The following is a 125,743-nucleotide window of genomic DNA, read 5'->3' on the forward strand; positions in this document are numbered from 1 at the left end:
AGCCTTTTCCTGATAACCTTTTCTTAACACTTGTGCGTCCCTTAACTTTTGCAACTTCTTCTTATTTCCCTTCCACATATTCTCATCTACCATGACTATCAGTATGTTATGGTCATGACACTTTAAGCATGTCCGACTTCCCTGCTTCCATAAATACTGTAAGATTAAAAATTATTATACACGATAAGTATACGCCATACTTAAATTAATGCTAAATGATAATCAAAAGATAAAGTATAAATCGTTTGAATACACATTCACAATCAACATTTCACTCAGACTGATTTACACTCAAGACAAGCTTGAAACAGAATTAGAGACATAACACCGGTTATTTAAAAAACATCTGTTTGTCTGCCGTTTCACACCTTGGGTCATGGATCAAAGAATGAAGCGGGACACATCCAGGAGGGGGGGCTGGAAGACGGAGGCCCCCACCCGAGAACATTTGAATCATAGATTGCAAGAGGGCAAGTTAGGAAGTTCGCTCTGAGGGTGATCGAGACACAGGCAACTTGAAAGAACCATTTTCCCCGGAAAAGACGACCCCCTGGGCGGGAAATTTGCCTTAAATATCGCAATGTTTCTACAGCTTGGGACCATTCCTCCGTGGCTATTGAACTGTAAAGCTTGTATTTTGTTTGACTTGAAGCGGCTAATAAACGACCCGTGACACTCTGCATTGACCATTTCTCTCTACAAAGCGAAGCATAAGAACCGGAAGTAAAGGCGTGTTGGAGCGACCGGAACGGAGTCCTGTTTTGACCGATTTAATAAGAAAGATAGGAATAGGAAAGAAATACCAGATAAAGGTCTAGATGTAACGTGTCTTTTCCCAAAATCTATTGTTGCTAATCAGGGCATTCAACAGTTTTTGAAACCCCTAATCTGGACCTAACACAAAAGATTTTCTCCACGATTAACCTTATTTTGTGTCACCTACAGAACCCGAAACCAGAACTGCAGGATCACAAACAACAATACTCATTTTCATAGGGTGTTACTGATGGGAAAGTCCTGAGCTAAAGTATGTTCTTCAAATTTTCTTAACCACACAGATTATTATTTGAATTGTATCCAGTTGTGGCTGTGTGAGGAAGGAATATAAGGATTAGAGATGCCTTTGTGCCAGGAACTGGTCTCTGAAGGAGTAGACGCCAACCTTGACTTAAAAATAATTTAGGTTTGTCTTTGGTGGATACCTTTGGGGAAGATAATTAACGGACTGTGAGACTGGAATGAAGGTACAGTATAACAGCGAACTAACAGCTCTGGGCATTTAAACTGATGTCCTTCTTGCAAGTAAATATTTGTGGCTTTAAACTAAACCTGGTGTTGGTTCTTTGGGTTTCAGCTCTAAGTCAGTTTCCTGAACTGACAGTAAAATCAATAAACTTTTCAAAGGATAAAAAATTTGAGCCTGGTAGCACAAACACGACCACATTGATTCATCCGCCTTCAAATCTGGATGACAGCAGCGATCATATTGACATCAAACCAAGTAAAATAATTATTTGCGTACATCTGTTCAAAACAGACAAATAAATTAGGAGGAGACTTTTTCTTGCTTTTTGAGTAAATGAATGAAACCTATTCAGGCTTCATAGTTGATACTTTCAAGAACCAGACCAGTACAGTCCCGGGTCGTAAAACCCAATCGTGAAAAACGAGAATTGTCTTTTTTTTGCAGACGAACAGCAGGAATTGTGTTTTTAAAAGTATGTTGGGATTAGCCGCTGATTTCAAGTAGAGTTAATGCAGGTTCAGCGTGAAGGGAACTAGGGGAAGTTGTAAGTCCTGGTTTTGATCTGGTTCAAACCTTCAATGATTTCAAGAACCACTGGGATTGAAAGCCCATCACAGCTACACTAACAAGAGGTGAGTTATCATGGAATGGCTACTGGTCAAATGTAGGTCACTTATAGACGAGTTAGACAAGTAAGAAGCAACAACACTTATTACCGCTTACCCAAGAAAACCTCAAATTAGCCGTGACAGGAACCACTGCTCCACTGTAGGTGGGAGAAGATCCAAATCTTTTTTAGTGAAAAGTGGAAAACTTTATTAGTTTTCTTCTGCTTACCCAGTTTTGGGTTGGCAGCTTCAGAAAGGAGGCCCAGACTTTCCTCGCCAACACCGTCTAGCTCTTCCCGACGGACACCAAAGCGTTCCCAGACGAACTAAGGAGACATAGTCTCTCCAGCGTGTCCTGGGTCTACTCCCTGAGTCTTCTACCAGTTGGACATTCCCTGAACACCCCACCAGGGAGGCGTCCTGGAGGATCCTGATCAGGTGCCTAAAGGTGATACACTAGAAAATCTACTTACACCGAAAAAAAGGTTTAAGAAAGTGTCTAGAAAAAAATTAACTAGCATTCTTTTTCAGGTTGTGCAAAAAAGGTCGTCTTCAAATATTCTCAGCCATTTGACTAAAAAACACATACCGACATACCCAGAATCCCACATGTATTTATCTTGGAATGGAGGTATGTTCTGTTGGGAATTTCAGGGATCCACTATCATGTCTTAAGATTCAGAAACAAGCGATTCAAATGAAAAGTTCTTCTGGATTCATAGACCTGTAGTTAAGATGCCCTTCCAGGAACCGATAATTGCTTAAGCTAGCGATTAGCCAACTCAATGTTTGGGTCTAATAAGTTCTGCGGTACCAAGAAGACCACAGACCCCTTTTGATTCAGGATTGTTATGATCCAGGTTTTATCTGATCCCAAATTTGTACTTTTGAACAGTCAGACACCATTTCTGACATAGGTTGTGTGTACAATCGTGAATTTGCAAATCTGGGAGGGTTTCACTAGGCAACTGAGTTTTGGAAACTGCCACAGATTGACTCAGTTTCCTCATTAGGGTAACATACGATACACTTCCTAGCCCCCAAATCTGCTGCCCTGCACCCACCTGATGCTGAGTCAAAGCAGGTCCATTAGGGAAACCGACGTCTACGGGAAGTCTGCTAACAAGTTCCTGTCGCTCATTCCTGAATGTTGTCGTGTGAGTGTGGCGCCATCTGCTGACCGAGAAGAGGAAGCTCCGTTGTGGGGAAGAGGTGAGTAGGATTGTGTTGTTGAAAGTCGTGAAGTCGTTTAAATCTGTGGTGTTTTGTCTGCCTGAAACACGGAATCCCCGGTTCCACCTAGACCAAGCACACCGTCCCGCCTGTCCTTCTTCATACGCCAACAGAGCAGCGGTGGATTGGGGGAACCCTCGACCCCCACCGGCGTGGAGTCGCTGCAGCCGGGGTCTTCCAGCTCCATGTCCCCTGACGGCGTGACTCACCAGCATGGCCAGTTGGACTGCCTGGAATGGGACTCTGGCTATCTCGAGTATCTCAAAGACGCCAGGAGAGGCGTGGAAATCTGCTCGTGGGCCTGCCGGGACTGGTCAGCTCCATACGACGGAGAGAATCCCTCTGCGAACACTGCACCCCCGCCGCCTCTTCCCCCGACATCCAACCCCTCTCTGGCCATGTTCCCGGAGCACTTCTCGTTGCAGCACTCGGGCGGCAGCGAAACCCCACCCGGCCAGCAGAGGGCGGCGGTGGTGGCGGTGGCACGCTCGGAGTGGTCGAGCAGCGAGCGAGAGAGCGGGGAATGGGACGTGACCATCGGGGAAAACAACTGCATCAGCCTGACGACGCGCTCCAAGAAGTGCAGCTTACAGAGAGAGGAATTCCTGCCAAAACCAGTTCCTCCTCTGATCCCTTCCTGTTCGTCCGACGACACGTCATCAGGGTCTCGCCAAACGTCGTCCGCTGCGCCTCACATTCCAGCCACTGCCATCACCGTCAGCTACCAGGCCGTGTACAACGGGCCAATAAGGCCGGACAACGGCTGCTCTCGGTTCTTGGACGAGAACGCCAACGGATCCATCGTCACCTGCACATCCCAGACCTGCCCTACCCTCTCACAGTCCATGTTTACCAAGAGCGACTCGAGTAATGCGACGTCTCACTGCACCACCTCCCTCAGTCAGCCCAACAGCGATACCTCATACTTGCAGGGTGCACTCTCAGATCTTCCAGAAGCCAATAACACACAACAGTCTGTAGAAAGTCTCATCAAGGAGCTGCTGGAACAAGCTCCGGGAGACCCTCAGCTCCCTGGGGACTCCAATGGTCAGGGCATCAGCATTGAAGCTTTCACCCAGGAGCTGAGAGAGCTGGAGAAAAGGGTGAAGGAGCGCGGCGGCTCAACCGACCAACAGGAAGAGGTCGCCGTAGAGACGCAGGAGGAGGACCCAGCACTGCCCGGCGGCTCCGAAGCGAAGGTGATCGGCAGCTACAAAGCAGAGCCGTCTGCGGCGAGCGTGTGTAGTCCTGAAGACCCTTGAACCAGCCGGCATCTCAGCCCTACACAGGTACCCCCTTTTTCACAACATGCGTCAGATTTACTTTAACTGAGACAAGTCTTCCAAACCCTCTTAGATCCAGATGGAACTACTGTGTATTGGCAAGAATTTAGTTTACAATACGTCTCACGATACAGGGGCAACGATACGATGTGTTGCAATAATGTACTTACAGTATATATTTTAGTTTTATTTAACTTTAAGTGTGAAATCTTAACAAACTTATCTCAAGACACTTTACAGTTTAAATAAGACTATATGGGAGGAAAGAAAAACTGGTACTTATCAACAATGAGTGAATCACATTGTGACAGTGGCGAGAAAAAACTATATTTTGTTCGAAATTCAAAATATGTTCAAAGATCAGCTTTAAAAGATGCTGGAGTCGACTGTATCCTCCTGTCCTCAGTCGTCGCCAGGATATTGCTGAATTTGACTTGGGGTCTGCTGCCAGAATAGCAACATAAATTAACAAATGCTGTGAATATTCACATTCAAATAACACATCTATACAGTGCTGGTTTGAGAAGTAATATCCGATATTTAAGTTTATTTATTTTTGTCCGTCACTATTGGTAACTGAGACGCCCCCTACAGGCCAAAAGAGAAAAACACTCCTCCGCTCCTTCCTGCTCAACACCAACATGGTCTTCCAAACGAGCGTGAAGCCTCGACGCGAGGAATTGTTCGGAAAACGATTGAAGAAGTTTATATTTTAAGAGTGTTTTTAGCAGAAGCTAAATGGCTAACAACTGGTGATATTTAGCATGTTAGCATTTTACCGTCGGTTACAAACACATTTAAATTAAAAACTAGATAATAATATATTTAGGATTATTCCTTATGTCGATGCTTCAGTACAAGAGGGACGTTACAAATGAGCAGTATGGAGGTTTTTGGAGGTTTTCAAGTGTCTTTTGGACGAATTAAAGTGAGTCACGACTGTCGATGGAAATACGTTTTTGTCTATAACTCTAAAAAAAAGAACAGATCACTCTGAAAATAATCCCAACCCTTAGTCGACATGAGGGCGAGAAGAAAACGAGTTTGAATTTTGGGTTGAACGACCACTTTAACTGTGCCAAGCGTGTCCAGAAACCTTCATGTTTTACCACTTCTTCAGTTTGAATTTCTCGCGCTGAAGTCATTTCTTCCTAATTTGCACCTGATAACAAGCGACTTTAGAGATTAATTTTTCATTATCAGCTTCAATAACTTCTGGCAAAACTGGATCCTTACGTGAGCAGATTTATTGAACAGAATAGTGATTCAAGGTGGAAGATGATGGTGATATTTATGGAAATGGCAAAAAAAAAAGAAGCGCGAAGGCGGCGAGACGTCATTTCATCGACGCCGTGGCGTCTTCTTTACTTGGTCATGCCGCACACGTAGGAACGTTTTTGGTCGCACTTCCATTCGTGCCAGTGGGAATCTGAGGAAAAGATCACACCGTTTGGAAAGTTTTTAAAATTCAAATGTTGGCTTTTTTTTGTCTCACCGTCCGGGTACAACAGCACACACTCCTTGTCGGTTTTCATCTTCTTCAGGTTTCTAGACGCGGTCATTGTATAGAATCTATTCCCGTCGAGCCAGAGCCAGGCTCCGTCCTTGGAGAGAAGAAGAACAATTTCACTACACGACATGATACGTGACATTTTCTTGTCTATTTTACATATATTATACTTTTTCTAATTATCAAAAAAAAAAGGATACCTCTAGTACTTGACAATGTTTCTCAACTTAAAAGTGACAAAACAAGCATGAAAATGAACTAAAATCAATGAAGGAGCCAAGGCCTTAAGCAGGCAAGTTTATTTATTTGATGGAAAAAGATTCCAACACACGAGAAGTTTCTTCAAATCTCAATTTGAAAGTGATTCTATGCGATTTGAAGTCGAGTGACGCCAGTGAACTAAAGTGGTAGTTTTTAGTCCGACGGGAGACTACATTTCCCATGAGCACTAAACGTCGCAAAAGTTGCCATGTCCCGGTTTATAGCAGTTGAACAAATTTTTTGGTTCCAGACTTCCATTGATGAATGAAGGATGATACTGATGAGGTAATGAATCAGATTGTGGATAACTAAATATGATACGACGGCTTCAATTTATCCTTTGGACCATAATCCCTATTTTCTGTGAACAGCAAGTGTTCCCCCTTAAAGGGCACCTAATATTCAGATTTAAGTGTCTCTTAAATTGTTCCAGGACCTCTATTATACTCATCAGTATGTTTCTTTTTGCACAAATCTCTCATTTAATAAAGATATTTACATTAGAAAATACGCTTAAGCCCCGCCCACTTAAAATGCGCTTTTTTTGGCTGAGAATAAGTCACGTCCAAGCAACCACGCCCACTCTGCTCTGATTGGTCCACAAAACACGAGTTGCATTCAATGACTTTCGTAAATTTCAAACTCACGTTTTGTACATTAATGACAAATAACAAAAATAAGGTTTGATGCTTAATGTACACGTTACAAAAACACCTAAAGGCAGAAGTAACTCACCATGCCTGAATGACTTTTTTTGCTTGAATGCACATACAAATGATTTCACTACGGAGATGTTTCTGTTTCCATAAGGTATAACATGTCAAAATGAAGTTGCTGCTTCAAAAGCTCAGCTTTAAGTATTTCCTTTCAGGTCACACGTGTTTAACACAACGTCTTAAAGGTTCTGTGAAGATGTACCTGGATGCTGTTGAAGGCACCGATCCAGACTGGGTTGTTGGCAGCCGCGAGTCTTTTCACCATGCCTTTGACAAACCTGTCCTCCCAGGCTCCTCTGATGGAGGTCAGGTGTCCTCCGAGCGAGACACAGTGTTTCTGAAATCAACAGCCACGAGTTGATACGGTTGTTGTGACAGGAAGACGGACGGCGGAGAGATCCCGCCTCACCTCGGCATCGAACCAGGTCTTGGCCTTTGAATGGTACATGTAGCATCGGTTCCACGTGGTGGTCCATCCGGCGGGGCAGCAGCGAGCTGCAAACAAGCACACAAGTCTTTACTTCAGGTGACCAACATCAAGCGCACAAGTCTTTACTTCAGGTGACCAACAACCAGCGCACAAGTCTTTACTTCAGGTGACCCACAACAAGCACACGTGTCTTTACTTCAGGTGACCAACATCAAGCACACAAGTCTTTACTTCAGGTGACCAACAACCAGCGCACAAGTCTTTACTTCAGGTGACCAACAACCAGCGCACAAGTCTTTACTTCAGGTGACGAACAACCAGCGCAAAATTCTTTACTTCAGGTGACAAACAACCAGCACACAAGTCTTTACTTCAGGTGACCAACAACAAGCGCACAAGTCTTAATTTCAGGTGACCAACAACAAGCACAAACGTCTTTACTTCAGGTGACCAACAACCAGCGCACAAGTCTTTACTTCATGTGACCAACAACCAGCACACAAGTCTTTACTTCAGGTGACCAACAACCAGCGCACAAGTCTTTTCTTCAGGTGACCAACAACCAGCGCACAAGTCTTTTCTTCAGGTGACCAACAACCAGCGCACAAGTCTTTTCTTCAGGTGACCAACAACCAGCGCACAAGTCTTTTCTTCAGGTGACCAACAACCAGCACACAAGTCTTTTCTTCAGGTGACCAAAAACCAGCACACAAGTCTTTTCTTCAGGTGACCAACAACCAGCACACAAGTCTTTTCTTCAGGTGACCAAAAAACAGCACACAAGTCTTTTCTTCAGGTGACCAACAACCAGCACACAAGTCTTTTCTTCAGGTGACCAAAAACCAGCACACAAGTCTTTTCTTCAGGTGACCAACAACCAGCACACAAGTCTTTTCTTCAGGTGACCAAAAACCAGCAAGTGACCACTTTACAACCAGCGCACAAGTCTTTTCTTCAGGTGAACAAAAACCATTGAACACCTATGCGATTCAGAAATGATTCAGACAGACATGTAAACTCTGTGTTCTTCTCTCTCATACAAGTAAAATGTGTGAAAAAAAAGATTTGATTTCTATTCTTTGTTTAAGTAAATTGTAAGTCAGATTCCTAACCTGCCAGTTATAATAGAAAATGTAAAATATACTGACGTTGGTAGTAGTAGGAAGGATACGCAATCCGGGAGGCAGACGATGCAGAGCGAGCATTCGCTGGTTGATCATCTCGCAGAGATCCCATTCCCTGTAACAAATGTTTATGTTTTATAATGTGAAAAAGGATCATTAAAGTATCGCCTTCATAAAGTTTATGTTAATTCACAATAATGTTGTTTTTTTTAAGTTGATTATTTGAGATTTACACAAATAAAAATGTTGTCTGAGAGAACAAACCGTCAGAACTGCACAAGACAGGCAGACGAGCAGAAGCAGGTGAGACGAAGCCATCTGGAAAAAAAAAAATACACAAGAAAAAAAGTTTTTAAATTTCATTTTTTTCAAGCTAATACACCCTGTTTCTTTTCTGTATCTAATCATCTTTTTTTTTTTTTTTTTTACCTTTTTTGTGTTTCTCTCTTGCCTTTGCCAACACCTTTGCAAGATCTCCGTCGCAGTGCGAGTGCAGCTGAAGAGAGATTCTGCCTCTTTATATCGTTGGCCCTGGATGAGGAATGTATCGCCGTGACAACCAGGTCCAGAAATGATGGCACCTCCACCCGAACACACCTTCACTGTACAATTAATGCTAATTGTAATTGCAATCTCATTTATCTCAATTTATTTTTTAAATTGCATCTTCTGAATCTGTCACTACTTGAAATTGCTTGTTCAGCTATGAGCATGAGAAAACTTGATTAAGTTGTCACTAATACAGAACAGGTTTTAAATAAAAAGTGACTACAAAGTAACGCACAAAAGTCAACTGCAAGTCTCGCATTGGTTTTAAATTTTTGGTAAATTGGTTTTAAAGTTCGTGGATTTCTCTGAATAGTTAGTAAAGTTATTGAAAATAGTGGAAAAGATGTTTTCATAATACAAAATGTTGAACTAAAAGCCGAATGCAAGTCGTGCTGGAAAGTAAAGAAGATATCTTTCATAAAATAAATCAAGACTTCTTCACAGTACTCTTGGCTGAATCCTTTGAAAAAAATTTGCTTTAAAAATACTTCAGCAACTCAAGAGGGTTGAATTGTTGAAACTTTACTTTTTATTCTGGCTACTTTTAAGGTACTAATACTTTTTTAGCAGTAGTTTATTTATTTACAGTCAAGCCAGACTTAACAGTAAGTGAATGTGACACACATTTACAAACTAAATAAAATAACAAAGTTCCAGTTTTTGTTTCATGAATCTGTACATTTTAATAAAAGTTTGAAAATGTATTTCAATAATTTGACATTTATTTTCAATATTTTGTCAATTTTGTTTTTAAAACTCTTGATATTATCCAAATAGCTTTGTGAATTTGTTTCAGTATTTGTAAATTATCATTAAATATGCTGTTATTTTCTTTAGGGTTTTTAAAATGTGTTGTGTAAATATAAATAATAGAGAGTTTGTTTTTCACTCATTTTTCTTGTTGTACAGGTTTATCTTTTAAGTAAACTGGGCGAAAACGATTGTCTTGACGTGTCAAGAGTAAAATGTTACTTGAGAGAAAAAATACTTTTTTCCTTAAAAAAAAACAAAAACACATCAGACAGTAAAAAAAAAATAGTGATTATATAAATTCCTTTTTCTTTCTGTATCTCGGGTTACAAAATCCGTGTTTTTACTTCCTCATGGGAAAGTTCAGAGAAACATATAACTTCAAAATCAAGGTGATATAACAATGTTTTCTCAATGTTCTAATTTCATATGTTAATGAGAGAAGGCGTGTCTGTGAATAAGTTAATTGAGTGAAAACTTGTGGTTGATCGAGCTCTTAGAAATGTTCTCAATTATTTTTTAATGTAGCCATTAGTCAGACCTGTTATTCCACGTTCCACGTCAATAATATGAAGTAAACACATTTATTTCTACTGGATGACCTTAAACCTTTCAATCTTTTCTTCTACTCTAATTATATGATTGTTACACCTTCACCATCGTTATAGCAAAAACTCTTGGTGCAGGTGAGACACATCATCAGTGTTGTGTTGTGTTGATCAGGCCCCGGATTGTGTCTGAGTAGCTTGTGTAGCCCAGGGATCCCCCCCTTATCCACAGCCACCTTGATGCCTTTTCTGCTGCGTTGCCTTGTAGCTTTCCTAATCTGCAGTCCCTTCACTCCCAACATTTTGAGTGCCCTGATGAGAGACTGGCCGACAAACCCTCTGCAACCGACCTTGATTGGGTTGCATCGGGTCCTTGTTCGCCTACCAGCTCCTGATCCAGAACCTCATCAAACTGGAGCCGCTCTCTTTCCTTTTGGTTAGCAGGCCACATGACCCAGCGGTGTCCTGAAAGCCTGGCATGGGGTGGGGCTTGTGGAGCGTCGAGGGTCCGGGCACTGTGGGTTGCGTCCCAGCCGGGCTCCTCCCACATCTAACCAGGTACTGGACCGGTGCGTTGCTCCACATGCTTTCCTGTCAGACGTTTCATTTTGGCCTGATGGATCTTCAGGCCATGCTGGTTCCTGCACACTTTGCCACATGAACAGACTGCGCTCGTTGCCGCTATAAATGTTCGTAGCCTGTTTATCCGTCCTGCTAGGGTGCTCATCCTCCCCCCCTCTCGGGGAGTTTTCCGTAGCTTCTTGTAGGTGCTCCCTCTGTGGAGCTGCAGCTTGGGTTGCTCACCCTCTCTGCCTATTCATAGTCCTCATCCGGCCTATTCCTGGCTTGGCCAGATGAACTTGTTATAGCAAACACTCTTGGTGCAACTTAGACACATCATTAGTGTTGCATCCTGGGTTCATAGGGTGTTGACCCTGCCAGGGTTGATCAGGAATGCTCCTCTTACACAAACCGGTTGGTTTCATGGTACCGGTGGCTGGATTCCTGAAAACAAAAAAGCATTCCCGCGCCTCAATATCGGCCAACACCATGGGTCACCATGGACAGTCCTTAGTTTGTTTTGTTTTTTGCCGCAACCTTGTATTTGGCTGAGCATCTCCAAGAGGGATGATTATGTTTCCTTGGAAATTCGGAACACTTAACCAGAACCACAAACCTAGAGACATTTGCGACAATACAACTCCACGTAACAGTGTCCTATTTTGGGGGTTTTAGGATATGGTCGCCCTACAATACATATTTTTTTCTGATAAGAGCCTTCAATGTTCTCTTATGTTCCAAACATTAATATTGTTTCTGGACACACAAGGCGAAGTAGGCTCAGGCGTAGAACCAGATCACGTTGAAAAGACTGTGTCTCTTAGTTGGCCAAGGAAAAACCTTGGTAGTTCCATGAGATTTCTAGGCTAGGGGGAAGTCGGGGACCTCTGGTCTTCAGCTCCTGCTGTTGCCGAAAACCTGACCTCAGAAGAATGAATGGATGGATACTATTCCCTCAAAGTAGACCTCCAAGTAGTGATGGGCTGATGAAGCTTCATGAAACAGTGTCATGTTGTTTAGAGGTCAGTAGGTGGCGGCTTCTGTTTAAAAATGAAGTTTCATTAGAACAGTTGTTCAAAACAAGGTAAAATAATTCAGAGACGCCATCTAGTGGACTCTGTGGATAATGACACTGATGCTCATGAAGCTTCATCCGACTATCAAGAGTATCAAGACCGAGAGGAGACGAATTAAAGGAGTAAAATAAGAATCACAGTTTATTTTTCAGCATCTCCACAAGGCCTGGTTAAATGTTTAGAAACACAAGACCTAACCAAGCGACAACTCCATCTATCTGTGGCGATTCACGGTATGGTCGCCCTTAAATACCTCTTTTCCTCATAAGAACCTTGAATGTCTTGATTTGTACCAACCATTACCCTTTTCCCTGGACACACAAGGTGACGTTCTGTAGACAATTCCAACTGGGTGGAGGCCCTGGTGTAGACCCACTGGACACATTGAAAATACTATATCATTTGGCCCAGGAATACCTTGGTAGTTCCAAGAGGTTTGTAGGGAAGGGGGAAGATGGGATCTCTTTTCTTCAGCTCCAACATGTTCACTAAAAGTATACCTACCACACAGAAGAGTATCAAGACCAAGATGAGACGAAGGTGAGGCAACACAACCGAAACATAACACAGGGTATAGCACAAACATATTTGCTTTTCGGGTCACCTTGACCCTGAGATAACACAAGGGTTAACTGCTTAAAGTATCAAGAATGCCAACAAACTGTATTCTAATAAATGTTAGATAAACTTTGTGGGGTATATAAGCACTTGATCAGGAGAAAATGGAATGTGTGGCAGGGATACAACTGTTGACTTTGTATACGAAGCTCGGGTGAACCAGATACGTCAAGTAATGATAGACAATTATCAGAGATGTATTCAAACAAGAAGATAATGGGCTTAACCTCCCAGCATTAAGTAACTATTGAAAATTGGATAATTAAATACATTATTGTAATTCCAAGTGAAGGTGTATCCCGGTGTCCCACAAACTTTAGAGATCTGCGAGAGTATATAAAGAGCAGTCACGCCTGAGACAGTCATCAGTCAACGCTTGTTCATCACCACCGCGAAGATACAACCAGTGAAGGTAGGACCTCGCCGTCGATGCATTTTCTTTCCTTCAACGGGAGCTTAGCATTATATTTGCGTCTCTTCCAGATGTCGTCGTCATCGCTCGTGCTCCTGCTGGCCTGCCTGAGCTGTGCAGTTTTGTCCGCCACCTCTGTGAGTCTCGAGTGTTGGAGACAAAGATCTCACGGTTTGTTTTCAACAACTTTCTTGTGTTGACAGTGTTGCTGTGATAAAGAAGAACCTGTCAAACCAGGTCAGTGTTTGGTGATTTGTATCTGATCTGTGGTTATTACAATCAGTTTTTTTTTACAATCAAATTGTCTTTGGTTACTAGTTCGCTGCTGCCCGAATGGATGGACCCAGTTTGAGGAGCGCTGCTACATGTACCACCACACCAATAAGGACTGGGTCAGCGCAGAGGTACTACAACCTGAAAACCTGTGCTCGTCAGAATCTGCCGAGTCATCGACTTCCTCTTGTTTCAGAAACACTGCCAGAAATTTGGAGGAAACTTGGCTTCCATCACCAAAGGCAGAGAGCATATCTACGTCCGTAATCTGATCCAAAGAGTGACCGGCCACTTCCCCCGGGTCTGGATCGGAGCTCACGACTCGGTGGTGGTGAGACTGACTTCCTTGTTCATGAGTTGTCGAACACGGATGAGAATCAAACGAGGGTTTCTCTTTCCAGGAGGGTCTCTGGATGTGGACCGATGGCACCAAATTCATTTACAAGCGTTGGGCCGCGAATGAACCCAACAACCTTAATAAAGAGCACTGCGCAGAGATGAACTGGCGCAGTGAGTAGAAAATCTTCTTTCCTCCTAAAGAGAGGTTCTTACTGTGATATTCCCCCTACAGAAAACTACTGGAACGACCTGAAATGCACCAGAAAAATGGCATACGTTTGCTCCATGATCCTCCACTGATGTCCTCGCAACGACTCAGACATCACTTGTTTCATCTTGTGTTTGTTGGACATTTATTTGAATTTCTGAATCAAATAAAAACTATTAAGCATTCACTCGATCTGTTTTTCTTCATCATTGAGTGTTCTTTTTGCAATTCAGCTGAAACGGAGCATTTTTAGTGGGCGGGGCTTAAGTGTATACCCGATTGTTTAAGATCAATTTTGATAGCGCTTCTGTGTCCCCAACATGTTTCGCTAATGCTAAGTGGGACTGCGTTTCTGACACGTTTCGCTATTGCTAGCCTTTTCCTGATAACCTTTTCTTAACACTTGTGCGTCCCTGAACTTTTGTAACTTCTTCTTCTTATTTCCCTTCCACATATTCTCATCTACCATGACTGACAGTATGTTATGGTCATGACACTTTAAGCATGTCCGACTTCCCTGGCTTCCATAAATACTGTAAGATTAAAAATGATTATACACTATAAGTATACGCCATACTTAAATTAATGCTAAATGATAATCAAAAGATAAAGTATAAATTACTCGCTTCATCTAAGAGCTTAAACGTTTGAATAAACATTCACAATCAACATTTCACTCAGAAGACAAGCTTGAAACAGAATTAAAGACATAACACCGTTTATTTAAAAAAACGTCTGTTTGTCTGCCTTTTCACACCTTGGGTCGTGGATCAAAGAACGAAGCGGGACACATCCAGGAGGGGGGGCTGGAAGACGGAGGCCCCCACCCGAGAACGTTTGAATCATAGATTGCAAGAGGGCAATTTAGGAAGTTCGCTCTGCGGGTGATCGAGACACAGGCAACTTGAAAGAACCATTTGCCCCGGAAAAGACGACCCCCTGGGCGGGAAATTTGCCTTAAATATCGCGATGTTTCTACAGCTCGGGACCAGTTCTCCGGGGCTATTGAACTGTACAGTTGCCGGAAGACAGTGCGCTCGATCGATCGTAAAGCTTGTATTTTGTTTGACTTGAAGCAGCGAATAAACTACCCGTGACACTCTGCATTGACCATTCCTCTCCACAAAGCGAAGCATAAGAACTGGAAGTGACGGCGTGTTTGAGCGACCTGTTTTGACCGATTTAATAAGAAAGATAGGAATAGGAAAGAAATACCAGATAAAGGTCTAGATGTAACGTGTGAGAGCCGCTGATTTCAAGAAGAGTTAATGCAGGTTCAGCGTGAAGGGAACTTGGAGAATTTTTAAGTCCTGGTTTTGTTCTGGTTCAAACCTTCAATGATTTCAAGAACCACTGGGATTGAAAGCCCATCACAGCTATACTAACAAGAGGTAAGTTATCATGGAATGGCTACTAGTCAAATGTAGGTCACTTGTAGACGAGTTAGACCCACGAGTTGTAAGAAGCAACAACACTTATTACCGCTTACCCAAGAAAACCTCAAATTAGCTGTGACAGGAACCACTGCTCCACTGTAGCTGGGAGAAGATCCAAATCTTTTTTAGTGAAAAGTGGAAAACTTTATTAGTTTTCTTGTGCTTACCCAGTTTTGGGTTGGCAGCTTCAGAAAGGAGGCCCAGACTTTCCTCGCCAACACCGTCTAGCTCTTCCCGGCGGACACCAAAGCGTTCCCAGACGAACTAAGGAGACATAGTCTCTCCAGCGTGTCCTGGGTCTACTCCCTGAGTCTTCTACCAGTTGGACATTCTCTGAACACCCCACCAGGGAGGCGTCCTGGAGGATCCTGATCAGGTGCCTAAAGGTGATACACTGGAAAATCTACTTACACCGAAAAAAAGGTTTAAGATAGTGTCCAGAAAAAAAATAAACTAGCATTCTTTTTCAGGTTGTGCAAAAAAGGTCGTCCTCAAATATTCTCAGCCATTTGACTAAAAAACACATACCAACATACCCACAATCCCACATGTATTTATCTTGGAATGGAGGGATGTTCTGTTGGGAATTTCAGGGATCCACTATCATGTCTTAAGCTTCAGAAACAAGCGATTCAAATGAAAAGTTCTTCTGGATTCATAGACCTGTAGTTAAGATGCCCTTCCAGGAACCGATAATTGCTTAAGCTAGCGATTAGCCAACTCAATGTTTGGGTCTAATAAGTTCTGCGGTACCAAGAAGACCACAGACCCCTTTTGAATCAGGATTGTTATGATGCAGGTTTTATCTGATCCCAAATTTGTACTTTTGAACAGCCAGACACAGTTTCTGACATAGGTTGTGTGTACAATCGTGAATTTGCAAATATGGGAGGGTTTCAGTAGGCAACTGGGCTGAGTTTTGGAAACTGCCACAGATTTGACTCAGTTCCCTCATTAGGGTAACATACTGAAGACATATTCTAAATGACTTTCTATATGTGCATTCATTGATGGGTTGAATGTATGTCCTCTTTCTTATGTACTCAATTGTTAAACATTGATAATGTCATCTCTTGTTCAGATCTTAAACATCTTGTATTCTGTCTGACGACAGCTGCCTTTTCCAGACAGCAGGGGGTCAAAGGTTCAGGGGCTCTGGCCATTTGTGTCTTAACTTATATGGACCTTGGCGCAACTCTGTGTCAAAAGTGCTGACTGTGAAAGACATATGTATTGGTAAAAGAAGGATGGAGCCATGTTGAAATGCTGTCCTTGTTTGTTTACGACTCTTAAAATGTCAAGACACAGAATTTATGGTCTACAAACCTGGTTTGAGATAAGAGGTCTGAAGGAAGTCTGGAGATTCTTTGTTTAGGTCAGTGATTAGGTCAAACAACATCTGTTGTTTATACTGTCGGATTTATCTGAATATCCCAACTCAACTTAATTAACTTATTTTGGGAGTGTCTTGAGGTCTTTAAAAGAAAGGATGACCTAAAGATTAGTGGCCACTCTCTGGAAGGATCTGGTGGGTGAGCCAGGATGTCTGACAGAGACTGGACCGAGCTCGGAACTTCTGGTATTTCTGAACAATTTTAATAATTTGCATTTCTTTGTTAAACTGTTATATTTGAGGTCTTGTACGACCTACTTTTGTAATCATTCTTTTATTATTAATAAATTGACTGTTTTAATTCTAAAATGTTACTCTTCCTTGGATCAAACGAATGCGCAGAACTCATTAGACAGGAAAGAGTTTGACGTTTGAGTTTTCTTCATTTGGTGACCCCGACGTGATCCAAGGAGGAAAAGACGATTCTGGTTGAGGGGACGGGACCTGGATTCCTGGACTCAAAAAATACAAGCTGCGCAGCATAAAACGGTAAGAAGACACCTCTTTATTGATTAGAAGTCTTCTTTTGAGTCCAAAAATATAAGGGTCTTTTTTGATTTAATGAAGCAAGTTGTACAAACCTGAGGGTGTCGACACAAACAACTTGTTCATTGAATTAGAAATGATCATAAGCTGTTAAAATTAAAAAGTAAAAAATAAGGGTCATTGTTGATGCAATGAAGCAGGTTGTACAAACCTGAGGGTGTCAATATAAACAACTTGTTCATTGGATTAATCGTGATCATAAGCTGGTAAAATTAAAAAGTTAAAAAAAATAAGGGTCATTGTTGATGCAATGAAACAAGTTGTATGAACCTGAGGGTGTCAACATAAACAACCTGTTCAATGAATTAAACATGATCATAAGTTGTTAAGATTAATTTAATAAGGGTTGTGATTACTTTCACGATCATAGAAAAGCAGACACATCTGAAAGAAAAAAATAAAATAAATAAATAATTATATTTTTATTAATAGATAAAAATAGAAATAAAACAAATATTTTAATAAGGACCTAGGGTTAAGTCCCTGAATATTGATTTGGAATCAATGTCCTTAAGGGTTGGACCCTGAGTTCTTAAGGGTTGGACCCTGAGTATTGAGTTTAATCAATATCTTAAATAGAACCAAAAAAAGATTGGAGGCCTTGGAAATTGATTAAATCTTAAAGAACCCCAGGGTTGGACCCTGAGTTCAAACTAGGTTGAGTCCTTAAGGGTTGGACCCTTAGTATTGATTTTAATCAATATCTTAAAAAGGACCATAAAAAGGTTGGAGACCTTGGAAATTGATCAATTGATCAATTGATCAAATCCTAAAGAGCCCCAGGGTTGGACCCTGAGTTTGAACTAGGTTGAGTTAAAGACGTCATTTTTTTTTTGGTTAATTTTGTTTTGCTTTGTTTGTGATTATAGCCTGATTATATTGTTGCTAAGAAATTAATTTTCTATGAAGTTGAAATTAATCTGTTGTTCGAAGTAGAATTTTGGGTGCAGCCTGCTGAGCTGAGGAAAAAACCTACGATCTTGTCCTTCTTTAGGTGAATCCCTGGACTAAAACGCAGACAGAGCGTTGATAAAACAAATTCTTTGGAAATAAAACGTATAACATCTTTGAATGTTACGTTTTTCTTTTCTTTTCATAATTTCTTTAAAAAACGTATAGCTTCTGTGAATGTTACGTTCTCCTTTTTATATTTCCTTGATATCAAACTTACAGCATCTCTGAACGTTTCATTTTTCTTCTTTTACTTTCCTAACTTACAGCCACTGTGCTGAGAAACGTCTGTGGACGTTTTCATTTCTTGGGTTGAAAAGCTGCTGTGATAAAAAACTGTAACAAAATGAGTGTGGAAATTGACCGGGAGAAAGAATGGTTTGACTAGGGAATGGTTCCACGGTGTGGTGAATCTGTTGGGATGCAACTTGAAAAAATATTCGATCAAATGAAAAGTTCTGCCCCAACAGACAAGGATGCAGGAAGTTGAAAAAAGCTAAAAGAATAAAAATTTATGAGAAAAGGCAAAGCTGGACATGCTCTGGGTGTTGACGGAAATGTTTGTGAGACTCTGCAGGAGAGTGTCTCTGAGAGGAGAAATTCCTCACAACCCCCGCAATACAGAAAAACAGAGGACAATCCTGGAACCACATGCAGGGTCACGGCGAACCTCCACGTCACTCGACCATCTCTGATCGACGGGAGGAAAGCAGACAACTTGCTAAAGCCAGTGACTTGACATGGAATTGTTGACGACCCAAGAGACTTCTGACTTGGTAATATAAACACAAAAATACACTCATTATGAATGGTTTGGAAAACTAGGCCTTAAAATATTGTTATTGAAAATAAATATTCCTATTAAAAATACCAAACTGATAAGAACTGAATACAATAAATGACTCTAAAGAAAATAATTACACCTAATAAGATTATAGCGCTAAAAATCCTATACCAATAAAAAGTAGAAGTAGGTAAAAAGATAAAAGCTTTTAAATAAATAAAAGTAATTTAGAGAAGAATGTTGAATTGATCGAATTCCATAAACTAGGAATATTTAAATGTTAAAAAATGGAATAAAAATAAAGATTTATTGAGAATTAGACAAAAACAATGTGTCTTCTGCTGAATCAGAGGCTGTCTAGGATTTATGGACAACTCCTCGCGTAAGAAATTCCCAAATAGGGGGAAGGGAAGAACACATAAGAGAAGAAGAACAATACATATTGAAACTGTTTTATTTGCCACAAACCAGGTCGCATGGCAAGTAAATATAATTTACTGTAAATAAAACTTCACTGAATGAAAAGATTCAGCTTGTAAAACAGATATAATAAAACATATAAAAGGAAATACTTAATATTTCCTTTTTTCCTCAACATCAGTGACAAGACAAGAAACTAACTTAAAAATCGAAAAAGTCTAATGAAAGTGTGTTTAGTATCATTAAATTGTGCTACGAAAAGTTAAATAAAGATTGAAAGTGAAATTACTTATTCAACAACAAAACCATCATGAACATAGTTGCTTTTAGAATTGTGCAGTGGTCAGTACCTGACATGAATTAAGTGAGCATAAGTGACTGATACAGGAAAGTGTTTTAAGCTACAATAACTAATAACATCTGATAAGTAATAATGACGCAGCTAAGGTTAAACTAACTGTTAAAGATGAAAATGAATTTGAACATATTTAATTAAAACCAGTTCCATTATTGAACAGGCTCATTGTTGGACAGAGTTCTGTCAAGGTATAACACATGTCTTAACAGGGGGGATGGTAAGGTCAAAAGGACACTGTGCAGCAACAGGCTCCATACTGGGAATTTTAGTTTACTTTTTGTAAATCTTAGTTTAAAAGCTTAAAAATACAACCCACATTGGATCATGAGGTAAAATCTTAGGAAACCAATTTTTCATTTTTAAATAAGTGTGATAGACGTTATTGAGGTTAATTCCATAAGGAAGAAGAATGTGTTTTTGAGTTGATGAGTTTTAATTTGAAATTAATTTGTCTATGTTGGAAAATGATACTGTATTGATCGAAGAACTTCGAACTACTCGTTTTTAAATATCAAAAATAAATTCAAAGCAATTTCTGCTCCACTCGTGAGTGTTTTCTTGCCCATGACATGAAATTAGACTGAACCTCTAGGGGGAGGAGTTCTATCCATGGGATTGTTCACTACTTGGGGTTGGACTCTGAGATCTGTTCCTGCCCTACTAACACACTCCTTCCACTCTGTGACTTTTAACACAATTTTGAGACATAGTGTCTATCTAATTACACTTTTTTCGAAGAGCTTTTCTTTTATGGAGATGAAATTTTCTATCAAACAATCAAAGTACTATGGGTCACAGTGAAACATCAGAAAATGACCATTACTTTGACAAACAATTTTCTGGGGTCCGACAGTCATCACAACAAATGTTTGGTTTAAGAAAAAGGCAAAGTCGCTTCTCTCCCCTCTACTGTTATCACTCTCGCCCTCTGAGCAGCCTGATTCAGGAGAGTATGGAAGGCTGGTTGGCTTATGACGGGTAAGATCCTGACTAAAACCATGGGACAACCTAAGACAGGCACAGTCACGATTACTTGACCTAAGTCCCGTGAGAAGATTTCTCACTGATGGGACCATGCAGGTGATGCTGGTGGGCCGAGGTGGAAGAGAAAGTTTGTCAGAACCCTGTCTGATGATACGACAAAGCCACTTATGGGTGATCCCATGAGGATGTTTGCAAACTGAAGAAAATCCTCCTTTTCTTGCATGATATTGTTTTCTTGTCATTTTCTTGTCCGTTAATTGAAAGCATTGAAAGCTCTGATTTAAAAAAAAAGAAAAAAAAAAAAGGGGAATTCTCTGTATTTTTTATTTTTGATGTGAAATGGAATAATATAAAAAACGGGAAGTAAACTATCCTTTTATCTGCTACTATTGGAAAGGAAAAAAAAAGGGGATAAAAGAAGAGGAAGAAGATATATGGTTGAACATGTAGTACCATTGAATTGGGATAATTTTTAGCAAAGTATTGCTACATCATATTCTGATTGTAAATTACTTGATACGCTGACTGGTTTGGAGTGACAGGCTTGACGACAGAACAATCTCAGATCTACTTTGAAGATGAAAGAGGAAACTTGTTAATTTGTGTTTTCTAGGAATGTTGAGTCTTTACCAACCAGAAGTGAATGAATAATCGAAGTGGTAAAGAAGTTAATAAAGGAGTTGATTCTTAATTCAGTCTGTTGAGGTCTGTAAGTAAAAATAATTTTCTAACTTGGATTTGAAAAGCAATGGCAAGGCTTGATACATTGTCATTAGCGCTGATGGCAGTGAGATCATGTCCTATGAAGGATTTTATAGAAGTGATAATTGATAATAAAATTAAAATGATTGATTTTAAGATCCTTTTAGGGAACGGTTTGGTTCCTTTGAAGACTCTAATTAGTTAATTTGTTAGTATGATTCAAACCTATAGTTCAAGCATGTGTGTCATAAACGGACAAAAAATACTTTTAAATAACTATAAGAGGTTAGAATATTTTTGGGAACTTTTGATAATTGTTGATTTGATGATTACTTTAAAATAGTTCATTTCTAAACTTAAACTGGAAATCACTTATTATGAATTTGATTTGAGTAAAGTTTAATAAAAAAAAACAAAAAAAAAACAGAAAGAACATTTGAAAGAAACAACTGCTTCATATTTGAGTCCTCAGTTTGATCAGATGATACCTGAACTCATGCATTTGACTGACTTACAGACATGACATGACGTAGACCAAACACTGTGCAGCTGCAGTGCAACAGACTTTGTGTCTATGTGTCTGTGTGTTTGTGTGTCTGTGTATCTGTGTGTTTGTGTGTTTGTGTGTCTATGTGTCCATGTGTCTATTTGTCTGTGTGTCTATTTGCTGCCAGGATGAATCAAGTGCAAGAACATGAGATCATGTGTGTGTGTGCACTAAGAGAAAGAAGCAATGAACACTAACACATACCGGCATGTGATACGTGCATGTGCATGAGTCAATTGATCATTGTTTTAATGTTTGTCTAACGAAGTGAACAAGATTTATCCTAAAAGGTTCCAGGAATGCTGCACCTCAAGTAAGGTGGAGAAGAGTCCTCGTAAATCGAAAGTTACGTATGTAACTACGGTTCTATGAGTCCAGAGGCGGTGCTTCAAGCACTGAATGTATCCATCTCGCACATGCGCAGTTCGAGTTTAATACCAACAAAGTCACCTGTGACCCCTGATGACCCCGGAAGGGGTATATCTTCCGGTGACATCAGAGGATCTGATCCTGCAGAAGAAGGATTCTGAGTGACAGAACACTCTGGCGGTCATCCGGGACTCATAGAACCGTAGTTACATACGTAACTTTCGTTCTATTTCGTCCCTACTGACCGCCAGAGGCGGTGCTTCAAGCACTGGATGACCCATAACAACAAGGTCACAAAGAATCCCAGTACATACCTCATTGAGGGGAAGCAACCGAGTCGGGCAACAGGACCACACCTAATGGATGAGGAGTGGCGACGTTCACCCGATAGAACCTGAAAAAAGTGCTTGGTGAGGCCCATGATGCTGCCTCACAGATGTCCTCCAGGGGTACCCCGCCTAGGGCTGCCCATGACGTAGACATCGCTCTGGTAGAGTGGCACCTCACCCCGGATGGCAGGGGTTGACCACTTCCTTTATATGCGTGGGTGAAAACATCCACGATCCAGTGAGACAGTCACTGTTTGGAAAAAGCACAGCCTTTCCTAGGGCCACCATAGCAAATGAAGAGCTGGTCCGACCGTCTTATACTTGCGGTTGCAGCTACATAGGTTCTTAGAGACCGCACAGGGCACAGCAGTCCCAAACTGTCTTCCCCTTCCGGGGGAATAAATTGTGCCACTTGAATGGGACGGTTGAGGTTCGATAATGACAGAACCTTTGGGAGAAAAGCCATATTTGGCCAGAGGGTAACCCCTGAGCCGTCTGAGCTCCACCGCAGACATGAGTCACTCACAGACAGGGCATGTAGTTCCCCAACACGCTTCGCTGAAGCAATGGCAAGGAGAAAGGCAGTCTTAGCAGAAACCCACTTCAGCTCTGCCTGAGCCAGGGGTTCAAAGGGAGGCAGACACAAAGCGTCGAGCACCAGGTGCAAATCCCATGCTGGGGCACGCTGTGTGCGTGGGGGGCGTAATCGCCATGCACCCTTTAGAAAGAGGGACACCAGTCTGTTGGACTCCACTGTGTTATCATCTACCCGAACATGTCGAGAGGAAATGGCTGCCGCGTATACTCTCAGTGTAGCAGGAGACCGGCCACTGTCCAATAGTGACTGGAGGAACTCCAGAATCTTTGGGACTGAACAGTGCACAGGGTCCTCACCCCTGTCTGAACACCATGCAGTAAACAGTTGCCACCTATTTGCATACTGCAGTCGTGTAGAAGGCGCCCTGGCGTTTAGTATAGTGTCGCAGACAGCATCTGAACACTGCGCCAAAAGCGGGTTGGGCCCTGCAGCGGCCAGACCCATAGTTGCAGGCGAAGAGGGTCGGGATGCCACATCTGGCCCTCTAGCTGAGACAGGAGATCCTTCCTGTCGGGGAGGCGCCATGGTGAGCTGCGGCAGAGCCTGCGCAGCAGTGGAAACCATGTTCTCCCTGGCCAGAAGGGGGCTACCAACAGCAGCCTGTGACCCTGCTGGAGGACCCTCTGTAGTGTTAAGAATATCAGAGGGATTGGGGGAAAAGCATAGAGGAGACCTTCTGGCCAGTCGTGCGCAAGCGCATCCTGGCCCAGAGGACTGCTTTCCTCTTTCAGGGAGAACCAGAGGGGGCAATGGGTCGACTCCTTTGTGGCAAACAGATCTACCTCTGCTCTGCCGAAGGTGTCCCAGATATTGAGCACCACCTCTGGATGAAGCCACTCCCCCGATGAGGGCTTGCCCGAGAGAGCAGGTCTGCGACCTGATTCCGGTCCCCGGGCAAATACATTGCTCTTAGGCTGGCCAGGCCTGGTCCCGGGATGCTTGCAACAGCTGTGCAGACCTGGTGCCCCATTGGTGGTTTATATGTGATACGGTCGACACATTGTCTGACCGCACAAGCACATGTCACCCTCTCAGGAAGGGAAGAAAGTACTGCAGGGCCATATACACAGCTCGTAGCTCTAGAACATTGATGTGCTCCGAGCAGTCTCGAGCAGACCACAGCCCCTGGGCTGTACGGTTTTGCCACACTGCACCCCACCCTGAGAGGGAGGCGTCTGTTGTGATGGCCTCTCGGCGGAATGCAACCAAACCCATCTGCACGCCTTGGAGGAGAAAACCTCTCTCTCTCCACGGAGCCAAAGCAAGGAGGCAACGGTATGAGACCTTGAGTCTCCTGTGCCGGTGCCACCTGACATCCAAATGAAAGTTGTTCAGCCACCTCTGAAGGGGGCATAGCGACAACAGCCCCAAAGGGACCACGGTGGCGGCAGCCGTCAGTTTGCCTAGGAGTCGTAGGAACTCCACGTAATGCAACCACGTGCCCCTGCAAAAGAGGGGAAGGAGGCGGAGGATGTCGTCCACCCGCTGTGGTGAAGGCCAGGCCTTCATTGAGACTGTATCGAGAGTCATCCCGAGAAAAATTGTGCTCTGTGAGGGAACTAGGCAACTCTTTGTAGAGTTCACCCTGAGACCAAGTCGAGACACATGGGAAAGGAGGCTTGTGGTGTCCAGGGTCGCCCGAGACCGGGACGACGCACAGATGAGCCAATCGTCTAGGTAGGGAAGCATCTTCATGCCCTGCGACTGCAGGGGCGAAAGGGCTGCCATCACAACCCTGGTAAATACCCGCGGCGAAAGGGAGAGGCCGAATGGGAGCACCCTGAACTGAATCAGAATCAGAAAACCTTTATTAGTCCCGCGAGGGGAAATTCTGAAAATGACGTCTCTGAAAGGTGAACCTCAGGAACTGTCTGTGGTGTTGTGCTATGGGCGCATGAAAGTAAGCATCCTTCACCTCATCAGGTGAGACAATTAACGCAGCTATTGCCGGCTCAACCGCTGGTATGCGGCCCAACCCAAACTTGGGTGCATCCTGCATGGCTGCCAGGGTCCGGGCGTCTGAGTTTGCACGAGGGCTCTAGTGTCCCTCCAGCATGCATGCAACTCCCTCAAATATTCGTTAGATGGAGGCACAGTAAAGTTGACGGGAGCTGATCCGCGTCTGAAAAAGGCACTGGCCGAAGCTGGCTGAGCCTGCGGTATATCCAACTGCAGGCGAGCCAGGGCCGTACGAATGATGGCCCCCATAGAGCCGTCTTCAGAACCAACATTAGAGCTGTGGGCTGAAGAACGGGAGCCCGCCGCAGAGGCGTGGGAGGCTACACGCTGTGGTACCACCTCCTCTCCATATTCGGCGAACTCAGTGGCTGAAGCTGCCATGGAGATTACATCTTCCTCCGGTTCCAAGATGGCTGGAGGAAGAGCAGGATCACCCGACTCTCTTTCACCAGTCCCAGACTTGAAGGCCAGGAAGAAGGATCTCATTTGATCAACTTCCTCCGTTAATTGGTCCATCCTGGAAGCAAGTCCGGACTCTCTAACCTTCTTCCTAGAAGTGGGGCCTCTAGTCTCAGCAGCCGGCCGTTTAGATCGGCGGGATTGAGCTGGAGTCTGCCGCTGGGCTGAGGTTAACTGCTCAGGCAACGAAACGAGGCCCAACAGTTGCTCTACCTCAGCAAGTCTGGCAGCCCTTATTCCCCGGGGCATGAAGCTGCAGTTCATACAGGGATCTTCTGAAAGACCTTCCCTCAGATACTCGAGACCAAGGCATGAGGGACACATATCATGGCCATCTTCAGGCTGCAGAGAAGCCATACAGACTGAGCAGGAGTGGCCGCCAAGCATGTTAGCAACGGGCGAGAGGCCACACAGAGAAAAAACAACAAACGCTGGGAGCGGGAGCGAAAACACAGCCTTCACCAACGAGCGTTACACATATGCGATAGAAGGAGCACAAATGCTGGGATAGGAAGCGAATACGCAGTCGTCACCAACAAATATAAAAGAATCCACTTCAGTAGCTGAAAAGGCAGCAGTACAAATGTTGGAAGAGGGAGCGAAAACACCGCCGTCACCAAAATAAATCAAAATACAACCAATGGCGAGTACGACAGGGCGTACTGATATTCAATGATATGTAAATAAAAATTACAATGTCAGGAGAGGGAGCGAACCCACTTTGTCACCGAAAGAAATCAAAATACAACCAATGGCGAGTACAACAGATTGTACTGATATTCAATGATATGTAAATAAAAATTACAATGTCGGGAGAGGGAGCGAACCCACTTCGTCACCGAAAGAAATCAAAATAAAACCAATGGCGAGTATGACAGGTTGTACTGATATTCAATGAAAAGAAAATTGGTACTTAGCCAAACGAAGACGATCTCCGGAAGTGTCCACGGCGAGCCGCTACAACTTCTCCGCGTCAAAAGTTTGTTGCAGTCACTGGAGGGCGAAAGTTTTGCAGCTCCGACAGAAGTCGCGTGACTACTAGCAACGAAAGAGCTAGTCCTTGAGCTAGATCGGTGACATGCTACTTGCGCAGCGAGAAGATGAAAAGGAACAGATCCTCTGATGTCACCGGAAGATATACCCCTTCCGGGGTCATCAGGGGTCACAGGTGACTTTGTTGGTATTAAACTCGAACTGCGCATGCACGAGATGGATACATTCAGTGCTTGAAGCACCGCCTCTGGCGGTCAGTAGGGACGAAATAGAACTCTTCTTTCCCCAATCCTGTGTGTGTGAGAGTGAGAGAGACCCTTCATCCCCAAACGTTTTCTTTGCAGGATCAGGTCGGAACCTGAAGGCTCCATTTCACATATCAATGATAAAATGTGTTTTAATAACGGTGTTTGTTTCTAATGATGACTTAAATTCTCCAGGAACAGAAGCAACACATCTGTCAGTTGTTTAGTGGTCTAGAGACACCAGGACCTTGTTGAGTGTGTTGTGTCTCATGATATTGTGATAATGTGTAACTGTCTTGTCCTTTGTGATGAACATTGTGCGCTTGCGAAATAACCTTCAATTTTATACAAAAATGATTTGCAGCACTGATAGGTTTAAGAGTGGGACCTCCAGGACTAAGGTAAGATCAGAAATTCATAACGAGAAAATATTTTTCAAAATTTAGGAAGATGGTGATAGCTGCCCTGTCGCGAGACGATGCCTGGTTGAGTTTGGAGACTGTGATGGGTGGGACCATGACTGCAGAGCTCACCGCCGACATGGCTTTGAGGGTCTGAGAAAGGAGACCTAGTCCAGACGAACGGCGAGTCTAGCGGAGAGGTCGAAGGTGCCACCCGAGAGACAGGACCAGCCGAAGGAAGGGTGTAATGTGAGACCAGACCAGACACGTGAGGGTTCTACACGGGAAGCCGAACCGGCTACATCGAAGTCCGGACCGGATTGGAGTTCCAGGTGGACAGAAGAGAAGATGCGTTCTGTCCCCAACAAGTGGTAGAACGTTACCACCAACTGCGGCCCCTACAATCTGCGGCCCCTACTTCTTGTGGTCCATGCATCCTCACTCCCTGAAGTGTCACTGCTTTCACTGCCAGCAGTGATCCACCCCTGCACCTGTTAAATCCCGCTGCCAGCGGTGACCTTTTTAATCACATCACTACCGCTTGGTGGCAATTTTCCTGCTTTTGCCTATTTCCTTTAACCATTTTGAAATATGGTTTCCACAACAACCAGCAATCACCCTACAATGCCTACATGAGTGCATTGTCCTGAGTCTTGAGCCAACATGGACTGGGGCGCTCAGGGAAGTTCTAATTTCTTTCGATCAAAGAGGTGCTGCATGGAATCCTGCGCCTCAACCAAGCGATCCTGTCCTTCATTGAGAGTTTGGTTATCTCATTAAATCAGCTCAATTCACTTGATGAACTAACAAAGTTTGGGAGCCCACAAACGACAGTGGTAGCTCGCTTGAATACTCTTTCAATGATATCACTTGTTATGCTGCCTTTCTGACACAAACTTGGGAATTCACTATTGAGGTTTCTTGTTTTAAGATTCACATCGGAAGTGATAAAATCTTGGTTGGTTTTGAACCAATAGATTTAAAGATGTTATTAAGATTTCACTGTAACGGTTGGTATTGTTCAGTGAAAGGAGGGTGTATTATCCATATCAAATTCACCGGTTAAATAGTTTTTGAATGCTTCCAAAAGTGAGAAACAGACACACAGGGTGTCCGTAAAAATTGTGTATGAGACGATGTTCTTGGGAGTAATCTGTGAGCATGAATTTAGTTGGAAGCCACAGTATTTAAAAAAAAAATAGGAAAAAGAAATGAGCAAAATCTAATTGTATTATCTAAAAAGTAGGGGATTTGTAAAACAATAATTGTCTTTGCATATTATACTTCTCACTTATAAGTATATATATAGTTGGTTTCATTTCTGTAAGTAAAATAATGAAAGAGGCTTTGTGACAAAGTTTTGTAGAACACTAGTCGGTTTAAAAATAAAATACATTTAAAAGATAAAAATGAAAGGGTAAAAACATTGAAATGTAAAATACCTGTAACCGATTCTTTACACTAGCCCGGGGAGTAACGGTGGACTGGTGTTAATCAGTACCCAACAACGCCACTTTAGGCCTTGCACCTAAAGATATAGACCCATGACCCTGCGCGTAGAAACCTCCGACAAATGAATACAGGCACAAACACAAGTACCAGAAAATATAGTTTATTGTTTAGCCAGACAGGGCAGCGAATGCCTTACAACTGACGTAGTCCCCAAATAATCATAATTGCAATCAACAAAACACAGTTAGTAATTATAACCGAAATAAAGGGAAAACCAAAAACACATTAGTATTCAACAAAAACCACACATTGACTGGACAGAAATGACAATTATGAACACTACTTCAGTTGAACACATCGCTACTCCGAAAAACTGAAACAAAGTGCTAAACCCAAACAAAAGAACCACAGGAAATAAACACATTAACACAATATACAAGTCTCAAAGTTGAACCAAACCAAACCTAAATAACTGTATAGTGAACAGAATAACTAACCCAAACTAAACACAAAGAGGCAAGGCACGGCATAGTATCTGCACATCCCTAAAACAAAAGAAAGAACCCAATTGTGAAGAGAAAACAATAACTAATTTAGGTCACTGTGTTGGACTTCGAGTCAATGGAATAACATACCCAATAGCGGAGAACAGGACCACGCACGTCCCAGAACGCTGACCGTCACGACACAGGAGAGGGAAAGACTGAGTGACTCACTGACTTTATAGTTAAAGCCCGTCCTCATTAACTAATTGGCTTCACCTGCGTAGGGAGTGGAGACCAAGAGAATGTAAACAATCATTTTCATAACAAACCAAAAATAACCATCCGGTTACAATCCTCCCCCCCCTCGTTTCATCGGTGCCCCACCGATGAGCTAAGTACTATGACCAGGATCTAAAAATTGGCTGCAGCAATACTACTTGAGCCCAACACCTGAGGAGTAGTCGTCCCTGATGCCTCTACCCTGATGGTCCTTGGGAGGTGATGGATGTTAGAGTGCTGCCCTGCATGGACCCGTGAAGACTTCCTGAGAGGGGCTGGACTCCTGCTGGCAGGTTGGTTTTCTAGCCTGGGAGGAAGGCAAGGAGGAACTCTTTCCCTGGGGGATGTCATGGATTGTCTTCTGGGCATGGAACGAAACCTCAAAGAATTGGAGGGACCTTGATCAGGCCCACTTACAACCACCCATGGACCTTCATCATCCTCTGACAGGTTCTCCTCGGATGGTGACTGATTATCCTCAGGAAACTGTGATGGCAGATTCAATGCAGGTTTTAATGATGTTCGGTGAACAGCTCTGGTCTGGGTGATATCCTGCACTGGAGCTATGGAGTATACCACTCCACCCTGCTCTGGAGCTTTAACAACTTTATAAATAGTAGATTTCCACGTATACTGGATCTTACGACGTCCAGGGCCTCCATGGTCCCTTAGATAAACCCGCTGACCGACTTCCAAGGATCTGCACAACTTCCTCTGGTCATGTCTTTCCTTCCTCCTCTTTGTTGACCTTTCCTGCCATTCCCTGGCAGATTCATGGGCTACACCAAGGCGACGTCGGTGCTCTGCTACCCATTCATCCACACGGCCTGCCGTTGGTGTCGGGAGATGACCAAGGAGAGAATCTACAGGCAAATGGGGTTCTTGTCCAAACATGAGCAGGTGTGGCGATTCACCCGTCGACTGGTGTGGGGTTGTATTGTAGCTGAAAGTCAACTGGGGAAGGTGGCTAGGCCAAGACCACTTCTGGTCAGGGGGAAGCGTGCGCAGCAGGTTGTGCATTGTTCGATTGAACCTCTCACATTGTCCATTGCCCTGAGGATGGTAAGGGGTGGTGCAGGTCTTCTGTACACCATACAAGTTGCACAGCTGCCTTACCAGGGTACTTTCAAAGTTCCTCCCCTGGTCTGAATGGATACGTGCCGGAACACCATAGCGGAAAAACCATTCCTTAACAAGCACTTCTGCTACTGTGGAGGCCTTCTGGTCCCGGGTGGGTATAGCCTGGGTGAACTTTGAAAACACATCAGTCATTACCATCACCAGCTCTCTACCATCCTCTGCGCGCTCTAAAAGAGTGAAGTCACTCCTTTTCAAGTCACGCCTGTTCCTTTTTCAATTACAAAGTTTGTTTAAAGGTTTGTGGTGAGAAAACGTTGTGTATAAGTTATGGTAATAACTGCAAACTGATTGAACATAGTTGAAGTATCTTATATTGTAACCGAAAGAGAACTATTCATTCAGAAGCACTGCCAGTTTCCACTGTGAAATGCTTAATCAGATTTATTCTGTTACAGCCCAAAATGCCACTCCACCTCAATCCTACTTCGACAATAAATTAGACTTGTATAGCTCGATATTATCCAGCAAGGTTACATATGGGAAAAGTTGACAAAAATTACTGCAACCAGGTATTAAGAGACTAGCAGATTACACTAGAGACCTGGTTATCTTAGTGCATGAACAACTATCTATCACTTCACATATGTCGTTTCAAAATCGGATTTCTATAGCAGAGAAAAGAGGGGTGTGCGCAATGTTTGGTGCATTCTGAATAACACCGCCCCGGATGGTAGCTTGACCAAAGCCATTGATGGTCTTAAAGCACTCTCAAATTAACAGAAAGAACACTCAGGCATTAACAATTGGTTGAGTGATATGATGGATAGACGGTTTGGTAAATGGAAGTCAATAATAATGTCTCTTTTAATGTCTATCGCTGTATTTTCTGCACTTGTTGTGATCTGTGGGTACTGTTGTATTCCTTGTATCCGCTCTTTACGTAACCGTATTATCATATCTGCAATTTAAAAGAAGTCTGTGCCTCCCCCTTATCAGATGGCGTTGTTAGCAGATCATGAAGAGTTCTGATAGGTGGGGAAGAATTATTAATCTCATATTTTATTTGATTATTTACCATATACCAGATTTTGAGACAATAGGTTTGTTTTAAACTTCAAAATTTTAAGGTTGACCTCTGGTTTCAGAGATCAAAGGAGGGATTGAAGACATATTCTAAATGACTTCCCTATATGTGCATTCATTGATGGGTTGAATGTATGTCCTCTTTCTTATGTACTCAATTGTTAAACATTGATAATGTCATCTCTTGTTCAGATCTTAAACATCTTGTATTCTGTCTGACGACAGCTGCCTTTTCCAGGCAGCAGGGGGTCAAAGGTTCAGGGGCTCTGGCCATTTGTGTCTTAACTTATATGGACCTTGGCGCAACTCTGTGTCAAAAGTGCTGACTGTGAAAGAGATATGTATTGGTAAAAGAAGGATGGAGCCATGTGGAAATGCTGTCCTTGTTTGTTTACGACTCTTAAAATGTCAAGACACAGAATTTATGGTCTACAAACCTGGTTTGAGATAACAGGTCTGAAGGAAGTCTGGAGATTCTTTGTTTAGGTCAGTGATTAGGTCAAACAACATCTGTTGTTTATAATGGAGTCGGATTTATCTGAACATTCCAACTCAACTTACTTAACTTATTTTGTGAGTGTCTTGAGGTCTTTAAAAGAAAGGACGACCTAAAGATTAGTGGCCACTCTCTGGAAGGATCTGGTGGGTGAGCCAGGATGTCTGACAGAGACTGGACTGAGCTCGGAACTTCTGGTATTTCTGAACAATTTGAATAATTTGCATTTCTTTGTTAAACTGTTATATTTGAGGTCTTGTACGACCTACTTTTGTAATCATTCTTTTATTATTAATAAATTGACTGTTTTAATTCTAAAACGTTACTCTTCCTTGGATCAAACGAATGCGCAGAGCTCATTAGACAGGAAAGAGATTTGAGTTTGCTTCAATACGATACCCTTCCTAGCCCCCAAATCTTCCACCAATGGCTTGGAACAGAGAAATGTTGTTACCTCTGCGGGACCATCAATGCCTCTGTCCAGCATGTTCTGTCGGGCAGCACTGACACAAAGGCGGTTCAGATGGCGGCACGACCAAGTGTTCAGGAACCTGGCAGAGGTGCTGGAGAAAAATCGGCAGGAGGCAAACAACCGAACTCCAAACAAGAGCCAAGGCAGGATCTATGTCCTCAGGCAGGAGAAACTTGCAATGCGTACCAGCAAGAGATCACCCGCCAACCTATTAACACCAGGAGCAGCGTGTAAGATGGACGGTGACCTGGGTAGGCAGCTCAAATTCCATCAAGAGATCTGCAGCACCGCCTTAAGACCAGATGTAGGGCTGTGGTCTGCAGCCTTGAGATCAGTAATACTGATTGAGCTGACAGTCCTGGTTGCGGAGGAGAAAACGGCTGAAGTGCGAGGCTGTAACCGGTGGAGGTGGGTGTCAGAGGCTTCCTGGGCAGATCAACATCAAGCTTGCTCAAGGACCTGGGAGCTTTCGGAGGAATCTGAAAAAGCAAGCCACTGGCTCTGGCTGAAAAGGAGACAAAGTTTGGGGAGCACATAGCATCTAACTAGGTTTTTCCTGCAGGTGGTGAGAGGGAGATGTCCCTGTGCACTGCCAAGCCACCAGGAGATGTTCTGGAATAAGGGACAAAACATTAATGACCGGTGTCCCCAGCCGAAGACCCTGCAGCAAAAAAAAACCTGGACGTATGGGGTCAGGCTTAGGCCTGGCTCAGGAAAGAGGACACCCTTGACATGCACAGTCCACCACAGGTGCTGTTGAAGGTGCAACAGGCTTAAGGCCCAGCAGGAAGACCACTGTCCTGTAATATATAAAGGGGTAGAAAAAAAAAGTTGGTTTAAAGAAAAAAGTTGGATCATTTTTTGTCTTTATGGCAAAAAAAAGGGGTTAAAAGAAAACGGTGGCGGAAAAAATATGTAGAAAAGTCACGTATCTTTGGACGAGTATCCCTGCTGTCGCCCAGAATTGCCAAGTACATTTTCCTGACTTCTCGTTTTTCAAAAATACTTTTAATATTCAGTGGTGCGTTTTTTCTACTATGTCAAAAGTTTTGTATCTTTTAAGGAATATTCCTACCATGTACAAAAAGAGTTGGTTAAAAGTTGTTGGTTAACATTTGAATCAAACAGGCGGAACAAATTCTAAACTTGCGTCAAAATGTTTTTGGTGGATGCCTTTAAAAAATAAGAGGTTAATTGATAAAGAATGATAATTAGTCATTATGATAATTAAGTCATTTACATTTTAAAAAACCTCCCTGACATCGTGAGACAATTTCACTGAAACACTAAAGATCATCTGAAATCATTGGTTAAAAAAAACAACAACTTTTCAGTAGATTGTAATTTTGTTTCCAAACTTAGTTTTTTTTGTAAATGATACAATAGGGATAAATAAAAAAAATTAAAATGTAAAACTAATAAATAAACACATTTTAATCTTGAAAAAAAACACCTCAATAATCAATAGTTTATAAAATAAAAACATATTGTCGAAAGCAACAAAAGGAAAAAAAAAGCTTGAAACAAAATTTAAAAAAAGTTAGATTGCTTAAAATAAAGTTTGTAATTTTGTTTCTAGACTCAAATTTGTTTTGTACTTCACACACACTGTATCAAATACAATAATGATAATAAAAATGTAGAAAGAAAAGGTCAGTAGTCTGTGGTAAAGCTGATAATTAAGAATAAACCAACAAAAAAATGTGTGTATATATATATACAGTATATAGATATATATATAAATATCTGTATATCTATATATATATATCTTGTTTTATCTGTATCTATAGATATATATATATATCTATATATATACAGTATATAGATATAGTCGACAGCAACAAAAGGAGATAAAAAATGCCTGAAACTAAATAACGAATTGAAATAAAAAAAAGGTTGTCGAAATAATTGGTTTAAAAAAACCTACAAAAATACTTCTTAGTTTTTTTTCTCAAGACCTAAATGTGTTTTGTTCTTCCAAGCCAATAGGGATTTTAGAAGAAAATCAACACAAATAAACTAATACTACCAGAAAAGCAGATTTGAGGATCAGCTGATTTCCAGCAACTCTACGGCAAAGCTTTCAAACCAACGACCGACAAAGACTTGATCCGTTTTATTTTCCAAAACCTCTGCATCTCTGGCAACGTCACCGAGACGGAGAAGGTCGAAGCCATGATTCCATGAGAACAGACGGACACGGTCACAGTGACGCCACTGGAGAAGCTGCATTCACACATCGAGAGCTTTGGTGCGTCCAGGGAGAGTCGGGAGTGCCAGGTTCACTTCCATAGATATATTTATATATTTCCATCTATAAATCCAAGCTATGTACACAGTATGGCGAAGAAACATGGTTTAAATTAATCAGCAGTTGTTGGCTCTTGTCCAGTCCGTATGAACGTTTCATGCTCTAGGGGGCGCGGGTGAGTCCACGTCAGCGTTGCATACCGTCTTTGTGGTGGACTCGTGATGGGGGAGGGGTTGGTGGGGGTGGCCCTGGAGGGGGGAAAGCTTGGCAGGGTCCCGTCCATAAGCGGGCTTCAGTTCTGGCGAGGGGGCGGTGGGGCGGTCCTAGCACCGGGGTCATGTGGCGTTGACCTCCATGATGTGGTCGTCGGTGGTGGGCAGCACCAGGACCTGCCGCGCCAGACTGTGGTTGAACACCTGCCCCGGGCTGAAGGGCTCCAGGCGCGGCATGGCCACGCCCTTCTGCTGCTGCTGCTGCTGGTCGCCGCTGCCCAGGGAGTGGACGCTGCCGCGGCTGCGGATGCTGGCCGTGTCGGCCTGGTCGTCCAGGGACTTGTCCAGCAGGGACAGGCTGTCGTTCTCCACGCAGCTGTCTGTGGAACCGCAAGTCAAGCAGTGAGAACATGTTCAACTCAAACGGTTCCGTTTTTTATCTGCAATTACGTTCAAATAATCACGACGTTTGATCATTTATTTGTTGCAGTTAAACTTTCGGCTAAATCCCGCAGTGACTGAGGACAAGAGGATACAGTCGACTCCCGCTGCTTTTAAGGCTGATGTTCGGACATTTTTTGGTTTCAAAACAATTAAAAGCAGTTAAAATTCCGTCAAGAGTCATGTGGTCTGTAAATTCTACAACACCAGAGTCAAGTACTCGACAATACTACACGTATATCCTTGATACTACACTATCACAATGTACTGTATTGTGATACGTATCGTAGCAACAGATTTTTGCCATTACGTCCTTTGAATCTAAAGAGACAATACAATTCTGCGAGATTCCGGCGATGACTGAGGACGAGAAGATACAGTGGACTGAGGACGAGAGGATACAGTGACTCCAGCAGATGATGTTTGGACATATATTTAGATTTTAAAACAAATGAAAACAGTTACGACTTCGTCAAGAGTCACGTGGTCTATAAATTCTGCAACACTAGAGTCAAGTACTCGACAATACTACACATATATACTTGTTACTACACTATTACTATGTATCGTATGGTTGACCCTGTATCGTGATAAGTATCCTATCAACATTCTTGTCAAAACACACCCGTAGTATATGTTGAACCATTTTGTCGAGGTTGACAACCCTGTGCTAAAGGTCGTAGGTCAGATGGGCGGAGCTTATGTAGATTTTCTAATGTAAGCCCCGGACATGACAAAAACAAAAAAACAAGTCGTGGTCACAAAATATACAAAAGATAAAGGAGATAAACTGCCGATGAGAAATTTAAAGGATTTGAATTAGCTCGTAGCCACCATTTTGTTTGTTCTGTCTTGTCTAACTGGATGTGGTCTTACCTGGGTCCGGCTGTGGGGGAGCCGCGGTGTGAGGCAGATACTTGAGCACTTTGATTTTGGGGAAGGGAAGGTGTCCGGCGAACAGAGGCATCACCTCGATCTGCACCTTGTGGGTGGCGTTGGCCTTCATCGGCATCAGCACCATCCCCGAGCTCTTCCCGCACACCGCCCAGTTGCTGCTGCTGTCGGCGACTGTGGGACCAGCGATCAGCTGACGTGCTCGTCCACGAGGGGCGCCGTCTTACTTACCTTCATACATGAGCTTGGTGGTCTTCAGCCCGTCCGAGTCCGTCTTGCTGTCCTCCACGATCTCCCCCTCCGCGGGCTCGGCCAGGCGCGTGATACACACCTCCAGCCCACAGAGGGAGCCGGAGCGACAGTGCTGCTCCCCCGCCGGCGGCATGATCTCCACTCGCACGCTGTACAGAGTCTGACAAGAGGAGTCGTTACTCAGTCGTTACTCGCTTCGAGGTCCACACGCCGGACTTACGATGACCGTCTCCAGCTGGAACTGGTACAGGAAGGGTTTGAAGGCCGAGACGTCTTCCTCGGGGGAGGAGAAGTTGGCGGAGAAGACGAGCTGCAGACACGAGGAGAGGTCGTCCTTCCACCTCACCTCCCACAAACAGAACAGGTTGTGTTTGCTGCAGAGAAGCTGTGCGGAGGTGAGACGGGGTCAGTACAGGGGGCGCAGCATCCGACTCTTCTTCAGGTGCACGACTCGACGTTCATTTTTTTTTTTTAATTATCGTGATTTACAGGTCAATTAAAGTAAGTAAGTAAGTAATATTTATTTATATAGCGCTTTTCGAGACCAGGGTCAGTAAACAAATAATTGCAACGTCAGCTAAAAATACGTCATATTTCGAATATTTTCCAATTATTTTTTGCTTAGAAAGTGAGAAACGGGACGTAAAAAATTAATAAAAAATATTATTCCTTAACATCTTTAAGAAAAAGCTGATAAATCAATAACTTCAACTTTTTTTTTCTGTTCCAGGTATAGCCAGAGGCAAAGAAAGAGCGTCTTCTTCTGTGTGTCAGTGTTTTTTTAATTTATATGTTAAACTGAATTTCTTTTGTAAATTGTTATGGAAACAAATGTTAAACTAGCTTTTATTCACAATAACTTGACGGATTTATAGCTCATTCAGTCCTAAACTCACAGTGGGTTTAAATCTGCCTAAAGATCCGTTTTGACTGGCGAGAAGATGAAATATGTTTCAAAAGAACTAAATTGATTCTGGTTCATTCATGCTGGCAGGATTCAACGGTAAATGTTAAATGGTTTAAGGACGTTTTCCAGAGTGTTCGTTTGTTCGATAAGTAAGTTTGTTTGTAGAATAAGTAAAAACTAATGTAAATTAAACTAATAGAAGAAAAAAAAACATTATAAAAAAAAGGAGAATTAAGAAAAAGTAAGTAATGATTTAAGCAAGAAAGAAGTCTTAAATTAGGGATCTGCATTTCTCTCACGATTTAGAAACAAGTAAATTATTATTATATTTGAAGTGCCTTTCACAGACCAGAGTCACAAAATGCTTAAACAACAAAACAATGAAGTTAAAATACATACAAAAGAACAAACTTTAAAAGGCCAAGCAAACAATGTGACACAGAACATTTTTTTTTTGGTTTAGAACAATCTTGTTATTGTTAAAAGGAAGTTTTCAGCCAAAAAAAACAACATTAAATTGAATCCCTTAAATATATATATATATATTTTTATGTGACTGTGCAGACAAACTGTTGTTTTTTTGTCCAGAAGGCCCTACAATCACTAGAAGTGAAGTGGTTAAAACACTTTTCATAGACCAAAAAATGGACAGATAAAAATTTAAAAAAGTGAGTTAAATTAATTAAATTAACTAAATGAATTGATGCTCAGTTTTATGTAAGTTACAATGTGTAGTTAGGACCAAAAAGGAGGCACAGAATCATGAAAAATATTTGACGAAAAAGCCAAGTAAATGAAAAGTAAATCATTTTTTAGTTATGGGTCAAACTATATTTTTGTGACTGTAATAGAAGGGAGTCCATATATTGCTCACAGGGATGAAATGAAGCTCTAGTCTATATACGCAGGTTTCACCTGTTTGGACGTCCTGTTGAGGGACTTCAGCTCCAGACCGGAGAGCTGCTTCTCCGACAGCTTGAGCTCGGCGAGTGCGAACTCTACCTCCGACACGTTCTGTAAGCACACCTGGATGTACTTCCTGAGGAGGAGATGAAACGGATCAACCTCGTGCTCTTGTTCTTCGGGAGGACATGTGAGGAAGTGAGACTGACCTGTTACCAGCAGAAAGCAGCGAGTGTTTGGTCTTGAAGGGGATGTAGAAGGTGAGAGCCAGCAGGGTGGAGTAGATGGACCACGGACAGTCGATTGACATCTGGACAAAAAAAAAAAAAGGTCGTCTGGTTAATCTTATGATATAATTTTTCCTTTATTTATAGAGCGTAGGTCTACCCTCTGGTCGATGGCCGTCATGGGTGTGTCGGGGTGACTGTAGCGCCGCGGCCGGTGTCGGACCTCGCCGTTGGTCAGCCTCTCGTTGCTGGGACGGTCCAAGCCGGACGGGATGATGCACAGAACCTCCAGGTGGAACACCAGGGTGTGATAGGGAGGTGTGGCCGGCAAGCTGATGCTGGTGACCTTCTCCGAAGACTGGATGGACAGCACGCTTTCACCGACAACCTCTGGAAGGTTTGAGAGCCACAGTAGCATAAATAAGAAGAGCCTTATTTTTCCGTTTAAATGCTGATCAAAACAAACAAAAATTCATTGATTTAAGGACCAGATTTTGTTGAATTTTTACATGTTATTGAACGTTAAAATGAAGAAAAATAAAGCGCACACTTACAGTGGAGGAAACGTGTAATAAAATTGAATCGTCTCTACATTTAATGGCAGGTTCAGTTAAACAGTGAGATACAGAGTATCAGAAAGAAAATCCAGATATAAAGCATTAACATACTGTCTCTTAAAATTAAAATATATTCAGTAGATACTAAAGGTCACCTAATGTGAAAACCCAACTCTCCTGACTTATTCACATGTTGTAAATGTTAAAGTCTTCAAAATGCAGTAGTTCATTCATCATGACGTTGCTCCGTTTTGAAGTTATTACTTAATAAAGTTCTCGTCTGAAATCTCACCAAACGAGATTACGGTTTAAATTATACATTCTGACGTCACTCTGGTGCAGGTGTCCTCCCCTAGAAGCCCTAAATCAGTTAAGAACCTACATGTTAATCGTGAAACAAAATAAATATTTATGTAAACATGGTGAGAGTTACTTCTGCCTTTAGGTGTTTTTGTAATGTGTACATTAAGTGGCAAACCTTATTTTTGATATTCGTTTTTAATGTACAAAACGGGAGTTTCAGGGGTGAGTTTGAAATGAATGCAACTCTTGTTTTTGTGACCAATCAGAGCAGAGTAGGTGTGGTTGCTCGGACGAGAATTTTTCATTTAAGTGGGCGGGGCTTAAGCATATTTTGTAATGTAAATATCTTTATTAAATGAGAGTTTTGTGAAAAAATAAACTGATGAGTATAATAGAGGTCCTAGAACAATTTAAGACACACTTAAATCAGCACATTAGGTGCCCTTTAAATACGAAAGAGAAAGAGGGTGACGTGTGGGTGTGGAGAGAACTAACCTGCAGCAGGGTTGGTGATGTGAGCGGTGCAGCTGGTGGATGGAAGAACTGGCATCGTATCGGTGTTGCTGAGCTGCAGAGCGTCTCCTTTCTTCACGGCGTAGTGACCGGTCAGAAGGGTGAACTTGACCGTCTGTGGTAGACCAGCCAGCAGCGGCTCTGAAACACAGAATTAAAACACAAGTCGTTTAAAGAAAGTCCTCGCACCCTGCCAAACTTTAAACTAATCTGAGTCTTGGTTTGTGGAAAAATTGTCTGATTAGATTTATTATGATGTCTTGCAAGAATGTTCTGAGTACTGATACTGTAGTAACGAGAATATATTGTATTGAATTTACAGACCACATGACTCTTGACGAAGTCGTAACTGCTTTAATTTGTTTTCAAACCAAAATATGTCCAAAAGTCAGCTTTAAAAAGCTGCTGGAGTCACTGTATCCTCTCGTCCTCAGTCATCATAGCTGCCAAGGACGTAATGACAGCTGGCCATAAGTTTAATTGCAACACAAAAATGAACAAATGTGGTGACTATTTGCGTGTTAATTGTAAATAATAATTTAATTACATTTTAAAAAATGATCGAAAATATTTTATTTTAAACACTTCATTGTATTGTAAACTTTTTATGAAATGTGATAAAAAACAACAACAAAGCAGACACACACACACACAGGTTAAACTAACTATTAATAACAGCACTCGTTACTGTATTAAAAGAAAAATAAGTTACTTAATAACAAGTTACTTCTACACTGCTCATCATCAAGTCTATTGAGACAATTTCAACTTTAAATAAGTTGAAATTGACTTGGACTTGTCACGACAGTGTCTCCTAGAAAAAAGCAAAAGTACTTAAAACATGCAGGTTAACATAATTCGGTCTTTAGGTTTGTGACGCGAGAGACATTGTACGTCCTAGAGTGACACATGGATGACATTTTCAAGTGAATTCACGACGTACCCGAGAGCGGCTCCACAGTCAGCTGAGGCTCCTGAGAGTAGACTTCATACTGGACCGAAGGGTAAATATGAGGGAGCACGAACTGCACTTGACCCACCGTGGCGCAGAGCTGGCGTAGCGTGTAAGTACCAGGCTCTCCACTCTGCCCCGGGGAACACAAACAAAGTGAGACCCTCATGTCGGGAAAAAAACAAAACAACGTCTAGGATCGAGCGACTCACGGGTGCCGTGTACGTGACGGCGTTATCTCCTGGCTCTAACGTCACGTTCTGCACTTTCAGCATCTGCGCTCCTTCCTTCATGGCGACCGTCGGGGGGGTGATACAGTTGGGCGTCCCGGGCGGCGAGCTGCTGTCGTGGCGACGCATGATCAAGTGCGTGTTCTTGCACACCACGCCGGTGGAGTTGAGGGAATTGTCCGAGGGACTCCTGTCCTGGATCTCGTCGAGTTCCAACAAGGGGCCTGCGTTTGAGGAGGAGGGGGGACCGGCCGACGAGTTGGACTGATGAAAGTCCACCGTCCCGGGGAGAGTCTGTTTCTGTCCTCCCTTCCCCCTCCCGAGGGACCCTCCTCGCTCAAGGTCGAAGTGGACGCTTGCGACCAGCTGCTGGATTTGTATCGTCACCGGCATCAAACACCGCAGAGTCAGCTCCACCTGCAGGGCGGCGCCCGAGTGGACGGAGGGCGTGGCTGGGCGGAACTGAAGCCGAGTGAGTTGGGCGAAGACCCCCATACTTAGAGCTACCTTTTGAACTGAAGCAGAGGCGAGATCACGTGTAGATAGTTAATAATCTTAGTCCAAAAATGACCACCATGGCCGGACAAAAGCTGAGATGGAAGCGACACTTACCATCGTTTCCAGGCTTTCCAGCAAACGTCAGAATTTCCTGACAGAATCGTTTCCTCTCTTCTGTCGTAAGATTAGCATCCCCGGCTAACAGGGCACTTGTCTGCAGGTAGCTGAGTGGTTAATTAAGGAAATCATTTTTTCAATGGTGAAGATATTAAAGTCAGAATAAACCCTCTATTAATCCATTACATAAAGTCTGAGGTACAGGACCAGCATCACACTTTTTATGTAAATAAGATCTCATTTTGTTTTATCCTAATAAAACTAATATTGATGACAGCCTTCTTTAAACTGGACCTCACATCTGGACGCATCTCCGAAAAATCGGATGATTTGCAAAGGTCGTTTTGACAGGATAACTACCACCTCCGAGGAGGTTTTATACCCGTCTTTGTAGAAGTGATTTTTGTGCTTCTGCAAAGAGAGGGTCAAGAAGAAGGGGTTTGATTTTTTTATTTGAGGAAAAAGAAAACTACAGCCACATTGATGTGTCTGTGTTGTTGTTCAACTGTTGAATTATGGTCGTGTTTACATTGTGGTGGTTACTTTGACTGTTAGGAACTGTGAAGGGCCATCAAGCCAAAATAAACAAAGAAATAAAGAAAAAATACCTGAATAAGATTGAGGGAAAATAAAACTAAAGATATTAAATAAAACTGCTCTGTAAGTGAGTTATTAACTGTTTATTTAAATAATAATTATAAAAATGGATGTAACTAAATATATATCAAAAATGTTTTTCTTTAGTACAGAAGCATATTGCTTGCAAAAATAAAATAAATATATAAATTATTATTTCTGTCTTTCTGAGTATTATATTCATTGGTTTGTGATTTAAAACATATTTTATATATACATTTTATTTTATATTTTAGTTTGTGGGGCAGAAGACGGAAGTCTTTGAACATCCATAGGAGGTTATAAGTTTTGACAGGAATATCTTTATAACATTGGTTAAAATGTACTTTTGAAAAACTCTATGGGGAAAGAAATTACCAAGAAAACAAATAACCCTAGAAAAGAGTTTTCTTTTTCAAATGAATGCAATGAGTTTCAGTTTAATAAAAAATATTAAATAAGGTATAATACACTGTATAAATGTAGTGAAAGGGCCATACTTTGCCCATCTTCTGATTGAAAAGGATACTCAGCAGTTCTGCCTAGTTGTTTCTGACACTCTGCAATCTGTTTCCGAGTATGAGTGACTGGAAATGTCCAACCCTCTGCTACATATGACTTTAGAGCCTCCTGTAATAAAGTCTCTGCTCGCTCAGCATCCCCTTTCCTCCTGGAAATAGAGAAACAACATGTAAAGCGAATCAACTAAAGGGTTAAACAGGTTCATTTCTCTTTAAGCGGACATTTTTGTGGCGTATTTGACACTATGTGTTAATGGAGTTCCAATTTAAGTTCGTAATATGCGTCAATTAATTGCCGAAACTTGGTTTCTAAGTTGTGGAGAAAAGCTGTGATGCCGCTTTGAAAGCGAGTCGTCAACCTACATGTAAAACTCAGCCAAACTTTTCCCGACAAGTCTGGCGGATCTCAGTCGACCGATGGCCCGGTACATCTCCATGGCAGCGTGAGAGAGTTCCTTGAGAGCAGGCGAAAGACAATTGTTGAAACTGGCGAAAAAAACAACAGACACTGGAGACTTACAAGATAGTGTCTTTCAAAGGCTTCCACGGATGAAAGAGCTTCCTTGAGTTTTTTGTACGGACTCTGCAAACTGTTGACTGCGGAGACAAGACTGCGTGTCAGTCTCGCTGTAGTACGTCATCATGGTAAGGAATATGTCAAGTTAGTTGTGCCAACAAGGTCAACCAATGGATTGCGGTCACGTTCGTTTTTGAAAAGTATATTTTGTCAACAATGATAGACGAACCAGCTTTAGTTGATTATTTAATTAGATTTGTGCAAAACCTGCGGTACCATCTTAGTCTTCATCTTGGAGTTTTGTCCAAACAATAAATGAGGTCAATACTAGTGTATTGTCAAGAATCTGATGATACAATTAGCATCATGATACAGGGTCAACACTACGATATATAGTGATACTGTAGTAACAAGTAAATGTGTGTAGTATTGTCGAGTACTTGACTCTGGTGTTGCAGAATTTACAGACCACATGACTCTTGACGAAGTCGTAACTCCTTTCATTTGTTTAGAAAACAAAATATGTTCAAACACCAGCTTTAAAAGTTCCTGTAGTCACTGTATCCTCTCATCCTCAGTCATCGTTGTTTCTTTAGCTGTGAAGGGCCAAGTGACTGCTCATCTAGTGGTAGGATGTTAAACTGCCGCAAATGCTACTAATATTTTTCAAAGATTATTTAAGAAAAAAAAATGAATAAAAAAATGAATTTTATAAACTATTTAAAATATAAACCATAAAAGAACTATGATAAATGGATAATAAATGAGGGTTTTAAAGCCAAAATATTAAGTAAATCAAATAATATATCAAGCTCCTAAAGTGTATCGATATTTTCTGACATATACTAAATACTGAGGCCGCTTGGCTTACGGTTGACTATATTATTCCTTAGAGTTTAAACATTTATTCATATCAACAAAGCTCATACAGGTCATGTTTAAGGGGACACTTCACACCTGTCTCCGGCCTCTCGTCCCCCAGCCCAGCCAGCAGATCCACGGTCCTGTTCAAGTCTTCGGACGTCGGCCCTTTCTCCGACACCAGACCGCACAGCTCGCCCAGGGACTTGAGCTGCACACGACATGGAAACATGTGACGCCGCCTCGTTTGAAAGGAACGTGACCAGCGTTACCTTGTCAGTAGCGTAGGCCCACAGACCCACTGTGTGCGAGCAGTTGGCGGCGAGCTGTGCTTCGTCACAGCAACCCTCGATCCGGTGGAGGACTTCCAGGCAGCTGAGGAAAACCCAGCAGTCAAGCGCCCCCTCTAGGACAGACACCTGAACAACCACAAAACCAGAAAAAAAAAATGGTCAAAGAAACATTGATCATTGATTATTTGAAGAGAAAATGTAGAAACATTGGGCCATATTTTCCTCAAGAATAAGCGAGAATATAAAATGGAACATAAGTGAAGCGAAAACAAGCGAAAACATTAAAGGGCACCTAATGTGAAAACCTAACTCTCCTGACTTATTCACATGTTGTAAATGTTGAAGTCTTCAAAATGCAGTAGTTCATTCATCAGGACGTTGCTCTGCCTTGAAGTTATTATTTAATAAAGTTCTCTCTCGTCTGAAATCTCGCCAAACGAGATTATGGTTTGACGATCCTATTCTGACGGATCGGTTGAGAACCTAAATGTTGTTCGTGAAACTAAATAAATATATATACAAAAATGGTGAGAGTTACTTCTGTCTTTAGGTGTTTCTGTAATGTGTACATTAAGCAGCAAACCTTATTTTAATTATTTGTTTTTAATGTACAAAACGGGAGTTTCAGGGCTTAAGTATAAAATTTACGCGAGTCCTTGAATGCAACTCGTGTTTTTGTGACCAATCAGAGCTGAGTGGGCGTGGTTGCTCGGACGAGACTTCTTCTCAGCAAAGTGGGCGGGGCTTAAGAGTATTTCTAATGTAAATATATTTATTAAATGAGAGTTTTGTGAAAAAACAAACGTACTGATGAGTATAATAGAGGTCCTAGAACAATTTAAGAGACACGTTAGGTTACCTTTAACATTTTGAAACCTCATGATATTTAATTTAAAAAATAATCATGCAGCAACAAAATCAAACTGAAATTTAATTATAAGAGAAACACAACAGACAATATAAAAAAAAACCCATCATGACTAATCACAAGGACAACAATGGAAACACAATATCATTTCAAGACAAAGGATTTCAGAAAACAAAGATGACAATTCAAGGAAGTTCTACAGGCTTTGCAAAGGCAAGTCATCGGATAGAAAACTGTCCGTCCATAACACAAAGGTCTTACTTTTACTGTTCACTAGAAGTTCAGCCCGAAGATGTATAAATGATCTGTCGAACTGTTGCGTAACCAATGTTTGTGACTGTTCACATCTGTATTTTGAGGGTTCAGGCATTTAATATTGATCCTGTCGCTTTTATTTTGTCTAGAAACACATGTGGAATTGTGGAATATTTGTCTGCAGGAAGCCAAGAGGTGCACAGCCCAGTCCTGGAAGAAAACAAGTATCGCAAGGGAACAAACCTATTGCATGGCCCTTGAAAAAATAATTACATTTAAAAATAAATAATTTGGAATTTGTTTTAGGATAATCCGAAACCAAACAATTCAGAAATTGGTCGAAGCAAGGCTGAACACTAGTTATTCTTTGAATAGCTTGTTTCTATGTCTGTATGTCTAACTTTAATTTTTTTTCTCATTCATTTTCAATTTCTTTAATGTGTTTTTTCTAAATGTTGTTAATTAATAATTAAATGTAAGACGTGTGCTTCTGTTTGTTCCTTTTCCACCTTGAAAATATTGTATGATAATAAGTAAAATCCCTTTAAATAAACTTGTTAATGTAATCATAACTAGTCTTAGCCGAGTTTAAACTAGCATCGTCTTATTTACATCTTATACTTCTACGATGATAACCAAAGAACTCATGCACTCACTGGTGAATAAAATGTAAGGGAGCGAGTGCGTGTGGAGAACGACAGTATCCGTGGCGGAAAATTGATTTCATCTATAGCACCGTTACCTCGAGCAGGCGCAGCTCCTGGACACAGTTGTGCAGCAGTTCCAGAGCTCGCTGCGTCACCTCCCAGGGCCTCTGGAGGAAGATGAGTAAAGTGCACTGACGGGAGAACAGGTAGCTTCTCAGGTCCAGCAGGTTGGCTTCGCTGCGCTGGATGGAGTCCCTCTTCTCCATGTCAATAGGGCGACGGAGCAGCAGGCCACTCCAGTTTTTCACCGGGGAGCAAAAAGAGCCGAGCCAGTTTGCGGTGTCTGCTGAACGAGCACAACAGTCACTGAAGGCTACTCAGCCGTACGTCGAACAGTAAACCAGTCGCTCAAACTTACCTCCTGCTCCAAAGTTAAGGACATACTGGGTAAAAAGGGCATCAAGTTCATCATACTGGACCAAGGCATCTTCAAACTGCTGCAGCATTTCAAAAACAAAGGCCAGTTCCTCCTGTAGAGGAGAAAACAGACACTATTATATATATATATAGATATTTTTATTTACAATTAACATATCGCCAGCGTTTGTTAATTTTTGTGTTGAAATTAAAGTTCCGGCCGCTAGATGGCAGAAGTTGTTACATCCTGCGCAGTTAGCCAACCAATGAAGTCCCTGAGATGACTGAGGACGAGAGGATACAATCGACTCCAGCAGTTTTTGGAGCTGATGTTTGGACTGGGCCAAATGAACGACCTCCACCACTTTATATGCATTAATGGCAGCCAGGGAAGACGTTCATATTGACCCAGAAGTTTTCGGGCTGTCGGGTCACCTTGACCCTGAGATAACAGCAGGGTAAAAGATTTAACAAGACCATTCAATTAAAAATAAAATTGAGGTAAAGTGTCAACATAAAACACACTTAATTATGCAACTCAAGACAAAAAAGATCCTTAACGATAATCTAATCCTATAGTTTCTCAGTGAGCTCACAACATATGAAACAACAAGAGAAAAATCAAGACGTTCCTTTAGTTCCATTTGTGTAGACAGCGGTCTTACCTGGACCATGAAGTACTCGCTAAAGCTCCAGCCCGGCTGTGTGCGTTTCTCTCTCAGCGTCCGCATGTCGTCTTCGAAGTGACCCAGGTTCTTGGTGAAGGACATGAGAAGGAGTGTACGGAGCTTTAGCAGCAATGAGTTCCAAGAATCCTGAGATCGAGACGAGTCCTTCAGAGGATCCGACAGCACCACGCACCTGGAGAGGTTGAGCATTGACGTCAGATTCACTTTATCTGAGTCTTAAGTCGACGTCGGGAATCTGACCAAAGGGATTGCTAAAAGCCCACCATATAGTTTCTTTTTTTTTTAATATATATTAAATCCACGATAATCATCTTTCAATTTACTAGCATGTCAATGCAAAAACCCTTAAATTATTATGTTCTTAGAGTTGCTTTTGTGAACGGTGACCTAAATTGTTTTGCAAATATCCACACCCTTAAAATTATGATGAAGCAAGTGTTACTTGAGTTAGCATTCTAATGCAAACATGCACTCCGTTTAAGAAAATAAAAGTCTAAAGCCGATATTTAGACTCACTTCATTTAGTTAACCTTTATTGTTTTAATAAATGCGTCTAATCAAAGCTTTAATGCACTCCAATGTGACAAATTAAAAACAGTTGTAAAATGTATATGGTAAGGATCAAACTGAAAAAAGCTACTTGAAAAGCTGGACACTTTAAAAGAAATTGAAAATATTTCCTGTATCCAAAAAAATGCTGCAATCCTGAATCCTCACTAGGGATGTTAGAAAATATTGATAATTAAATATTAGACTCTATTGAAATTTAACAGCACATTACGAATTTAAAAAAAAGAAAAAGAAAGAAATTCAAATTATTATTATTACTATTTTATTTGCTTTCAAATCTCATTTAATTTTTTCTCATTTTTATGGTTTATATTTCTATGAATTAGATTGTATAAAAAAAATTGAATTTTTAATAGTTGAGCTCATATAAAAAATAGAAAAATATCTGAGTTGCAATTAAAGGAACTTTCTGCAAGATTCCGCTGATGACTGAGGACGAGAGGATACAGTGGACTCCAGCAGATTTTTAAGATGATGTTTGTTTCGGTATAACATATTTCGGTTTAAAAAACAAATGAAAGCAGTAACGACTTCATAAAGAGTCATGTGGTCTGTAAATTCTGCAACACAAGAGTCAAGTACTCGGATATATTGTATCGTGGACCATGTATCGTGATATCCATCACCAGATTTTTGCTAATCCCCACAGCAAACTTTTCCCCCTCACCAAGTATAAACTCACCGATCGTTCTGCTTGTTGCAGAAGTCACTACGGATCTTATCCACGATGGACGACCGAGGCAGGATGTTGGTCTTGTTTTTCTTCTTGTTGTCGTTGGACTCCACGACGATGATGACCCAGTCGGTCGACCCGTGAGTGCGTAAACTGTTCTGCCATCGCAGCATGTCCTCCTTCACCGAGCCCTTGTACGTCTCCGTATCCTGCAGGGATAATAAGATGATTTTATTGAAAACAACCGGGTTAAGGAATGATGACTAAACTGAATTCAGACAAATATTTCTGCTACACTGTCAACCATTCATGCGGGTAAAGTAAATAAACATCAGGCGTCAAAATTGAGGAAACATTTGTTAACATCCAACTGATAAGTTTCATCAAAGATGCATTACATCATTTGATAAGTCCATTATTAAAGGACATTTAGTCTTTATTTTGGCTGGTTTCTTAACCAGTCAAACTCCTTCTACAATACAAAATTCTATTTAAATGAATTGAATGCAATTGTGGTGTTAAAAAAAAGAATTTCTTGAATCAAATGTTAGTAATATCCTAGAGGAAGGATGTTTTAAGCTGAGTCATCGCTTACGTGACTTGCTTACGGACAATCGCAGACAAAATTAAAGGAACTGACCCGGAGAGTTGCAGATGGCAATTCATATCTATCAACCTGTGAAATTATGATTGACTAATGTATGATTATTATTGTTATTTATCTTAATTTTGTTGCATACCAAGCTTGCCTTCTTTTCTGTTGGTACCCTGCTAAATTATTTTGCTTTTCCAAATAAAAAAATCTAAAAATCACAAAAATAACTCTCTAGAGTGAACTAGATCCCAGAGGAACGTTACTGAAAGTATACTAAAAGTAAAATACTTGATTATGAATCCTATCTCTCAACTCGAATTCGACTTGTTCCTCGCCGCAGCTCAGACAGAAAGGGAAAACTGGAACCAAAACATTCAGAATAAACTAAACTGGGTAATCTCTGCAGGATGCAAGGCTGGACTGCGACAAAAATAATAAAAACAATAAAGAAAATTAATTTAAGTAACATTAAATAGCAATTTAATCAAAAAAAAAAACATCCTAAGAAACTAATGCTATATAATTTAAACATCTTTTTCCATCAACTAAAACAGAGTCCGTCGATATCTGCAGCGCCCAGCATGCCTTTAGAACTTAAAAACCCAAGGCATGCTGTTCTATTAATTATATTATTTATTCAATTATCTTGAAATGTTCTATTACGTGTTTGACATGTTTTGCCAAGTAACCAATTCATAAAAATAATGATCCACATACTAACAAAAGGTACATTTGCATAATTATTCTTCTGGCATCTACAAAGGTGTCGTTTTAAGGCCTGCAGGATAATTGCCTTCAATTAGTAAAATGTCCGGAGACGCCTATACAAAGAACTGTGACTGACATTTGCTAAAAATGCTATTAACACTGTAACAATAAATAAGAAGCTTGTTTTTTTTTCCAGGACTTTGTTGTGCGATTTATGCAACATATGTGTGATTGCCGGCAGGTTAGTTTTTTTCTATTTTTCTATTAAAAAAAAAAGAAAAAAAAAAAGGTTTGATCTTTACGTACACAGCAGTCAGTCCAATAGATGTGAAGGAAGGGGAAAGTCAGGAGGGCCTTGTTACCATCCTTGGGGAGAAGCTCCTCTTTAAAATGGACAAAGTTAGCCTCAAGGTGAATCATTTTTGGGGCACGACCATATGTCCTGCAGGAGAAGACAAGAACATTTGCAAGAGCTGAAATAGGATGCTTTTTTTTTATTTTTTACAACCATAACAAGAAAATTCTATTAGTCTTTAATGTAGACACATAGAAAAGTCAATTAAGAGGAAATGACTAATCAGAATTTAGCTCCTAACATTTACAGCTTTTTTTATTCTAATTTTCGTTAAAATCAGAAAAAGACACATTGCGACATTTATTCACCATGACCACCTGTGTTATTTCTGTGTGATATTTATTATTTATTCAACAAAGGCATGACAGAAACTGGACTGGATGGATTTAACCTGAATCCTATTTTATCCAAATACTTTTTTTTTTTTACAATTTGATGCTTGATATTTTTATTATAACTTTATAATGTTTGTATTTCTTCTTCCCATTTAGAAAATGCAAAGATGTTAACCCAAGACCCAAGGGCCGACTGCCGGGCTACAACTTTCAGTCGAACCTGAAACATAAGCATTGCATAAATAAAGCCGACAGATTCTGAACGGAATCTAACTCGCAAAGTTTGCTTTCGGCGATTGCGTTGGCGGTGAAGTTTTGTTGTCGTGGGTGTGGCGTTTGAATCAGCTGATGACCAGAAAGATCTCAATGATTGATCTGTGATCATCTGCTTCCTTTCTGCAGAACCTTTCGCTGACAAAGGACTTTTGTGTGTCTTTAATGCATGGTTTGATAAACTTAACAGTCGTGGCTTTGAGGGTTTAAGCTAAAAGATATTTCTAAATTTACGATCTCATTATAACCAGCAATGGGGAAATTTGTAAGTAAGTAAGTCATTTATATTTTTCTAGAGCGCTTTTCCAGACCAGGGTCACAAAGCGCCTAAACAATCAAAACAATACTCAATAAAATATATGCTTAAAAGGTCAAGATAACACCGAGACAAACACAGGAGTCTCAGAAAATCAAGGAAAAGCCTGCACGAATAAAAATGTCTTAAGATGTTTCTTGAAGGAGTCAGTAGATCATCAAACACAGAGATGGTTCCAAAGCTTAGGAGCAACAGTCTGGAAGGATTTCTCTCCTCTGGTCCTGAACCGTTTGCGTGGAACCATCAGTAGATTCTGATCCACAGACCTCAGAGCCCAGGCTGGGGTGCAAGTCTGGATCAGATCACTGATGGAAGGTCTGTTTTGTGGCCTTCATGTCTGTAACACCTTGCTCTTAACTGCACACACCCACTCAATAATCATTTTGTCATCATCTGCAAAATTACTGATCATAAATTTGCCATTTCAGCATCACTTACCTCCTCCACTCCATTGGTTCTCTGGGAAGTTGCTGTGCCAAAGAGGTATAGAGTGACGTGAACAAGGCCTGGTCGCCAGCACCTGTGCGGGAAAAAAAAAAGAAAAAACAAACACGATATATGGTCAATTTGATGCATTTCAATCGGAGGGTTTTAAAACAAATGTTTTATTAGTGATAATTAATTTAGAAACCATTGGGACTCTAGCAAAACACTTTATTTATATACTCTTCTTTATTTTGATTCAAAGTCCAATATTTTTTATTGTTGGAGTGAAAATATATAAAAGTTAAAACAAACAAAAATCCTCCACAATTCCAAAACTTCCATGATTTTTTTGTCCAAGTAAGAATCTCTCCTGATAGGGATCCCTGTTCATCAACGCAAACAAATATTTGGTCCAAAATAGAAGCTGTATTTACGTATTATTTTTCTCTCCAACTTTTATTTTGGCTACGATGAAGGAATCTGTACCTGACCCGACCCTGCAGGTCCCATTAAGCACAGCAATAGTTGACAAACGATTAAAAGTCAATCAAACATGTGACATCAGTGCGATGTTCCAGGGAATATCTTTCTGCACTTGCTGGATAAACATGGATTGAGTATTTGCTTAGTTCAAAGAAGTGCCTGCCGGTTGCGATATTTCAAGACATTTGATGACTCAAAGACGCTCAGAGATAAGGTACAAGTGGTACAAACACCCAGTCAGCGAATCCTGAATGATTCGCTGCCTGACAGTGAATGAAACCTGCTGACCAGGAACCCTTAGCTTCTCAGATTCCTCTGAAAAGGGGTTAGTAGTAGTTTATTTTGTCCAAAAATTGGAGCATACTGCAGTAAAAAGCGATTAATCTCACAGTAACCAGGGCAGAACCAGGCACGGTACAAGGAGTTCCTTTTAGTAAAGTGGTGAATTGTTCCAAATATTTGAATAAATCACTAGTTTTGCCAATATTTTGCTAGTTATGGTTTTCTTATTTCATTCCTTTATTCTGTAATGCCACCAGAATAACTACTTTGTATACAACACTGGCGGCCCTTGATGCATTCCTGTAACCCTCGTGAGGTCAGGTTCTACAAAAATGATCTTGAGTAAATATTTCTGATGGCTATTTATTTATTATTAAGTCATTTAAGTCGTTCAATATCTTTGTTTGGGGACTTTTTCAACCCTTTTTCTCATTTTATGCTCCTTTTTCCGGTGGAATCTTTTTGAAAAGAAAGGTTTTTATGTCACATTTCTATATTAAATGTATTTTAAATTAAATACTACTCTCTAAAAATTAACAACTTGAGCGTATGCCTATAAGTTTCCATGGGTAAATTAATAACGATATTTAATATACAATTGTGAATGATAATAAAGTAAATACAATGGAAAAATAATGTACAAATGCAATGAATAAATTAAACAAATCAACGAGTAAATAAAATAAAACATTTTTCTTAAAAGGAATAGAAATTTACAACCAGAATACCGTTTATTACCGTAATTGTTTAAAGGTGGCATATTTTCGAAAAACAAGTAACATTTAATAATAATATAGTCATTATAATATCACATTCAATACTTATAACAATATCAACAATAGACATGACAAAACTGGAACAATCTCAATCAAATGCATTCTTGAAACAGCTTCAATCCCAATGTTTACATTGATACACAATGATAATAAGTAATATGCACGTTTTCATCGGTGTTTACAGATGTTTACCACTGGGCATATTGTGACAGGAAACCATATATTCTTGCAAATAAATGGATGACAGTTAACACTTTGACGGTTGTCGTGTTCTTCCAGGGCTGCTATGTGGTTGGAAAGGAGATCTGGTAAGAGGCCAACGATCACCAAACACCAGTGGTTTCGCTGCTGCTGCTATTTTTAGAGGACAAACCGGATCATTGGACTGAGAGTTCCCCCAAAAACTGCTGCTACCAGCCGTGACGTCACATGATTAGCCGGGCCCTGTGCGTTAGCATGTTTGCTAATCCCAACAAAGCGGCAGCCATTGCTCTCACCGCTCGTCTGGCGTGCATACGAGTTATAACAATATTATAACAAACTACGTCATGGATGCCCACCGGCACGACTTGTGACATAATAACACAGCTACGAGCGTTTTAAGGAGGGTAGCTAGCTAGCATGCTAGCTGTCAGGTGTCAATACAAATAAACACTCACACGTCACAATCGGCTTGTTCTCCATAGTATAGATGATCGGCTTTTCCTCTTGGCACTCCATGCGTGTTAGAGGTAGAACTCCATGAAAATGACATTCAGACACAGCTTTATTTTTGAGTTACTGCTTATCTCTACACTTGTATTTGAATCGATGGGGCCTGTGTGTCGCCCGCTACACTTCCGGGAAGAGCGTCGGGTGAACGTGACCTGTGCGTCCTTAAAGGGCCAGTACAGAATAGTTTGGCAACGTCCGCATGAGGAGTAGTTTCACGAATGCCCTTTGAAAAAAATAAAATATATATAATAAAACGACGCTCTCAAACGACAAGAAACACATTTAAAATGTCACAGTTTCAAAATAGAAAGCTTGTGTAACAATCACGAGAAGGAGCTGTCTCACCTGCAGTTGATTCAAAACTCTGCAGTGAGAATTCTGAGCCGCACAAGTAGAAAAACTAACATTTCTCCGATCCTTAAAAGTCTTCACTGGCTTCCGGTTTCTTTCAGGATCAACTTTAAAATTCTGGTTCTTACTTTCAGATCTATTCATGGTCAGACCTTCCATCAGTGATCTGATCCAGACATACACCCCAGCTCGGGCTCTGAGGTCTGTGGATTAGAATCTACTGATGGTTCCTGAACACGGTTCAGGACCAGAGGAGAGAAATCCTTCCAGGTTGTTGCTCCTAAGCTTTGGAAAGATCTTCCTCTCTCTTTGCACTTGATGGAGTCTACTGACTCCTTTAAGAAACATCTTGAGACACTTTTATTTGTTCAGGCTTTTCCTTGATTTTCTGGAACTCCTGTGCTGTTCTCAGCATTATCTTGACCTTTAAAGTATATATTTTATTGATTATTGTTTTGATTGTTTAAGCGCTTTGTGACCCTGGTCTGGAAAAGAGCTATATAAATACAAAATACTTACTTACTTACTTACAGAAAAAATGCTTTACATCTAAAAACGTAATACTGTTTTTTAATCCTTGTGTTGTCTCAGGGTCAAGGTGACCCGTAGTCAAACGACCTCCCTGGCTTTCGTGAACACATATGCAGTGTCTTTAAGGTTGTTTACCTTGACCCAGAGGCAACACAAGGGATACCACAAACACGTTTGTTTCCGTGGTCCTTCGAATCAACTTGACCTGTACATAACACAAGGGCCAAGAAGAGGTTAATGGTGCTATGACCCTGATTGTCGTTTAGATACAAAAAACTTAATTTAGAGGGTTTTATTTATGTATTGTTTTTGTTTATTTATTTGAGAAAATCTCTCACACAGAAGCAGAAAATTACTATAAGATTTCACTAAAACTATCTATCTTTGTATTTTCTATGAGGATACTTCAGAATGAATCTGTTTGCTACTAAAGACGCATGTTTGAATGCGTTTTAGTTTTAAGACGAAAGGTCTTATTCAGATGCTCATTTTTCTTTAATAGCTAATGTGGTCAATTGGAAATAAAAACTGTAATAATGAATCTGTAAAAATCCTACCTTTAACAAAACTCTTCTTGATATATTCTGCAAAATACATTGACGTGATGCTATTATTCAGAAAGGAGGGGTCGATACATTGCTCTGGATTTTTTAGCTTTCATACTACTTTATACTACTTTAGGTTCGTAAAATGATCATGAATTTAAGCCTGAATATCTAAAACAAAACAAAAAAGATTCCTTGTAACAATCTGACTTTCAGAGAAAGTGGGTGAAAAAATGTTGTCTATGATAAGATTCAATGTATTATATGTATAATGTCATATATAATAATATCAATATGGTCATTCTCTTTTTTTCTAAACAGAAATTGGAATAATAATGTCCGTCAATAACAAAAAAATCAGATGAATGAATCAATTCATGATATTGCTTCTTGAATATCTTGCTTTAATAATGTTGTGTAGTCTTAATATATATTTCATTTGTTAGAAATGAATATTACACAAACGCTGACTTGGAAAACAAGTTAATGATTTTGTAAATCGCGAAAATGTTTTATTTATTTATGGATCATGCGAGATTCTGCATCGTTTTGACATGTGTTTTGACATGTGAACATTAAAGATAAACACCACCATCCAGTGAGTGATGTTTGTATTTCAAATAGATATAAATATAAATAAAGAATCATTTAAAATATAGTTAAGATTTTTGTTTGCTTAATTTTATAACTATAGTTATGAATAAGATCATTAGAAAATCAATTCCTCCTTGCGGTTATAATAAATGGTGATTAGTTTATGAAGAATTGTCTTTACTTTCAAACTCACCGATGAGGAGGATGTGGAACACACACGTAAGCACTCAAACACACTTCCTGTCACTCATATTAGAAGAACAAGTTTCCCCTGAACTTGATAGATTTAGGACAGAAAGCTGAACACGGTCACAGCTCAGTAGAAACACCTGCTGTCTCTTTTCAGGATGACTGAGCTCCCGAAGTAGGAAGTGAAAGTTTTGAGGCTGATCTGCACCATTCAAATCCGAGAGATGACCCGAGGAGACCCGAGGATGTCTTCATCACAACAGTCGTGAGATTAACAATCAAAGATCAATGAGGAGATGAAAAGTGTTAATTCAGAAGTGAAGGTGTCAAAGTGTCAGGAGGAGAAACATGTGGACGTGAACGTGTGACTTTATCATCATCATTTCTTCTTCACGTTTAATTTAAGGGAAGAAACATGATCATTTTTCTATTATCATCGTCACTGTTTTCTTTTGGAGTAGATTATTTTTAGACAAAATGTACATTGTGTGGCACTAACACTGCCACAGAGAATTAAACATATTTTAAAGTCTGAATGATCTGTTTCTATTTCTCTCACAAACTACATGATCTACATTCATGTTTAAATTTTGATGACAGTTTGCAGTGTTGACATTTAGAACAGTTCAATTGTATAAACTTCATATAAGACTCATTTTTTCCACGTAAATTCTAATTCTATCAATGGCTATGGTTTTAGAAACAAGAATGATTGTTATTTCCTATTTGTGAGATAATTCTTGTTTCAAAGTGTTTATATGGTCATATAAAATGAACAAAACAGCACTTTTTTATCAAAAATATTTTTGATAATTCCTAGACTTTGTTACAAATATTGTGTCAAAAATAACATAACATAAATAAAATAAATGGACTCAAATGTATAAGAAACTCTCTCAAGGCAGTTGATGATGGTCACTTAAAGACTTAACTTATTTTATAAATAGAACATTTGAAGGAAGGATCTGAGGAGAAACACTTTGACACTTGAGTGACTCACTGTGTTTGCATGTGAGTCCTTCCTCTCTGCTCGCGGCTCTTAAGAGCTCCCAGTTGATCACTGAGTGTCCACAAGACGCCGGCACCACAACCATGATGTCACTGAGTCCACTGCTGCTCACCCTGGGCCTCCTTGTTCACGGTGAGACTCTTCTGGAGACTTTGACAAGCAGCTTCAGCAGCAGGACGTTCTGCTGTGATGGAGAGAGACTGAAGGAAGCAGCTCTCACCTTCATCCTTCTCTTCTCTGTCTTCAACAAATCCTGCTTCTGTCTTCATGTTGATCATCTTTCTCCAAACTGGAGCCACAACTCTTCTTCTATGTTTTCCAGGTTCATCAGGAGACATCGTCCTGACTCAGACTCCAGGATCTCAGTCTGTAGTTCCAGGAACGACTGTCTCCATCACTTGTACAACAAGCTCAGATGTTTCTAAATACCTCAACTGGTATCTTCAGAAACCTGCTGAAGCTCCTAAACCCCTCATTTATTACTCTTCAAATCGTCAGTCTGGAGTTCCAGATCGTCTCAGTGGAGAAGGATCAGGGACACGATACACTCTGACCATCAACAGAGTCCAGCCTGAAGATGCAGGAGTTTATTATTGTCAGCAGAGTGTTAGTCGCCCGTTCACACAGTGAAACAAGGTCGTACAAAAACCTCCGTCAGCTGGAGAGGAACTGATCTGACTCCACTGCTGCTCACAAGTTACTGTAATAACATATTATTTATACTTATTATTTATCTTGTTCTTGTTCATGTAGTTCACAGAGATGAAGAATTTATTTCACTTTAACACTTTTTCTAAAAAACACTTTTCCTCATTTATTCATGTATTTTTATCTTCACTAAGTCTCAACTACCTCTCAATGTTTTTGTTTGTCACTGACTTTTAAACTGAGTCACAAACATGATTTAGATTTATTTCATTTCACTGATAATGTTGTTCATGATTTGCTGAGGATGTTCACTGTTTTCTTTCTGAATCTCTCTCTTTGCTGCTCCGATGATGTCAATATAAACTCATACGAAGCCAGGATTGTTAAGATCAAGTTACGCAACAATTTCACTCCAACATAAAGTCATGAGATCAAACATGTTGCTACATTTTTGGATTCATTGACAAAAAGTTGAATCATGAAGATTAAATATTGCAACAATAAACAATACTTCATAACTCAACCTTCATAACAACACAACTTTAAAAGTTTCAGAATATTCTAGAGAATATTTCTACATTTGCTCTTGATGGATCTACTGACTCCTTTAAGAAACATCTTAAGACGTTTTTATTTGTTCAGGCTTTTCCTTGATTTTCTGGAACTCCTGTTGTGTTATCAGTTTTATCTTGATCTTTAAAGTATATACATTATTGAGTATTGTTATGATTGTTTAAGCGCTTTGTGACCCTGGTCTGGAAAAGCGCTATACAAATAAAAATTACTTACTTACTTGCATTTACTCATATTCTTCACATCAACTGCTGTTTGACTCTTTTCTGACGTGTTTTTGTTCGTGTGTAACTCTTTTAATCCTCTTATGACCCATTTACTGACCCCAGTTATCACATGTCGCTCATTTTGTCTGAATATTTCTAATTTCACCTCCTGAAGATCAATATTGACATGATATTGATCATCACTCTGGTGCTTATCAATACTTTTTTGAACAAATATAGAAAATCAAGATGTAAGATTTCCTTATTTGGTTTCAGTTCATGTGTTGTTACTATTTGAATAAAGAGTGATCATGTTTGTTTTTTTTACTTATTTTCTTGATCTCTTGACGTCATGTGTTGCTGCAACGATGATCTTTCTCACCTGTGAGACCAGTACAGAGTTTTCTTATCTTAGATCGTAAAGAATATTATGCTACGATCCCTGTCCTTTTTGTTTTATTTTGTAATGACTTTAGTTTTTCTTTCCTCGTATGTCGGCAGCTTTCCAGGGTGGTTTGTGTGCAGCAGGACCTTCGTATATGCTGGACTTTCCATTGACCGGCGTAAACTAGCTTTCAGCTCTGCCCAGTAAACTCTTAAACTTTCTCAATCCCCTTATTGGATATTTTAGCTTCGGAATGTTCCAAGATATTCAGGTTTTCATCTTTTTCAGAGTTTTTGGTGATTTAAAAAAAATTATACATTGACTCTCTTTTAACTTCATATTAAATCGTGCATCAGCATTTTTTTAACTTCCTTTATTTGTCGGATTATTTGGTTTATTCAAGATTTGAACTCAGACTTTGAGATAGAAGTTTTTGCGCCATCTTTTGGTCATTTTTACTATTGCTTAGATTAAATGTTTTAGAACTGTTGTGAATTAAATACATTTATATTTTTAATCTTTAACCATGTTTGGTGCATTTTCTTTGGCTCCTGCGTCTCTTGATCATTCTTGACATATTCAGAAGTGAGTGAAAATAAAGTAGAAGACAACAGATGTGATGAAGACGTCTTTATTGTCATGATCCAAACCAAGCAACAAAAGAGTGAACGTGTGGTCAGAGAGTGACCGAGGGACAGAAGCAGAGAGCTGCTGGAGTCCAGGCCGGTCTGCTCAGGACTGGGAACACTGCTCTCTCCTCAGTGTCTCTGAGACTGGAGACTGGGAGCCCTGGGTGGCCTCACAGGTCACAGAGCCCACCGTCCTCCACTGGTCAGCAGGCAGGGTCAGGGTGCTGGTCCAGCTGTAGTGGCCGTCCTTCCCCAGCAGCCCGGGGCTCTGGCTCCGCTGCCTGCTTTTGCCGTCCACCTTCCAGGACAGAGTCCAGTCTGACGGGAAGCCCTTGTTGGCCACACACACCAGCGTGGCCTTCCCTTGCTCCTGACTAGAGGGGGGCAGCACGGTCAGGGTGGGCCGAAGGTCACCTAGGAGACAGAGGTCACCTTAGATCAGGAGGTTTCTCATCACACACAAGGATGGAGGGAAGGTGGAGGAGGAAGGATGGCGTGAGGGAGAACGACAGGGAGGGAGAGAAGAGGGAGGAAAAAACAAAAGTGCTGCTATGTTAGAAGAGAAGGGAGGAAGAAAGGAACGATGAAGAGAGGAGGATATAAACGGAGGAGGTTGAGATGGATGAGAGGAAAGTGAAGAGTTGCTCACTGGGACAGAAGGAAGGATAGAGAAGTGAGGGAGGATGGAGGAGAAATAAATTGGTGGTAAAATAAGAAAACATTTGACACTGTGAGCTTTAGGGAGAGAGGGAGGAAAGGAGAGAAGTAGAAGGAATGAATGAACCATAACTCTCTCTAACTCTCCTCCTCTCTCTGTCATGATCACACCATTTAAAATGAAGAAATTAAAAATCAACACATGAAAAAATTTATAAAATTATCTTAAGTTTGTTTTATAAATGTAGAAAATGTATTAAAAACTTTTTTGCAAACGTTTAACTTTTGATAAACTATTTACAAAAATGAAAAATAATCAGTGAAAATAATAATAATTATTTATTTCATCATTTGAAACTTTTTATTCACACTTGAATTTTCACTGAGATTGAAACAAATAAACTAACAATATTTTGTTATAAATATTTAGTTTTTTTTTTAACACAAATGTTTCTCATCTACATTGTGTTTCTGTAAAAGCAAGTTTGAGAGAGAACACTTACTTCCAACATGCAGTCTGGTTCCTCCTCCGAACGCGTACCACAGTGACACAAAGTCAGCCAGTCGTCGTACAAAAACCTCTGACACACAAAGTGACTAGAATCAGACTGACAGTCCAGCAGGAACTCCTCTTGTTCTCTCTGTTTTCTCTTCTCATGTAGTCCAACCATCACATCTGAGGAGGTCCAAGGTCATTCCTCACATCATCTCCAGTCTTGGTTTATCAGGAATTTTCTCAAGGTACTCCAGTTTCCTCCTATAGTACAATCCATACAAACACAAACATGTTTAAGTAAATTATTGAATTCATTATGAGTAGAAACATATGGAATTAAACAAACAATTGAAATATAGTGAAATTATTTTCATTACATTTATTTGACATTTAACATTTACTTTGTCTTCTCCTACAGTGTTATTTTTATATGTATTTATCCACCTGTGTTTATGTATTTATTGTATGTTTGTGTCTACATATATGTAATATTCATCATGTTTAATTATAATATCCAACACGAGTTGTGAGTCATTGTGTTATCAAACTATTGCAAGTCTTTAATGACATGAATGACTAACGTGACGTGTCAAGTGTCTCCACTAAATCATGTTTGTGACTCAGTTTAAAAGTCAGTGACAAACAAAAACATTGAGAGGTAGTTGAGACTTAGTGAAGATGAAAATACATGAATAAATGAGGAAAAGTGTTTTTTAGAAAAAGTGTAAAAGTGAAATCAATTCTTCATCTCAGTGAACAACAAGAACAAGAACAAGATAAATAATAAGTATAAATAATATGTTATTACAGTAACTTGTGAGCAGCAGTGGAGTCAGATCAGTTCCTCTCCAGCTGACGGAGGTTTTTGTACGACCTTGTTTCACTGTGTGAACGGGAAACTAAAACCCTGCCGACAATAATAAACTCCTGCATCTTCAGGCTGGACTCTGTTGATGGTCAGAGTGTATCGTGTCCCTGATCCTTCTCCACTGAAACGATCTGGAACTCCAGACTGACGATTTGAAGAGTAATAAATGAGGAGTTTAGGAGCTTCAGCAGGTTTCTGAAGATACCAGTGGAGGTAGTTGCTAACACCTGAGCTTGTTGTACAAGTGATGGAGACAGTCGTTCCTGGAACTACAGACTGAGATCCAGGAGTCTGAGTCAGGACGATGTCTCCTGATGAACCTGGAAAACATAGAAGAAGAGTTGTGGCTCCAGTTTGGAGAAAGATGATCAACATGAAGACAGAAGCATGATTTGTTGAAGACAGAGAAGTGAAGGATGAAGGTGAGAGCTGCTTCCTTCAGTCTCTCTCCATCACAGCAGAACGTCCTGCTGCTGAAGCTGCTTGTCAAAGTCTCCAGAAGAGTCTCACCGTGAACAAGGAGGCCCAGGGTGAGCAGCAGTGGACTCAGTGACATCATGGTTGTGGTGCCGGCGTCTTGTGGACACTCAGTGATCAACTGGGAGCTCTTAAGAGCCGCGAGCAGAGAGGAAGGACTCACATGCAAACACAGTGAGTCACTCAAGTGTGTGAGTCCGAGACATGTGGTAGTGTCACACACACACACACACACACACCCACACACCCACACACACACACACACACACACACACACACACACACACACACACACACACACACACACACACACACACACACACACATACACACGCTTCCTTAGTGTGGTAGAAAACTCAAGTAGTAATGAGATGGCGCCCTCTGCATGAGGAATATTTTTACAACTATATTTGTATATAATAAAAAGTCTGGGTTTAAATTGCACAGGTGATGAATGTAATGCAGAAAAGAAGGATAGACAGAGCTCGGTGTCTAAGACTCCTCCAGCATTCTAAGCCCATAGCAGCTTAAGAAAGACAAAAAGGGCTGATTCAGGCAGAGTCAGAGTCAGTCTTTATTATAGTCTTTATCGAAAAGTAAGGTTTTAAGATTGTTTTTAAACATAGAGAAGGTTTCTGCCCAGAGGAAATGTGTTTTTTAGTCTTTTCTAGGACACGAGCTGCAGAGTTCTGAATGAGCTGCAGGGTTCTGAGAGACTTTTTAGAACATCCTGACACGAAAGAGTTACAATAGTCCAGCCTGGAGGTAACAAAAGCATGGATGAGTTTCTCAGCAGCATCCAAAGGAAGGAAGTGTCTGATTTTTGAAATGTTACGAAGGTGGAAGTGACAGTTCACTTCTGAACTATCAATTTTCATCTCCTCATTGATCTTTGATTGTTAATCTCACGACTGTTGTTCAGGTCTCCTCGGGTCATCTCTCTGATTTGAATGGTGCAGATCAGCCTCAAAACTTTCACTTCCTACTTCGGGAGCTCAGTCATCCTGAAAAGAGACAGCAGGTGTTTCTACTGAGCTGTGACCGTGTTCAGCTTTCTGTCCTAAATCGATCAAGTTCAGGGGAAACTTGTTCTTCTAATATGAGTGACAGGAAGTGTGTTTGAGTGCTTACGTGTGTGTTCCACATCCTCCTCATCGGTGAGTTTGAAAGTAAAGACAATTCTTCATAAACAAATGAATATTTAATACATTAATGAAGGAAGAACATTTTGGAGTAGATGACTTGTTGAACTGATCTCATTCACACCATGTTCTATAATATTAAACTTCAAATACTTTATATATATATAATAGGCATTTTTTGATTGAAAGATTGAGTCATACTACTCGACTTATCAGCAGCATTTGACAGTCAATCTCTAAATCCTTCTTCCTAAACTCTCTTAGACGTGGACTTAGACATACTGTACTTTACTGTCATTCAAGTATCCACAAGTGCATACAGAATGAAATTTCGTTGCATTTTCCTCAAGAAAAGTTCAATCAAGTGCAAAGATTTAAAGAAACATTTGCGTTTATGCATATATTTATTTGAATAAAAGGTTTCCTTAAACAGTTTAAAATAGAGAGAAGTGACATCAAAATAAAAAAAATCCCACAAGAAATAACACAATACTAAAAAGATGTGTCTGTCTCGAAGACTGTCATTATCTGGGGTCTCCAAACCGGTCCTCAAAGGGCCGGGGTGGTGCAGGTTTTTGTTCCAACCGATCAAGCATGTACAGTTTAACCAATGAGGTTTCAGCTTAAACCAGCAACACCAGACTGTCAATCAACTGATTACACTCTGAAGACTCCTGATTGGGTTAAGGGGGGGGCTCTTTATTGGTTGGAACAAAAACCTGTACCACCCCGGCCCTTTGAGGACCGGTTTGGAGACCCCTGGTCATGATGGTGGGAGTCAGAGCGACAGGCTGGTGATCATTCATTGATATAATATGAGCTTTTTCTGGCACTACAATGAAGGAGGCAGTTTAAAAAGTCACAATGTCACTATGGCTTGGTTCAGCTAGTTGATAAGAATGTCTGTTAAAACACAATTCATTGAAGGTTGTAACATTGTTTTGTAACAATGTTGTAACCTTTGGTTAATTCAATGGTCAATGTTCATGATTTTCTGAGGATGTTCAGTTTACTTTCTGAATCTCTCTCTTTGCTGCTCTGCTGCTGTCAATATAGAGAGTATTAAGAATATTATGTTACAATTGTGTTATTCTCTACTGTGGGTTCTTAATAAAAACACTCTTGCTTGAAGGAAGGTACTTTATCAGGAGTATTCAGCAGCATGTAAACACAAGCAGTCCAACATGTACCACTCGACTTGCTCTGGTCACGGACTCACAACGCCCTCTTGTGTCCGGAGTACACAACATAAACATCAGTTATTTAAACCAGGCAAACAGATATTTGCTGTTATCGTTACATCTTCCTTTTTTCTAAATAAGTATTAAATCCAAATAAAAAACTTATAATTACTTACATTATTTATATCTGAAACATTGTTATTATTATTTGAACATCCAAATATTCCCCTTACAAAATACTTCACTAGTCATGATTAATCTCTTTGAGTTATTAATCTTAACTATGTTAATTTAAAGTAATCAAAAGTTAACTTGTACAAACTTTACTCTGCATAATTATTACTTACTTATTAAGGTAAGGTAAGGTAAGGTAAAACTTTATTGAAATTGTTTTTTTCCAGTAGCCAATACATACAGAAATTTTTTATAAAAAATAAAAAAATGAATCAAAATAAAATAAGAACAAGAGAAATAAAGAGAAAGAACACAATTACACAATCTAAGTCTAAAGATAAAGATATAGAACATAGATCAAAGAAAAACAACAAAGAAAAAGGATACAAAGACTAACATATAACAGAACATCCAGATACTCTCACTCCACTCCTGCCCCTGAACTCAGAATTGTACAATTTAATAGCCCGAGGAATGAATGAGTCCTTGAGTCTATTAGTTTTGCACCTGGGTAGGAGCATTCGTGCACTCATTCTGCTTCTCTGCTCACTGATGACAGTGTTCAGAGGATGACTGTCATCATCCATGATGGACAGTAGTTTGTTCAGTGATCTCCTCTCAGCAACTGTCACCAGTGAGTCCAGCTTCATTCCAACCACAGAGCCAGCCCTCCTGATCAACCTGTCCAACCTGTTGACACTCCTCTTGGACACATTTCCACCCCAACACACCACAGCATAGAACAGGACACTGGCCACCACGATCTGGTAGAACATGCAGAGGAGCTTCTTATAGATGTTAAATGATCGAAGCCTCAGAAAGTACAGTCTACTCTGAACTTTCTTATATACAAGGTCTGTGTTGCAGGACCAGTCCAGTTTACTGTCCAGCCACACGCCGAGGTACTTATAGTTGTCAACTATCTCCACCTCATTGCCTCTGATGGACACTGGACGTGGCTTTGTCCTGGACCTCCTGAAGTCCAAGACCAGCTCCTTGGTCTTTGAGGTGTTAAGCTGCAAGTGGTTCCTCTCACTCCAGTCCACAAAGTCACGTATCAGACTCCTATACTCGTCTTCGCTGTTGTCCCTGATGCATCCAACAATGGCAGTGTCGTCAGCATACTTCTGGACGAGCTCTGAGTTGTAGCAGAAGTCTGAATAGTAGATGGTGAAGAGGAGAGGGGCCAGTACTGTCCCCTGAGACAGAGAGTTATATTACACACTAATATAACTGTACTTCAAACTGTACTTCAAATTACAGCATTATAACCTTATTATCAACAATTAAAACATTTGATGTTCAATCGGCCTCTCAGGTGGCTTTATATTCCATAAAGAGTTTCTGATCATTGGTTTTTCAATCTGGGTGGTTGCCTCAGGTAATGGAGTCTGATGGAGTCTGAGGTGTGTTTTGAAACTGGTCATCCTTGAAAGACTCCTCTTCGGTTGTATATCCCTTGATTAGATCTCTGCCACTTCGTCTCAGGATGATCTTCTGCCTGAATGTTGTATGATCTTGGTTGAACCTCACTCAGAACATTTGCTTTTTGTGACCATGTGTTTGTCTTATCTTTAAACCTCACTTGGTCCCCAGCTTGCAGTTCCGGTAGATCCTTTGTTCCTCTGTCATAATGGAACTTGTGTTTGGATTTTTGCATCTCCTTGAATCTCTTCACCCTGTTTCCCTCCTTTCGTTTTGAGTAGATCATCCTGAATGGGCAGGTTTGAGCTCAGGCGTCTTCCCATAAGGAGCTGAGCTGGTGACACACCACACTCCAGTGGTGTCGTGCGGTATACCAGTAGACTCTGGTAGAAGTCAGTGTCACTGTCTCTTGCCTTGTTCATCAGTCTTTTCACTGTTTGAACAGATTTCTCCACTAGACCCTTAGACTGTGGATAATGAGGACTCGAAGTTGTATGTCTGAACTTGAGGTTTGAGAAGCGTGGTCCATTATCTGTAAAGACTTCACTCGGCACACTGAAGTAATTATATATGCCTTATAAAAAGGTTTATTTTCAGAACATCTAAGTTCTGGTCGATTTAACTTTAAAATTGCCTCTAGGTAAACTTTACCTGAAGTTGGAGCACCAGCCTTTGTTTTATAGTACAAGGGAAACTATTACATTTACGTGGATAATAATTAATTAATTGGCCTAATTAATTAACTATGAAACACTAGTTTTAATCAATCTCATTTACTGAAGTTACTACTTGTTGTCGTGATTATCTGTTCTTTACTGAGTAAGAGGCTCAAAAATATGAAAAATTGTAAAGGCAACTGACGTACTTCTATAGGATTTATTGAAAGAAATAAAGAGAAAAGGGAGAACAGTTAAGAACAATGGAATGGAATGATGATGCTTTGATATCATGGAAGGAACAATATTAATTACCCAGAAAGTAACGGACTTGAAGGCTTTGATAATTGTCAACTTCTGGGAAAGCTTTACAACTTATCTTAAGCTAATCTTGCTGCCTCTGATCAATTAGAAAAATCCCAACACATCAATCAATGCAAGAGTGACAATGTTACAGTTGCTTACGTCGTCGAGAGGAGAGAGGAAGGAGTGATGATGACGAGGAGGTTGAGGTGAGGAGGATGAGAAGGTTAGCAGCAGGAGGAGCACGAGGGGGAGGAAGGTCGGCATTCCAAAGACGTCGTAAACCAGAACTTTGGTCTTTTAGTTAACAGCAAAAACAACATGAAGGATTTCACTACAACATGATGTCTGGAGAATATGGCTTTCATGGCTGTGATCACAGTCTCTGCAGTTGTAGTGTTCAATTTGCAAACCTCTGGAAACAGTGAATAAATAGTCTGTGACCAGAAGGTCATCCTTTCCTCCAGAAACAAAGAGGTCAGCACCCACCTTCTGATAAGGTCTGGCACCGGGAGTGGCTTTAGTGGCTCTGCCGGATTGCTGGCTTGATATTTCAAACATATTGAGCAGTTTGAAACCTCATTCGTCACATCCTGATTGATCCGGGGCCAGTACATCACCTCACGTGATCTCTTTTTGCATTTTTTCAATAGCAAGATGTCCCGCATGTATCTTCTTGAGCAGATCTCCACGAACACTCTTCGGAATGACTATTTTGCTTCCTTTACAGATGATGTCTTCTACCACCGACAATTCTGCTCTGCAGTTCCAGTATTCTTGGATAGCAGTCGGGCAGTGTTGCTCGTAGTTGGTTTGTAGTCCATTGATGATGATGTTTTGCAAAGTGTAACCAACGTGTCATCTTTGATCATCTCAGTTCTTATGAGCTCCATTTTCCATCTGCAACAGGCAATAGACTTGTAACCATGTTGACATATGCTGTAACATCTTTGTTGAGTGTGTAACGCTGCAGTCTGATCATCATCCTTTGTATTCTTAGTGGTTTCTGGAACAATGCAATTAGTGGTTTATGGTGAGTTTCAACACTGACTGCTTGCCCTGACACAAACTGGTGAAATCTCTCACAGTATGTTGTGCTGAGCTGTTCTTTTTGTTCGATTTGTGCATCTCTTGTCTCTGCGTCCGTCACGGATCTTGAGGCATATGCAACAGGTTGCCAGTCATCATACTTTAGCATAAGAACGGCGCCAAGTTCACTCTGTGATGCATCAGATGAAATCTTAGTAGGTCTCACCGGGTCATAAAACTTCAGACTCTTTTGTGAGCCGTTTCTTCAAGTCACAGCAGGATTTCTCGTGTTCATGATTCCGCTCACAATCAATTTTCTTTTCAGTCCACTGTCTCAGTGGCGTCATCTTTTCTGAAAGATTGGGAATGAACTTTCCCATGGAGTTGATCATGCCCTGAAACCTCTGCACATCTTTCTTACATTTTGGCCTGGGCATATTCTCAATGGCTGAAACTTTTCTTGGATCTGATGCCTTCAGAAAAATGTCAGTTCCTTCACTGCTTCAAGCTGGCATTTCTCCTTTTTCGGCTTCAGATTCGCGTTTCTGGTCGCGTCGAGTACATTTTTCAACCTTGTGTCATGTTCAGGTTTTGTGCTTCCCCACACAATGATGTCATCCATTGATGTGTCCACTCCTTCCAGGTGCTCATCAACCATGTGTATTGTCTTGTGATACACCTCAGGTGCTGAAGCAATTCCTTTGAACTTATATCTTCCAAACGGACTGTTAAATATGCATAGCTTTGAACTTGCATCGTGTGGTTTTAGTCGCCAAAATCCTGACGAAGCGTCCAACATTTGCAAACTGAGACACTATTTCCTCTCTTGTAGGAAGTTTAAAATGTTTTCTCTTCATGGCTCTACTCAGATCTCGAGGTTCCATTACTTTTCTCCACAAGGACAAGGGAACTCACCCAGTCTGTTGGTTCATCGATCTCATCTATTGTGTTCAGATTTTCCGTCGTGTCCAGCTCGTCTTTCAGCGGCTGTTTTTAGAATGAATGGCACTTTGTTACATGGATGAATGACTGGTGGAAAACTGTTGTCCACTCTGATGGTGTGTTCTCCTGACAGGCAGCCAAGACCCTGGAACAGGTCACTGTAGTTTTTCATCATCTCATCATAATCGAGCTCATCCTCAGCTTCCACCACTAGCCCTCTCTTAACCAGGTTCAGTCTCTCACAGGCATTTAAACCTAGTATGGGCTGCGCATTCTTTGGCACTACGATGAATGTTAGTGTACGTTCTTTGTCTTTGTGGGTCACTTTAACCACACATTTTCCTTTCACAGGTATTTGTGCTCCTGAGTAGCCATTTACTTTCACTTTACTTTCATGTATTTTCGGTTTGGGTCTGATTTTCTTGAACTCTGCTTCTGAAATGATGTTCACTGGGCACCAGTATCCAGTTTCACCTCCATGTACGTGTCATTTACTTTGAGTTTCATCATCCAATCCTTTTTTTCCATTTTGTTTTCTGTCACAGCATCTACATAGAATTCCTCTGTCGTCTTCATCCACTGTATGGACTTTGCTTTGTTTTGGGGTTGGATTTCTGCAGCACCGAGCATGATGGTTTTGTTTGTTACAGTTGTTGCATGTTGTACCATAAGCCGGGCATTTTTTAGGAGGATGTTACGTGTCACATCGACCACAAGTCCTTTCTTTACTGTATCCTGGTGATTTTGATTTCTTTTATCGTCTGAGACAGTCTCTGTGTGTTTTTATTGACAGCATCTACTTTGCAACTGTCACTAAACACTTTTCACTGCTTCTACTGCTCTGCATAGTTTCATTGCTTTTTCCAGGTCTAGATTTTCTTCTCTCAATAGTATTCTCTTAGACCATATATTCAGGATTCCCACACACCAGTCTGTCTTTAATCAAAGAATCAGTCAGTTCTCTGAACTCACATGTTTTGCTTCTGTTTTGTGGTTCTGTCACATACTGATCAATTGTCTCTCCTGTTCTCTGTACGCATGTGAAGAATCTGTGCCTCTCAAATGTCACATTTCTCTTCGGTATGCAGTACTTTTTCAAAGTTTTCCATTATTATATCCAGCTTCAATTTGTCGCCATCATCAAATATGAAATGATTATATACTTCCAAGGCATCCTCACCGACCACGTGTAGAAACACACACACTTGTCTTATCACTTGCCTCGTCGAGTCCGATATTAGATCGTGCATCACCATTTTTGAACTTCCTTTATTTGTCGGATTATTTGGTTTATTCGATATTTGAACTCAGATTTTGAGATAGAAGTTTTTGCGCCATCTTTTGGACATTTTAGTATTGCTTAAAGTAAGTGTTTTAGAACTGTTGTGAATTAAATGTCATATTTTAATCTTTAACCATGTTTTGTGCCTTTTGTCTTTGGCTCCTGCTTCTCTTGATCATTCTTGACATATTCAGAAGTGAGTGAAAATAAAGTAGAAGACAACAGATGTGATGAAGACGTCTTTATTGTCATGATCCAAACCAAGCAACAAAAGAGTGAACGTGTGGTCAGAGAGTGACCGAGGGACAGAAGCAGAGAGCTGCTGGAGTCCAGGCCGGTCTGCTCAGGACTGGGAACACTGCTCTCTCCTCAGTGTCTCTGAGACTGGAGACTGGGAGCCCTGGGTGGCCTCACAGGTCACAGAGCCCACCGTCCTCCACTGGTCAGCAGGCAGGGTCAGGGTGCTGGTCCAGCTGTAGTGGCCGTCCTTCCCCAGCAGCCCGGGGCTCTGGCTCCGCTGCCTGCTTTTGCCGTCCACCTTCCAGGACAGAGTCCAGTCTGACGGGAAGCCCTTGTTGGCCACACACACCAGCGTGGCCTTCCCTTGCTCCTGACTAGAGGGGGGCAGCACGGTCAGGGTGGGCCGAAGGTCACCTAGGAGACAGAGGTCACCTTAGATCAGGAGGTTTCTCATCACACACAAGGATGGAGGGAAGGTGGAGGAGGAAGGATGGCGTGAGGGAGAACGACAGGGAGGGAGAGAAGAGGGAGAAAAAAACAAAAGTGCTGCTATGTTAGAAGAGAAGGGAGGAAGAAAGGAACGATGAAGAGAGGAGGATATAAACGGAGGAGGTTGAGATGGAAGAGAGGAAAGTGAAGAGTTGCTGACTGGGACAGAAGGAAGGATAGAGAAGTGAGGGAGGATGGAGGAGAAATAAATTGGTGGTAAAATAAGAAAACATTTGACACTGTGAGCTTTAGGGAGAGAGGGAGGAAAGGAGAGAAGTAGAAGGAATGAATGAACCATAACTCTCTCTAACTCTCCTCCTCTCTCTGTCATGATCACACCATTTAAAATGAAGAAATTAAAAATCAACACATGAAAGGTTTAAAATTATCTTAAGTTGGTTTTATAAATGTAGAAAATGTACTAAAAAACTTTTTTTTAAACGTTTAACTTTTGATAAACTAATAAAAAAAATTAAAAATAATCAGTGAAAATAATAATAATTATTTATTTCATCATTTGAAACTTTTTATTCACACTTGAATTTTCACTGAGATTGAAACAAATAAACTAACAATATTTTCTTTGTCTTCATTTCATCTTTTCGAATTTTACTTTTTAAAAAAAATAAATATATATATTTTTTAAAACAAATGTTTCTCATCTAGATTGTGTTTCTGTAAAAGCAAGTTTGAGAGAGAACACTTACTTCCAAACTGCAGTCTGGTTCCTCCTCCGAACGTGAGCCACAGTGACACAAAGTCAGCCAGTCGTCGTACAAAAACCTCTGACACACAAAGTGACTAGAATCAGACTGACAGTCCAGCAGGAACTCCTCTTGTTCTCTCTGTTTTCTCTTCTCATGTAGTCCAACCATCACATCTGAGGAGGTCCAAGGTCATTCCTCACATCATCTCCAGTCTTGGTTTATCAGGAATTTTCTCAAGGTACTCCAGTTTCCTCCTATAGTACAATCCATACAAACACAAACATGTTTAAGTAAATTATTGAATTCATTATGAGTAGAAACATATGGAATTAAACAAACAATTGAAATATAGTGAAATTATTTTCATTACATTTATTTGACATTTAACATTTACTTTGTCTTCTCCTACAGTGTTATTTTTATATGTATTTATCCACCTGTGTTTATGTATTTATTGTATGTTTGTGTCTACATATATGTAATATTCATCATGTTTAATTATAATATCCAACACGAGTTGTGAGTCATTGTGTTATCAAACTATTGCAAGTCTTTAATGACATGAATGACTAACGTGACGTGTCAAGTGTCTCCACTAAATCATGTTTGTGACTCAGTTTAAAAGTCAGTGACAAACAAAAACATTGAGAGGTAGTTGAGACTTAGTGAAGATGAAAATACATGAATAAATGAGGAAAAGTCTTTTTTAGAAAAAGTGTAAAAGTGAAATAAATTCTTCATCTCAGTGAACAACAAGAACAAGAACAAGATAAATAATAAGTATAAATAATATGTTATTACAGTAACTTGTGAGCAGCAGTGGAGTCAGATCAGTTCCTCTCCAGCTGAGGTTTTTGTACGACCTTGTTTCACTGTGTGAACGGGTAACTATTACTCTGCTGACAATAATAAACTCCTGCATCTTCAGGCTGGACTCTGTTGATGGTCAGAGTGAACTGTGTCCCTGATCCTCGTCCACTGAAACGATCTGGAACTCCAGACTGACGATTTGAAGAGTAATAAATGAGGGGTTTAGGAGCTTCAGCAGGTTTCTGAAGATACCAGTGGAGGTTGGTGCTAACACTTGAGCTTGTTGTACAAGTGATGGAGACAGTCGTTCCTGGAACTACAGACTGAGATCCAGGAGTCTGAGTCAGGACGATGTCTCCTGATGAACCTGGAAAACATAGAAGAAGAGTTGTGGCTCCAGTTTGGAGAAAGATGATCAACATGAAGACAGAAGCATGATTTGTTGAAGACAGAGAAGTGAAGGATGAAGGTGAGAGCTGCTTCCTTCAGTCTCTCTCCATCACAGCAGAACGTCCTGCTGCTGAAGCTGCTTGTCAAAGTCTCCAGAAGAGTCTCACCGTGAACAAGGAGGCCCAGGGTGAGCAGCAGTGGACTCAGTGACATCATGGTTGTGGTGCCGGCGTCTTGTGGACACTCAGTGATCAACTGGGAGCTCTTAAGAGCCGCGAGCAGAGAGGAAGGACTCACATGCAAACACAGTGAGTCACTCAAGTGTGTGAGTCCGAGACATGTGGTAGTGTCACACACACACACACACACACACACACACACACACACACACACACACACACACACACACACACACACACGCACACACACACACACACACACACACACACACACACACACACACACACGCACACACACACACGCACACACACACGCACGCACACACACACGCACACACGCGCACACACACACACGCACACACACACACACACACACTTCCTTAGTCTGTTAGAAAACTCCAGTAGTAATGAGATGGCGCCCTCTGCATGAGGAATATTTTTACAACTATCTTTGTCTTAAAATCAAACCACTGTCTAATAACATAGTTTCAATTGTGAAAACAATCATTTACATTAATCAATAAGTATTAATTTACTGCAACATGTATAAAATCTGAAAATAATTTCAGTAAATGTTGCTTTAAACCTGATGACATTTGTATTAAGATTTATTTGCAGTAGCAGAAAGTCTATTCTCTTTGTTTAACGAAAGATTGTTTCAAAATAAAAACAATTTTTATTTTGCATTTAAACTGTTTTATATATTTCATTTCATTCAAGGAAAGATCTACAAGACAGTGGTGAGACCAGTGATGCTGTATGGTCTAGAGACAGTGGCACTGAGGAAAAGGCAGGAAGCAGAGCTGGAGGGAGCAGAGATGAAGATGTTGAGGTTCTCTTTGGGAGTGACGAAGATAGGATCAGGAATGAGTCGATCCGAGGAACATGTCGGATGTTTTGGAGATAAGGTCAGAGAGAACCAGATGGATGCTGGGCTTGGAAGTGCCAGGCAGGAGGTCTAGAGGAAGACCAAAGTGAAGGTTTATGGATGTAGTGAAAGAGGACATGAAGTTGGTTGGTGTGAGAGAGGGAGATACAGAGAACAGGGTTAGATGGAGGAGGTCGATTTACTGGGATCTCTGGGCTTCGGCGTCCTCCTGTGTAACTGGCTTCCTCAGGGACGGAACACAATTGGCAAATACACCTACAATGTCATCAACTCATTTCAATTCAATTTTATTTTATTTAAAGTGTCTTATCATAACAAAGTTATCTCGAGACACTTTACACTTTAAGTAAGACTATAGGAAGAACAGATCAACTCAATAATGAGTAAAGCACAGTGTGGCTTTGGTGAGGAAAACCTTCCTTTTAGAAGGCAGAAACCTCGAGCAGAACCAGACTCATTGTTGACGACCTTCTGCTGTGACCGGCTGGGAGGAAGGATGGGAGGGGGAGACAGATGGACGAAGAGAAGAGTGAGGGAGGATACAGTGAGAGAAAAGAGGAGAGTATAGAAGAACTCTGGATCCGATGACGTGGTGGAGATCCTGGATCAGCAGCAGCTCTGGAGGTGGAGCCCTGGAGCTCCTGGAGAGAAATAAAAAGTCTGGGTTTAAACTGCACAGGTGATGAATGTAATGCAGAAAAGAAGGATAGACAGAGCTCGGTGTCTAAGACTCCTCCAGCATTCTAAGCCCATAGCAGCTTAAGAAAGACAAAAAGGGCTGATTCAGGCAGAGCCCGAGTCAGTCTTTATTATAGTCTTTATCGAAAAGTAAGGTTTTAAGATTGTTTTTAAACATAGAGAAGGTTTCTGCCCAGAGGAAATGTGTTTTTTAGTCTTTTCTAGGACACGAGCTGCAGAGTTCTGAATGAGCTGCAGAGTTCTGAGAGACTTTTTAGAACATCCTGACACAAGAGAGTTACAATAGTCCAGCCTGGAGGTAACAAAAGCATGGATGAGTTTCTCAGCAGCATCCAAAGGAAGGAAGTGTCTGATTTTTGAAATGTTACGAAGGTGGAAGTGACAGTTCACTTCTGAACTATCAATTTTCATCTCCTCATTGATCTCTGATTGTTAATCTCACGACTGTTGTTCAGGTCTCCTCGGGTCATCTCTCTGATTTGAATGGTGCAGATCAGCCTCAAAACTTTCACTTCCTACTTCGGGAGCTCAGTCATCCTGAAAAGAGACAGCAGGTGTTTCTACTGAGCTGTGACCGTGTTCAGCTTTCTGTCCTAAATCTATCAAGTTCAGGGGAAAGTTCTTCTAATATGAGTGACAGGAAGTGTGTTTGAGTGCTTACGTGTGTGTTCCACATCCTCCTCATCGGTGAGTTTGAAAGTAAAGACAATTCTTCATAAAATAATTAATATTTAATACATTAATGAAGGAAGAACATTTTGGAGTAGATGACTTGTTGAACTGATCTCATTCACACCATGTTCTATAATATTAAACTTCAAATACTTGTAAAATTCACTAAATAAAGAACTTTTTTCAAAAGTATTAATTTATGTGTAATGTTTACATCAATACAATGCGTAGTCGCTCACGCTCCAAATATCAATGAAATCTTTTTTCATGATGTCGAAAATCAGAGAAATGTTTGAGTCTTTTTGTCGTATTATAAGATCTTTTTATTTGATAAACAATTTGTTGTTTTTTATAATAACATATATAAAGGAGTAAAAACAGTTGAAGGTTGAAGAAAGAAAGACACAGAATGAAATTCATGTGCATTCATGCATATATGTATTTGAATAAAATGTTTCCTAAAACAGATTAAAATAGAGAGAATTGACATCAAAATAAAAAAATTCCCACTAGAAATAACACAATACTAAAAGATGTGTCTGTCCGTGAGGAAGCCAGTTACACAGGAGGACGCCGAAGCCCAGAGATCCCAGTTTGTGTACGAGGCTCTGTGGGATGATGGTGTTAAAGTCCAGGTACAGCATCTGCACAACAGTGTTCTTCTCCTTCAGGTGTGCAAGGCTCAGGTGAAGGAGTCTTGAGATGATGTGCTCCTTTACCATCCTCTCGAAGACTGTCATGATGGTGGGAGTCAGAGCGACAGGCTGGTGATCATTCATTGATATAATATGAGCTTTTTCTGGCACTACAATGAAGGAGGCAGTTTAAAAAGTCACAATGTCACTATGGCTTGGTTCAGCTAGTTGATAAGAATGTCTGTTAAAACACAATTCATTGAAGGTTGTAACATTGATTTGTAACAATGTTGTAACCTTTGGTTAATTCCATGGTCAATGTTCATGATTTTCTGAGGATGTTCTGTTTACTTTCTGAATCTCTCTCTTTGCTGCTCTGCTGATGTCAATATAGAGAGTATTAAGAATATTATGTTACAATTGTGTTATTCTCTCCTGTGGGTTCTTAATAAAAACACTCTTGCTTGAAGGAAGGTACTTTATCAGGAGTATTCAGCAGCATGTAAACACAAGCAGTCCAACATGTACCACTCGACTTGCTCTGGTCACGGACTCACACCGCCCTCTTGTGTCCGGAGTACACAACATAAACATCAGTTATTTAAACCAGGCAAACAGATATTTGCTGTTATCGTTACATCTTCCTTTTTTCTAAATAAGTATTAAATCCAAATAAAAAACTTATAATTACTTACATTATTTATATCTGAAACATTGTTATTATTATTTGAACATCCAAATATTCCCCTTACAAAATACTTCACTAGTCATGATTAATCTCTTTGAGTTATTAATCTTAACTATGTTAATTTAAAGTAATCAAAAGTTAACTTGTACAAACTTTACTCTGCATAATTATTACTTACTTATTAAGGTAAGGTAAGGTAAGGTAAAACTTTATTGAAATTGTTTTTTTCCAGTAGCCAATACATACAGAAATTTTTTATAAAAAATAAAAAAATGAATCAAAATAAAATAAGAACAAGAGAAATAAAGAGAAAGAACACAATTACACAATCTAAGTCTAAAGATAAAGATATAGAACATAGATCAAAGAAAAACAACAAAAAAAAGGATACAAAGACTAACATATAACAGAACATCCAGATACTCTCACTCCACTCCTGCCCCTGAACTCAGAATTGTACAATTTAATAGCCCGAGGAATGAATGAGTCCTTGAGTCTATTAGTTTTGCACCTGGGTAGGAGCATTCGTGCACTCATTCTGCTTCTCTGCTCACTGATGACAGTGTTCAGAGGATGATGTCATCATCCATGATGGACAGTAGTTTGTTCAGTGATCTCCTCTCAGCAACTGTCACCAGTGAGTCCAGCTTCATTCCAACCACAGAGCCAGCCCTCCTGATCAACCTGTCCAACCTGTTGACACTCCTCTTGGACACATTTCCACCCCAACACACCACAGCATAGAACAGGACACTGGCCACCACGATCTGGTAGAACATGCAGAGGAGCTTCTTGCAGATGTTAAATGATCGAAGCCTCAGAAAGTACAGTCTACTCTGAACTTTCTTATATACAAGGTCTGTGTTGCAGGACCAGTCCAGTTTACTGTCCAGCCACACGCCGAGGTACTTATAGTTGTCAACTATCTCCACCTCATTGCCTCTGATGGACACTGGACGTGGCTTTGTCCTGGACCTCCTGAAGTCCAAGACCAGCTCCTTGGTCTTTGAGGTGTTCAGCTGCAAGTGGTTCCTCTCACTCCAGTCCACAAAGTCACGTATCAGACTCCTATACTCGTCTTCGCTGTTGTCCCTGATGCATCCAACAATGGCAGTGTCGTCAGCATACTTCTGGACGAGCTCTGAGTTGTAGCAGAAGTCTGAAATGTAGATGGTGAAGAGGAGAGGGGCCAGTACTGTCCCCTGAGACAGAGAGTTATATTACACACTAATATAACTGTACTTCAAACTGTACTTCAAATTACAGCATTATAACCTTATTATCAACAATTAAAACATTTGATGTTCAATCGGCCTCTCAGGTGGCTTTATATTCCATAAAGAGTTTCTGATCATTGGTTTTTCAATCTGGGTGGTTGCCTCAGGTAATGGAGTCTGATGGAGTCTGAGGTGTGTTTTGAAACTGGTCATCCTTGAAAGACTCCTCTTCGGTTGTATATCCCTTGATTAGATCTCTGCCACTTCGTCTCAGGATGATCTTCTGCCTGAATGTTGTATGATCTTGGTTGAACCTCACTCAGAACATTTTCTTTTTGTGACCATGTGTTTGTCTTATCTTTAAACCTCACTTGGTCCCCAGCTTGCAGTTCCGGTAGATCCTTTGTTCCTCTGTCATAATGGAACTTGTGTTTGGATTTTTGCATCTCCTTGAATCTCTTCACCCTGTTTCCCTCCTTTCATTTTGAGTAGATCATCCTGAATGGGCAGGTTTGAGCTCAGGCGTCTTCCCATAAGGAGCTGAGCTGGTGACACACCACACTCCAGTGGTGTCGTGCGGTATACCAGTAGACTCTGGTAGAAGTCAGTGTCACTGTCTCTTGCCTTGTTCATCAGTCTTTCACTGTTTGAACAGATTTCTCCACTAGACCCTTAGACTGTGGATAATGAGGACTCGAAGTTGTACGTCTGAACTTGAGGTTTGAGAACCGTGGTCCATTATCTGTAAAGACTTCACTCGGCACACTGAAGTAATTATATATGCCTTATAAAAAGGTTTATTTTCAGAACATCTAAGTTCTGGTCGATTTAACTTTAAAATTGCCTCTAGGTAAACTTTACCTGAAGTTGGAGCACCAGCCTTTGTTTTATAGTACAAGGGAAACTATTACATTTACGTGGATAATAATTAATTAATTGGCCTAATTAATTAACTATGAAACACTAGTTTTAATCAATCTCATTTACTGAAGTTACTACTTGTTGTCGTGATTATCTGTTCTTTACTGAGTAAGAGGCTCAAAAATATGAAAAATTGTAAAGGCAACTGACGTACTTCTATAGGATTTATTGAAAGAAATAAAGAGAAAAGGGAGAACAGTTAAGAACAATGGAATGGAATGATGATGCTTTGATATCATGGAAGGAACAATATTAATTACCCAGAAAGTAACGGACTTGAAGGCTTTGATAATTGTCAACTTCTGGGAAAGCTTTACAACTTATCTTAAGCTAATCTTGCTGCCTCTGATCAATTAGAAAAATCCCAACACATCAATCAATGCAAGAGTGACAATGTTACAGTTGCTTACGTCGTCGAGAGGAGAGAGGAAGGAGTGATGATGACGAGGAGGTTGAGGTGAGGAGGATGAGAAGGTTAGCAGCAGGAGGAGCACGAGGGGGAGGAAGGTCGGCATTCCAAAGACGTCGTAAACCAGAACTTTGGTCTTTTAGTTAACAGCAAAAACAACATGAAGGATTTCACTACAACATGATGTCTGGAGAATATGGCTTTCATGGCTGTGATCACAGTCTCTGCAGTTGTAGTGTTCAATTTGCAAACCTCTGGAAACAGTGAATAAATAGTCTGTGACCAGAAGGTCATCCTTTCCTCCAGAAACAAAGAGGTCAGCACCCACCTTCTGATAAGGTCTGGCACCGGGAGTGGCTTTAGTGGCTCTGCCGGATTGCTGGCTTGATATTTCAAACATATTGAGCAGTTTGAAACATCCTTTTTCACATCCTGATTGATCCGGGGCCAGTACATCACCTCACGTGATCTCTTTTTGCATTTTTTCAATAGCAAGATGTCCCGCATGTATCTTCTTTAGCAGATCTAAACGAAGACTCTTTGGAATGATTATTTTGCTTCCTTTATAGATGATGTCTTCTACCACCGACAATTCTGCTCTGCAGTTCCAGTATTCTTGGATAGTAGTCGGGCAGTGTTGCTCGTAGTTGGTTTGTAGTCCATTTTGTGACAGTTTTGCACAGTGTTACCAACGTGTCATCTTTGATCATCTCAGTTCTTATCAGATCTATTTTCCATCTGCAACAGGCAATAGACTTGTAACCATGTTGACATATGCAGTACTTGGGTGCCTTAGGTCAGTCTGTCAAACTGAGCCTGAGAAACCTGGGTGTTGTATTTGATCAAGACATGTCTCTTGTTCAACACTGCAGAAAACTGACCAGAAACTGTTTCCTTCAACTGAGATAAAACTCTAAACTTAGGAAAATGTTGTCGGAACATGATCTGGAGCTTGTAATCCATGCGTTTGTTTCTTCTCGTCTGGACTATTGTAACAGTTTGTTTTCATGTCTTAACAAGAAGGATCTGTGTCGCCTGCAGTTGATTCAGAACTCTGCAGCGAGAAGTAGAAGAACTCACATTTATCCTTAAAACTCTTCACTGGCTTCCAGTTTCTGTCAGGATCAACTTTAAAATTCTGGTTCTTACTTTCAGAGCTATTCATGGTCAGGCTCCTCCTTACATCACTGATCTGATCCAGCCTTACACCCCAGCTCGGGCTCTGAGGTCTGTGGATCAGAATCTACTTATGGTTCCACACACACGGTTCAGGACCAGAGGAGAGAAATCTTTTCAGGCTGTTGCTCCTAAGCTTTGGAACCATCTTCCTCTCTCTTGATGGATCTACTGACTCCTTTAAGAAACATCTTAAGACGTTTTTATTTGTTCAGGCTTTTCCTTGATTTTCTAGAACTCTTGGAACTGTTGTGTTATCAGCTTTATCTTGACCTTTAAAGTATATACTTTTTTGAGAATTGTTTTGATTGTTTAAGCGCTTTGTGACCCTGGTCTGGAAAAGTGCTATACAAATAAAAATTACTTACTTACTTGCATTTACTCATATTCTTCACATCAACTGCTGTTTGACTCTTTTCTGACGTGTTTTTGTTCGTGTGTAACTCTTTTAATCCTCTTATGACCCATTTACTGACCCCAGTTATCACAAGTCGCTCATTTTGTCTGAATATTTCTCATTTCACCTCCTGATGATCAATATTCACATGATATTGATCATCACTCTGGTGCTCATAAATATTTTTTAGAATACATATAGAAAATCAAGATGTAAGATTTCCTTATTTGGTTTCAGTTCATGTGTTGTTACAATTTGAATAAAGAGTGATCATGTTTATTTTTTTTACTTATTTTCTTGATCTCTTGACGTCATCTTAGATCGTAAAGAATATTATGCTACGATCCCTGTCCTTTTTGTTTTATTTTGTAATGACTTTAGTTTTTCTTTCCTCGTATGTCGGCAGCTTTCCAGGGTGGTTTGTGTGCAGCAGGACCTTCGTATATGCTGGACTTTCCATTGACCGGCGTAAGCTCGCTTTCAGCTCTGCCCAGTAAACTCTTAAACTTTCTCAATCCCCTTATTGGATATTTTATATTCAGGTTTTCATCTTTTTCAGAGTTTTTGGTGATTTAAAAAAAATTATACATTGACTCTCTTTTAACTTCATATTAAATCGTGCATCAGCATTTTTTTAACTTCCTTTATTTGTCGGATTATTTGGTTTATTCAAGATTTGAACTCAGATTTTGAGATAGAAGTTTTTGCGCCATCTTTTGGACATTTTTAGTATTGCTTAAAGTAAGTGTTTTAGAACTGTTGTGAATTAAATGTCATATTTTAATCTTTAACCATGTTTTGTGCCTTTTGTCTTTGGCTCCTGCGTCTCTTGATCATTCTTGACATATTCAGAAGTGAGTGAAAATAAAGTAGAAGACAACAGATGTGATGAAGACGTCTTTATTGTCATGATCCAAACCAAGCAACAAAAGAGTGAACGTGTGGTCAGAGAGTGACCGAGGGACAGAAGCAGAGAGCTGCTGGAGTCCAGGCCGGTCTGCTCAGGACTGGGAACACTGCTCTCTCCTCAGTGTCTCTGAGACTGGAGACTGGGAGCCCTGGGTGGCCTCACAGGTCACAGAACCCACCGTCCTCCACTGGTCAGCAGGCAGGGTCAGGGTGCTGGTCCAGCTGTAGTGGCCGTCCTTCCCCAGCAGCCCGGGGCTCTGGCTCCGCTGCCTGCTTTTGCCGTCCACCTTCCAGGACAGAGTCCAGTCTGACGGGAAGCCCTTGTTGGCCACACACACCAGCGTGGCCTTCCCTTGCTCCTGACTAGAGGGGGGCAGCACGGTCAGGGTGGGCCGAAGGTCACCTAGGAGACAGAGGTCACCTTAGATCAGGAGGTTTCTCATCACACACAAGGATGGAGGGAAGGTGGAGGAGGAAGGATGGCGTGAGGGAGAACGACAGGGAGGGAGAGAAGAGGGAGGAAAAAACAAAAGTGCTGCTATGTTAGAAGAGAAGGGAGGAAGAAAGGAACGATGAAGAGAGGAGGATATAAACGGAGGAGGTTGAGATGGAAGAGAGGAAAGTGAAGAGTTGCTCACTGGGACAGAAGGAAGGATAGAGAAGTGAGGGAGGATGGAGGAGAAATAAATTGGTGGTAAAATAAGAAAACATTTGACACTGTGAGCTTTAGGGAGAGAGGGAGGAAAGGAGAGAAGTAGAAGGAATGAATGAACCATAACTCTCTCTAACTCTCCTCCTCTCTCTGTCATGATCACACCATTTAAAATGAACAAATTAAAAATCAACAAGTGAAAGGTGTAAAATTATCTTAAGTTGGTTTTATAAATGTAGAAAATTGACTAAAAAATTTTTTTTTAAACGTTAAACTTTTGATAAACTAATAAAAAAAAAAGAAAAATAATCGGTGAAAATAATAATAATTATTATTTATTTCATCATTTGAAAAGTTTTATTCAATTCAATATTGAATTTTCGCTGAGATTGAAACAAATAAACTAACAATATTTTCTTTGTCTTCATTTCATTTTTAAATTTTCCTTTTTAATACAAAATATTTAGTTTATTTTTTAACACAAATGTTTCTCATCTAGATTGTGTTTCTGTAAAAGCAAGTTTGAGAGAGAACACTTACTTCCAACATGCAGTCTGGTTCCTCCTCCGAACGTGAGCCACAGTGACACAAAGTCAGCCAGTCGTCGTACAAAAACCTCTGACACACAAAGTGACTAGAATCAGACTGACAGTCCAGCAGGAACTCCTCTTGTTCTCTCTGTTTTCTCTTCTCATGTAGTCCAACCATCACATCTGAGGAGGTCCAAGGTCATTCCTCACATCATCTCCAGTCTTGGTTTATCAGGAATTTTCTCAAGGTACTCCAGTTTCCTCCTATAGTACAATCCATACAAACACAAACATTGTTTAGCAAATTACTTAATTCATTATGAGTAGAAACATATGGAATTAAACAAACAATTGAAATATAGTGAAATTATTTTCATTACATTTATTTGACATTTAACATTTACTTTGTCTTCTCCTACAGTGTTATTTTTATATCTATTTATCCACCTGTGTTTATGTATTTATTGTATGTTTGTGTCTACATATATGTAATATTCATCATGTTTAATTATAATATCCAACACGAGTTGTGAGTCATTGTGTTATCAAACTATTGCAAGTCTTTAATGACATGAATGACTAACGTGACGTGTCAAGTGTCTCCACTAAATCATGTTTGTGACTCAGTTTAAAAGTCAGTGACAAACAAAAACATTGAGAGGTAGTTGAGACTTAGTGAAGATGAAAATACATGAATAAATGAGGAAAAGTGTTTTTTAGAAAAAGTGTAAAAGTGAAATCAATTCTTCATCTCAGTGAACAACAAGAACAAGAACAAGATAAATAATAAGTATAAATAATGTTATTACAGTAACTTGTGAGCAGCAGTGGAGTCAGATCAGTTCCTCTCCAGCTGACGGAGGTTTTTGTACGACCTTGTTTCACTGTGTGAACGGCCAACTATTACTCTGCTGACAATAATAAACTCCTGCATCTTCAGGCTGGACTCTGTTGATGGTCAGAGTGAACTGTGTTCCTGATCCTTCTCCACTGAAACGATCTGGAACTCCAGACTGACGATTTGAAGAGTAATAAATGAGGAGTTTAGGAGCTTCAGCAGGTTTCTGAAGATACCAGTGGAGGTAGTTGCTAACACCTGAGCTTGTTGTACAAGTGATGGAGACAGTCGTTCCTGGAACTACAGACTGAGATCCAGGAGTCTGAGTCAGGACGATGTCTCCTGATGAACCTGGAAAACATAGAAGAAGAGTTGTGGCACCAGTTTGGAGAAAGATGATCAACATGAAGACAGAAGCATGATTTGTTGAAGACAGAGAAGAGAAGGATGAAGGTGAGAGCTGCTTCCTTCAGTCTCTCTCCATCACAGCAGAACGTCCTGCTGCTGAAGCTGCTTGTCAAAGTCTCCAGAAGAGTCTCACCGTGAACAAGGAGGCCCAGGATGAGCAGCAGTGGACTCAGTGACATCATGGTTGTGGTGCCGGCGTCTTGTGGACACTCAGTGATCAACTGGGAGCTCTTAAGAGCCGCGAGCAGAGAGGAAGGACTCACATGCAAACACAGTGAGTCACTCAAGTGTGTGAGTCCGAGACATGTGGTAGTGTCTCACACACACACACGCACACACACACACACACACACACACACACACACACACACACACACACACACACACACACACACACACACACACACACACACACACACACACACACACACACACACACACACACACACATACTCGCGCAGACACACACACACACAGGCACACACACACACGCACACACACACACGCACACTCACACACGCACACTCACACACACACACACACACACACACACACAAGCGCACACACACACCTACACACACACACACACACACACCTACACACACACCCCCACACACACACACGCACACACACGCACACACGCACACTCGCACACGCACACTCACACACACACACACACACATACACCCCCACACACACACACATACGCACATACATGCACACAAGCACACACACACACACACACACACACACATACACACGCTTCCTTAGTCTGGTAGAAAACTCCAGTAGTAATGAGATGGCGCCCTCTGCATGAGGAATATTTTTACAACTATATTTGTATATAATAAAAATCTGCGTTTAAACTGCACAGGTGATGAATGTAATGCAGAAAAGAAGGATAGACAGAGCTCGGTGTCTAAGACTCCTCCAGCATTCTAAGCCCATAGCAGCTTAAGAAAGACAAAAAGGGCTGATTCAGGCAGAGCCCGAGTCAGTCTTTATTATAGTCTTTATCGAAAAGTAAGGTTTTAAGATTGTTTTTAAACATAGAGAATGTTTCTGCCCAGAGGAAATGTGTTTTTAGTCTTTTCTAGGACACGAGCTGCAGAGTTCTGAATGAGCTGCAGAGTTCTGAGAGACTTTTTAGAACATCCTGACACAAGAGAGTTACAATAGTCCAGCCTGGAGGTAACAAAAGCATGGATGAGTTTCTCAGCAGCATCCAAAGGAAGGAAGTGTCTGATTTTTGAAATGTTACGAAGGTGGAAGTGACAGTTCACTTCTGAACTATCAATTTTCATCTCCTCATTGATCTTTGATTGTTAATCTCACAACTGTTGTTCAGGTCTCCTCGGGTCATCTCTCTGATTTGAATGGTGCAGATCAGCCTCAAAACTTTCACTTCCTACTTCGGGAGCTCAGTCATCCTGAAAAGAGACAGCAGGTGTTTCTACTGAGCTGTGACCGTGTTCAGCTTTCTGTCCTAAATCTAACAAGTTCAGGGGAAACTTGTTCTTCTAATATGAGTGACAGGAAGTGTGTTTGAGTGCTTACGTGTGTGTTCCACATCCTCCTCATCGGTGAGTTTGAAAGTAAAAGAAAATTCTTCATAAACTAATGAATATTTAATACATTAATGAAGGAAGAACATTTTGGAGTAGATGACTTGTTAAACTGATCTCATTTACACCATGTTCTATAATATTAAACTTCAAATACTTTATATATATAATAGGCATTTTTTGAGTGAAAGATTGAGTCATACTACTCGACTTATCAGCAGCATTTGACAGTCAATCTCTAAATCCTTCTTCCTAAACTCTCTTAGACGTGGACTTAGACATACTGTACTTTACTGTCATTCAAGTATCCACAAGTGCATACAGAATGAAATTTCGTTGCATTTTCCTCAAGAAAAGTTCAATCAAGTGCAAAGATTTAAAGAAACATGTGCATTTATGCATATATGTATTTGAATAAAAGGTTTCCTAAAACAGTTTAAAATAGAGAGAAGTGACATCAAAATAAAAAAAATCCCACTAGAAATAACACAATACTAAAAAGATGTGTCTGTCCGTGAGGAAGCCAGTTACACAGGAGGACGCAGAAGCCCAGAGATCCCAGTTTGTGTACGAGGCTCTGTGGGATGATGGTGTTAAAGTCCAGGTACAGCATCTGCACAACAGTGTTCTTCTCCTTCAGGTGTGCAAGGCTCAGGTGAAGGAGTCTTGAGATGATGTGCTCCTTTACCATCCTCTCGAAGACTGTCATGATGGTGGGAGTCAGAGCGACAGGCTGGTGATCATTCATTGATATAATATGAGCTTTTTCTGGCACTACAATGAAGGAGGCAGTTTAAAAAGTCACAATGTCACTATGGCTTGGTTCAGCTAGTTGATAAGAATGTCTGTTAAAACACAATTCATTGAAGGTTGTAACATTGTTTTGTAACAATGTTGTAACCTTTGGTTAATTCAATGGTCAATGTTCATGATTTTCTGAGGATGTTCAGTTTACTTTCTGAATCTCTCTCTTTGCTGCTCTGCTGCTGTCAATATAGAGAGTATTAAGAATATTATGTTACAATTGTGTTATTCTCTACTGTGGGTTCTTAATAAAAACACTCTTGCTTGAAGGAAGGTACTTTATCAGGAGTATTCAGCAGCATGTAAACACAAGCAGTCCAACATGTACCACTCGACTTGCTCTGGTCACGGACTCACAACGCCCTCTTGTGTCCGGAGTACACAACATAAACATCAGTTATTTAAACCAGGCAAACAGATATTTGCTGTTATCGTTACATCTTCCTTTTTTCTAAATAAGTATTAAATCCAAATAAAAAACTTATAATTACTTACATTATTTATATCTGAAACATTGTTATTATTATTTGAACATCCAAATATTCCCCTTACAAAATACTTCACTAGTCATGATTAATCTCTTTGAGTTATTAATCTTAACTATGTTAATTTAAAGTAATCAAAAGTTAACTTGTACAAACTTTACTCTGCATAATTATTACTTACTTAATAAGGTAAGGTAAGGTAAGGTAAAACTTTATTGATCCCTCAGGAGGTCTCCTTCGGGAAATTGTTTTTTTCCAATAGCCAATACATACAGCAATTTTTTATAAAAAATAAAAAAATAAAAAAATGAATCAAAATAAAATAAGAACAAGAGAAATAAAGAGAAAGAACACAATTACACAATCTATGTCCAAAGATAAAGATATAGAACATAGATCAAAGAAAAATAACAAAGACAAAGGATACAAAGACTAACATATAACAGAACATCCAGATACTCTCACTCAGAATTGTACAATTTAATAGCCCGAGGAATGAATGAGTCCTCGAGTCTATTAGTTTTGCACCTGGGTAGGAGCATTCGTGCACTCATTCTGCTTCTCTGCTCACTGATGACAGTGTTCAGAGGATGACTGTCATCATCCATGATGGACAGTAGTTTGTTCAGTGATCTCCTCTCAGCAACTGTCACCAGTGAGTCCAGCTTCATTCCAACCACAGAGCCAGCCCTCCTGATCAACCTGTCCAACCTGTTGACACTCCTCTTGGACACATTTCCACCCCAACACATCGAAGCCTCAGAAAGTACAGTCTACTCTGAACTTTCTTATATACAAGGTCTGTGTTGCAGGACCAGTCCAGTTTACTGTCCATCCACACACCGAGGTACTTATAGTTGTCAACTATCTCCACCTCATCGCCTCTGATGGACACTGGACGTGGCTTTGTCCTGGACCTCCTGAAGTCCAAGACCAGCTCCTTGGTCTTTGAGGTGTTAAGCTGCAAGTGGTTTCTCTCACTCCAGTCCACAAAGTCACTTATCAGACTCCTATACTCGTCTTCGCTGTTGTCCCTGATGCATCCAACAATGGCAGTGTCGTCAGCATACTTCTGGACGAGCTCTGAGTTGTAGCAGAAGTCTGAATAGTAGATGGTGAAGAGGAGAGGGGCCAGTACTGTCCCCTGAGACAGAGAGTTATATTACACACTAATATAACTGTACTTCAAACTGTACTTCAAATTACAGCATTATAACCTTATTATCAACAATTAAAACATTGTATGTTCAATCGGCCTCTCAGGTGGCTTTATATTCCATTAAGAGTTTCTGATCATTGGTTTTTCAATCTGGGTGGTTGCCTCAGGTAATGGAGTCTGATGGAGTCTGAGGTGTGTTTTGAAACTGGTCATCCTTGAAAGACTCCTCTTCGGTTGTATATCCCTTGATTAGATCTCTGCCATTTCGTCTCAGGATGATCTTCTGCCTGAATGTTGTATGATCTTGGTTGAACCTCACTCAGAACATTTTCTTTTTGTGACCATGTGTTTGTCTTATCTTTAAACCTCACTTGGTCCCCAGCTTGCAGTTCCGGTAGATCCTTTGTTCCTCTGTCATAATGGAACTTGTGTTTGGATTTTTGCATCTCCTTGAATCTCTTCACCCTGTTTCCCTCCTTTCGTTTTGAGTAGATCATCCTGAATGGGCAGGTTTGAGCTCAGGCGTCTTCCCATAAGGAGCTGAGCTGGTGACACACCACACTCCAGTGGTGTCGTGCGGTATACCAGTAGACTCTGGTAGAAGTCAGTGTCACTGTCTCTTGCCTTGTTCATAAGTCTTTTCACTGTTTGAACAGATTTCTCCACTAGACCCTTAGACTGTGGATAATGAGGACTCGAAGTTGTATGTCTGAACTTGAGGTTTGAGAATCGTGGTCCATTATCTGTAAAGACTCGGCACACCATTTCTGGAGAATATGGCTTTCATGGCTGTGATCACAGTCTCTGCAGTTGTAGTGTTCAATTTGCAAACCTCTGGAAACAGTGAATAAATAGTCTGTGACCAGTACGTCATCCTTTCCTCCAGAAACAAAGAGGTCAGCACCCACCTTCTGATAAGGTCTGGCACCGGGAGTGGCTTTAGTGGCTCTTCCGGATTGCTGGCTTGATATTTCAAACATATTGAGCAGTTTGAAACCTCATTCGTCACATCCTGATTGATCCGGGGCCAGTACATCACCTCACGTGATCTCTTTTTGCATTTTTTCAATAGCAAGATGTCCCGCATGTATCTTCTTGAGCAGATCTCCACGAAGACTCTTCGGAATGACTATTTTGCTTCCTTTACAGATGATGTCTTCTACCACCGACAATTCTGCTCTGCAGTTCCAGTATTCTTGGATAGCAGTCGGGCAGTGTTGCTCGTAGTTGGTTTGTAGTCCATTGATGATGATGTTTTGCAAAGTGTAACCAACGTGTCATCTTTGATCATCTCAGTTCTTATGAGCTCCATTTTCCATCTGCAACAGGCAATAGACTTGTAACCATGTTGACATATGCTGTAACATCTTTGTTGAGTGTGTAACGCTGCAGTCTGATCATCATCCTTTGTATTCTTAGTGGTTTCTGGAACAATGCAATTAGTGGTTTATGGTGAGTTTCAACACTGACTGCTTGCCCTGACACAAACTGGTGAAATCTCTCACAGTATGCTGTGCTGAGCTGTTCTTTTTGTTCGATTTGTGCATCTCTTGTCTCTGCGTCCGTCACGGATCTTGAGGCATATGCAACAGGTTGCCAGTCATCATACTTTGGCATAAGAACGGCGCCAAGTTCACTCTGTGATGCATCAGATGAAATCTTAGTAGGTCTCACCGGGTCATAAAACTTCAGACTCTTTTGTGAGCCGTTTCTTCAAGTCACAGCAGGATTTCTCGTGTTCATGATTCCGCTCACAATCAATTTTCTTTTCAGTCAACTGTCAATCAACAGTGGCGTCATCTTTTCTGAAAGATTGGGAATGAACTTTCCCATGGAGTTGATCATGCCCTGAAACCTCTGCACATCTTTCTTACATTTTGGCCTGGGCATACTCTCAATGGCTGAAACTTTTCTTGGATCTGATGCCTTCAGAAAAATGTCAGTTCCTTCACTGCTTCAAGCTGGCATTTCTCCTTATTCGGCTTCAGATTCTAGTATGGGCTGCGCATTCTTTGGCACTACGATGAATGTTAGTGTATGTTCTTTGTCTTTGTGGGTCACTTTAACCACACATTTTCCTTTCACAGGTATTTGTGCTCCTGAGTAACCACTTACTTTCACTTTACTTTCATGTATTTTCGGTTTGGGTCTGATTTTCTTGAACTCTGCTTCTGAAATGATGTTCACTGGGCACCAGTATCCAGTTTCACCTCCATGTACGTGTCATTTACTTTGAGTTTCATCATCCAATCCTTTTTTTCCATTTTTTTTCTGTCACAGCATCTACATAGAATTCCTCTGTCGTCTTCATCCACTGTATGGACTTTGCTTTGCTTTGGGGTTGGATTTCTGCAGCACCGAGCATGATGGTTCTGTTTGTTACAGTTGTTGCATGTTGTACCATAAGCCGGGCATTTTTTAGGAGGATGTTCTTCATGTTTTTCACAGTTTTCCATTATTATATCCAGCTTCAATTTGTCGCCATCATCAAATATGAAATGATTATATACTTCCAAGGCATCCTCACCGACCACGTGTAGAAACACACACACTTGTCTTGTTACTTGCCTCGTCGAGTCCGATATTAGATCGTACATCACCATTTTTTAACTTCCTTTATTTGTCGGATTATTTGGTTTATTCAAGATTTGAACTCAGACTTTGAAATAGAAGTTTTGCGCCATCTTTTGGACATTTTTAGTATCGCTTGTGGAAATGTTTTAGAACTGTCGTGAATTAAATGTCATAATATTTTAATCTTTAACCATGTTTCGTGCCTTTTGTCTTTGGCTCCTGCGTCTCTTGATCATTCTTGACATATTCAGAAGTGAGTGAAAATAAAGTAGAAGACAACAGATGTGATGAAGACGTCTTTATTGTCATGATCCAAACCAAGCAACAAAAGAGTGAACGTGTGGTCAGAGAGTGACCGAGGGACAGAAGCAGAGAGCTGCTGGAGTCCAGGCCGGTCTGCTCAGGACTGGGAACACTGCTCTCTCCTCAGTGTCTCTGAGACTGGAGACTGGGAGCCCTGGGTGGCCTCACAGGTCACAGAGCCCACCGTCCTCCACTGGTCAGCAGGCAGGGTCAGGGTGCTGGTCCAGCTGTAGTGGCCGTCCTTCCCCAGCAGCCCGGGGCTCTGGCTCCGCTGCCTGCTTTTGCCGTCCACCTTCCAGGACAGAGTCCAGTCTGACGGGAAGCCCTTGTTGGCCACACACACCAGCGTGGCCTTCCCTTGCTCCTGACTAGAGGGGGGCAGCACGGTCAGGGTGGGCCGAAGGTCACCTAGGAGACAGAGGTCACCTTAGATCAGGAGGTTTCTCATCACACACAAGGATGGAGGGAAGGTGGAGGAGGAAGGATGGCGTGAGGGAGAACGACAGGGAGGGAGAGAAGAGGGAGGAAAAAACAAAAGTGCTGCTATGTTAGAAGAGAAGGGAGGAAGAAAGGAACGATGAAGAGAGGAGGATATAAACGGAGGAGGTTGAGATGGAAGAGAGGAAAGTGAAGAGTTGCTGACTGGGACAGAAGGAAGGATAGAGAAGTGAGGGAGGATGGAGGAGAAATAAATTGGTGGTAAAATAAGAAAACATTTGACACTGTGAGCTTTAGGGAGAGAGGGAGGAAAGGAGAGAAGTAGAAGGAATGAATGAACCATAACTCTCTCTAACTCTCCTCCTCTCTCTGTCATGATCACACCATTTAAAATGAAGAAATTAAAAATCAACACATGAAAAAAGATATAAAAATATCTTAAGTTTGTTTTATAAATGTAGAAAATTTATTAAAAACTTTTTTTTAAACGTTTAACTTTTGATAAACTATTAAAAAAAAAAGAAAAATAATCAGTGAAAATAATAATGATTATTTATTTCATAATTTGAAACTTTTTATCCACACTTAAATTTTCACTGAGATTGAAACAAATAAACTAACAATATTTTCTTTGTCTTCATTTCATCTTTTCAAATTTTCCTTTTTTTTAAAAATAAATATATATTTTTTAATACTAATGTTTCTCATCTAGATTGTGTTTCTGTAAAAGCAAGTTTGAGAGAGAACACTTACTTCCAACATGCAGTCTGGTTCCTCCTCCGAACGTGAGCCACAGTGACACAAAGTCAGCCAGTCGTCGTACAAAAACCTCTGACACACAAAGTGACTAGAATCAGACTGACAGTCCAGCAGGAACTCCTCTTGTTCTCTCTGTTTTCTCTTCTCATGTAGTCCAACCATCACATCTGAGGAGGTCCAAGGTCATTCCTCACATCATCTCCAGTCTTGGTCTATCAGGAATTTTCTCAAGGTACTCCAGTTTCCTCCTATAGTACAATCCATACAAACACAAACATGTTTAAGCAAATTATTGAATTCATTATGAGTAGAAAGATATGGAATTAAACAAACAATTGAAATATAGTGAAATTATTTTCATTACATTTATTTGACATTTAACATTTACTTTGTCTTCTCCTACAGTGTTATTTTTATATGTATTTATCCACCTGTGTTTATGTATTTATTGTATGTTTGTGTCTACATATATGTAATATTCATCATGTTTAATTATAATATCCAACACGAGTTGTGAGTCATTGTGTTATCAAACTATTGCAAGTCTTTAATGACATGAATGACTAACGTGACGTGTCAAGTGTCTCCACTAAATCATGTTTGTGACTCAGTTTAAAAGTCAGTGACAAACAAAAACATTGAGAGGTAGTTGAGACTTAGTGAAGATGAAAATACATGAATAAATGAGGAAAAGTCTTTTTTAGAAAAAGTGTTAAAGTGAAATAAATTCTTCATCTCAGTGAACGACATGAACAAGAACAAGATAAATAATAAGTATAAATAATATGTTATTACAGTAACTTGTGAGCAGCAGTGGAGTCAGATCAGTTCCTCTCCAGCTGACGGAGGTTTTTGTACGACCTTGTTTCACTGTGTGAACGGGAGATAACCCTGCTGACAATAATAAACTCCTGCATCTTCAGGCTGGACTCTGTTGATGGTCAGAGTGTATCGTGTCCCTGATCTTTCTCCACTGAAACGATCTGGAACTCCAGACTGACGACTTGAAGAGTGATAAATGAGGAGTTTAGGAGCTTCAGCAGGTTTCTGAAGATACCAGTGGAGGTAGCTGCTAACACTTGAGCTTGTTGTACAAGTGATGGAGACAGTCGTTCCTGGAACTACAGACTGAGATCCAGGAGTCTGAGTCAGGACGATGTCTCCTGATGAACCTGGAAAACATAGAAGAAGAGTTGTGGCTCCAGTTTGGAGAAAGATGATCAACATGAAGACAGAAGCATGATTTGTTGAAGACAGAGAAGAGAAGGATGAAGGTGAGAGCTGCTTCCTTCAGTCTCTCTCCATCACAGCAGAACGTCCTGCTGCTGAAGCTGCTTGTCAAAGTCTCCAGAAGAGTCTCACCGTGAACAAGGAGGCCCAGGGTGAGCAGCAGTGGACTCAGTGACATCATGGTTGTGGTGCCGGCGTCTTGTGGACACTCAGTGATCAACTGGGAGCTCTTAAGAGCCGCGAGCAGAGAGGAAGGACTCACATGCAAACACAGTGAGTCACTCAAGTGTGTGAGTCCGAGACATGTGGTAGTGTCACACACACACACACACACACACACACACACACACACACACACACACACACACACACACACACACACACACACACACACACACACACACACACACACACACACACTTGCACACACACACACACACACACACACACTTCCTATATATATAGAATATTTTTACAACTATCTTTGTCTTAAAATGAAACCACTGTCTAATAACATAGTTTAAATCTTTAAAAACAATCATTTACATCAATCGTTTTTTCATCAAAATGTTTTTTCGAATCATGCTTCCTGTGGAAATTCCTTCTTTAGAAAACAGATCTATTTCAGAGAACCTTGCACAAACCCAAGACCATCTGCAATATAATATTGACCATTGAATTAACCAAAGGTTACAACATTGTTACAAAACAATGTTACAACCTTCAATGAATTGTGTTTTAACAGACATTCTTATCAACTAGCTGAACCAAGCCATAGTGACATTGTGACTTTTTAAACTGCCTCCTTCATTGTAGTGCCAGAAAAAGCTCATATTATATCAATGAATGATCACCAGCCTGTCGCTCTGACTCCCACCATCATGACAGTCTTCGAGAGGATGGTAAAGGAGAGCATCATCTCAAGACTCCTTCACCTGAGCCTTGCACACCTGAAGGAGAAGAACACTGTTGTGCAGATGCTGTACCTGGACTTTAACACCATCATCCCACAGAGCCTCGTACACAAACTGGGATCTCTGGGCTTCGGCGTCCTCCTGTGTAACTGGCTTCCTCACGGACAGACACATCTTTTTAGTATTGTGTTATTTCTAGTGGGATTTTTTTTATTTTGATGTCACTTCTCTCTATTTTAAACTGTTTTAGGAAACCTTTTATTCAAATACATATATGCATAAATGCACATGTTTCTTTAAATCTTTGCACTTCATTGAACTTTTCTTGAGGAAAATGCAACGAAATTTCATTCTGTGTTTTTCTTTCTTCAACCTTCAACTGTTTTATATATGTTATAATTATAAAAACAACAACAACAAATTGTTTATCAAACAAAAAAAGATCTAATAATACGACAGAAAGACTCAAAAGACAATTCTCTGATTTTTGACATCGTGAAAAAAGATTTAGTTGATTTTTGGAACGTGAGCGACTACGCATTGTATTGATGTAAACATTACAAATAAATACGACCATATAGTGAGATATGTTTGTAACTCAAATAAAAGTAAAGAAACAAATTAATACTTTTGAAAAAAGTTCTTTATTTAGTGAATTTTACAAGTGTTGAAGTTTAATATTATAGAACATGGTGTAAATGAGATCAGTTTAACAAGTCATCTACTCCAAAATGTTCTTCCTTCATTAATGTATTAAATATTCATTAGTTTATGAAGAATTTTCTTTACTTTCAAACTCACCAATGAGGAGGATGTGGAACACACACGTAAGCACTCAAACACACTTCCTGTCACTCATATTAGAAGAACAAGTTTCCCCTGAACTTGATCGATTTAGGACAGAAAGCTGAACACGGTCACAGCTCAGTAGAAACACCTGCTGTCTCTTTTCAGGATGACTGAGCTCCCGAAGTAGGAAGTGAAAGTTTTGAGGCTGATCTGCACCATTCAAATCAGAGAGATGACCCGAGGAGACCTGAACAACAGTCGTGAGATTAACAATCAGAGATCAATGAGGAGATGAAAATTGATAGTTCAGAAGTGAACTGTCACTTCCACCTTCGTAACATTTCAAAAATCAGACACTTCCTTCCTTTGGATGCTGCTGAGAAACTCATCCATGCTTTTGTTACCTCCAGGCTGGACTATTGTAACTCTCTTGTGTCAGGATGTTCTAAAAAGTCTCTCAGAACTCTGCAGCTCGTGTCCTAGAAAAGACTAAAAAACACATTTCCTCTGGGCAGAAACCTTCTCTATGTTTAAAAACAATCTTAAAACCTTACTTTTTGATAAAGACTATAATAAAGACTGACTCGGGCTCTGCCTGAATCAGCCCTTTTTGTCTTTCTTAAGCTGCTATGGGCTTATAATGCTGGAGGAGTCTTAGACACCGAGCTCTGTCTATCCTTCTTTTCTGCATTACATTCATCACCTGTGCAGTTTAAACCCAGACTTTTTATTTCTCTCCAGGAGCTCCAGGGCTCCACCTCCAGAGCTGCTGCTGATCCAGGATCTCCACCACGTCATCGGATCCAGAGTTCTTCTATACTCTCCTCTTTTCTCTCACTGTATCCTCCCTCACTCTTCTCTCCGTCCATCTGTCTCCCCCTCCCATCCTTCCTCCCAGCCGGTCACAGCAGAAGGTCGTCAACAATGAGTCTGGTTCTGCTCGAGGTTTCTGCCTTCTAAAAGGAAGGTTTTCCTCACCAAAGCCACACTGTGCTTTACTCATTATTGAGTTGATCTGTTCTTCCTATAGTCTTACTTAAAGTGTAAAGTGTCTCGAGATAACTTTGTTATGATAAGACACTTTAAATAAAATAAAATTGAATTGAAATGAGTTGATGACATTGTAGGTGTATTTGCCAATTGTGTTCCGTCCGTGAGGAAGCCAGTTACACAGGAGGACGCCGAAGCCCAGAGATCCCAGTAAATCGACCTCCTCCATCTAACCCTGTTCTCTGTATCTCCCTCTCTCACACCAACCAACTTCATGTCCTCTTTCACTACATCCCTAAACCTTCACTTTGGTCTTCCTCTAGACCTCCTGCCTGGCACTTCCAAGCCCAGCATCCATCTGGTTCTCTCTGACCTTATCTCCAAAACATCCGACATGTTCCTCGGATCGACTCATTCCTGATCCTATCTTCGTCACTCCCAAAGAGAACCTCAACATCTTCATCTCTGCTCCCTCCAGCTCTGCTTCCTGCCTTTTCCTCAGTGCCACTGTCTCTAGACCATACAGCATCACTGGTCTCACCACTGTCTTGTAGATCTTTCCTTTCATTCTGGCTGATACTCTTTCATCACACATGACCCCTGACACTTTTCTCCACCCGTTCACTTGCACCAAAGAAGACAAGAAACCTGGGAGCCAGTGCTGTGAAACACTGCACCGCGGCGGCGGGTCTGGTCTTCAACCATCCAGAAACGATGTGAATGTAAATGAAATAGATAAATCAGTTTGAATACAAAATAAAAAATGTCTTATTTTGAAACATTCTTTTGTTAAACAAAGAGAATAGACTTTCTGCTACTGCAAATGAAGAAATAAATACAAATGTCATCAGGTTTAAAGCAACATTTACTGAAATTATTTTCAGATTTTATACATGTTGCAGTAAATTAATACTTATTGATTAATGTAAATGATTGTTTACACAATTCAAACTATGTTATTAGACAGTGGTTTGATTTTAAGTCAAAGATAGTTATACAAATATTCCTCATGCAGAGGGCGCCATCTCATTACTACTGGAGTTTTCTACCAGACTAAGGAAGTGTGTGTGTGTGTGTGTGTGTGTGTGTGTGTGCAAGTGTGTGTGTGTGTGTGTGTGTGTGTGTGTGTGTGTGTGTGTGTGTGTGTGTGTGTGTGTGTGTGTGTGTGTGTGTGTGTGTGCGTGTGTGTGTGTGCGTGTGTGTGTGTGTGTGTGTGTGTGTGTGTGTGTGTGTGTGTGTGTGTGTGTGTGTGTGTGTGTGTGTGTGTGCGTGTGTGTGTGTGCGTGTGTGTGTGTGTGTGTGTGTGTGTGTGTGTGTGTGTGTGTGTGTGTGTGTGTGTGTGTGTGTGTGTGTGTGTGTGTGTGTGCGTGTGTGTGTGTGTGTGTGTGTGTGTGTGTGCGTGTGTGTGTGTGCGTGTGTGTGTGTGTGTGTGTGTGACACTACCACATGTCTCGGACTCACACACTTGAGTGACTCACTGTGTTTGCATGTGAGTCCTTCCTCTCTGCTCGTGGCTCTTAAGAGCTCCCAGTTGATCACTGAGTGTCCACAAGACGCCGGCACCACAACCATGATGTCACTGAGTCCACTGCTGCTCACCCTGGGCCTCCTTGTTCACGGTGAGACTCTTCTGGAGACTTTGACAAGCAGCTTCAGCAGCAGGACGTTCTGCTGTGATGGAGAGAGACTGAAGGAAGCAGCTCTCACCTTCATCCTTCTCTTCTCTGTCTTCAACAAATCATGCTTCTGTCTTCATGTTGATCATCTTTCTCCAAACTGGAGCCACAACTCTTCTTCTATGTTTTCCAGGTTCATCAGGAGACATCGTCCTGACTCAGACTCCAGGATCTCAGTCTGTAGTTCCAGGAACGACTGTCTCCATCACTTGTACAACAAGCTCAAGTGTTAGCACCAACCTCCACTGGTATCTTCAGAAACCTGCTGAAGCTCCTAAACTCCTAATTTATTACTCTTCAAATCGTCAGTCTGGAGTTCCAGATCGTTTCAGTGGAGAAGGATCAGGGACACAGTTCACTCTGACCGTCAACAGAGTCCAGCCTGAAGATGCAGGAGTTTATTATTGTCAACAGGATGACAGTTTCCCGTTCACACAGTGAAACAAGGTCGTACAAAAACCTCCGTCAGCTGGAGAGGAACTGATCTGACTCCACTGCTGCTCACAAGTTACTGTAATAACATATTATTTATACTTATTATTTATCTTGTTCTTGTTCTTGTTGTTCACTGAGATGAAGAATTGATTTCACTTTTACACTTTTTCTAAAAAACACTTTTCCTCATTTATTCATGTATTTTCATCTTCACTAAGTCTCAACTACCTCTCAATGTTTTTGTTTGTCACTGACTTTTAAACTGAGTCACAAACATGATTTAGTGGAGACACTTGACACGTCACGTTAGTCATTCATGTCATTAAAGACTTGCAATAGTTTGATAACACAATGACTCACAACTCGTGTTGGATATTATAATTAAACATGATGAATATTACATATATGTAGACACAAACATACAATAAATACATAAACACAGGTGGATAAATACATATAAAAATAACACTGTAGGAGAAGACAAAGTAAATGTTAAATGTCAAATAAATTTAATGAAAATAATTTCACTATATTTTATTTGTTTGTTTAATTACATATGTTTCTACTCATAATGAATTCATTAGTTTACTTAAAAATGTTTGTGTTTGTATGGATTGTACTATAGGAGGAAACTGGAGTACCTTGAGAAAATTCCTGATAAACCAAGACTGGAGATGATGTGAGGAATGACCTTGGACCTCCTCAGATGTGATGGTTGGACTACATGAGAAGAGAAAACAGAGAGAACAAGAGGAGTTCCTGCTGGACTGTCAGTCTGATTCTAGTCACTTTGTGTGTCAGAGGTTTTTGTACGACGACTGGCTGACTTTGTGTCACTGTGGCTCACGTTCGGAGGAGGAACCAGACTGCATGTTGGAAGTAAGTGTTCTCTCTCAAACTTGCTTTTACAGAAACACAATCTAGATGAGAAACATTTGTGTTAAAAAATATATAATTATTTTTAAAAAAAAGGAAAATTTGAAAAGATGAAATGAAGACAAAGAAAATATTGTTAGTTTATTTGTTTCAATCTCAGTGAAAATTCAAGTGTGAATAAAAAGTTTCAAATGATGAAATAAATAATTATTATTATTTTCACTGATTATTTTTAATTTTTTTATTAGTTTATCAAAAGTTAAACATTTAAAAAAAAGTTTTTTAGTACATTTTCTACATTCATAAAACAAACTTAAGATAATTTTAAACCTTTCATGTGTTGATTTTTAATTTCTTCATTTTAAATGGTGTGATCATGACAGAGAGAGGAGGAGAGTTAGAGAGAGTTATGGTTCATTCATTCCTTCTACTTCTCTCTTTTCCTCCCTCTCTCCCTAAAGCTCACAGTGTCAAATGTTTTCTTATTTTACCACCAATTTATTTCTCCTCCATCCTCCCTCACTTCTCTATCCTTCCTTCTGTCCCAGTGAGCAACTCTTCACTTTCCTCTCTTCCATCTCAACCTCCTCCGTTTATATCCTCCTCTCTTCATCGTTCCTTTCTTCCTCCCTTCTCTTCTAACATAGCCGCACTTTTGTTTTTATCTCCCTCTTCTCTCCCTCCCTGTCGTTCTCCCTCACGCCATCCTTCCTCCTCCATCTTCCCTCCATCCTTGTGTGTGATGAGAAACCTCCTGATCTAAGGTGACCTCTGTCTTCTAGGTGACCTTCGGCCCACCCTGACCGTGCTGCCCCCCTCTAGTCAGGAGCAAGGGAAGGCCACGCTGGTGTGTGTGGCCAACAAGGGCTTCCCGTCAGACTGGACTCTGTCCTGGAAGGTGGACGGCAAAAGCAGGCAGCGGAGCCAGAGCCCCGGGCTGCTGGGGAAGGACGGCCACTACAGCTGGACCAGCACCCTGACCCTGCCTGCTGACCAGTGGAGGACGGTGGGCTCTGTGACCTGTGAGGCCACCCAGGGCTCCCAGTCTCCAGTCTCAGAGACACTGAGGAGAGAGCAGTGTTCCCAGTCCTGAGCAGACCGGCCTGGACTCCAGCAGCTCTCTGCTTCTGTCCCTCGGTCACTCTCTGACCACACGTTCACTCTTTCGTTGCTTGGTTTGGATCATGACAATAAAGACGTCTTCATCACATCTGTTGTCTTCTACTTTATTTTCACTCACTTCTGAATATGTCAAGAATGATCAAGAGACGCAGGAGCCAAAGACAAAAGGCACAAAACATGGTTAAAGATTAAAATATGACATTTAATTCACAACAGTTCTAAAACACTTACTTTAAGCAATACTAACATGTCCAAAAGATGGCGCAAAAACTTCTATCTCAAAATCTGAGTTCAAATATTGAATAAACCAAATAATCCGACAAATAAAGGAAGTTCAAAAATGGTGATGCACGATCTAATATCGGACTCGACGAGGCAAGTGATAAGACAAGTGTGTGTGTTTCTACACGTGGTCGGTGAGGATGCCTTGGAAGTATATAATCATTTCATATTTGATGATGGCGACAAATTGAAGCTGGATATAATAATTGAAAACTTACTGAAAAAGTACTGCATACCGAAGAGAAATGTGACATTTGAGAGGCACAGATTCTTCACATGCGTACAGAGAACAGGAGAGACAATTGATCAGTATGTGACAGAACCACAAAACAGAAGCAAAACATGTGAGTTCAGAGAACTGACTGATTCTTTGATTAAAGACAGACTGGTGTGTGGGAATCCTGAATATATGGTCTAAGAGAATACTATTGAGAGAAGAAAATCTAGACCTGGAAAAAGCAATGAAACTATGCAGAGCAGCAGAAGCAGTGAAAAGTGTTTAGTGACAGTTGCAAAGTAGATGCTGTCAATAAAAACACACAGAGACTCAGACGATAAAAGAAATCAAAATCACCAGAATACAGTAAAGAAAGGACTTGTGGTCGATGTGACACGTAACATCCTCCTAAAAAATGCCCGGCTTATGGTACAACATGCAACAACTGTAACAAACAGAACCATCATGCTCGGTGCTGCAGAAATCCAACCCCAAAGCAAAGCAAAGTCCATACAGTGGATGAAGACGACAGAGGAATTCTATGTAGATGCTGTGACAGAAAACAAAATGGAAAAAAGGATTGGATGATGAAACTCAAAGTAAATGACACGTACATGGAGGTGAAACTGGATACTGGTGCCCAGTGAACATCATTTCAGAAGCAGAGTTCAAGAAAATCAGACCCAAACCGAAAATACATGAAAGTAAAGTGAAAGTAAGTGGCTACTCAGGAGCACAAACACCTGTGAAAGGAAAATGTGTGGTTAAAGTGACCCACAAAGACAAAGAACATACACTAACATTCATCGTAGTGCCAAAGAATGCGCAGCCCATACTAGAATCTGAAGCCGAATAAGGAGAAATGCCAGCTTGAAGCAGTGAAGGAACTGACATTTTTCTGAAGGCATCAGATCCAAGAAAAGTTTCAGCCATTGAGAGTATGCCCAGGCCAAAATGTAAGAAAGATGTGCAGAGGTTTCAGGGCATGATCAACTCCATGGGAAAGTTCATTCCCAATCTTTCAGAATAGATGACGCCACTGTTGATTGACAGTTGACTGAAAAGAAAATTGATTGTGAGCGGAATCATGAACACGAGAAATCCTGCTGTGACTTGAAGAAACGGCTCACAAAAGAGCAAGTTCTGAAGTTTTATGACCCGGTGAGACCTACTAAGATTTCATCTGATGCATCACAGAGTGAACTTAGCGCCGTTCTTATGCTAAAGTATGATGACTGGCAACCTGTTGCATATGCCTCAAGATCCGTGACGGACGCAGAGACAAGTGATGCACAAATCGAACAAAAAGAACAGCTCAGCACAACATACTGTGAGAGATTTCACCAGTTTGTGTCAGGGCAAGCAGTCAGTGTTGAAACTCACCATAAACCACTAATTGCATTGTTCCAGAAACCACTAAGAATACAAAGGATGATGATCAGACTGCAGCATTACACACTCAACAAAGATGTTACAGCATATGTCAACATGGTTACAAGTCTATTGCCTGTTGCAGATGGAAAATGGAGCTCATAAGAACTGAGATGATCAAAGATGACACGTTGGTTACACTTTGCAAAACATCATCATCAATGGACTACAAACCAACTACAAGCAACACTGCCCGACTGCTATCCAAGAATACTGGAACTGCAGAGCAGAATTGTCGGTGGTAGAAGACATCATCTATAAAGGAAGCAAAATAGTCATTCCGAAGAGTCTTCGTGGAGATCTGCTCAAGAAGATACATGCGGGACATCTTGCTATTGAAAAAATGCAAAAAGAGATCACGTGAGGTGATGTACTGGCCCCGGATCAATCAGGATGTGACGAATGAGGTTTCAAACTGCTCAATATGTTTGAAATATCAAGCCAGCAATCCGGCAGAGCCACTAAAGCCACTCCCGGTGCCAGACCTTATCAGAAGGTGGGTGCTGACCTCTTTGTTTCTGGAGGAAAGGATGACCTTCTGGTCACAGACTATTTATTCACTGTTTCCAGAGGTTTGCAAATTGAACACTACAACTGCAGAGACTGTGATCACAGCCATGAAAGCCATATTCTCCAGACATCATGTTGTAGTGAAATCCTTCATGTTGTTTTTGCTGTTAACTAAAAGACCAAAGTTCTGGTTTACGACGTCTTTGGAATGCCGACCTTCCTCCCCCTCGTGCTCCTCCTGCTGCTAACCTTCTCATCCTCCTCACCTCAACCTCCTCGTCATCATCACTCCTTCCTCTCTCCTCTCGACGACGTAAGCAACTGTAACATTGTCACTCTTGCATTGATTGATGTGTTGGGATTTTTCTAATTGATCAGAGGCAGCAAGATTAGCTTAAGATAAGTTGTAAAGCTTTCCCAGAAGTTGACAATTATCAAAGCCTTCAAGTCCGTTACTTTCTGGGTAATTAATATTGTTCCTTCCATGATATCAAAGCATCATCATTCCATTCCATTGTTCTTAACTGTTCTCCCTTTTCTCTTTATTTCTTTCAATAAATCCTATAAAAGTACGTCAGTTGCCTTTACAATTTTTCATATTTTTGAGCCTCTTACTCAGTAAAGAACAGATAATCACGACAACAAGTAGTAACTTCAGTAAATGAGATTGATTAAAACTAGTGTTTCATAGTTAATTAATTAGGCCAATTAATTAATTATTATCCACGTAAATGTAATAGTTTCCCTTGTACTATAAAACAAAGGCTGGTGCTCCAACTTCAGGTAAAGTTTACCTAGAGGCAATTTTAAAGTTAAATCGACCAGAACTTGGATGTTCTGAAAATAAACCTTTTTATAAGGCATATATAATTACTTCAGTCTGCCGAGTGAAGTCTTTACAGATAATGGACCACGCTTCTCAAACCTCAAGTTCAGACATACAACTTCGAGTCCTCATTATCCACAGTCTAAGGGTCTAGTGGAGAAATCTGTTCAAACAGTGAAAAGACTTATGAACAAGGCAAGAGACAGTGACACTGACTTCTACCAGAGTCTACTGGTATACCGCACGACACCACTGGAGTGTGGTGTGTCACCAGCTCAGCTCCTTATGGGAAGGCGCCTGAGCTCAAACCTGCCCATTCAGGATGATCTACTCAAAACGAAAGGAGGGAAACAGGGTGAAGAGATTCAAGGAGATGCAAAAATCCAAACACAAGTTCCATTATGACAGAGGAACAAAGGATCTACCGGAACTGCAAGCTGGCGACCAAGTGAGGTTTAAAGATAAGACAAAAAGGTCACAAAAAGCAAATGTTCTGAGTGAGGTTCAACCAAGATCATACAACATTCAGTCAGAAGATCATCCTGAGACGAAATGGCAGAGATCTAATCAAGGGATATACAACCGAAGAGGAGTCTTTCAAGGATGACCAGTTTCAAAACACACCTCAGACTCCATCAGACTCCATTACCTGAGGCAACCACCCAGATTGAAAAACCAATGATCACAAAGTATTTAAGGAATATAAAGCCACCTGAGAGGCCGATTGAACATGAAATGTTTTAATTATTGATAATAAGGTTATAATGCTGTAATTTGAAATACAGTTATGTTAGTGTGTAGTAAGTAATATTTATGCAGAGTAAAGTTTGTACAAGTTAACTTTTGATTACTTTGAATTAACATAGTTAAGATTAATAACTAAAAGAGATTAATCATTACTATTATTGAAGTATTTTGTAAGGGGAATATTTGGATGTTCAAATAATAATAACAACGTTTCAGATATAAATACTGTAAGTAATTCTAAGTTATTTATTTGGATATAATACTGTTTATGTTTATAAAAGTAAAACAAGTTTAACCAAAACTTATTTAGAAAAAAGGAAGATGTAACGATAACAGCAAATATCTGTTTGCCTGGTTTAAATAACTGATGTTTATGTTGTGTACTCCGGACACAAGAGGGCGTTGTAAGTAAGTAAGTAAGTAAGTAAGTAATATTTATTTATATAGCGCTTTTCCAGACCAGGGTCACAAAGCGCTTTAACAATCAAAACAATACTCAAAAAAGTATATACTTTAAAGATCAAGATAATACTGAGAACAACACAGGAGTTCCAGAAAATCAAGGAAAAGCCTGGACAAATAGAAACGTCTTAAGATGTTTCTTAAAGGAGTCAGTAGATCCATCAAGCGCAAAGAGAGAGGAAGATTGTTCCAAAGCTTAGGAGCAACAGCCTGAAAAGATTTCTCTCCTCTGGTCCTGAACCGTGTGCGTGGAACCATCAGTAGATTCTGATCCACAGACCTCAGAGCCCGAGCTGGAGGGTAAGGCTGGATCAGATCAGTGATGTAAGGAGGAGCCTGACCATGAATAGATCTGAAAGTAAGAACCAGAATTTTAAAGTTGATCCTGAAAGAAACTGGAAGCCAGTGAAGAGTTTTAAGGATCGGAGAAATGTGAGTTCTTCTACTTGAGCGGGTTAGAATTCTCGCTGCAGAGTTCTGAATCAACTGCAGACGAGACAGCTCCTTCTTGTTAAGACATGAAAACAAACTGTTACAATAGTCCAGACGAGAAGAAACAAACGCATGGATTACAAGCTCCTTATCATGTTCCGACAACATTTTCCTAAGTTTGGAGATTTTTCTCAGTTGAAGGAAACAGTTTCTGGTCAGTTTTCTGCAGTGTCGAACAAGAGACATGTCTTGATCAAATACAACACCCAGGTTTCTCAGGCTCAGTTTGACAGACTGACCTAAGTCACCCAAGTACTGACTCAACCCTGGAAACTTTATCATCAGGAGCAATCACCAGTGTTTCAGTTTTAGTTATGAATTATTTTAGTTGTGAGTCCGTGACCAGAGCAAGTCGAGTGGTACATGTTGGACTGCTTGTGTTTACATGCTGCTGAATACTCCTGATAAAGTACCTTCCTTGTGTGTTTTTATTAAGAACCCACAGTAGAGAACAACACAATTGTAACATAATATTCTTAATACTCTCTATATTGACATCAGCAGAGGATCAAAGAGAGAGATTCAGAAAGTAAACAGTGAACATCCTCAGTAAATCATGAACATTGACCATTGAATTAACCGATTGTAGCAGGACGAAGTTGTTTGCATTCCAGCCAATCTCGTCTTAGCCTGCTGGTTAAAAGGGGGCGGTGCGCACACTTCTCTCTCGCTCTGAATGGCTGGAGGCTGAGTTCCCACCTCAATCAGCGTCCTACGCTTCCGCTTCCGGGGTCAGAGATTCCTCTCTGGGTGTGTGCTTGGCTGCGTGTTGCTTCCCCTCTGCAACTTCGTTACGAAGTGGGTGACGCCGTTTCGTGCCGTGCTCCCCAACAATGTTTTGATCGGTCACTTAGCGCAGCCTCCGCTAAGACCACCCGCTTAACTCACTGCTGTTTTGTCTTGGGTTGTTTATTTAATCTTCACCCGGAACTGCTGGGACGGATCAGGTGGCAACGATTCGCCCCTCCCGACCACCTCCGTGTCCTGACGGCCGACTGTGCGTGTGTGTGATTGGCTAATCGCACTAAGTCGAGCGAGCGACAGCGGACTGAGGCTCTGTGTCGCAGTTCACCCCGGACTCTTGAGTTCTTACTTGTGTTCATTTTTGTTTACGTTTATTTCAACTGTGTCTGTTTCTTTCCGTGTGACTATTTTGATCATTCTGTGATTTGCTGATTGGTCATTTGTTTAGTTTTACAGTTAAAGTATATTCATTTGTATTTTGTTCGTCATTGTCGACACTCATTGTTAAAGTTTCACTCTATCTGCTCAGGAGCTGCCGTACTGCGGTGTCGGATTGGTGTCCCGGTGGTGGTGTTTCCCCCCCTTCTTTTGAACGTGGGTTTTGTTTGTTTTGTAGTGTTCCCAGGGATCCCCCCTTTTCGTCGGACATCTCTCACCGTAGGTGTCAGCCCTGAGCAAGGTAGTCGTAACCAGCATTGTTTTATTATTGTGGTAAAATAATATATATAAATAATAAATAGTCTTACTGAATTACTGTCTCTGCTCCTTTCTCACGAATGAACCTATGTGCTTACCTTTATATTAATATCCTCTGGGTGAAATTCCCAGGGTGGCGTTGTTGATGAACACACAAATTACATAAGCAATACTGTATCCGTGCTCGTGCCGCCACATGTACATCATGTGTATACTTGAAGTAATCTACCGCCATTCACCAGAAAAATAAACAAATTGATAATTTACAAAACTAATAAAATGTTTTGTTTTTGTCCTCTTTCTATCAATCAATCTCAGAGGAATAAACGTTTGAGTCAAGAAATATATAAAGGATAGAACTGAAAGTTTTACCTAAAAAAAAAAAAGGAAATCTGATCTTTTTTTAAAAACAGGGTCTAAAAAGCATTATAACCTGTGAGAAACAAGCTATTTTTTTTATTTTTTTTTTAACACTTTCTGTCCATTTAAACTAACAACAAACGTTTTTTTTTTCTCCGGGTTATTTAAAATTAAGTGCGTTAAAATAAAAATACATCTTAATATATTACAACAGTATCATTATTGATATGAATTGTTTTGATATCAGTATATGATTAAAAAAAAAACCATTTTCATCTAAGAACAAGATCACAGACTTGCAGGACAAAAGTGAAGATATATAATTGGTAATTATAAAAAGAAATCTCCACTTCCAGAACAGATCCTCCTCTGATGTTAATCTGAAAAAAGAACACTTCCACTTCCTCTTCGATGCTAAGACCCCGTGAAGGCAATGACAGGTGGCTCAAGTGAGCTGTGACGACACTGATGGTTTGACTTTTCTGAAAAGAAGAGTCTGATATTCTGCTTTTTAACAGACAAGAAATAAAAAAATGTCCCAAATCTTAAAATCAAGTTACACAACAATTTCCCTCTAACACGTGATGTCAAACATGCTGACACAATTATATAAAAATGTAGATTCATTAGGATTAAATATTGATTAATGAAAAAAAACAATTCAACAATCAGAACTAAAAGGGCTCACGATTTAGTATCCATAATAGTCTCCATAGATTTTCTACATTGACTCACATTCTTCACATCCACTGCAGTTATCACATGTCGATGATAATGTCGATCATCGTTTTGCTTCTCGTCATGTCGGTTTGTTCAAGAACAAATATAGAATATCTAGATCTATTCCGTCATGATCACCGCCAATCACATTTTATTTTGTATGTACGTTTCTTTCAACTTGTTACTCGTTGTTTGTCTGGACAACAAATAATCCTGCCTTTCATGTACGCCGGACCTTCCATAGACAGGCGTCAGCTCGTCTTTCAGTTCCACCTGGTAAACTCTTTCTCGTTATTTATTGAATATTTTGGCTTTATGATCTTTACAAATATTCAGATTTTTCCTCGTCTTCAGCGCTTTTGGTAATTTGATTTTTGGTGAGTTTTTTTGTTCATTAACTCTCTGTTTTTTTTATTTTTAGTGGATCGTGCATCACGATTTTGTAGACCATCTATATTAGCTTGATTATTTGGTTAATTTAAAGTTTTGGTCTCTGACTTTGGGATAGAGGTCTGAAATTTTAAGTATTGCTTGGTGTAAATATCTTGAAACTGTTGTTTAATGTTTTGTGCCTTTTGTCTTTGGCTCCTGCGTCTCTTGATCATTCTTGACATATTCAGAAGTGAGTGAAAATAAAGTAGAAGACAACAGATGTGATGAAGACGTCTTTATTGTCATGATCCAAACCAAGCAACAAAAGTATGAACGTGTGGTCAGAGAGTGACCGAGGGACAGAAGCAGAGAGCTGCTGGAGTCCAGGCCGGTCTGCTCAGGACTGGGAACACTGCTCTCTCCTCAGTGTCTCTGAGACTGGAGACTGGGAGCCCTGGGTGGCCTCACAGGTCACAGAGCCCACCGTCCTCCACTGGTCAGCAGGCAGGGTCAGGGTGCTGGTCCAGCTGTAGTGGCCGTCCTTCCCCAGCAGCCCGGGGCTCTGGCTCCGCTGCCTGCTTTTGCCGTCCACCTTCCAGGACAGAGTCCAGTCTGACGGGAAGCCCTTGTTGGCCACACACACCAGCGTGGCCTTCCCTTGCTCCTGACTAGAGGGGGGCAGCACGGTCAGGGTGGGCCGAAGGTCACCTAGGAGACAGAGGTCACCTTAGATCAGGAGGTTTCTCATCACACACAAGGATGGAGGGAAGGTGGAGGAGGAAGGATGGCGTGAGGGAGAACGACAGGGAGGGAGAGAAGAGGGAGAAAAAAACAAAAGTGCTGCTATGTTAGAAGAGAAGGGAGGAAGAAAGGAACGATGAAGAGAGGAGGATATAAACGGAGGAAGTTGAGATGGAAGAGAGGAAAGTGAAGAGTTGCTGACTGGGACAGAAGGAAGGATAGAGAAGTGAGGGAGGATGGAGGAGAAATAAATTGGTGGTAAAATAAGAAAACATTTGACACTGTGAGCTTTAGGGAGAGAGGGAGGAAAGGAGAGAAGTAGAAGGAATGAATGAACCATAACTCTCTCTAACTCTCCTCCTCTCTCTGTCATGATCACACCATTTAAAATGAAGAAATTAAAAATCAACGCATGAAAAAAGGTTTAAAATGATCTTAAGTTGGTTTTATAAATGTAGAAATTTACTTAAAAACTTTTTTTTAAACGTTTAACTTTTGATAAACTAATAAAAAAAAAAAGAAAAATAATCGGTGAAAATAATAATAATTATTATTTATTTCATCATTTGAAACGTTTTATTCAATTCAATATTGAATTTTCACTGAGATTGAAACAAATAAACTAACAATATTTTCTTTGTCTTCATTTCATTTTCAAATTTTCCTTTTTAATACAAAATATTTAGTATATTTTTTAACACAAAAGTTTCTCATCTAGATTGTGTTTCTGTAAAAGCAAGTTTGAGAGAGAACACTTACTTCCAACATGCAGTCTGGTTCCTCCTCCGAACGTGAGCCACAGTGACACAAAGTCAGCCAGTCGTCGTACAAAAACCTCTGACACACAAAGTGACTAGAATCAGACTGACAGTCCAGCAGGAACTCCTCTTGTTCTCTCTGTTTTCTCTTCTCATGTAGTCCAACCATCACATCTGAGGAGGTCCAAGGTCATTCCTCACATCATCTCCAGTCTTGGTTTATCAGGAATTTTCTCAAGGTACTCCAGTTTCCTCCTATAGTACAATCCATACAAACACAAACATGTTTAAGTAAATTATTGAATTCTTTATGAGTAGAAACATATGGAATTAAACAAACAATTGAAATATAGTGAAATTATTTTCATTACATTTATTTGACATTTAACATTTACTTTGTCTTCTCCTACAGTGTTATTTTTATATGTATTTATCCACCTGTGTTTATGTATTTATTGTATGTTTGTGTCTACATATATGTAATATTCATCATGTTTAATTATAATATCCAAGTCATTGTGTTATCAAACTATTGCAAGTCTTTAATGACATGAATGACTAACGTGACGTGTCAAGTGTCTCCACTAAATCATGTTTGTGACTCAGTTTAAAAGTCAGTGACAAACAAAAACATTGAGAGGTAGTTGAGACTTAGTGAAGATGAAAATACATGAATAAATGAGGAAAAGTGTAAAAGTGAAATAAATTCTTCATCTCAGTGAACTACATGAACAAGAACAAGATAAATAATAAGTATAAATAATATGTTATTACAGTAACTTGTGAGCAGCAGTGGAGTCAGATCAGTTCCTCTCCAGCTGACGGAGGTTTTTGTACGACCTTGTTTCACTGTGTGAACGGGAAACTATTACTCTGCTGACAATAATAAACTCCTGCATCTTCAGGCTGGACTCTGTTGATGGTCAGAGTGAACTGTGTCCCTGATCCTTCTCCACTGAAACGATCTGGAACTCCAGACTGACGATTTGAAGAGTAATTAATGAGGAGTTTAGGAGCTTCAGCAGGTTTCTGAAGATACCAGTGGAGGTAGTTGTTAACAGCTGAGCTTGTTGTACAAGTGATGGAGACAGTCGTTCCTGGAACTACAGACTGAGATCCAGGAGTCTGAGTCAGGACGATGTCTCCTGATGAACCTGGAAAACATAGAAGAAGAGTTGTGGCTTCAGTTTGGAGAAAGATGATCAACATGAAGACAGAAGCATGATTTGTTGAAGACAGAGAAGAGAAGGATGAAGGTGAGAGCTGCTTCCTTCAGTCTCTCTCCATCACAGCAGAACGTCCTGCTGCTGAAGCTGCTTGTCAAAGTCTTCAGAAGAGTCTCACCGTGAACAAGGAGGCCCAGGGTGAGCAGCAGTGGACTCAGTGACATCATGGTTGTGGTGCCGGCGTCTTGTGGACACTCAGTGATCAACTGGGAGCTCTTAAGAGCCGCGAGCAGAGAGGAAGGACTCACATGCAAACACAGTGAGTCACTCAAGTGTGTGAGTCCGAGACATGTGGTAGTGTCACACACACACACACACACACACACACACACACACACACACACACACACACACACACACACACACACACACACACACACACACACACACACACACACACACACACACACACACACACACACACACACACACACACACACACACACACACACACACACACACACGCTTCCTTAGTGTGGTAGAAAACTCCAGTAGTAATGAGATGGCGCCCTCTGCATGAGGAATATTTTTACAACTATATTTGTATATAATAAAAAGTCTGGGTTTAAACTGCACAGGTGATGAATGTAATGCAGAAAAGAAGGATAGACAGAGCTCGGTGTCTAAGACTCCTCCAGCATTCTAAGCCCATAGTAGCTTAAGAAAGACAAAAAGGGCTGATTCAGGCAGAGTCAGAGTCAGTCTTTATTATAGTCTTTATCGAAAAGTAAGGTTTTAAGATTGTTTTTAAACATAGAGAAGGTTTCTGCCCAGAGGAAATGTGTTTTTTAGTCTTTTCTAGGACACGAGCTGCAGAGTTCTGAATGAGCTGCAGGGTTCTGAGAGACTTTTTAGAACATCCTGACACAAGAGAGTTACAATAGTCCAGCCTGGAGGTAACAAAAGCATGGATGAGTTTCTCAGCAGCATCCAAAGGAAGGAAGTGTCTGATTTTTGAAATGTTACGAAGGTGGAAGTGACAGTTCACTTCTGAACTATCAATTTTCATCTCCTCATTGATCTTTGATTGTTAATCTCACGACTGTTGTTCAGGTCTCCTCGGGTCATCTCTCTGATTTGAATGGTGCAGATCAGCCTCAAAACTTTCACTTCCTACTTCGGGAGCTCAGTCATCCTGAAAAGAGACAGCAGGTCTAGATATTCTATATTTGTTCTTGAACAAACCGACATGACGAGAAGCAAAACGATGATCGACATTATCATCGACATGTGATAACTGCAGTGGATGTGAAGAATGTGAGTCAATGTAGAAAATCTATGGAGACTATTATGGATACTAAATCGTGAGCCCTTTTAGTTCTGATTGTTGAATTGTTTTTTTTCATTAATCAATATTTAATCCTAATGAATCTACATTTTTATATAATTGTGTCAGCATGTTTGACATCACGTGTTAGAGGGAAATTGTTGTGTAACTTGATTTTAAGATTTGGGACATTTTTTTATTTCTTGTCTGTTAAAAAGCAGAATATCAGACTCTTCTTTTCAGAAAAGTCAAACCATCAGTGTCGTCACAGCTCACTTGAGCCACCTGTCATTGCCTTCACGGGGTCTTAGCATCGAAGAGGAAGTGGAAGTGTTCTTTTTTCAGATTAACATCAGAGGAGGATCTGTTCTGGAAGTGGAGATTTCTTTTTATAATTACCAATTATATATCTTCACTTTTGTCCTGCAAGTCTGTGATCTTGTTCTTAGATGAAAATGGGTTTTTTTTTAATCATATACTGATATCAAAACAATTCATATCAATAATGATACTGTTGTAATATATTAAGATGTATGTTTATTTTAACGCACTTAATTTTAAATAACCCGGAGAAAAAAAACGTTTGTTGTTAGTTTAAATGGACAGAAAGTGTTAAAAAAAAATAAAAAAAATAGCTTGTTTCTCACAGGTTATAATGCTTTTTAGACCCTGTTTTTAAAAAAAGATCAGATTTCCTTTTTTTTTTTTCGGTAAAACTTTCAGTTCTATCCCTTATATATTTCTTGACTCAAACGTTTATTCCTCTGAGATTGATTGATAGAAAGAGGACAAAAACAAAACATTTTATTAGTTTTGTAAATTATCAATTTGTTTATTTTTCTGGTGAATGGCGGTAGATTACTTCAAGTATACACATGATGTACATGTGGCGGCACGAGCACGGATACAGTATTGCTTATGTAATTTGTGTGTTCATCAACAACGCCACCCTGGGAATTTCACCCAGAGGATATTAATATAAAGGTAAGCACATAGGTTCATTCGTGAGAAAGGAGCAGAGACAGTAATTCAGTAAGACTATTTATTATTTATATATATTATTTTACCACAATAATAAAACAATGCTGGTTACGACTACCTTGCTCAGGGCTGACACCTACGGTGAGAGATGTCCGACGAAAAGGGGGGATCCCTGGGAACACTACAAAACAAACAAAACCCACGTGCAAAAGAAGGGGGGGAAACACCACCACCGGGACACCAATCCGACACCGCAGTACGGCAGCTCCTGAGCAGATAGAGTGAAACTTTAACAATGAGTGTCGACAATGACGAACAAAATACAAATGAATATACTTTAACTGTAAAACTAAACAAATGACCAATCAGCAAATCACAGAATGATCAAAATAGTCACACGGAAAGAAACAGACACAGTTGAAATAAACGTAAACAAAAATGAACACAAGTAAGAACTCAAGAGTCCGGGGTGAACTGCGACACAGAGCCTCAGTCCGCTGTCGCTCGCTCGACTTAGTGCGATTAGCCAATGACACACACGCACAGTCGGCCGTCAGGACACGGAGGTGGTCGGGAGGGGCGAATCGTTGCCACCCGATCCGTCCCAGCAGTTCCGGGTGAAGATTAAATAAACAACCCAAGACAAAACAGCAGTGAGTTAAGCGGGTGGTCTTAGCGGAGGCTGCGCTAAGTGACCGATCAAAACATTGTTGGGGAGCACGGCACGAAACGGCGTCACCCACTTCGTAACGAAGTTGCAGAGGGGAAGCAACACGCAGCCAAGCACACACCCAGAGAGGAATCTCTGACCCCGGAAGCGGAAGCGTAGGACGCTGATTGAGGTGGGAACTCAGCCTCCAGCCATTCAGAGCGAGAGAGAAGTGTGCGCACCGCCCCCTTTTAACCAGCAGGCTAAGACGAGATTGGCTGGAATGCAAACAACCTCGTCCTGCTACAATCGGTTAATTCAATGGTCAATGTTCATGATTTACTGAGGATGTTCACTGTTTACTTTCTGAATCTCTCTCTTTGATCCTCTGCTGATGTCAATATAGAGAGTATTAAGAATATTATGTTACAATTGTGTTGTTCTCTACTGTGGGTTCTTAATAAAAACACACAAGGAAGGTACTTTATCAGGAGTATTCAGCAGCATGTAAACACAAGCAGTCCAACATGTACCACTCGACTTGCTCTGGTCACGGACTCACAACTAAAATAATTCATAACTAAAACTGAAACACTGGTGATTGCTCCTGATGATAAAGTTTCCAGGGTTGAGTCAGTACTTGGGTGACTTAGGTCAGTCTGTCAAACTGAGCCTGAGAAACCTGGGTGTTGTATTTGATAAAGACATGTCTCTTGTTCGACACTGCAGAAAACTGACCTTTCCTTCAACTGAGAAAAATCTCCAAACTTAGGAAAATGTTGTCGGAACATGATAAGGAGCTTGTAATCCATGCGTTTGTTTCTTCTCGTCTGGACTATTGTAACAGTTTGTTTTCATGTCTTAACAAGAAGGAGCTGTCTCGTCTGCAGTTGATTCAGAACTCTGCAGCGAGAATTCTAACCCGCTCAAATAGAAGAACTCACATTTCTCCGATCCTTAAAACTCTTCACTGGCTTCCAGTTTCTTTCAGGATCAACTTTAAAATTCTGGTTCTTACTTTCAGATCTATTCATGGTCAGGCTCCTCCTTACATCACTGATCTGATCCAGCCTTACCCTCCAGCTCGGGCTCTGAGGTCTGTGGATCAGAATCTACTGATGGTTCCACGCACACGGTTCAGGACCAGAGGAGAGAAATCTTTTCAGGCTGTTGCTCCTAAGCTTTGGAACAATCTTCCTCTCTCTTTGCGCTTGATGGATCTACTGACTCCTTTAAGAAACATCTTAAGACGTTTCTATTTGTCCAGGCTTTTCCTTGATTTTCTGGAACTCCTGTGTTGTTCTCAGTATTATCTTGATCTTTAAAGTATATACTTTTTTGAGTATTGTTTTGATTGTTAAAGCGCTTTGTGACCCTGGTCTGGAAAAGCGCTATATAAATAAATATTACTTACTTACTTACTTACTTACTTACAACGCCCTCTTGTGTCCGGAGTACACAACATAAACATCAGTTATTTAAACCAGGCAAACAGATATTTGCTGTTATCGTTACATCTTCCTTTTTTCTAAATAAGTTTTGGTTAAACTTGTTTTACTTTTATAAACATAAACAGTATTATATCCAAATAAATAACTTAGAATTACTTACAGTATTTATATCTGAAACGTTGTTATTATTATTTGAACATCCAAATATTCCCCTTACAAAATACTTCAATAATAGTAATGATTAATCTCTTTTAGTTATTAATCTTAACTATGTTAATTCAAAGTAATCAAAAGTTAACTTGTACAAACTTTACTCTGCATAAATATTACTTACTACACACTAACATAACTGTATTTCAAATTACAGCATTATAACCTTATTATCAATAATTAAAACATTTCATGTTCAATCGGCCTCTCAGGTGGCTTTATATTCCTTAAATACTTTGTGATCATTGGTTTTTCAATCTGGGTGGTTGCCTCAGGTAATGGAGTCTGATGGAGTCTGAGGTGTGTTTTGAAACTGGTCATCCATGAAAGACTCCTCTTCGGTTGTATATCCCTTGATTAGATCTCTGCCATTTCGTCTCAGGATGATCTTCTGACTGAATGTTGTATGATCTTGGTTGAACCTCACTCAGAACATTTGCTTTTTGTGACCTTTTTGTCTTATCTTTAAACCTCACTTGGTCGCCAGCTTGCAGTTCCGGTAGATCCTTTGTTCCTCTGTCATAATGGAACTTGTGTTTGGATTTTTGCATCTCCTTGAATCTCTTCACCCTGTTTCCCTCCTTTCGTTTTGAGTAGATCATCCTGAATGGGCAGGTTTGAGCTCAGGCGCCTTCCCATAAGGAGCTGAGCTGGTGACACACCACACTCCAGTGGTGTCGTGCGGTATACCAGTAGACTCTGGTAGAAGTCAGTGTCACTGTCTCTTGCCTTGTTCATCAGTCTTTCACTGTTTGAACAGATTTCTCCACTAGACCCTTAGACTGTGGATAATGAGGACTCGAAGTTGTATGTCTGAACTTGAGGTTTGAGAAGCGTGGTCCATTATCTGTAAAGACTTCACTCGGCACACTGAAGTAATTATATATGCCTTATAAAAAGGTTTATTTTCAGAACATCCAAGTTCTGGTCGATTTAACTTTAAAATTGCCTCTAGGTAAACTTTACCTGAAGTTGGAGCACCAGCCTTTGTTTTATAGTACAAGGGAAACTATTACATTTACGTGGATAATAATTAATTAATTGGCCTAATTAATTAACTATGAAACACTAGTTTTAATCAATCTCATTTACTGAAGTTACTACTTGTTGTCGTGATTATCTGTTCTTTACTGAGTAAGAGGCTCAAAAATATGAAAAATTGTAAAGGCAACTGACGTACTTTTATAGGATTTATTGAAAGAAATAAAGAGAAAAGGGAGAACAGTTAAGAACAATGGAATGGAATGATGATGCTTTGATATCATGGAAGGAACAATATTAATTACCCAGAAAGTAACGGACTTGAAGGCTTTGATAATTGTCAACTTCTGGGAAAGCTTTACAACTTATCTTAAGCTAATCTTGCTGCCTCTGATCAATTAGAAAAATCCCAACACATCAATCAATGCAAGAGTGACAATGTTACAGTTGCTTACGTCGTCGAGAGGAGAGAGGAAGGAGTGATGATGACGAGGAGGTTGAGGTGAGGAGGATGAGAAGGTTAGCAGCAGGAGGAGCACGAGGGGGAGGAAGGTCGGCATTCCAAAGACGTCGTAAACCAGAACTTTGGTCTTTTAGTTAACAGCAAAAACAACATGAAGGATTTCACTACAACATGATGTCTGGAGAATATGGCTTTCATGGCTGTGATCACAGTCTCTGCAGTTGTAGTGTTCAATTTGCAAACCTCTGGAAACAGTGAATAAATAGTCTGTGACCAGAAGGTCATCCTTTCCTCCAGAAACAAAGAGGTCAGCACCCACCTTCTGATAAGGTCTGGCACCGGGAGTGGCTTTAGTGGCTCTGCCGGATTGCTGGCTTGATATTTCAAACATATTGAGCAGTTTGAAACCTCATTCGTCACATCCTGATTGATCCGGGGCCAGTACATCACCTCACGTGATCTCTTTTTGCATTTTTTCAATAGCAAGATGTCCCGCATGTATCTTCTTGAGCAGATCTCCACGAACACTCTTCGGAATGACTATTTTGCTTCCTTTACAGATGATGTCTTCTACCACCGACAATTCTGCTCTGCAGTTCCAGTATTCTTGGATAGCAGTCGGGCAGTGTTGCTCGTAGTTGGTTTGTAGTCCATTGATGATGATGTTTTGCAAAGTGTAACCAACGTGTCATCTTTGATCATCTCAGTTCTTATGAGCTCCATTTTCCATCTGCAACAGGCAATAGACTTGTAACCATGTTGACATATGCTGTAACATCTTTGTTGAGTGTGTAACGCTGCAGTCTGATCATCATCCTTTGTATTCTTAGTGGTTTCTGGAACAATGCAATTAGTGGTTTATGGTGAGTTTCAACACTGACTGCTTGCCCTGACACAAACTGGTGAAATCTCTCACAGTATGTTGTGCTGAGCTGTTCTTTTTGTTCGATTTGTGCATCTCTTGTCTCTGCGTCCGTCACGGATCTTGAGGCATATGCAACAGGTTGCCAGTCATCATACTTTAGCATAAGAACGGCGCCAAGTTCACTCTGTGATGCATCAGATGAAATCTTAGTAGGTCTCACCGGGTCATAAAACTTCAGACTCTTTTGTGAGCCGTTTCTTCAAGTCACAGCAGGATTTCTCGTGTTCATGATTCCGCTCACAATCAATTTTCTTTTCAGTCCACTGTCTCAGTGGCGTCATCTTTTCTGAAAGATTGGGAATGAACTTTCCCATGGAGTTGATCATGCCCTGAAACCTCTGCACATCTTTCTTACATTTTGGCCTGGGCATATTCTCAATGGCTGAAACTTTTCTTGGATCTGATGCCTTCAGAAAAATGTCAGTTCCTTCACTGCTTCAAGCTGGCATTTCTCCTTTTTCGGCTTCAGATTCGCGTTTCTGGTCGCGTCGAGTACATTTTTCAACCTTGTGTCATGTTCAGGTTTTGTGCTTCCCCACACAATGATGTCATCCATTGATGTGTCCACTCCTTCCAGGTGCTCATCAACCATGTGTATTGTCTTGTGATACACCTCAGGTGCTGAAGCAATTCCTTTGAACTTATATCTTCCAAACGGACTGTTAAATATGCATAGCTTTGAACTTGCATCGTGTGGTTTTAGTCGCCAAAATCCTGACGAAGCGTCCAACATTTGCAAACTGAGACACTATTTCCTCTCTTGTAGGAAGTTTAAAATGTTTTCTCTTCATGGCTCTACTCAGATCTCGAGGTTCCATTACTTTTCTCCACAAGGACAAGGGAACTCACCCAGTCTGTTGGTTCATCGATCTCATCTATTGTGTTCAGATTTTCCGTCGTGTCCAGCTCGTCTTTCAGCGGCTGTTTTTAGAATGAATGGCACTTTGTTACATGGATGAATGACTGGTGGAAAACTGTTGTCCACTCTGATGGTGTGTTCTCCTGACAGGCAGCCAAGACCCTGGAACAGGTCACTGTAGTTTTTCATCATCTCATCATAATCGAGCTCATCCTCAGCTTCCACCACTAGCCCTCTCTTAACCAGGTTCAGTCTCTCACAGGCATTTAAACCTAGTATGGGCTGCGCATTCTTTGGCACTACGATGAATGTTAGTGTACGTTCTTTGTCTTTGTGGGTCACTTTAACCACACATTTTCCTTTCACAGGTATTTGTGCTCCTGAGTAGCCACTTACTTTCACTTTACTTTCATGTATTTTCGGTTTGGGTCTGATTTTCTTGAACTCTGCTTCTGAAATGATGTTCACTGGGCACCAGTATCCAGTTTCACCTCCATGTACGTGTCATTTACTTTGAGTTTCATCATCCAATCCTTTTTTTCCATTTTGTTTTCTGTCACAGCATCTACATAGAATTCCTCTGTCGTCTTCATCCACTGTATGGACTTTGCTTTGTTTTGGGGTTGGATTTCTGCAGCACCGAGCATGATGGTTTTGTTTGTTACAGTTGTTGCATGTTGTACCATAAGCCGGGCATTTTTTAGGAGGATGTTACGTGTCACATCGACCACAAGTCCTTTCTTTACTGTATCCTGGTGATTTTGATTTCTTTTATCGTCTGAGACAGTCTCTGTGTGTTTTTATTGACAGCATCTACTTTGCAACTGTCACTAAACACTTTTCACTGCTTCTACTGCTCTGCATAGTTTCATTGCTTTTTCCAGGTCTAGATTTTCTTCTCTCAATAGTATTCTCTTAGACCATATATTCAGGATTCCCACACACCAGTCTGTCTTTAATCAAAGAATCAGTCAGTTCTCTGAACTCACATGTTTTGCTTCTGTTTTGTGGTTCTGTCACATACTGATCAATTGTCTCTCCTGTTCTCTGTACGCATGTGAAGAATCTGTGCCTCTCAAATGTCACATTTCTCTTCGGTATGCAGTACTTTTTCAAAGTTTTCCATTATTATATCCAGCTTCAATTTGTCGCCATCATCAAATATGAAATGATTATATACTTCCAAGGCATCCTCACCGACCACGTGTAGAAACACACACACTTGTCTTATCACTTGCCTCGTCGAGTCCGATATTAGATCGTGCATCACCATTTTTGAACTTCCTTTATTTGTCGGATTATTTGGTTTATTCGATATTTGAACTCAGATTTTGAGATAGAAGTTTTTGCGCCATCTTTTGGACATTTTAGTATTGCTTAAAGTAAGTGTTTTAGAACTGTTGTGAATTAAATGTCATATTTTAATCTTTAACCATGTTTTGTGCCTTTTGTCTTTGGCTCCTGCTTCTCTTGATCATTCTTGACATATTCAGAAGTGAGTGAAAATAAAGTAGAAGACAACAGATGTGATGAAGACGTCTTTATTGTCATGATCCAAACCAAGCAACAAAAGAGTGAACGTGTGGTCAGAGAGTGACCGAGGGACAGAAGCAGAGAGCTGCTGGAGTCCAGGCCGGTCTGCTCAGGACTGGGAACACTGCTCTCTCCTCAGTGTCTCTGAGACTGGAGACTGGGAGCCCTGGGTGGCCTCACAGGTCACAGAGCCCACCGTCCTCCACTGGTCAGCAGGCAGGGTCAGGGTGCTGGTCCAGCTGTAGTGGCCGTCCTTCCCCAGCAGCCCGGGGCTCTGGCTCCGCTGCCTGCTTTTGCCGTCCACCTTCCAGGACAGAGTCCAGTCTGACGGGAAGCCCTTGTTGGCCACACACACCAGCGTGGCCTTCCCTTGCTCCTGACTAGAGGGGGGCAGCACGGTCAGGGTGGGCCGAAGGTCACCTAGGAGACAGAGGTCACCTTAGATCAGGAGGTTTCTCATCACACACAAGGATGGAGGGAAGGTGGAGGAGGAAGGATGGCGTGAGGGAGAACGACAGGGAGGGAGAGAAGAGGGAGGAAAAAACAAAAGTGCTGCTATGTTAGAAGAGAAGGGAGGAAGAAAGGAACGATGAAGAGAGGAGGATATAAACGGAGGAGGTTGAGATGGAAGAGAGGAAAGTGAAGAGTTGCTGACTGGGACAGAAGGAAGGATAGAGAAGTGAGGGAGGATGGAGGAGAAATAAATTGGTGGTAAAATAAGAAAACATTTGACACTGTGAGCTTTAGGGAGAGAGGGAGGAAAGGAGAGAAGTAGAAGGAATGAATGAACCATAACTCTCTCTAACTCTCCTCCTCTCTCTGTCATGATCACACCATTTAAAATGAAGAAATTAAAAATCAACACATGAAAAAAGGTATAAAAATATCTTAAGTTTGTTTTATAAATGTAGAAAATGTATTAAAAACTTTTTTTTAACCTTTTAACTTTTGATAAACTATTAAAAAAAAAAGTATAGATCAGTGAAAATAATAATAATAATTTATTTCATCATTTGAAACTTTTTATTCACACTTGAATTTTCACTGAGATTGAAACAAATAAACTAACAATATTTTCTTTGTCTTCATTTCATCTTTTCAAATTTTCCTTTTTTAAAAAAATAAATATATATATTTTTTAAAACAAATGTTTCTCATCTAGATTGTGTTTCTGTAAAAGCAAGTTTGAGAGAGAACACTTACTTCCAACATGCAGTCTGGTTCCTCCTCCGAACGTGAGCCACAGTGACACAAAGTCAGCCAGTCGTCGTACAAAAACCTCTGACACACAAAGTGACTAGAATCAGACTGACAGTCCAGCAGGAACTCCTCTTGTTCTCTCTGTTTTCTCTTCTCATGTAGTCCAACCATCACATCTGAGGAGGTCCAAGGTCATTCCTCACATCATCTCCAGTCTTGGTTTATCAGGAATTTTCTCAAGGTACTCCAGTTTCCTCCTATAGTACAATCCATACAAACACAAACATGTTTAAGCAAATTATTGAATTCATTATGAGTAGAAACATATGGAATTAAACAAACAATTTAAAGATAGTGAAATTATTTTCATTACATTTATTTGACATTTAACATTTACTTTGTCTTCTCCTACAGTGTTATTTGTATATGTATTTATCCACCTGTGTTTATGTATTTATTGTATGTTTGTGTCTACATATATGTAATATTCATCATGTTTAATTATAATATCCAACACGAGTTGTGAGTCATTGTGTTATCAAACTATTGCAAGTCTTTAATGACATGAATGACTAACGTGACGTGTCAAGTGTCTCCACTAAATCATGTTTGTGACTCAGTTTAAAAGTCAGTGACAAACAAAAACATTGAGAGGTAGTTGAGACTTAGTGAAGATGAAAATACATGAATAAATGAGGAAAAGTGTTTTTTAGAAAAAGTGTAAAAGTGAAATAAATTCTTCATCTCAGTGAACGACATGAACAAGAACAAGATAAATAATAAGTATAAATAATATGTTATTACAGTAACTTGTGAGCAGCAGTGGAGTCAGATCAGTTCCTCTCCAGCTGACGGAGGTTTTTGTACGACCTTGTTTCACTGTGTGAACGGGAAACTATTACCCTGCTGACAATAATAAACTCCTGCATCTTCAGGCTGGACTCTGTTGATGGTCAGAGTGAACTGTGTCCCTGATCTTTCTCCACTTAAACGATCTGGAACTCCAGACTGACGATTTGAAGAGCCATAAATGAGGAGTTTAGGAGCTTCAGCAGGTTTCTGAAGATACCAGTGGAGGTAGCTGCTAACACTTGAGCTTGTTGTACAAGTGATGGAGACAGTCGTTCCTGGAACTACAGACTGAGATCCAGGAGTCTGAGTCAGGACGATGTCTCCTGATGAACCTGGAAAACATAGAAGAAGAGTTGTGGCTCCAGTTTGGAGAAAGATGATCAACATGAAGACAGAAGCATGATTTGTTGAAGACAGAGAAGAGAAGGATGAAGGTGAGAGCTGCTTCCTTCAGTCTCTCTCCATCACAGCAGAACGTCCTGCTGCTGAAGCTGCTTGTCAAAGTCTCCAGAAGAGTCTCACCGTGAACAAGGAGGCCCAGGGTGAGCAGCAGTGGACTCAGTGACATCATGGTTGTGGTGCCGGCGTCTTGTGGACACTCAGTGATCAACTGGGAGCTCTTAAGAGCCGCGAGCAGAGAGGAAGGACTCACATGCAAACACAGTGAGTCACTCAAGTGTGTGAGTCCGAGACATGTGGTAGTGTCACACACACACACACACACACACACACACACACACACACACACGCGCACACGCGCACACGCACACACGCACGCACAGACGCACACACGCACACACACACACACGCGCAGACGCACGCACACACGCACACACACACACACACGCACGCACACACGCACACGCACACGCACACACACGCACACACACACACGCACACACACACGTACACACACACGCCAACACACACACACGCACACGCACACGCACACACACACGCACACACACACGCACACGCACACACACACGCGCACACACACACACGCACACACACACGCACACACGCGCACACACACACGCACACATGCACACAAGCGCACACACACACACGCACACACGCACACAAGCACACTAACACGCACACACACACACACACGCACACAAGTACACACACGCACACACACACACACAAGCACACGCACACATGCACGCACACACACACACACACGCACGCACACACGCACGCACAAGCACAAACACACACGCACAAAAGCACACACGCGCACACAAGCACACGCACACACACACACGCACACGCACACGCACACGCACACGCACACGCACACGCACACGCACACACACACACACTTCCTTAGTCTGTTAGAAAACTCCAGTAGTAATGAGATGGCGCCCTCTGCATGAGGAATATTTTTACAACTATCTTTGTCTTAAAATCAAACCACTGTCTAATAACATAGTTTCAATTGTGAAAACAATCATTTACATTAATCAATAAGTATTAATTTACTGCAACATGTATAAAATCTGAAAATAATTTCAGTAAATGTTGCTTTAAACCTGATGACATTTGTATTAAGATTTATTTGCAGTAGCAGAAAGTCTATTCTCTTTGTTTAACGAAAGATTGTTTCAAAATAAAAACAATTTTTATTTTGCATTTAGACTGTTTTATATATTTCATTTCATTCAAGGAAAGATCCACAAGACAGTGGTGAGACCAGTGATGCTGTATGGTCTAGAGACAGTGGCACTGAGGAAAGGGCAGGAAGCAGAGCTGGAGGGAGCAGAGATGAAGATGTTGAGGTTCTCTTTGGGAGTGACGAAGATAGGATCAGGAATGAGTCGATCCGAGGAACATGTCGGATGTTTTGGAGATAAGGTCAGAGAGAACCAGATGGATGCTGGGCTTGGAAGTGCCAGGCAGGAGGTCTAGAGGAAGACCAAAGTGAAGGTTTATGGATGTAATGAAAGAGGACATGAAGTTGGTTGGTGTGAGAGAGGGAGATACAGAGAACAGGGTTAGATGGAGGAGGTCGATTTACTGGGATCTCTGGGCTTCGGCGTCCTCCTGTGTAACTGGCTTCCTCACGGACGGAACACAATTGGCAAATACACCTACAATGTCATCAACTCATTTCAATTCAATTTTATTTTATTTAAAGTGTCTTATCATAACAAAGTTATCTCGAGACACTTTACACTTTAAGTAAGACTATAGGAAGAACAGATCAACTCAATAATGAGTAAAGCACAGTGTGGCTTTGGTGAGGAAAACCTTCCTTTTAGAAGGCAGAAACCTCGAGCAGAACCAGACTCATTGTTGACGACCTTCTGCTGTGACCGGCTGGGAGGAAGGATGGGAGGGGGAGACAGATGGACGAAGAGAAGAGTGAGGGAGGATACAGTTAGAGAAAAGAGGAGAGTATAGAAGAACTCTGGATCCGATGACGTGGTGGAGATCCTGGATCAGCAGCAGCTCTGGAGGTGGAGCCCTGGAGCTCCTGGAGAGAAATAAAAAGTCTGGGTTTAAACTGCACAGGTGATGAATGTAATGCAGAAAAGAAGGATAGACAGAGCTCGGTGTCTAAGACTCCTCCAGCATTCTAAGCCCATAGCAGCTTAAGAAAGACAAAAAGGGCTGATTCAGGCAGAGCCCGAGTCAGTCTTTATTATAGTCTTTATCGAAAAGTAAGGTTTTAAGATTGTTTTTAAACATAGAGAAGGTTTCTGCCCAGAGGAAATGTGTTTTTTAGTCTTTTCTAGGACACGAGCTGCAGAGTTCTGAATGAGCTGCAGAGTTCTGAGAGACTTTTTAGAACATCCTGACACAAGAGAGTTACAATAGTCCAGCCTGGAGGTAACAAAAGCATGGATGAGTTTCTCAGCAGCATCCAAAGGAAGGAAGTGTCTGATTTTTGAAATGTTACGAAGGTGGAAGTGACAGTTCACTTCTGAACTATCAATTTTCATCACCTCATTGATCTCTGATTGTTAATCTCACGACTGTTGTTCAGGTCTCCTCGGGTCATCTCTCTGATTTGAATGGTGCCTCAAAACTTTCACTTCCTACTTCGGGAGCTCAGTCATCCTGAAAAGAGACAGCAGGTGTTTCTACTGAGCTGTGACCGTGTTCAGCTTTCTGTCCTAAATCTATCAAGTTCAGGGGAAACTTGTTCTTCTAATATGAGTGACAGGAAGTGTGTTTGAGTGCTTACGTGTGTGTTCCACATCCTCCTCATCGGTGAGTTTGAAAGTAAAGACAATTCTTCATAAACTAATGAATATTTAATACATTAATGAAGGAAGAACATTTTGGAGTAGATGACTTGTTGAACTTGATCTCATTCACACCATGTTCTATAATATTAAACTTCAAATACTTGTAAAATTCACTAAATAAAGACATTTTTTCAAAAGTATTAATTTGTTTCTTTACTTTTATTTGAGTTACAAACATATCTCACTATATGGTCGTATTTATGTGTAATGTTTACATCAATACAATGCGTAGTCGCTCACGCTCCAAAAA

General features: G+C 40.7%; 3 protein-coding genes, 1 pseudogene and 7 gene segments (V, D, J or C); 3 read left to right on the plus strand and 8 right to left on the minus strand.

The window, feature by feature from the left end:
• Nucleotides 1–2,479: 2,479 nt before the first annotated feature.
• On the plus strand, nucleotides 2,480–4,349 carry LOC148068131 (FHF complex subunit HOOK-interacting protein 1B pseudogene; annotated as a pseudogene).
• A 1,385-nt stretch (nucleotides 4,350–5,734) lies between these two features.
• On the minus strand, nucleotides 5,735–10,808 carry LOC148068132 (galactose-specific lectin nattectin-like). Its single transcript, XM_087804576.1, has 7 exons — nucleotides 10,644–10,808; nucleotides 8,676–8,729; nucleotides 8,436–8,526; nucleotides 7,267–7,352; nucleotides 7,060–7,194; nucleotides 5,866–5,974; nucleotides 5,735–5,799 (listed from the first exon to the last, which is right to left on the minus strand). Exons 1-7 carry the CDS (start codon nucleotides 10,806–10,808, stop codon nucleotides 5,735–5,737), a joined length of 705 nt encoding a protein of 234 aa, XP_087660702.1.
• A 2,084-nt stretch (nucleotides 10,809–12,892) lies between these two features.
• Nucleotides 12,893–13,837, plus strand: LOC148068133 (galactose-specific lectin nattectin-like). Its single transcript, XM_087804578.1, has 7 exons — nucleotides 12,893–12,925; nucleotides 12,997–13,062; nucleotides 13,129–13,162; nucleotides 13,244–13,329; nucleotides 13,395–13,529; nucleotides 13,600–13,708; nucleotides 13,770–13,837. The coding sequence occupies exons 2-7, from the start codon at nucleotides 12,997–12,999 to the stop codon at nucleotides 13,835–13,837; spliced, it is 498 nt and encodes a 165-aa protein (XP_087660704.1). The 5' UTR covers nucleotides 12,893–12,925.
• Nucleotides 13,838–34,667: 20,830 nt separating this feature from the next.
• trappc10 (trafficking protein particle complex subunit 10) lies at nucleotides 34,668–54,123 on the minus strand. 2 transcript variants are annotated; one of them, XM_087803808.1, is made up of 23 exons: nucleotides 53,958–54,123; nucleotides 51,770–51,851; nucleotides 50,359–50,494; nucleotides 48,759–48,958; nucleotides 47,483–47,678; nucleotides 46,819–46,930; nucleotides 46,496–46,743; nucleotides 44,610–44,756; nucleotides 44,434–44,548; nucleotides 43,480–43,556; nucleotides 43,323–43,414; nucleotides 42,968–43,108; nucleotides 41,821–41,930; nucleotides 41,191–41,723; nucleotides 40,970–41,111; nucleotides 40,009–40,167; nucleotides 38,814–39,043; nucleotides 38,636–38,736; nucleotides 38,439–38,562; nucleotides 36,837–37,001; nucleotides 36,596–36,776; nucleotides 36,347–36,538; nucleotides 34,668–35,409 (listed from the first exon to the last, which is right to left on the minus strand). In XM_087803808.1, exons 1-23 carry the CDS (start codon nucleotides 54,016–54,018, stop codon nucleotides 35,153–35,155), a joined length of 3,801 nt encoding a protein of 1,266 aa, XP_087659934.1. In that variant the 5' UTR covers nucleotides 54,019–54,123; the 3' UTR covers nucleotides 34,668–35,152. The 2 variants fall into 2 exon arrangements, with proteins under 2 accessions (XP_087659934.1, XP_087659933.1); XM_087803807.1 differs by having other exon boundaries at nucleotides 46,496–46,746.
• A 5,535-nt stretch (nucleotides 54,124–59,658) lies between these two features.
• LOC148068136 (Ig kappa chain V-III region MOPC 63-like) lies at nucleotides 59,659–62,353 on the minus strand. The segment is given in 4 exon segments: nucleotides 59,659–60,086; nucleotides 60,833–60,868; nucleotides 61,717–62,013; nucleotides 62,204–62,353. Coding segments are annotated over 4 exon segments (693 nt in total).
• An 8,177-nt stretch (nucleotides 62,354–70,530) lies between these two features.
• Nucleotides 70,531–73,250, minus strand: LOC148068137 (Ig kappa chain V region Mem5-like). The segment is given in 4 exon segments: nucleotides 70,531–70,958; nucleotides 71,741–71,777; nucleotides 72,622–72,917; nucleotides 73,108–73,250. Coding segments are annotated over 4 exon segments (693 nt in total).
• An 8,456-nt stretch (nucleotides 73,251–81,706) lies between these two features.
• On the minus strand, nucleotides 81,707–84,459 carry LOC148068138 (Ig kappa chain V region Mem5-like). The segment is given in 4 exon segments: nucleotides 81,707–82,134; nucleotides 82,924–82,960; nucleotides 83,807–84,102; nucleotides 84,293–84,459. Coding segments are annotated over 4 exon segments (693 nt in total).
• Nucleotides 84,460–91,029: 6,570 nt separating this feature from the next.
• Nucleotides 91,030–93,751, minus strand: LOC148068139 (Ig kappa chain V-III region MOPC 63-like). The segment is given in 4 exon segments: nucleotides 91,030–91,457; nucleotides 92,241–92,290; nucleotides 93,136–93,418; nucleotides 93,609–93,751. Coding segments are annotated over 4 exon segments (693 nt in total).
• Nucleotides 93,752–97,686: 3,935 nt separating this feature from the next.
• Nucleotides 97,687–100,366, plus strand: LOC148068135 (Ig kappa chain V region Mem5-like). The segment is given in 4 exon segments: nucleotides 97,687–97,788; nucleotides 97,979–98,273; nucleotides 99,122–99,159; nucleotides 99,939–100,366. Coding segments are annotated over 4 exon segments (693 nt in total).
• An 8,051-nt stretch (nucleotides 100,367–108,417) lies between these two features.
• On the minus strand, nucleotides 108,418–111,115 carry LOC148068140 (Ig kappa chain V region Mem5-like). The segment is given in 4 exon segments: nucleotides 108,418–108,845; nucleotides 109,638–109,674; nucleotides 110,495–110,790; nucleotides 110,981–111,115. Coding segments are annotated over 4 exon segments (693 nt in total).
• Nucleotides 111,116–120,173: 9,058 nt separating this feature from the next.
• On the minus strand, nucleotides 120,174–122,884 carry LOC148068141 (Ig kappa chain V region Mem5-like). The segment is given in 4 exon segments: nucleotides 120,174–120,601; nucleotides 121,385–121,421; nucleotides 122,270–122,565; nucleotides 122,756–122,884. Coding segments are annotated over 4 exon segments (693 nt in total).
• Nucleotides 122,885–125,743: the final 2,859 nt, after the last annotated feature.

Source organism: Callionymus lyra, chromosome 12, assembly GCF_982586985.1.
Source record: "Callionymus lyra chromosome 12, fCalLyr1.hap1.1, whole genome shotgun sequence".
Taxonomy (NCBI): domain Eukaryota; kingdom Metazoa; phylum Chordata; class Actinopteri; order Syngnathiformes; family Callionymidae; genus Callionymus; species Callionymus lyra.

Coding starts and splice junctions, on each gene's coding strand:
- LOC148068132 (XM_087804576.1), bottom strand. CDS start 10,808: ATGTGGGAGGAGCCCGGCTGGGACGCAACCCACAGTGCCCGGACCCTC. Junction 7,353..8,435: donor TCCTTCCTACTACTACCAAC/GTCAGTATATTT, acceptor GCTTGTTTGCAG/CTCGCTGCTGCCCCGCCGGA. Junction 5,975..7,059: donor GTGCCTTCAACAGCATCCAG/GTACATCTTCAC, acceptor CTTCTCTCCAAG/GACGGAGCCTGGCTCTGGCT.
- LOC148068133 (XM_087804578.1), top strand. CDS start 12,997: ATGTCGTCGTCATCGCTCGTGCTCCTGCTGGCCTGCCTGAGCTGTGCA. Junction 13,163..13,243: donor AGAAGAACCTGTCAAACCAG/GTCAGTGTTTGG, acceptor TTTGGTTACTAG/TTCGCTGCTGCCCGAATGGA. Junction 13,330..13,394: donor AGGACTGGGTCAGCGCAGAG/GTACTACAACCT, acceptor CTCTTGTTTCAG/AAACACTGCCAGAAATTTGG.
- trappc10 (XM_087803807.1), bottom strand. CDS start 54,018: ATGGAGTGCCAAGAGGAAAAGCCGATCATCTATACTATGGAGAACAAG. Junction 41,724..41,820: donor TGGAAAGCCTGGAAACGATG/GTAAGTGTCGCT, acceptor CCTCTGCTTCAG/TTCAAAAGGTAGCTCTAAGT. Junction 38,563..38,635: donor CTGCTTTCTGCTGGTAACAG/GTCAGTCTCACT, acceptor TCTCCTCCTCAG/GAAGTACATCCAGGTGTGCT.